The sequence below is a fragment of the Hyla sarda genome, chromosome 1 (genome assembly GCF_029499605.1).
Source record: "Hyla sarda isolate aHylSar1 chromosome 1, aHylSar1.hap1, whole genome shotgun sequence".
In the NCBI taxonomy this organism is placed as follows: Eukaryota; Metazoa; Chordata; class Amphibia; order Anura; family Hylidae; genus Hyla; species Hyla sarda.
The window spans coordinates 81,987,009-82,131,187 of record NC_079189.1 but is presented as its reverse complement, the minus strand read 5'-3'; the positions used below and the strand labels follow the sequence as shown (position 1 = coordinate 82,131,187).

The following is a 144,179-nucleotide window of genomic DNA, read 5'->3' as shown; positions in this document are numbered from 1 at the left end:
ATCATACAGATGGAGAGTGGAGTATACAGCATCATACAGATGGAGAGTGGAGTATACAGCATCATACAGATGGAGAGTGGAGTACACAGCATCATACAGATGGAGAGTGGAGTATACAGCATCATACAGATGAAGAGTGGAGTATACAGCATCATACAGATGGAGAGTGGAGTATACAGCATCATACAGATGGAGAGTGGAGTACACAGCATCATACAGATGGAGAGTGGAGTATACAGCATCATACAGATGGAGAGTGGAGTATACAGCATTATACAGATGGAGAGTGGAGTATACAGCATCATACAGATGGAGAGTGGAGTACACAGCATTATACAGATGGAGAGTGGAGTACACAGCATCATACAGATGGAGAGTGGAGTATACAGCATCATACAGAAGGAGAGTGGAGTATACAGCATTATACAGATGGAGAGTGGAGTATACAGCATCATACAGATGGAGAGTGGAGTACACAGCATTATACAGATGGAGAGTGGAGTATATAGCATCATACAGATGGAGAGTGGAGTATACAGCATCATACAGATGGAGAGTGGAGTATACAGCATCATACAGATGGAGAGTGGAGTACACAGCATTATACAGATGGAGAGTGGAGTATACAGCATCATACAGATGAAGAGTGGAGTATACAGCATCATACAGATGGAGAGTGGAGTATACAGCATCATACAGATGGAGAGTGGAGTACACAGCATCATACAGATGGAGAGTGGAGTATACAGCATCATACAGATGGAGAGTGGAGTATACAGCATTATACAGATGGAGAGTGGAGTATACAGCATCATACAGATGGAGAGTGGAGTACACAGCATTATACAGATGGAGAGTGGAGTACACAGCATCATACAGATGGAGAGTGGAGTATACAGCATCATACAGAAGGAGAGTGGAGTATACAGCATTATACAGATGGAGAGTGGAGTATACAGCATCATACAGATGGAGAGTGGAGTACACAGCATTATACAGATGGAGAGTGGAGTATACAGCATCATACAGATGGAGAGTGGAGTACACAGCATTATACAGATGGAGAGTGGAGTATATAGCATCATACAGATGGAGAGTGGAGTACACAGCATCATACAGATGGAGAGTGGAGTATACAGCATCATACAGATGGAGAGTGGAGTACACAGCATCATACAGATGGAGAATGGAGTACACAGCATCATACAGATGGAGAGTGGAGTATACAGCATCATACAGATGGAGAGTGGAGTACACAGCATCATACAGATGGAGAGTGGAGTATACAGCATCATACAGATGGAGAGTGGAGTATACAGCATCATACAGATGGAGAGTGGAGTATACAGCATCATACAGATGGAGAGTGGAGTATACAGCATCATACAGATGGAGAGTGGAGTACACAGCATCATACAGATGGAGAGTGGAGTACACAGCATCATACAGATGGAGAGTGGAGTATACAGCATCATACAGATGGAGAGTGGAGTACACAGCATCATACAGATGGAGAGTGGAGTATACAGCATCATACAGATGGAGAGTGGAGTATACAGCATCATACAGATGGAGAGTGGAGTACACAGCATCATACAGATGGAGAGTGGAGTATACAGCATCATACAGATGGAGAGTGGAGTATACAGCATCATACAGATGGAGAGTGGAGTACACAGCATCATACAGATGGAGAGTGGAGTATACAGCATCATACAGATGGAGAGTGGAGTATACAGCATCATACAGATGGAGAGTGGAGTATACAGCATTATACAGATGGAGAGTGGAGTATACAGCATCATACAGATGGAGAGTGGAGTACACAGCATCATACAGATGGAGAGTGGAGTATACAGCATCATACAGATGGAGAGTGGAGTATACAGCATCATACAGATGGAGAGTGGAGTATACAGCATCATACAGATGGAGAGTGGAGTACACAGCATCATACAGATGGAGAGTGGAGTATACAGCATCATACAGATGGAGAGTGGAGTATACAGCATCATACAGATGGAGAGTGGAGTATACAGCATCATACAGATGGAGAGTGGAGTACACAGCATCATACAGATGGAGAGTGGAGTACACAGCATCATACAGATGGAGAGTGGAGTACACAGCATCATACAGATGGAGAGTGGAGTATACAGCATCATACAGATGGAGAGTGGAGTATACAGCATCATACAGATGGAGAGTGGAGTGGAGACTCTGCGATGTCTCCTTCTCTAGAGGTCACTGACAGCTAAATGTCATCAGTGATCACATTAGCGCACAATGCTATGGGATTTTTGGAGATCCCCTATCAGGTTATATGTCTTACGTATCGGGAAGTCCCTTCAACACATATGAAATCTGTCTGTGTCAATCTTTCCTAGATCATCAACAGTATTACATTATAAAATGCTATGGTAATGGCTCTTGTATTTAGGCACAGAATATAGGAATAATGGGGGAGATTTATCAAAACCTGTGTAGAGAAAAAGTCGACCAGTTGCCCATAGCAACCAGATAGCTCCATTCATTTATACAAAGGCCTCTGAAAAATGAAAGAATCGATCTGATTGGTTGCTACGGGCAATTGGTCAACTTTTCCCCTGCACAGGTCTTGATGAATCTCCCACAATAAATTAAAAGATTAAAATTGGAGAGTGGGCTTGTTTCCTGCCTCTAGTGACAGCTCTTCTCAGGGGAAACACATTGATGGCGCATACACAGACAGACAAGCCCTGTGTGTCAAACACCAGGAGGAGCGGGCGTAATGTAACTAGCACCCCAGGGCATAGTGGACCAGGCCACACCTCTACCACACTCGGGATGATATGAAAAACTTATTTTTATCGATATAAACCAATCAAATCTTCAAAGAAAGGTATCTCTAGCATAGAAAAAGATATATAAGCCAGCTCACCAACTGGTAGACAGAGGATATTGGAGCATGCAGGAGTAGGTCTGGAAGCCCGGAATTTAATAGACAAGTTGTTTCCTCAGTCAAAGAGCAAAATATGAAGAAAACGTCCAGCTCCCAAAATGAAACATACACTGCTCAAAATAAATAAAGGGAACACTTAAACAACACAATGTAACTCCAAGTCAATGACACTTCTGTGAAATCACACTGTCCACTCAGGAAGCAACACTGATTGACAATCAATTTCACATGCTGTTGTGCAAATGGAACAGACAACAGGTGGAAATTATAGGCAATTAGCAAGACACCCCCAATAAAGAAGTGGTTCTGCAGGTGGTGACCAAAGACCACTCCTCAGTTCCTATGCTTCCTGGCTGATGTTTTGGTCACTTTTGAATGCTGGCTGTGCTTTCACTCTAGCGGTAGCATGAGACAGAGTCTACAACCCACACAAGTGGCTCAGGTAGTGCAGCTCATCCAGGATGGCACATCAATGCAAGCTGTAGCTTCCAAAGCCCTGCAAAATGACCTTTAGCAGGCCAAAATGTGCATGTGTCCACTCAAACAGTCAGAAACAGTCTCCATGAGGGTGGTATGAGGGCCTGACGTCCACAGGTGGGGGTTGTGCTTACAGTCCAACACCATGCAGGACGTTCGGCATTTGCCAGAGAACACCAAGATTGGCAAATTCACCGCTCGCGCCTTGTGCTCTTCACAGATGAAAGCAGAGTCTGGAGACGCCGTGGAGAATGTTCTACTGCCTGCAACAACCTACAGCATGACCGGTTTGGCAGTGGGTCAGTAATTCTGTGGGGTGGTATTTGTTTTGGGGGCCACAGAGCCCTCCATGTGCTTGCCAGAGGTAACCTGCTATTAGATATCGAGATGAGATCCTCAGACCCCTTGTGAGACCATATGCTGGTGCGGTTGGCCCTGGGTTCCTCCTAATGCAAGACAATGCTAGACCTCATGTGGCTGGAGTGTGTCAGCAGTTCCTGCAAGAGGAAGGCATTGATGATATGGGCTGGCCCTCCCGTTCCCCAGACCTGAATCCGATTGAGCACATCTGGGACATCATGTCTCGCTCCATCCACCACAGACTGTCCAGGAGTTGGCAGATGCTTTAGTCCAGGTCTGGGAGGACATCCCTCAGGAGACCATCTGCCACCTCATCAGGAGCATGACCAGGCATTGTAGGGAGGCCATACGGGCACGTGGAGGCCACACACACTACTGAGCCTCATTTTGACTTGTTTTAAGGACATTACATCAAAGTTGGATCAGCCTGTAATGTGGTTTTCTACTTTGATTTTGAGTGTGACTCCATATCCAGACCTCCATGGGATGATAAATTTGATTTCCATTGATAATTTTTGTGTGATTTTGTCATCAGCATATTCAACTATGTAAAGATGAAAGTATTTCATACGATTACTTCATTAATTCAGATCTAGGATGTGTTATCTTAGTGTTGCCTTTACTTTTTTTGAGCAGTGTATATTAAAAGTCTAACATTTAATCGATCATCTTAAAATCCAAAAATCAAATACACCCAGGTGAACATAAAATTACAGAAACTCAGACGCATTTTGAACCAATTGGTTCTTAGTCATCACTAAGAACCAATTGGTTAAAAACATGTCTCGCATAGGCTTGTTAACCCCTACTGCAATGTGTCGCCAGTTTATTGGGTATATACGACCAATGGATTTAATTACTCACCTCCGCTGCTGTAAGAATAAGGTGGAGATTTTTGTCCATCATTGATTGATATGGAACACCCTCTTCCTTTTAAAAAGATTTGTAGAATATAATACACTACAACCTTTTCAAAACTTATTTTTGAGAAGACCAGCTAGATCAGGAAAAATTACAAAAAGTAGGGATGAGGGTTGCCATGTGCTCCGCGCAGGAAGCTGAGCCAGTCTCTAGTAACAGACCCAAAACAAAGCACAGGATGTGGGGATGAGTTTAGCATCTGCTCTGTGCAGGAGAGAGCTTAAGAAAGACTGGGCTGTGTACCTGCAAGCTTAGCCAGTCTGCCTGCTGCAGATGATCATCAAAGGTAAATCAAGGCTTCCCTCTCATCTCTGCCCAATCATATAAAGACCATGTCAGCTGTTTCATGAGTAAATAACAGTGTACCTACTATTGTAAATCCACAGTACTGCAGTGTAATCTGCTCCCTTTCCTTTAGCTTCTTAGCAGCTGCTAGTGTAACACCTTCATTGCTGCTGCTGTTTCTTGCATTTCTGCTCACACAGCTCTTTACACAGCTCCTTGCAAACCCAGTGCATCAGTAACCCCTTCTTCCTGCCACATGTCATCAATTGTACTGTATTTAGTAAATAATCCCCCAGCACAGTGCAGCCTGTTCAGTGCACTTTCAATGGCACTATGTCATGGCATAGTAATGACCGAGTATTGTGCTAAGATTGGCTAAGCATCTAATAGAGGATGTCCTGTGTGTGTTCTATTGGCATCCCACACGTGCTCGATCAGATTGACTTCGAGAAATGGAGATCAAGGGGGAGATTTATCAAAACCTGTCCAGAGGAAAAGTTGCCCAGTTGGCCATAGCAACCAAGCAGATTGCCTCTTTTATTTTTAACAAGGCCTCTGAAAAATGAAAGAAGCGATCTGATTGGTTGCTATGACCATGCATAGCAGATCTCTGTCTTGGCATACATTCCCAGTCAGTTTCCAAGACTCCAAGTTGGAGTGAAACACTGACATCAAGGGAAAGTTAGCTGGAAAAGGGAGTAAGAGTTGCTTCGTATATCCTTTCTTGGCAGACCTATGGCATGCCTGCCAGCAGTGGCACATGGGAGAATTCCTGGCACACACCGTTCTTTCCTTTTCACAAACCACTGACTACAGTCACACTGGTTACATTATTCTACCTTAGGGCGGCATATAGGATTCTCATGGATATCACTATTAAAGGAGTAGTCCAGTGCTGAAAAACGTATCCCCTATCCTAAGGATAAAGGATACGTTTCAGATTGCAGGGGGTTTGACTGCTGGGGCCCCCCGTGATCTCCTGTATGGGGCCTTGGGCTCGCTGGCCAGATAGCGGGTGTCAACCACCGCACGAAGCGGCGGCAGACACGCTCCCTCAATACATGGTATGGCAGAGCCGGTAATTGTTGTATTGAGGGGGCGTGTCAGCCGCAACTTCCTCCCGTGGGCTACCGGGGCCCCGTAGAGGAGATTGCGGGGGGCCCCAGCGGTCAGACCCCCGCGATCTGAAACTTATCCCCTATCCTTAGGATAGGGGATACGCTTTTCAGCACTGGACTACTCCTTTAAGGGGTGCGGAAGAAGCTTCATTGTTCTCATTGGCTTCATGGGAACATGTACATTCATAGTAAAATTGTGTTGGAATCCATGCAGTTTGCAGTACATCAAGGTAATTTGCAGTAATCATATAGTTTCAGCCTTATGGGTACCTTAAGAATTTCCCAAATACTGACAAAAATGGTCTGCCACTGTTATAAACCATATGAAGTGTAGTCATGTAATCTGACAATACATTGGAGGGTATTTATCAAAACTGGTTTTTGTATGTGGTTTTTTACCCTATTTTTTTTGCGTTGTTTTCGACGGACTTGCGCCAAATTTATCATTTGTTGCACACTATATCGTAACTTTGGCGTTTATTGGGGTTCACTAGCCAAAACTGATGGTATGGCACTTTTTTATGTCAGTTTAATATGACTTTGATTTGCAAAAAAATTGCAGTATTAGTAACAGTTTTTGCGACAAAGTATATAAGGCGCTAATAGTAAATTCCCGAACACTGCAAAAAAGAAGCTGTCAAAAGTTGATTTGCAGTCGGAACCTGAAAATGACGAAATGACAAAGGCGCAATGAAAAGTCGCAAATCGCAATGTCTCAGTGGAAATGCGACAATAGTACGCAATAAAAAACGTGTATATGCAATGATAAATACCCCCCATTGACACTAGATGGCAGTATTCATCATTACTCCAGGCTACAAATGTAACTACACATCTACAGAGATTTGCTCTGTTGTGTTACTACAGGAAGGTAGAGATGCTGACATATACAATAGATCAGTGTTTACCAAACGGGGAGCTTCCAGCTGTTGCAAAACTACAACTCCCAGCATGCCCGGACAGCCGTTGGCTGTCCGGGCATGCTGGGAGTTGTAGTTTTGCAACAGCTGGAGTCCCACTGTTTGGAAACCACTGCAGTAGATGCTAAACCTTGGATGTGATTTGGTATTTAGTTAAAGTATTAAACTTTTGACATGTCCTGGAGGCGTCTGAAAAGTTTTGATCGGTCTGGGTCTTATAAGTGTATGGGAAAGCGAGACAAAGATCGATCACAGCCTGGGAGTAAAGCATGCTAGCGTACACTTATCTCAGCTCATTCTCCTGATTGATGAAGGTCTCAGCACTGAGACCCCAACCGATCAAAACTTTTGACATGTCTCTAGGACATGTCAAAAGTTTTTTAAACTGACAGTGCACATTTAAAGGGGTATTCCAGGAAAAAACTTTTTTTTTATATATATATATATATATATATATATCAACTGACCATAGAATGTTAAACAGATTTGTAAATTACTTCTATTAAAAAATCTTAATCCTTTCAGTACTTATGAGCTTCTGAAGTTAAGGTTGTTCTTTTCTGTCTAAGTGCTCTCTGATGACACCTGTCTCGGGAAACGCCCAGTTTAGAAGAGGTTTGCTAAGGGGATTTGCTTCTAAACTGGGTGTTTCCCGAGACAGGTGTCATCAGAGAGCACTTAGACAGAAAAGAACAACCTTAACTTCAGAAGCTCATAAGTACTGAAAGGATTAAGATTTTTTAATAGAAGTAATTTACAAATCTGTTTAACTTTCTGGAGCCAGTTGATATATAAAAAAAAGTTTTTTCCTGGATAACCCCTTTAAAGCTGGCATTTCTGCAAAGGATTGTGTTTAGCCAAATCCCACCTTTAACCAGATCAGTTCTCATTAGTGTAGAAAGCACATCACAATTCTTTATTTTCCAAAGATATAACCAATAGTGTTGGGCGCGAATATTTGCATTTTGAATTTTTATCGCGAATATCGCAAATTCGCTAATATTGCAAATATATTCGCTATATATTCGAAATTACGAATATTCACTTTTTTCCGCATATGGGAATATTCGCATATTCCTTCTTTTCGCTTGTGGGCCAATTAGAATGATGCAAATACACTTGTCAGAGGTTATCAACAACATCCCTAGCAACCAATAGTAAAGTTGCCCACCCCCTCATTGTGTTCTTCCTCGAATAAGCGAATATGCGAATATAACGAATATATATAGGATGAATATAGGACAAATATAGGATGAATATTCGTCTATATATTCGCAAAATATCGTGAATTCGAATAAGAGCAATGACGCTCATCACTAATAACCAATTTTCATAGAAACATAGAGCATAGAATGTGTCAGCAGATAAGAACCATTTGGCCCATCTAGTCTGCCCAATAATCTGAATCCTCTCAATAGTCCCTGGCACTATCTTATATGAAGGATAGCCTTATGCCTATCTCTATCATATATGAAGGATAGCCTTATGCTTATCCCATGCATGTTTAACCCCTTAAGGACCGGGGGTTTTTCCGTTTTTGCATTTTCGTTCTTTGCTTACCCTTAAAAAATTATAACTCTTTCAATTTTGCACCTAAAAATCCATATTATGGCTTATTTTTTGCGCCACCAATTCTACTTTGTAATGACATCAGTCATTTTGCCCAAAAATCTACGGTGAAACGGAAAAAAAAATCATTGTGCGACAAAATTTTAAAAAAACCCCGCAGTTTTGTAATTTTTGGGGGCTTCCGTTTCTACGTAGTACATTTTTCGGTAAAAATGACACCTTATCTTTATTCTGTAGGTCCATACGATTAAAATGATACCCTACTTATATAGGTTTGATTTTGTCGGACTTCTGGAAAAAATCATAACTGCATGCAGGAAAATTAATACGTTTAAAATTGTCATCTTCTGACCCCTATGACTTTTTTATTTTTCCGTGTATGGGGCGGCATGGGGACTCATTTTTTGCGCCGTGATCTGAAGTTTTTAACTATACTATTTTTGCATTGATAGGACTTATTGATCCCTTTTTATTCATTTTTAAATGATATAAAAAGTGACCAAAAATGCACTATTTTGGACTTTGGAATTTTTTTGCGTGTACGCAAATGAGAAACCAGTGATCGATGATGAAGATCAGTGTGTGCAGTGTTATAGGTCCCTATAACACTGCACACACTGATCTTCATCATTGATCACTGGTTTCTCATAGGAAACCAGTGATCGATGATTCTGCCGCATTACTGCTCATGCCTGGATCTCAGGCACTGAGCAGTCATTCGGCGATCGGACAGCGAGGAGGCAGGTAGGGGCCCTTCCGCTGTCCTGTAAGCTGTTCTGGATGCCGCGATTAGCCGCGGCTATCCCGAACAGCCCGACTGAGCTAGCCGGCAACTTTCACTTTCGCTTTTAGCCGCGATCGGTGCTGCGCGCTATTAGAGGCGGGTCCCGGCTTCACTATGACGCCGGGCCCGCCGTGATATGACGTGGGGTTACTGTGTAACCCCGCGTTATATCAGGAGAGCAGGACCAAGGACGTACCGGTACGTCCTTGGTCCTTAAGGGGTTAAACTCCTTCACGGTATTTCCAGCTACCACTTCTGCAGGAAGGCTATTCCATGCATCCACTACTCTCTCAGTAAAGTAATACTTCCTGATATTACTGCATAAACCTTTGCCCCTCTAATTTAAAACTATGTCCTCTTGTGGCAGTTTTTCCTCTTTTAAATATGCTCTCCTCCTTTACCGTGTTGATTCCCTTTATGTATTTAAAAGTCTCTATCATACATAACATTTTCACCCCATATGTTCCTTATTGGTAAAATGATGTATGGAAAATTACTAACTGAATATAGGAACTGTACAGGGGGAGACTTATCATAACCTGTCCAGAGGAAAAGTTGCCCAGTTGCCCATAGCAACCAATCAGATCCCTTCTTTCATTTTTAACAAGGCCTCTGCAAAATGAAAGAAGGGATCTGATTGGTTGCTATGGGCAACTGGGCAACTATTCCTTTGCACAGGAGTTGATAAATCTCCCCATGTAAGTTCAGTTTGATATATAGACTATGCTCATCCCTATTGTATTGTCTGCCGTACATCTGTAAACTGCTTGGAGCAAGATATTGGCAGGACAGCATGGGTGCAAGACGAAAAAAACAGACTGGAATCCAGCACCTTTAGGCTATGTTCACATGCCGGAATCGCCGCACAAATTGCAGCGGATTTTTGGCAGAATTTCTGTGTTCTTTAACCTCTTAAGGACCAGGGGTTTTTCCGTTTTTGCACTTTCGTTTTTTCCTCCTTACCTTTAAAAAATCATAACTCTTTCAATTTGGCACCTAAAAATCCATATCATGGCTTATTTTTTGCGCCACCAATTCTACTTTGTAATGACATCAGTCATTTTACCCAAAAATCTACAGCGAAACGGAAAAAAAAAACATTGTGAGACAAAATTGAAAAAAAAAAAACACACCATTTTGTAACTTTTGGGGGCTTCTATTTCTACACAGTACATTTTTCAGTAAAAATTACACCTTCTCTTTATTCTGTAGGTCCATACGGTTAAAATGATACCCTACTTATATAGGTTTGATTTTTTCATAATTGTCATCTTCTGACCCCTATATCTTTTTTATTTTTCTGCATATGGGCAGGTATGAGGGCTAATTTTTTGCGCTGTGATCTGAAATTTTTAGTGGTACCATTTTTGTATTGATCGGACTTGTTGATCGCTTTTTATTCATTTTTTCATGATATAAAAAGTGACCAAAAATACACAATTTTGGACTTTGGAATTTTTTAGCGCGTACCCCATTGACCGCGCCGTTTAATTAATGATATATTTTTTATAATTCGGACATTTCCGCACGCGGCGATACCACATATGTTTATTTTTATTTACACTGTTTTTTTTGTTTTTTTTTAAATGGGAACAGGGGGGTGATTCAAACTTTTATTAGGGAAGGGGTTAAATGATCTTTATTCACTTTTTTTTGCAGTGTTATAGCTCCCATAGGGACCTATAACACTGCACACACTGATGTTTTACATTGATCATTGTTATCCCATAGGAGACTATAACACTGCACACACTGATCTTTTACATTGATCATTGTTATCCCATAGGAGACTATAACACTGCACACACTGATCTTTTACATTGATCATTGTTACCCCATAGGAGACTATGACACTGCATACACTGATCTTTTACACAGATCATTGTTATCCCATAGGGGACTATGACACTGCACACACTGATCTCTAATACTGATCATTGTTATCCCATAGGAGACTATAACACTGCACACACTGATCTTTTACATTGATCATTGTTATCCCATAGGAGGCTATAACACTGCACACACTGATCTTTTACATTGATCAATGATTTCTCATAGGAAACCAGTGATCAATGATTCTGCCACTTGACTGCTCATGCCTGGATCTTTGGCACTGAGCAGTCATTCAGCGATCGGACACCAGGAGGCAAGGTAGGAGACCCTCCTCGTGTCCTACAGCTGTTTTGGGACGCCGCAATTTCGCCACGGCGATCCCGAACAGCCCCTTGAGCTAACCGGCAGTGATTTACTTTCCCTTTAGATGCGGCGTTCAACTTTGAACGCCGCGTCTAAAGGGTTAATAGCGCGCGGCAACGCGATCAGTGCCGTTGTTAGAGGACGGGCCCGACCCGCTAGCGTTATAGAAAGGGAAAGTACATCCTTGGTCCTTAAGGGGTTAAACACAGAATTCTGCCAAAATGTAAGCCCTATTGATTTCAACAGGATTCTGTCCACAATTCCGTAAAATTAAAAAAACTTTTTTTTTAAATCAACTGGTGCCAGAAAGTTAAACAGATTTGTAAATTACTTCTATTAAAAAAATCTTAATCCTTCTAGTACTTATTAGCTGCTGAATACTACAGAGAAAATTATATATTTTTTGGAACACAGAGCTCTCTGCTGACATCACAAGCACATTGCTCTCTGCTGACATCTCTGTCCATTTTAGGAACTGTCCAGAGCAGCATATGTTTGCTATGGGGATTTTCTCCTACTCTGGACAGTTCTTAAAATGGACAGAGATGTCAGCAGAGAGCACTGTGCTCGTGATTCAGCAGAGAGCTCTGTGTTCTAAAAAGAAAATAATTTCCTCTGTAGTATTAAGCAGCTAATAAGTACTGGAAGGATTAAGATTTTTTTATAGACGTAATTTACAAATTTGTTTAACTTTCTGGTGAAAAATATAATTCTCTCAGCTCACCTCCTCCACGGTCTGCAAGGACTCGAGCCCGGCCCGGCTTGGTACTTGTGAGTAAATGAAGAAAGGGTAGTCCAGCAATACCTTTAAAATGTAGACCCTTTATTGAGCTTTTCTTTAAAATGCAGAGCACACACCATCCACCTTCACCTAGTCAGTAAACCTCTCCTATGGACGCGTTTCGAACGCATGCGCGTTCTTGATCACCACACCACCTGTGTGTTCCTCACCTCCTAAATAGTAAGTTCAGGAGGGAGGAGCACTAGTTTCAGGAAGACTTGTATGAAAACACCCTTTGTGTTCTTTAAAACTTCACCCAAAAACAGGTTAACTTTAAAACATACTATTGCATGAAATATTGTTGCCTTTATCCATTCATGTCATATGCAATTAGGAACCGTTATGCTGCATGTATCCTAAACTGACAGTGGAATCGGCAGTAAACGCGTCATGTGTACAGCTTCAATGTTTCAACATAATTACAATGTGCAATTCTTTGTCATAAAGTTCACAAGAGATGCTGTATTCACACGATGGCTTAGACCATGTTACAAGTGCTGTTTCTTGTTGGAACAAAATGTACAACTTAGAACAAATAATACGAAGATGAATTCTAGTAGTGCAACATCAGTTCTCTTCGTATGTTCAGACCGTGCGGCATTCTGGTGCGCAGGGTGAACTGCCAGAAGGCTTCACGACTGAACAATTTTCTTTGTATGTCATCACCCCTCATGGGCCTCTTTACCCTCTCAATGCCATATGCCACAAAATTCTTAATGCTACCATTGTGAACCTGTACAAAATGTAAGGATGCACCCGACTTGTTCCTATTACTTTCAGTTTTAACAGTGTCATATAAGTGTTCACGAATTCTGACCTTTAATGGACGTGAGGTGCATCCCACATATCTCAGGCTACAAGCGGTGCATTCAATTATGTACACGACATTTGTCACATTACAATTGATATATTGTTTAATGCTGTATCTCTGATTTTCTGTATTGCCAACAAAATCTTTGCACACTTTAGCTACGTCACATACTTTGCAGCGGTTGGCTCCACATTTGAAGAAACCTTTGTTTCTCAGCCACGTGTTTGTACCCTGCGTTTCTGAGACAACTACACTGGGTGACAGACTATCTTTCAAGGTACAGGCCTTTTTGGGCACTACTGCCACCCCTTGTGCCAGGAAACCTGCTAATATTTCATCATCTTTCAATAGGTACAGATGTTTGTTGCTTAGATCTCTGATGTGTTTGAAGTGTGGATTATATGTAATTGCCAGTACTGGTTTCTGTGTTCTATTGTATTTTTGTATATTTGTATTGTGCTTCTTTGTTTTTTTGCTGTTTGTCACCAAATCTTCTCTGTTTTTGTTCTGGACGATGTTCAATGCTCTGTTAAATTGTTTGTGACTGTAGCCCCTTTTTAGCAATCTACTCTCCAATTGTTTTGCCTCTTCCAAAAATGTGGAGTGTGATGTGCAGTTACGCTTTAACCTAGTCAGCTCTCCAACTGGAATGGCTCTTATGGTTTGTATGGGATGATTGCTATTGGCCCGTAAAATTGTGTTTCCTGATATTGGTTTTCGGTATGTGGAACTTTGTATTGTTTATCCTGGTATGCCTGTTAGTTGAAGATCTAAAAAGTTGACTGTAACTGGGTCTACATGTTGACTAAACTTCAAATTAAACTGGTTGTCGTTTAGATATTCCATGTACAGTGGTATGGAAGACATATCCCCTCTCCAAATGAGGAGAAGATCATCTATGAATCTTCCATACCACTGTATATGGGTGGCAAACGGATTGTGATCTCCTCCCAAAAAATAGTGATCTCCTCCCAAAAGGACATTGTGAGGTTTGCTAAAGATGGGGAATGTCTGGCCCCCATTGACACCCCAATGCGCTGAATGAAGAACTGACTGTCAAAACTGAAAAATTGTGTGATATCAAAAACCATGTGACTTGTTTGATAAATTCACGTAAATCATTGGTGTAATTGCTGTGATTGTCTAGGTGGTGTTCAAGAGCCTGCATGGCTACTGGCCAGGGTATGCAAGTGTATAACGATACAACGTCACAGGTAAGCCAGCACCACCCAGGCTGCCTCCGCAAACCACCCAAATTGCACAACACATCCCTGGAATCCTGCAGGTATCCTGGCACCCGGCGGACAAGTGGCTGAAGCATTTGATCTAGCCAGAGAGACAATCACTCTAGTAAGGAACCCTGGCTGGACACTATCGGACGCATAGGGGGAGGTAATACCCCTTTGTGCGTTTTGGGTAGAGTATATAAAATGGGCATGACCGGATTGTCACCCAATAAATATTATTTTTCCCTTTCTGTAAGCACATGTAGGGCAACTCCCTCATTCAACAGGGTACTCAATTCACGAGTACATTTTTCAGTTGGATCTGCACTAAGTTTGGCATACACTTGTTCGTCACCTAGCATCTCATGTATTTGTGCTATGTAATCTTTTTTGTTCATCACAGTTACCATGCCTCCCTTATCTGACATGCAAATTACTATTGATTTGTCCTCTTGGAGGTCTTTGAGTGCCAATCTTTGTGCTTTATTTAGGTTATTGTATTTATGATTATTCATATTCTGTGCTGTAAGTAGATCCGTAAGTCCTCTTTCAATGGCTTCTTGGAATTTGTCCATTCCCTCCGTTCTCGCCTGTACCGGATAGAAATAAGGATTTTTTATTTTATGATGTTTGTTTCTCTCAATGTCCCTGGCTTGCTCTTCGTTTTCCATATCGAGGTCCTCAAGTGCTTTTAATGCCAGCTGTACAGGAAACATTAATGAGAAGTATGAGTTGCTGATTTGTTGGTCCTGTACAGTGGATTGAAAAAATGACGTTTTACTGTTAAATTCCGGACAAATTTATTTATTTATGTGGAAAATGTCCAGATTATTGGTTGGTGCAAAATTCAAACCAAGGGTTAACACCTCAATTTGTTCTGGACTTAGCTCTTTTGATGATAGGTTTAAGACTCTGCTTTTTTCACCCTGCTCCGGGTCTGCAGCGTTTGCACCACGTTTTCTTCCTCTATGTTTTCGTCCGGCCCTTTTTTTGCTCCTTTGCCCTTCCAGTTTTTTGGTTTAAGTTGGTAAGAGGTGTTTATTTTGTATTGTGATTTTGAGCCTGTACTATCTGCATCATCAGTATCTACTTCTGTGGAGCTGAGGATGGCTGCGAGGTTTTTTCCTATATCCACTTTTTTTCAAAATGGATTTTGGGACATTTTCATTTCTTTCCCATTTATGCCAATCATAGACTTGATTTAGAGTATAGTCCTTTGTATCTCTCTTGTATTTTACTTTTTTTGTTTCCATGATATAATTTTCCAAATTCTCCACTCTGTCATTAATCTTTTCCAAGAATGAATCATAGTTGGTGCGTCTAATAAGGCGAATACACACCTATCGCCGCGGTCCCTGCGGCCATCAATGGCCGGGACCCGCGGCTAATACAGGACATCACCAATTGCGGGGATGCCCTGTATTAACCCTTCAGACGCGGCGATCAAAGCTGACCGCCGCATCTGAAGCGAAAGTGACACTAACCCGGCTGCTCAGTCGGGCTGTTCAGGACCGCCGTGGGGAAATCGCGGCGTCCCGAACAGCTTACAGGACACCGGGAGGGACCTTACCTGCCTCCTCGGTGTCTGCTCCGTGCCGGGATCCCCTGCACAGTGGCGCTCTCCTTCGACGTCATCAAGTCGTCGCGCACACCGTCCCGTCATCCAATAGGAGCGGTGTGCCGTGATGACGGCGACGTGATGACGGCGACGGAGAGTGTGGATCCCGGGGAAGAAGACGTCTGGAGCGACGGGGACACTTCAAAGGGCTTCAAAGTATAGCAGCAATTTTCAAATTTTTCACAAAATTTTCAAAATCAACATTTTTCAGGGACCAGTTCTGCTTTGAAGTGGATTTGAATGGCCTTCTTATTAGATATACCCCACAAATGACCCCATTATAAAAACTGCACCCCTCAAAGTATTCAAAAGGCTATTCAAAAGGTTTGTTAACCCTTTAGGTGTTTCACAGTAATAGCAGCAAATTGAAAGAGAAAATTCAAAAGGAGAGAAATCTTCCTAAAATGTGTAGCCCAATTTCTCTCGAGTAAGGAAATACCTCATATGTGTATGTCAAGTGTTTGACGGGTGAACTAGAGGGCTCAGAAGAGAAGGAGCGACAGTGGGATTTTGGAGAGGGAGTTTTTCTGAAATGGTTTTTGGGGGGCATGTCACATTTAGGAACACCCTATGGTGCCAGAACAGCAAACAAAAAAATACACATGGCATACTATTTTGGAAACTACACCCCTCAAGGCACGTAACAAGGGGTCCAGTGAGCCTTAACACCCCACAGGTGTTTGACGACTTTGCGTTAAAGTTGGATGTGTAAATTATTTATTTATTTTTTCACTAAAATGCTAGTTTTCCCTCAAATTTAAAAATTTTACAAGGGAAAATAGGACAAAATGCCCCCCAAAATTTGTAACCCCATCTCTTTTGAGTATGGAAATACCCCATGTTAGGACGTAAAATGCTCTGCGGGCAAACTACAATGCTCAGAAGAGAAGGAGTCACATTTGGCTTTTGAAAAACAAATTCTGCTGAAATGGTTTTCGGGGGGCATGTCCCATTTAGGAAGCCCCTATGATGCCAGGACAGCAAAAAAAAAAAAAAAAACCCACATGGCATACTATTTTGGAAACTACACCCCTCAAGGCACGTAACAAGGGGTCCAGTGAGCCTTAACACCCCACAGGTGTTTGACGACTTTTCGTTAAAGTTGGATGTGTAAATGATAATTTTTTTTCACTAAAATGCTGGTTTTCCCCCAAATTTTACATTTTTCCAAGGGGTAATAGGAGAATATGGCCTCCAAAATTTGTAACCACATCTCTTCTGAGGATGGAAATATCCCATATGTGGAAGTAAAATGCTCTGCGGTCGAACTACAATGCTCAGAAGAGAAGGAGTCACATTTGGCTTTTGAAAAGCAAATTTTGCTGAAATGGTTTTTGGGGGGCATGTCCCATTTAGGAAGCCCCTATGGTGCCAGGACAGCAAGAAAAAAAAAAAAAAAAAAACACCTGGCATAATATTTTGGAAACTACACCCCTCAAGGCATGTAACAAGGGGTCCAGTGAGCCTTAAAGGGGTATTCCAGGCAAAACCTTTTTTTTATATATATATATATATATATATATATATATATATATATCAACTGGCTCCGGAAAGTTAAACAGATTTGTAAATTACTTCTATTAAAAAATCTTAATCCTTCCAATAGTTATTAGCTTCTGAAGTTTTCTGTCTAACTGCTCAATGATGATGTCACGTCCCGGGAGCTGTGCATGATGGGAGAATATCCCCATAGGAACTGCACAGCTCCGGGGACGTGAGTCATCAGAGAGCAGTAAGACAGAAAACAACAACTCTACTTCAGAAGCTAATAACTATTGGAAGGATTAAGATTTTTTAATAGAAGTAATTTACAAATCTGTTTAACTTTCCGGAGCCAGTTGATATATATAAAAAAAAGTTTTGGCCTGGAATACCCCTTTAACACCCCACAGGTGTTTGACGACTTTTCGTTAAATTTGCATGTGTAAAGGATTTTTTTTTCTGTAGGGTGTTAAGGCTCACTATACCCCTTGTTACGTTCCGTGAGGGGAGTAGTTTCCAAAATGGGGTCACATGTGGGTATTTATTTTTTTGCACTCTCACTCCTGAGCCTTGTTGTGCGCCCGTAGAGCATTTTATGTCCACATATGGGGTATTTCCGTATTCAGGAGAAATTGTGTTACAAATTTTGGGGGTCTTTTTTTGCTTTTAACCCTTTTTGTGAAAACAAAAGAATGGCGCAACACCAGCATGTTAGTGTAAATTTTTTTATTTTCTTTTACACTAACAGGCTGGTGTAGCCCCAACTTTTCCTTTTCATAAGAGGTAAAAGGAGAAAAAGCCCCCAAAAATTTGTAGTGCAATTTCTCCCGAGTACGGAGATACCCCATATGTGGCCCTAAACTGTTTCCTTGAAATACGACAGGGCTCTGAATTGAGAGAGCGCATTTGAGGACTACATAGGGATTGCATAGGGGTGGACATAGGGATATTCTACACCAGTGATTCCCAAACAGGGTGCCTCCAGCTGTTGCTAAACTCCCAGCATGCCTTGACAGTCAGTGGCTGTCCGGAAATGCTGGGAGTTGTTGTTTTGCAACAGCTGGAGGCTCCGTTTTGGAAACACTGCCATACAATAAATTTTTTCATATTTTATTATTATTAATCAGTGTAAGGGGGTGTATATATTGTGTTTTACCCTTTATTATGTGTTAGTGTAGTGTTTTTAGGGTTCATTCGCACTGGCAGGTTACGGTGAGTTTCCCACTAGGAGTTTGCGCTGCGGCAAAAAAATTGCCGCAGCTCAAACTTCAAGCAGGAAACTTACTGTAAACCTGCCCGTGTGAATGTACCCTGTACATTCACATGGGGGGGCAAACCTCCAGCTGTTTCAAAATTACAACTCCCAGCATGCACTGACAGACCGTGCATGCTGGGAGTTGTACTTTTGCAACAGCTGGAGGCACACTGGTTGGAAAACCTTCAGTTAGGTTCTGCTACCTAACTCAGTATTTTCCAACCAGTGTGTCTCCAGCTGTTGCAAAACTACAACTTCCAGCATGTACTGATCGCCGAAGGGCATGCTGGGAGATGTAGTTATGCAACAGCTGGAGGTACGCAACTACAACTCCCAGCATGCCGAGACAGCTGTTTGCTGTTTGAGCATGCTGGGATTTGCAGTTTTGCAACACCTGGAGGGCTAGAGTTTAGAGACCACTGCACAGTGATCTCCAAACTGTGGCCCTCCAGATGTTGCAAAACTACAAATCCCAGCATGCACAGACAGAAAACTGCTGTGTGGGCATGCTAGGAGTTGTAGTTTTGCAAGATCTAGAGGGCTACAGTTTGGAGATCACTGTGTAGTGGTCTCTAAATTGTAGACCTCCAGCTGTTGCAAAACTTCAACTTCCAGCATGCCCAACCAGCTGTCTGCGCATGCTGGTAGTTGTAGTTTTGCAACATCTGGAGGGCTATAGTTTAGAGACCACTGTATAGTGGTCTCAGACTGTAGCCCTCCAGATGTTGCTAGGCAACTCCCTGGCTTCCATAGGATGCAGGGAGCCAGCCGCACGACATCGCCGCCCGCCGATCACCGTCGCCCGCAGCCTCCGCAGATCGGTAAGTGACCTTCGGCACCGGTCCCTGTCGGTTTCCCCATCCTGCCCCGCCTATTGTGGATGGATAGAACGGGGAAACCGAAAGTAACCCCCCCGCCCCCGATCTGCTATTGGTCGTCGCGTCTATACGACCAATAGCAGGGATAGGAGGGGTGGCACCCTTGCCACCTCACTCCTATCCCTTCAGGGGGATCGTCGGTGTCTTGGACAACCGTGATCCCCCTTATATTCCGGGTCAGCGGGTCACCATAGACCCCCAATGACTCGGAATAGCGCAAATCGCAAGTGTGAATTCACTTGCGATTTGCCGCGATCGCCGACATGGGGGGGGTATGATGACCCCCCTGGGCATTTGCGCGGGGTGCCTGCAGATAGATATCAGCAGTCAACCCGGTCTGATCCCCGCCCGGCGCGCGGCGGGGACCGGAATTCCCACTGGCGTACCTGTACGCCCTGGGTCCTTAAGACCCAGGTACTGAAGGCGTATCCATACCCCCTGGTTCCTGTATGGGTTAAGATAGCTTCTTAATGGGGTACTCCCGTGGAAAACCTTTTTTCTTTTTTAAATCAACTGGTGCCAGAAAGTTAAACAGATTTGTAAATTACTTCTATTAAAAAATCTTAATCCTTCCTGTACTTAATAGCTGCTGTATACTACAGAGGAAATGCTTTACTTTTTTAGATTTTTCTGATGTCATGACCACTGCTGTCCATTTTAGGAACTCTCCTGAGCAGCATATGTTTGCTATGGGGATTTTCTCCTGTTCTGGACAGTTCCTAAAATGGACAGCAGAGGTCAGCAGAGAGCAATGTGGTCATGACATCAGAGAAAAATTGGAGGCACCCTGGTTGGAAAACACTGGTCTAATCACTGGGGTTGGTTATGGTGTAAAGAGGTGCACCGCAGTCTCTTTTGCCTTCATTCATGCTGTGACACAGGAATGCACACATCCCTATTAGTTCTTCTTGTACAAACACAACCAAATGTTTTCTGAATGTTTATCCAGTAAGAACATTCCTGGAGTGCACGCTAGTAATAGCAAGTTTTTTTTTTTTTTTTTTTTAAATCATGTTTTTTTTCTTCAAAGTGTACAAATTGTGACAGTAAGAGGGTACCTGGGGGATGCTGCAATATTTCCTCCTAAAACAACACATCCAGGCAAATATTTGCAAAATGTATGAAAATGTACATAATAAAGGTCTACTCACCGAAAGTCACACCAAAGCCATAGCAAGAATTGCAGCACCATAACCGCCTCCATGTTAAAGTACCTAAAGCGTCAAACCTTAATATAATACTTATTCCTATTCCTTTCTACAATTAAAGGAAACCTGTCACATTGAAAATACAATACAATCAGCAGGCCTCATGTTATAGAGGAAAAGGAGCTAAGCAGATTGATATATAGTTTTATGGGAAAACTCAAAGGGGTACTCCGATGAAAAACTTTTTTTTTTTTTTTTTTAATCAACTGGTGCCAGAAAGTTAAACAGATTTGTAAATTTCTTCTATTAAAAAATCGTAATCTTCTTGTACTTATTAGCTGCTGAATACTACAGCAGAAATTCTTTTCTTTTTGAAACACAGAGGTGTCTGCTGACATCATGAGCACAGTGCTCTCTGCTGACATCTCTGTCCATTTTAGGAACTGTCCAGAACAGCATATGTTTGCTATGGGGATTTCCTTTTACTCTGGACAGTGCCTAAAATGGACAGAGATGTCAGCAGAGAGCACTGTGCTCATGATGTCAGCAGAGAGCTCTGTGTTTCAAGAGGAAAATAATTTCCACTGTAGTATTCAGCAGCTAATAAGTACAGGAAGAATTAAGATTTTTTTATAGAAGTAATTTACAAATCTATTTACCTTTCTGGCACCAGTTGATTTAAAAAAATAAATAAAATGTTTTTCACCGGAGTACCCCTTTAAAGGATAACCCTGCCATTTATTTATCATAATTATTATTATTATTTCCAGTGAAAAATAGATAAATCCAAGTATGCAAATGCTGGCCTTGGTGCACTGGAGCAATTTTTTGGGTAAAAGATCATGTTCAATAAAACTTTGATGTAATTTTGTATATAGTGGTTTGATTTTTTTGGCTTATATTATTTGGGATTTGTATGTACTTATAAGCTATCTCTCTACATTGAGGCATCGGTTTAACCTATCTTTATTGGGATGTGATTACTGGGAAATGATCTGTACAGCACAGGAAGTCTCAGCTTAGTTTTTGGCCTAGTGGTCAAATTAGAAACTGCAAGATTTCAGGATTTGTATAAAAAATTGTTATTAAAGGGGTATTCCGTATTCCAGGAAAAAAACTTTTTTTTTTATATCAACAGGCTCCAGAAAGTTAAACAGATTTGTAAATGAAAGAACTCCGTCCGGCACCAAGGTATGAGGTTAAAAAGGCTTGTCTTTATTTATTCCACAGCAGGATACATACAGATAAAGATGTCTGACGCGTTTCGCCCTTTGCAGGGCTTAATCGTAGACTAATACATCTTATAACAAACACGATTAAAATACTGAGCGGTTCGGTCACATGACCTATCGCATCAACACATTAAAATTGCATGGAAGAGCTGGATACCTGGATAATACATGGATCACACCCTATTTTGGGAAAACCTGAGGTGGCTCTCTACGAGCTAATTCACACCATCCTATTTGGCCATTACTCCCGTGTGCGGATTTTATCCTAAATTTATACCGATATGGCTGTAAGCCTGACTAATTTGATAAACCCAAATACAATTAGTATAAAACAGAAGGGCCATCTATGAAGATTGTATCAATTGTGGGAATAGTAGAAACGACAAAATGACTAATACTATCTGAGAATTGGTTTAAGGCTATACGGTATTTCTGAGATAGTACCAAACCCACTCTTGTTTTTATTTATTGTTTTTACTTTTATATATTTTATTTTATTTATTTAAATTTTCTATTATTCTAAATATTAAAGCCTGTGATGATTTTACTGATAGAAATAGATTCTACATATATTCATCACACATAATGGAGATGTGGATGAGTTTAGATAGAGCTTAGTACATTTTATTTTAATCCTGTATATAAAGATATTTATCTATCATGGGAAACTAGATTATAACATTAGCTATAACGATATAAACCTATAATTTTATAGTTGCCAATGTATATTCTTCCCGATTTCATGATTATATATGCACTTTACTATATTCATATTTTATTTATATTTTTATTTTTAATATTATTATTACGTTGTAACTTAAGTTTTTATTTTATTATATTTTTGTTAATATTTTTATTGTGATTTTAGTTTTGTTATTATTTGTTAGTACATCACTCTAGTTGTTAGTGTTACACCAAATATTATGCGCTATAATAGTTATCTTTTATTACCTATTATTTTATTTAAATTTTGCTTTTGTTATTAGATTACAGCAAGACTCTTCTTTTTATATTGATGAATAGCATAGTTAATAGGTATTATTTCGTAATATATTATTAATTTGTTTCATTATATTTATTTGTAAACGGCAATACTCTAACAGATGCAGATCAATTTTTTATGATAAATAGCATAATTTAAAAATGTTATTTCATTATATATTATTAATTTATTTCATTATATTTATTTGTAAGCAGCAATACTCTAACAAATGCAAACCAATTTTTTATATATATGCATAACCAATATAAATGGGACGATGTATTTCACGGACAGGTAATTATCAAATCTAGTCTCTTATTCAGACCTTGCGGATGTCTAGTTGCTAATAGAAACATCCAAAATGTTTCCCGATTATATAACCGTCTCCTTAAATCACCTCCCCTAGCTCCTAGTTGTATTTTTTCCACTCCTGTGACCCTCAAAAAGCTATCGTCCCCTGCGTGTACTTCTCTAAAATGTTTAGAAAGCATAGACACACTGGATACATTATTTTTGATATCGGCCACATGTTTACGAAACCTTGTTTTTAGGGTGTTACCTGTACAACCTGTATATTGGATCCTACAGGCAGTACAAGTGGCCACATATACTATCGATTTTGAATTACAATTAATGTAATCTTTAATTTTATATTCTTTACCCGTGCAACACGATATTATTTTATTTGTTTGTTCTGTAAAGTGCCGGACGGAGTTCTTTCAAATATAAGGAGTTGCCGGAGGCGGTGCCGGCAGTCCGCAGCACAGGTGCAGGAGGTGTCCGGAGCTGGTGAGAGCGGTGTCCATATTCCTTAGATTTGTAAATGACTTCTATTAAACAAATCTTAATCCTTTCAATAATTATCAGCTGCTGAAGTTGAGTTGTTGTTTCTGTCTGACAACAGTGCTCTCTGCTGACATCTCTGCTTGTGTCAGGAACTGCACAGAGTAGAAGAGGTTTTCTATGGGGATTTGCTTCTAAACTGGTCAGTTCCCGAGACACGTGTTATTAGAGAGCACTTGGACAGAAAAGAACAACTCAACTTCAGAAGCTCATAAGTACTGGAAGTACTGGATTAAGATTTTTTTAAAGTAATTTACAAATCTGTTTAACTTTCTGGAGCCAGTTTTTTCCCCTGCATAACCCCTTTAAAATAGAAAATTAGAAAAAAAAACATAACCAAAAATTCTTTAAAAATAATATGGTTAACAAAGAACTTTATTTAAATAATATGACATTTTCTGATGAAACATTACTTTTATGGGGGAACCCCTCCAGCACAGACCATAACTGCTGCCTGGAAAGATATAACAGCTGTCCGGAAGCTACAGGTACTGGTGCTCAGTTTATAGAGACTGCGGCCACTTTCTGATTTCAGATTGGACACCTAAGCTATAAAGTCTATGCCTACAGGTACTTAGGCAGAATAGAGGGCAATGGTGGTAAAGTTGACATTATCTGCTGCCTTGCAAATGTATCATCTGAATGCTGCCAATACTTATAGCCTGATTTCTATTGAGCAATGATGGTGATAAAACCAGGGAGAACATATTATAAAGCCAATATTAGATTAGTATTCTGTATAAACCAGTGTCACCAGTTCCTTATTACTCACTGCTCATGGCCATGTAATGCCTCCCTGAGCCGAATAATATGAGTCATGTAGTGAGTATGCTCATGTCACGGGAGCTTTATTTTGGGCGATCCTCATATCCCAGCACCTCATTTCTTATGCAGATTTTTTTTCCAGCATATAATGGACAGGTTTTTGGAGGATCCTTTGTATGGTCTTAGCATGGTCTTCTATATTATTTCATACTTCATGTTTTGCAGTATACTGACAAATACCAGCCAGATAGTGGTTAAAAATACATTCTTTTAGTCGCTGACTAATGGACAAGCATGTAGATCTGGAGCCTATATATAGGGGAAAAGCACAGTGTGATCCTAGGCTTATATATGGAACAGGAAGGGGCAAATCAGGACACACGTACCACGGGGAGAGTTACTTGGATAGTCTTGGGTGTCATGCATTATAGAAAATAGGTAGTTGAAGGATTGGGAATACCCTATATTCTGAATATATATATACATCAATTTATTCTTCAGATTTACCAGTAAATATGTGTACAGGTTCAAGCACATAACCCTGTTACGCCTTCATCTGTAGTTGAGCTCCCATAGAGGTGCACAGGACCTTTACTGCGGGAACTATATGATTTTTTTTTCTGAGGGGTTCTTTATGAATCTGAAAGTATAATGATGCTGACGGGTTGCTAGACTGCAGAAGCAGGTTTCACATTTAGCAGTTGCCTTTCCATGGCTCAGATACTCAGATAGCCTCAGGACTTATGGTAGGGCAGAATAGTAGGACTTATGAACAGTTGTACGAGTAATTCATACAAGATCATATGAAATGTCAGAAGCAAAAACAAATGACAACTTACTAACAGATGCCAATTGTTGATGGGAGTGGTAGTTTTGCAGTAAATAGTTGTCCTACAAGATGGATCAGATAAAGTAAAGACAACATTCAAATGCTTAACAGGACAACACTGACTGCAAGAAATATCTGACCACAACAGGGCCATAAAAATCTACAATACATAACAAAAATGAAATGCTAAAACTGACATAGACAGACAGACTTGACAGACATAGACAGCAGCAGAGCATCTACAAAATCAATATAATCAGTAACTGAGCCTAGTAGCTGGACCTTTAAATACATTAAAGCACTACCTAGAACCAGACACAACAAAAACATGGCATGGACCATACACAAGCAAAAACTAAGCCTTCTGGCAGCAACTATATAAATAATCAAGAAGAAAACACATTTTTTTATGTATTATTAATTTTGAAGCTATTCAAGATTATGATGATTATTATTATAAGTATTATTAATACACAATCCTAACAGCAGGCAGAGTTGAAACTAGTTTTAGCTTACAATGTGATGCTGTGCTGATGCATCATGGGATATATGGAAGATTTTAAAGAGAAAGAAAACTGTTTGGAGTCTGAAAGTCATGTTGGTGGCTGATGTTACACGTTCTTCCTACAAGACAGAAATGCATGGATGCAGCAGAGCTGGGATTAAACGGATGATACTGCAGGAATACTGGTGGTGAGTGTGCAATATGCAGGCCAAATAAAAAATCTTTCTTTAAAAGACAGTCCTGCCACACATAACAAAGTATAATGCTGGCATGCTACTTTGGAGATAGATATAGAGATATAGAGATATATCTATCTGCTGTGTGCATGGGGCATTTGTTAAGCACACATGAAATATGTAAAGTGTAACAAAATATGTATTTGGTACATAACATTATGTAAGAAAACTTGTAGGAGTGGATAACTTGTCTGGTTAGTTGTTTTTTTTTTCTACAGTGTATATAAAGGAAGGAATCTTGGCATCTATCCCTCTGGCAGATAGAAAGGGAAATTGTGAAACTTGTTACAGTAACCTTCCACTGAGACTTGGTGAGTCTTAACGTACATTACATTTACCTGACTGCATATTATATCAAAAGATTTATTGGGCAAACAAGAATAGTTTTGGCTGCCACACTCACCATTGTCAGAAATGTAGTGTCAAGAATTGGGTGAGCTTGGCATATCTGGCTTTTCTCTTTGTGTCCTTTCAGCTCTTTGCAGGAACTGCTAGAGATAAGACTAGATTCAGACTAGATTCACACCATTTTTGGCCAAATAGTTGACTGAAAAGATTTGCACAAAGGGAAACTGACAGCAGTGTCACCCGCACTATTGCCTGATTCCTTTTCTCTGTACATTGCGCCGTTGCACATTGTACATTGTACCGTTCCCTTTAACCAGCAGTATATAAAATAAAGTATTCTGCCTGGAAACAGACAAATGCAAGAGTAAGCCAATGTGGCTGCATACATTGCCCATTATAGAAAGCTGATATATAGGAAGATATAACACCGGCACACTTGATGTCTGTCTAAGCAGCCTAGATACAGCAGAGTAAAACAGGGCATGTCAAACAATAATAAAGGTGTGTATCGGCGCTGTGGGGGTATAATGAACTTAAATTCTATAGCACTTACTTAGAATTGCTGAGAGAGTTCATGCAGGATTTAATGATGGCGATAGAACACTCCACTTTCCTGTTGATGATATTGATATCATCAACAGGAAAGTGGAGTGTTCTATCTCCATTGTTAAATCCTGCATGAACTCTCTCATCAATTCTAAGTAAGTGCTATAGAATTTAAGTTCATTATACCCCCACAGCGCCGATACACACCTTTATTATTGTTCATTATAGAAAGCTGCAACTAGAATAAAGAAGAATGGAGAAAGCCACGTTAATGCACAGCCATTCTCCATATACATGTGGTGGTTAACTCACCAGGCAAGATGGCATCCAGGGACGTTTCTTCTTGTTATAGGTACAGGTTCCAATACATACTACCTACATCCATCAGACATTTTCACAGAATTCAGTAAAGTGCATGGTCCATGGTATTGTAGGAATGCAAAGTTAGAAAACTCAGGTAAGATATTAACCTGGTTCTATAGTATTCCAACATTGATTACTTATTCTTAAGATAGGCCATTGCTGTCCATCCTGTGGGAATCTAACCCCTGGTAGCCCCTAATGATCTGTAAGGGATGTGTTGGTTCAGAACCAGACATTGATGGCCTATCCTATACTATATTAAGACAGAAAAGCTGTACGTAACCTTCAGGTAGCCACTGGCTAAACGCTCAGGAATGGGGAGCAAACGTTCTGGATGAGGAAAGGGGAGCAATCTGTGAACACTTTTGCTAGTGGCGGCTTACCTCCTCTGAGAACAAGAGGATCAGGCATGTTGAAATCCATCTGCCCAATCCTTTTCACCCCAACATGTACCTTAAATGGGCACTGTCAGATTCAAAAACTTTTTATATGTTGTACATCTTGGCAAAACATTAACCTTTCTATTATACTTCATAAGAAAATTTTATTTCCTTTTTATAGAAATCATGGCTTATAAAATCAGGGCTTTGTCCAAGCTGTAACACAGGCATGGACAAAGTCCAGTAAGAGAGGGTGGGCTAGTACTTCTCTGTGCTGTCTGATAGGATGGGAGAGAGCCCAGAGGAGTCCTATCAGACAGGAGAGAGCACAGAGGAGTCCTATCAGACAGGAGAGAGCACAGAGAAATACTATCAGACAGGAGAGAGCACAGAGGAGTCCTATCAGACAGGAGAGAGCACAGAGGAGTCCTATCAGATAGGAGAGAGCACAGAGGAGTGCTATCAGACAGGAGAGAGCACAGAGGAGTCCTTTCAGACAGGAGAGAGCACAGAGGAGTCCTATCAGACAGGAGAGAGCACAAATGAGTGCTATCAGACAGGGAAGAGCACAGAGGAGTGCTATTAGACAGGTGAGAGCACAGAGGAGTCCTATCAGACAGGAGAGAGCACAGAGGAGTGCTATGAGACAGGAGAGAGCATAGAGGAGTGCTATCAGACAGGAGAGAGCACAGAGGAGTGCTAACCCACCCTCACTTACTGGACTTTGTCCTTGCCTGTGCCTTAGCTTGGACAAAACCATGATTTTATAAGCCATTTTACAAAGGTTAAAGGAGTAGTGCAGTGAAAAATAACTTATCCCCTATCCAAAGTCTGCTTCTGGCAGACTGGAGTTTCAAATCGTGGGGGGTCCAACCGCTGAGACCCCCTGCGATCTCCTGTTTGGGGCCCCGGCTCTCCGGCAAGAAAGCGCGTATTGACCACCGCACGGAGAGGCAGCCGACACACCCCCTCAATACAGTGCTATGATTGTCGAAGGCAGCGCTTCGGCTCATGTTGAGGGGGCATCTCGGACGCCGCTCTGTGTGGTGGTCGACACGCCCCCTTACCACGGACTGCTGGAGCCCCATACAGGAGATTGCGGGTGGGTCCCAGCGGTTGGACCCCGCCGCGATCTGAAACTTATCCCCTATCCTTAGGATAGGGGATAAGTTTTTAATACTGGAGATCTCCTTTAATGTTTTGCCAAGATGTACAACATATAAAAAGTTTTTGTATCTGACAGTGCCCATTTAAGGGGAGAGCCAAAAGGCCCCAATACACATTAGATGGTTGGCTACACCCAGCAAAATCATTGGGTTCAGTCAACATTAATCTAAGGTCACACAAGTTGAATGGGTTCCTGATTCTGGAGCCTTTTATTTAGGTGTGTCTGGAGGTTCATCCTTCTAATTAACTAATGAATAAAGTATGTAATTATGAGATCTATTTTAATAAGTAGAGGGCCACTTATTTGTTAGTAGAGGCTATCACTGAAATTTATCACTAAAATATAACTTTGCATATAAATATGCATTTAAAGTCCACAGAGGGGATAACGACCAAATAATAAACAATGATGTTAGAACAAAGGATGATTGGTTATCAGGTTAATAAAACAAGAGAATGTAGCAAAATAAGCACAAGGACCACAACCATCCAGGACCAATGAATAACCCTGGCCACCCACCCTCAACACTTATTCCCAGAAAAAAAACTATCAAAGGTCCCAACATATTTCCATGTTAAAAAATAGCGTTTGTCAGGGGAAACATATTGGGATAAAGCACGAGCTAAGCAAATTATTCCTAGGTCACACATTAAATGTAAGAGTAGGTATCTGTAGTAACAGATGATAGCAAGGTAGCAATAGCTAGATTCATTATTAGCCACTCACTATTGACCCCATGGCCGACATAATAAAGAGAAGTCTATCATATATTATATTTGGATACCATATCTTCCCTGAGTTGTCTTATATCCATGCTGTCGTACAGATGGGAACAAAAGTTTGATCGATCGGGGCCTCAGTGATGAGACCTCCACTATTCAGAAAAATTAGCCGGAACAAGCACGCTTCAACCCCCTGGCTAATAGCGATCCCCTGTCCTGCGGCCCAATAGACTTATAATGGAGTTTCAGGACGTGAATCACAGATAGCTGGCAAGTGAAGTGTCAAGTGTCTTGTCCTGATCGGCTGGGGGTCACAACACTGAGACCCTCATAGAGCAAAACGTCTGGTAGAGAGTGAGACAGGCAGAATCTGGGAGCAGCCACTCGCTGCGGAGGAGATGCAGGAGCTGGCGGAGGAGATGGTTGCTGTTGTTGCGGCAGAAGCTGCTGCAGCATAGCGGTCAACTGAGTCAACTGCTGTCCTTGTAGCGTGATCTGCTGTGATTGCTGGGCGACCATGGAAGTTAGGTCAGCAACACTGGGCAGCGGGACCTCAGCGGGATCCATGGCCGGATCTACTGTCAGGATCCGGAGTGGTATGCAGGGTAGATACAGGTGGTGGATCCTCTATGTCAGTGAGGTGATGACGTGGGCCGTACCAGGGGAACGGAGTCTAAGGAGTTACTGGTTTTCACCAGAGCCCGCCGCACAGCGGGATGGACTTGCTGCGGCAAGTAACCCCCAGGTCGTTCCACCCAGTAGCGACTCAACCTCTCTGGCTGCTGAGATAAGGCAAGGTACAAGAGGATCAGGCAAAGGAGTAGTCAGACGTAGCAAATGGTCAGGGCAGGCGGCTGAGGTTCACAGGCGGAAGTCAGTAGCAACGGGAACGGCAACAGGCAGGGTACACAGGAACAAGGAATGCTTTCTCTCAGGCACAAAGGCAACAAATATCCGGCAGGAGGCTGTAGGAGGAGACGGTACTTATAGGCAGTGCACAGGTGAGGCCTAATTAAGTTCAAACAGCACTCCCTCTCACAAAGCTTAACCCTTAATAAACCACTTTGGATCAGGCACCAATCACCTGTGCACTGGTCCTTTAGATCTAAGAGTCCCGGTGCACACGCGCCCTAGAGAGCGGGGATGCACACGCTGTGACGCCGGAGCGCTGCCCAGGGACACACGCTGTGAGCGCTCCGAGGCCAGCAGGGGGCCCGGAGCGCTCAGCATAATATCTTCTATGTCAAAAGCCTTACTAAAACCTAGATATGCAGTGTCTACTGCCCCTCTGCCATCTATTATTTTTTCACCCAGTCAAAAAAATCTATAAGATTTGTTTGACATGATCTCCCTGAAATAAATCCATGTTGTTTTTCATCTTGCAAACCATGGGATTTTAGATGTTCCACAATCCTATCCTTTAGTAGGGTTTTCATTAATTTCCCCACTCTTGATGTCAGACTTACTGGCTTATCGTTGCTTGGTTCCTCCCTACTACCTTTCTTGTGAATGGGCACGCCATTTGCTAATTTCCAATCTTCCGGGACGACTCCTGTTACCAGTGATTGGTTAAATAAATCTGTTAACGGTTTTGCTAGCTCACCAATTTTGAGTGTATCCCATCAAGCCCCTGTGACTTATTTGCCTTCACTTTAGACAGCAAACATAGAACCTCTTCCTCTATAAAGACACATGCATCAAATGATTCATTAGTCCTCCCTAATTGAGGTCCTTTTTCTTCTTTTTCATCTGTAAAAACTGAACAGAAGTATTCATTAAGGAAGTCGGCCAGCCCTTTATTCTCTTCTACATACCTTCCTTTCTTTGTTTTTAATTTAGATATTCCTTGTTTTAATTTCTTTTTTCATTTATATATCTGAAGAATGTCTCATCCCCTTTTTTCACAGACTGAGTTAGTTTTTCTTCTGCCTGCACTTTAGAAGTTCTTATAACTTGCTTGGCCACTTTCTGCCTAATCTTGTAGATTTCCCTGTCTTCATTTTTCTGTTTGTTTGTTTTTTTATTTTTTATAATTACTTAATGCTAGCTTTTAGTTTTTTATGATTTTGGCCACTTCTGCTGAGTACCACAGTGGTCTCTTCCTTTTTCTGCTTTTACTGACAAGTCTAATGCAATTTTCTGTTGCCTTCAATAATGCATCTTTTAAGTAGTCCCATTTCTTCTGGACTCCATGTAATCCATCCCAGTCTGATAGAGACTCATTTATGACTAATCTCATTGTTGAAAAGTCTGGCTTTCTAAAATCTAAGACTTTTTGTTTTTGTGTGGTGTGACTCCTTCACTGTTTGTATATTAAACCACACTGACTGGTGATCACTAGATCCCAAGTGTCACGATTCGGCTAGCTGGTTGTGGATCCTCTGTGTCAGCGAGGGATTGGCGTGAACCGTGCCGGTGGACCGGTTCTAAGATGCTACTGGTATTCACCAGAGCCCGCCGCAAAGCGGGATGGTCTTGCTGCGGCGGTAGCAACCAGGTCGTATCCACTGGCAACGGCTCAACCTCGCTGACTGCTGAGAAGGCGTGGGACAGAAGGACTAGGCAGAGACAAGGTCAGACGTAGCAGAAGGTCGGGGCAGGCGGCAAGGTTCGTAGTCAATATGGATAGCAGAAGATCTGGAAACACAGGCTTTGGACAACACTAAACGCTTTCACTGGCACAAGGCAACAAGATCCGGCAAGTGAGTGCAGGGGAAGTGAGGTATTATAGCCAGGGAGCAGGTGGAAGCTAATTAGGCTGATTGGGCCAGGCACCAATCATTGGTGCACTGGCCCTTTAAATCTTAGTGAGCTGGCGCGCGCGCGCGCCCTAGAGAGCGGAGCCGCGCGCGCCAGTACATGACAGCCGGGGACCGGGACGGGTAAGTGATTTGGGATGCGATTCGCGAGCGTGCGCGTCCCGATATGCGAATCGCATCCCCGCCGGCAATGTCAGTGCAGCGCTCCCGGTCAGCGGGTCTGACCGCGGCGCTGCAGAGAGAAAGACGCCGTGAGCGCTCCGGGGAGGAGCAGGGACCCGGAGCGCTCGGCGTAACAGTACCCCCCCCTTAGGTCTCCCCCTTTTTTTGTCCGGCAATTGCTTCACCTGGGACGAGGACACTGGGAGCGATTGTAGGGTTTCCTCAAAGGCAGGCAGTACAGCAGGAGTGGGAATGGGGAGGGAGGGCAGAGTGTGAAGCTTGGCACGGGGCAGGGTGTCACCAGGAGAGGGGCCATGAGGAGGCACGGCACGGTCCTGATAGGCCTTGGGGAGACCAGGTGTAGGAGGAGGCACTGAGGCTTGCCTGACGGGACTGGGAGGAGACGTGAGGCATCTCTTGCGGCAAGCAGGACCCCAATTCTTGATCTCCCCGGTGGTCCAGTCAAGGGTGGGAGAATGATGCTGGAGCCAAGGAAGACCGAGGAGGACTTCAGAGGTGCAATTGGGAAGGACGAATAATTCAATCTTTTCGTGATGGTGTCCAATGCACATTAAGAGGGGTTCTGTGCGGTAACGCACGGTGCAGTCCAATTTAACTCCGTTGACCGAGGAAATGTAGAGCGGCTTGACGAGACAGGTCACAGGGATGCAGAACTTATTCACCAAAGAGTCCAGAATAAAATTTCCAGAAGCACCAGAGTCCAAGCAGGCCACGGCTGAGAGGGAGGAGTTGGCAGAAGGAGAAATCCGCACGGGCACCGTGAGACGTGGAGAAGCAGATTTCGTACCAAGAGACGCCACACCCACGTGAGCTGGGTGCGTGCGTGCGTTTCCCAGACGTGGAGGGCGAATAGGGCAATCCACCAAGAAGTGTTCGGTACTGGCGCAGTACAGATATAAATTGTTATCCCTACGGCGAGTCCTCTCTTCGTGGGTCAGGCGAGACCGATCCACTTGCATAGCCTCCTCGGCGGGAGGCACAGGGGTGGATTGCAGAGGATACTGTGAGAGAGGTGCCCAGAGATCAAGGTCTTTTTCCTGGCGGAGCTCCTGGTGTCTCTCAGAAAAACGCATGTCAATGCGGGTGGCCAAATGAATAAGTTCTTGCAGGTTGGCAGGAATCTCTCGTGCGGCCAGCACATCCTTGATGTTACTGGATAGGCCTTTTTTAAAGGTCGCGCAGAGAGCCTCGTTATTCCAAGATAATTCGGAAGCGAGAGTACGAAATCGGATGGCGTACTCGCCTACTGAAGAATTACCCTGGACCAGGTTCAGCAGGGCAGTCTCGGCAGAAGAAGCTCGGGCTGGTTCCTCGAAGACACTACGGACTTCAGCGAAGAAGGACTGGACTGTGGCTGTGGCAGGATCATTGCGGTCCCAGAGCGGTGTGGCCCAAGACAAGGCCTTTCCAGAAAGAAGGCTCACTACGAACCCCACCTTAGACCGTTCTGTAGGAAATTGGTCCAACAACATCTCAATATGTAGGGAACATTGAGATAAGAATCCACGGCAGAGTCTAGAGTCCCCATCAAATTTGTCCGGCAGGGACAAGCAGAGGCTAGGAGCGGCCACTCGCTGCGGAGGAGGTGCAGGAGCTGGCGGAGGAGATGGTTGCTGCTGTAGCAGTGGCAGAAGTTGCTGTAACGTGGCGGTCAACTGCGACAGCTGCTGTCCTTGTTGGGCGATTTGCTGCGATTGCTGAGCGACCACCGTGGATAGGTCAGCGAGACTTGGCAGCGGCACCTCAGCGGGATCCATGGCCGGATCTACTGTCACGATTCGGCTAGCTGGTTGTGGATCCTCTGTGTCAGCGAGGGATTGGCGTGGACCGTGCCGGTGGACCGGTTCTAAGATGCTACTGGTATTCACCAGAGCCCGCCGCAAAGCGGGATGGTCTTGCTGCGGCGGTAGCAACCAGGTCGTATCCACTGGCAACGGCTCAACCTCGCTGACTGCTGAGAAGGCGTGGGACAGAAGGACTAGGCAGAGACAAGGTCAGATGTAGCAGAAGGTCGGGGCAGACGGCAAGGTTCGTAGTCAATATGGATAGTAGAAGATCTGGAAACACAGGCTTTGGACAACACTAAACGCTTTCACTGGCACAAGGCAACAAGATCCGGCAAGGGAGTGCAGGGGAAGTGAGGTATTATAGCCAGGGAGCAGATGGAAGCTAATTAGGCTGATTGGGCCAGGCACCAATCATTGGTGCACTGGCCCTTTAAATCTTAGTGAGCTGGCGCGCGCGCGCGCCCTAGAGAGCGGAGCCGCGCGCGCCAGCACATGACAGCCGGGGACCGGGACCGGTAAGTGATTTGGGATGCGATTCGCAAGCGGGCGTGTCCCGCTATGCGAATCGCATCCCCGCCGGCAATGTCAGTGCAGCGCTCCCGGTCAGCAGGTCTGACCGGGGCGCTGCAGAGAGAGAGACGCCGTGAGCACTCCGGGGAGGAGCAGGGACCCGGAGCGCTCGGCGTAACACCAAGCTTTCACCTACAATAACATCATAGACCAAATCCCCATTTGTGAATACCAAATCCAAAATTGTCTCCCCCCGGGTTGGCTCCTCAACCACTTGTTGTAGAGATAATCCCAGTAGGGAATTTAGAATATCTGTACTCCTTGCAGAATTAGCTATTTTGGTTTTCCAGTTTATATCTGGAAGATTCAAGTCTCCCATAATGATAACTTCTTCTTGCGTTGTCAATTTAGCTATTTCCTCAACTAGTAGATCATCTAATTCTTTAACTTGGCCAGGTGGTCTATATATCACACCTACACGAGTTACTGCATGATTACCAAACTGCAACATAGCCCAAACTGACTCTATGTTGGCCTCACTAACTTGTAGTGAGGCCAGAGTCCAAGCAGGCCACGGCTGAGAGGGAGGAGTTGGCAGAAGGAGAAATCCGCACGGGCACCGTGAGATGTGGAGAAGCAGATTTCGTACCAAGAGACGCCAAACCCACGTGAGCTGGGTGCGTGCGTGCGTTTCCCAGACGTGGAGGGCGAATAGGGCAATCCACCAAGAAGTGTTCGGTACTGGCGCAGTACAGATATATATTGTTATCCCTACGGCGAGTCCTCTCTTCGTGGGTCAGGCGAGACCGATCCACTTGCATAGCCTCCTCGGCGGGAGGCACAGGGGTAGATTGCAGAGGATACTGTGAGAGAGGTGCCCAGAGATCAAGGTCTTTTTCCTGGCGGAGCTCCTGGTGTCTCTCAGAAAAACGCATGTCAATGCGGGTGGCCAAATGAATAAGTTCTTGCAGGTTGGCAGGAATCTCTCGTGCGGCCAGCACATCCTTGATGTTACTGGATAGGCCTTTTTTAAAGGTCGCGCAGAGAGCCTCGTTATTCCAAGATAATTCGGAAGCGAGAGTACGAAATCGGATGGCGTACTCGCCTCTTCAGTATATAGAGTACCCTGGTATGGATATGTCCCAGTCATTACTTCATCCATGTGTCCCAGTCACTACTACAATCCATGTCACAGTAACAGACACTAAATCTACATTCTCAGATGCCATTATTGACCCAATTTAATTGATTTTATTACCTAAACTGCGAGCATTTGTAGACAGGACTCTGAGCTTGTCATTTCTTAACCTCTGTGCTACTGACACAATTTATATGTGTGTATTATAGCAAGTGCAGTTTATAGGAGATTGGTTCTGTTTACATGAGCCACTGTTTTCACCAAAATTGTAAACCATAAATCTGTGCCTCTGATTGAGGGCTAATTTTTTTCTTTGTAATCAGTAGTTTTTATCAGTATTTGTTTTTTTTGTGTTGATGGGACTCTTTGTTTTCTATTATTTTTTTTCTGATATATGATGTGCCCAAAAATCTGCAATTCTGGACTTTGATATTTTGGACTTTGGTGCTCAATTAGAACAGGCTGCTGAGTATGCCTGCATTGGTGGGGCACCGACAGTCCATCCATCCTCTGAGCTGATCAGGACCTAACGATTTGGTTAAAGTGATCCTAATCAGCAACCCTGAGCTATTGGAAACCTAATTTCTGCAATAATAAACCTTTAAAAGTTGATTGGGGCATCTAAGGGGTTAATACATGGCATTAGCCATGGGTCACCGCTGCTGAAAATCCTGGGAGCAACCCGGTATGAAGCGTGCTCAGCTACTGAGCGCGCTTCATAAATCAGGAACGGGCGCGGGGCGAACACTTATGGGGTCCTGTCTTAGTGGCCCGTCACTCTTGCTCGTCTCCAAAGGTGGGGGCTGGAACATTCCGGAGACTGGTAAGTAGCCGGACCCAATACAGTACATGGCAGGGGGTCCCAGTGGTTGGAACCAGTACCCAAAAACCCAGCACCATCCAGTGTGTATAGGGGATAAGTTTGGAATACCCGTTTAATTGAATAGTTTTTTTTTTTTCCTATCATTACCTACAGATTATGTTGCTTTTCAGTAACAGCAGGAAATAACACAATGTAAGAGATTAAAATAATCATAGATGCTAAATTCAAATAAGCAAAACACCAACATAACTAAGTAATCTACCTGATTGTTTGTGTTTACTCATTTCTTGAACCCACCACCATGGGTTGAACTGGTTCAGCTGCCCTGTTGTTCTTAATGTCATTGAGTTTTGTCAGGTCTGGCACGTTCCTGACACAAAGGTGCAGTTATATTTATCCATGCTAATCACCACTTATGTTGTTTCATATATGTTGTGTCATCGCAGTGTACTGACTTTTGCAGAGGGATAATGGCCTCTTAGCAGAGGGATAATGGCCACATTTGTACTTTGTGGGGATTGGCTTTAAAGCCCCATAAGACATATTGTCCATTTCTTGGAGGGTGGTAATGCCCTATGACTGTATTACCTGGGTTCGTTTGCTTTATTAGTTGTGTCTGTTTATAACTTCATGCTGTTTGTACATGTGCTGGTTATTTGTCCTTGCTTAGGTACACCCAGTACAATCTTTTCCACGATTGGTGTAAATTACATACAGCCTGCCCCTGGTGTTTGTCCATTCTTCTGGTTAAGGACCAGAGGTGACTAATTATGGCCACTGTGTTCACACAGACCATGGTGATACACTTAGGAAATGTCTTACTAAAAAGTTGTGCAGTAGATGTTCAGCTGTTGTTTTTGCTGTTATAGTACATGCACTCAAAACTTTTTTGGAAGACCACATTGCAGAATGCCCTTTAATTGGTTTCTTCACAGCCAACTTATGAGATACAAACATGCTACAAAAATAGCGGAACAGAACTCTAGTCAATTTCCAATCAAATAACATGCAATATACATCCAGATTATGTATTTTCTTATTCACTTATTATTGGTAGTAGTATTTTGTGCGGAATCACAACCACAAGAAACACCTTTACAGGAACACTAGAGAACTAGGGACCATTTTTCTCAGGCATAATGCGGTTAGGGAGGCTTTATTTGCAGTCTACAAAATCTCAGAATACTTTTTTTCAAGGTGGGAAGTGACTAATTTTCCTCCCACTCATTGGTTGCTTCACCCATTGCAGAACAGCCATGTGCCCTTTGATCACATGACATGCCCAACATCACCTGACACACAAGCTTGCTTCACACTCAACAAACGAAGCAGCCAAGCCCCCTTTCAGCACCTGACTTATGTTGTATTGTCTTGTGCCGCACAGCAGGCTGGGAAAGTTCAGAGACAACTCTCATTTTGTAGGCTGCAGAAAATGAAGTTATGGGGAAAAGATTGACAAAGAAATTCGATACCAGACACCACACACAGGTAAGTGAATTATATTAGTAACTAGACTAACTTTGCTTCCCCGTCTTACATTCAAAGTCCAAAAATGTACCTGATTTATCAATGTAGCAGGGAAACTTTGATAGAATCCTTCATTCTCAGGATATGTGGGGGTCCTAACCATTGGAGTCCCAACAACCAGGGCCGGATTAACATAGGGGCGGATGGAGCGGCAGCACAAATGGCCCGAACAGACCGACCAGCGCCGGGCAGGTGGTTTCTTCAGGCATTTAGCGCTTCAGGAGAGCAGCGCTAAATGCTGGAGGACTTCACTTACCCCGCCCTCCTCCGCGTCTCGGGATGGCTCACCCGAGTCTGATGAGGGACGTCGCACATGTGAGGTCCCTCCGCAGACCCGTGCAGGACATCAGTGATGTCACTCGTCAGGCAGCCGCTGTAGAGGAGAAGCGCAGCGCAGGACAGGTAAGTGTGTCTGTCTGTGTGTGTCTGTCAGAGCCGGCCACGGTCACCGCCTAAGGCCTCGCACTGGTGGGGGCCTTGCTCTGGCCCCCACCCTTTCACTGGTGGTGATCAGCAACAGGAGTAAGGAGGAAGAAGAACTAGGGGAGTAAATGGCCTCTGTGTAAAGTAATTAGGAGAGTGAATGGGGGGCATGTAGTGGCACTGCCTACATTGTCAGTGCTTTTTGGCTGCCCGTCTTGGCACATAGATTGTAGGAATCACAGCATTACTTATCTTATTATGCTGCACATGCTCTACTAAGCGCTGTCCTGCTGTCGGGTCCTAAAGCATGGGAAGGATCCTCAGAGCACAGCAGCCTGCTAGCATGAAACATGAGAGCAAAGTAGGAGGATAACTGTCCGTGCCCCCTCCTCCACATGACTTAAAGGAGTAGTCCAGTGGTGACTCAGTGGTGAACAACTTATCCCCTATCTTAAGAATAGGGGATAAGTTGCAGATCGCGGGGGGTCCGACCGCTGGGGCCCCCCGCGATCTCCTGTACGGGCCCCGACAGCCCACGGGAAGGGGGCGTGTCGACCTCCGCACGAAGCGGCGGCCGACACGCCCCCTCAATACAACTCTATGGCAGAGCCGAAGCGCTGCCTTCGGCAATCACTGGCTCTGCCATTGAGATGTATTGAGGGGGCGTGTCGGCCGCCGCTTCGTGCGGGGGTCGACACCCGCTATCTGGGCGGAGAGCCGGGGCCCTGTACAGAGAGATCGCAGGGGGCCCCAGCGGTCGGACCCCCCGCGATCTCAAACTTATCCCCTATCCTTAGGATAGGGGATACGTTTTTCACCACTGGACTACCCCTTTAATCCTGAGGTCAGAGGTCTTGACTCCTTACCCCCAGCACTGGAAGCCATATGAGGATCCTGTCAGCATCTCAGAAAGTTAGGGTATGTGCATTTATAGTTAGGGTATGTGCATTTATAGTTAGGGTATGTGCATTTATAGTTAGTGTATGTACACTTGTGTATAGGTGTGTGTGTATATATGTATATAAACATATGGATGGATGTGTGTATGTATTTGTTTTTTTAGGCATCCATGGTACTGTAATTGCCAGGCTGGGTTTACACTGGCATTGAGGGTCTCCATCACTGCATACAGTGCTATTTTGTCTAGTAATATTCCAGGCACCTTGCCAGAAACCTGCAGAGCCTGTGTAGACCTTAGGGGGTCACATTATATGGGCCAGTGTTTTCCAACCAGGGTACCTCAAGCTGTTGCAAAACTACAACTTGCTGTCCGGGCATGCTGGGAGTTGTAGTTTTGCAACAGCTGGAGGCACCCTGCTTGGTAAAAACTAATATGGGATCTACATGTGGGATATTTGTCTGTATTTAGTATTATCCTGTCACTATATAGTGGTAATTGGAGTGGTCATAGTGTGGCTCAAATATTTGTAATAGTGGTGATATTGGTGATCCTAATCTGTGTACAGTGGTTGTTATTTTTTTTACTGCTGTAGAAATATGTCATCCTGATATGGATGTTTATGCTAGTAAACCCCAATCCTTGAGAAAATCCCTCTGCATCCTCCCTGGTGAGTGGCGATACATACACTGTGCGTGTCACTGTTGTCTTACATTCACCTTGGGGGTGGGGGTGTACTGGGTTCTGCCCACCCATGCAACGCCATAACAGTTCATCAGCAAGGGCCTCATGTTTAAGCCACCTCGGATTTGGATTTAACTAAAATACAAAAGCTTGTGAATGCTATGCCCTTTTATCTCCCATATGAACAGTGGCATCACCCTGTACTGTGACATCACTGTGTATTATCCTGTACTGTGACATCACTGTGTATTATCCCTGTACTGTGACATCACTGTGTGTATTATCCCTGTACTGTGACATCACTGTGTATTATCCCTGTACTGTGACATCACTGTGTATTATCCCTGTACTGTGACATCACTGTGTATATTATCCCTGTACTGTGACATCACTGTGTGTATTATCCCTGTACTGTGACATCACTGTGTATATTATCCCTGTACTGTGACATCACTGTGTGTATTATCCCTGTACTGGGACATCACTGTGTGTATTATCCATGTACTGGGACATCACTGTGTATTATCCTGTACTGTGACATCACTGTGTATTATCCTGTACTGTGACATCACTGTGTGTATTATCCCTGTACTGTGACATCACTGTGTGTATTATCCCTGTACTGTGACATCACTGTGTATTATCCGTGTACTGTGACATCACTGTGTGTATTATCCGTGTACTGTGACATCACTGTGTGTATTATCCCTGTACTGTGACATCACTGTGTGTATTATCCCTGTACTGGGACATCACTGTGTGTATTATCCCTGTACTGTGACATCACTGTGTATTATCCCTGTACTGTGACATAACTGTGTGTATTATCCCCGTACTGTGACATCACTGTGGTCGTTATCTCTGTTATGTGACATCACTGTATATTATCCCTGTACGATGATGTCACTGTGCACATTAACACTGTATTGTGACATCACTGTGTATTATGACTGTACTGTGAAATCACTGTGTGTATTATCCCTTTACTATGAGGTCTCTGTGTATATTATCCCTGTACTGTGACATCACTATATGTATTATCCCTGTACTGTGACATCACTGTGTATATTATGCCTGTACCGTGACGGCACTGTGTATATTTTCCCTGTACTGTAACATCACTATATATATTATCCCTGTACTGTGACATCACTGTGTATATTATCCCTGTACTGTGACATCACTGTGTATATTATCCCTGTACTGTGACATCACTGTGCATAATAACCCTGTTCTTTGAGTGAGTACAGGGTTGATACATACAGTGATGTCACAGTACAGGGATAATACACACAGTGATGTCATAGTACAGGGATAATACACACAGTAATGTCACAGTACAGAGATAATACACAGTAAAGTCACAGTACAGAGATAATACACACAGTGATGTCACAGTACAGAGATAATACACCCAGTGATGTCACAGTACAGAGATAATACACGCAGTGATATCACAGTAGAGGGATAATATACAGTGATGTCACAGTACAGGGATAATACACACAGTGATGTCACAGTACAGGGATAATACACACAGTGATGTCACAGTACGGGTATAATACACAGTGATGTCACAGTACAGCGATAATATACACAGTGATGTCACAGTACAGGGATAATATACAGTCATGTCACAGTACACAGATAATACACAGAGTGATGTCACAGTACAGGGATGTCACAGTACAGGGATAATACACACAGTGATGCCACAGTACAGGGATAATACACACAGTGATGTCACAGTACAGGGATAATACACACAGTGATGTCACAGTACGGGTATAATACACAGTGATGTCACAGTACAGCGATAATATACACAGTGATGTCACAGTACAGGGATAATATACAGTCATGTCACAGTACACAGATAATACACAGAGTGATGTCACAGTACAGGGATGTCACAGTACTGGGATAATACACACAGTGATGTCACAGTACAGGGATAATACACACAATGATGTCACAGTACATGGATAATACACACAGGGATGTCACAGTACAGGAAAAATACACAGTAATGTCATAGTACAAGGGTAATGTGCACAGTGATATCATAGTACAGGGGTAATGTGCACAGTGATATCATAGTACAGGGGTAATGTGCACAGTGACATCACAGTGCTAAGGATACTATACCAATTGTGTTTTGTATATAATTCATTTTTTTATCGCGTGCATATCTTGTGTTCTTGGGGGCCTCATGCTCAAGTTTCGCCTAAGGCCTCACAAAGTCTAGAGCCGCCTCGTGTGTGTCTGTCTGTTTGTGTGTATATATGTGGGGATGACGACGATGCTACCTAATGTGGGGAGCTTGCTACTACCTAATGTGGGGAACCTGCTACTACCTAATGTGGGGAGCCTGCTACTACCTAATGTGGGGAACCTGCTACTACCTAATGTGGGGAGCCTGCTACTACCTAATGTGGGGAGCCTGCTACTACCTAATGTGGGGAGCCTGCTACTACCTAATGTGGGGAACCTGCTTCTACCTAATGTGGGGAACCTGCTACTGCCTAATGTGAGGGGCCTGCTACGGCCTAAAGTGGGGAGCCTGCTACTGCCTAATGTGGGGAGCCTGCTACTGCCTAATGTGGGGAGCCTGCTTCTACCTAATGTGGGGAACCTGCTACTACCTAATGTGGGGAGCCTGCTTATACCTAATGTGGGGAACCTGCTTCTACCTAATGTAGGGAACCTGCTACTGCCTAATGTGCGGAGCCTGCTACTACCTAATGTGGGGAACCTGCGGGGAACCTGCTACTACCTAATGTGGGGAACCTGCTACTACCTAATGTGGGGAACTTGCTACTACCTAATGTGGGGAACCTGCTACTACCTAATCTGGGGAAACTGCTACCTACCAAATGTGGGGAACATGCTACCTACCTAATGTGGGGAACCTGCTACTACCTAATGTGGGGAACATGCTACCTATTCTGGTAATTTAATGTGCATAAAACATGTGACAAAATTGCTTTGTGTTGCGTTTTCATTTTATATACTTTGATAAAAAGGCCCTTCACAATTTTCAGCACCAGGCCCATGATGCTCTTAATCCGGCCCTGCCAACAACCCCCTTTTAAATCTAGCCAACATTTTGCAGCATGGTCTAGTAGGACCCCCAGCTTTCATAGAACCCAGACAGTAGTCCCATCTGCTGTGTGTACACAGGAAAATGCCCCCCTGCCACATTGGTCCTGATACTGTCCTTTGCTTGGCTGACATAGATGACTCCTCCTATGGTATCCACAAGCCTCTTCAACTTAATTTTCATGCTGTATGATTTTTCTGCCAAAGAAGGAACTGCACAGTACATAGACACTGGTTTACTGCAATCTGGTACAAAAGATGCTGTGTAAGCTGGATCTCCTATAAGACGCAGGACCCTTGAATTTCATGTATTTGCACATGATAAAAGCTGGCATTATTTCTGCTGGTCTGAACAGCAGGTATGTGCAGTAAGTTCTATTATTAGTTCACAAGCACCAAAGAAAGTGTCTGCACATTATTATAATCTAGATCCAATGCTGAATAAAAAAGTCAGAACAAATGTTTTAGGATACATTAAATGGTTTTTGGTAATTATTTTGCTTTCCAAATAAACACATAATTAAAAAACTGTCATAAAACTGTTGGATGAACAATACAGCCCACACACAGTTATTATACGATTTATAAAATGATTTGTCACAATGGTGTTTATGTTGTCCCCGACAAGGGCACTGCTGAGTGAGAAACATTGGCATATCTGCATAGAGGTGGGCCACGCCATTAGTAGGATTTCTGCAAAGGGTGGCTGGGTTTACACTGGCATTGAGGGTCTCCATCACTGCATACAGTGCTATTTTGTCTAGTAATATTCCAGGCACCTTGCCAGAAACCTGCAGAGCCTGTGTAGACCTTAGGGGTCACCCTTATATGGACCAGTGTTTTCCAACCAGGGTACCTCAAGCTGTTGCAAAACTACAACTTGCTGTCCGGGCATGCTGGGAGTTGTAGTTTTGCAACAGCTGGAGGCACCCTGCTTGGTAAAAACTAATATGGGATCTACATGTGGGATATTTGTCTGTATTTAGTATTATCCTGTCACTATATAGTGGTAATTGGAGTGGTCATAGTGTGGCTCAAATATTTGTAATAGTGGTGATATTGGTGATCCTAATCTGTGTACAGTGGTTGTTATTTTTTTTACTGCTGTAGAAATATGTCATCCTGATATGGATGTTTATGCTAGTAAACCCCAATCCTTGAGAAAATCCCTCTGCATCCTCCCTGGTGAGTGGCGATACATACACTGTGCGTGTCACTGTTGTCTTACATTCACCTTGGGGGTGGGGGTGTACTGGGTTCTGCCCACCCATGCAACGCCATAACAGTTCATCAGCAAGGGCCTCATGTTTAAGCCACCTCGGATTTGGATTTAACTTAAATACAAAAGCTTGTGAATGCTATGCCCTTTTATCTCCCATATGCACAGTGGCATCACCCTGTACTGTGACATCACTGTGTATTATCCTGTACTGTGACATCACTGTGTATTATCCCTGTACTGTGACATCACTGTGTGTATTATCCCTGTACTGTGACATCACTGTGTGTATTATCCCTGTACTGTGACATCACTGTGTATATTATCCCTGTACTGGGACATCACTGTGTATTATCCCTGTACTGTGACATCACTGTGTGTATTATCCCTGTACTGTGACATCACTGTGTGTATTATCCCTGTACTGTGACATCACTGTGTATTATCCGTGTACTGTGACATCACTGTGTGTATTATCCCTGTACTGTGATATCACTGTGTATTATCCCTGTACTGTGACATCACTGTGTGTATTATCCCTGTACTGGGACATCACTGTGTATTATCCCTGTACTGTGACATAACTGTGTGTATTATCCCCGTACTGTGACATCACTGTGGTCGTTATCTCTGTTATGTGACATCACTGTATATTATCCCTGTACGATGATGTCACTGTGCACATTAACACTGTATTGTGACATCACTGTGTATTATGACTGTACTGTGAAATCACTGTGTGTATTATCCCTTTCCTATGAGGTCTCTGTGTATATTATCCCTGTACTGTGACATCACTATATGTATTATCCCTGTACTGTGACATCACTGTGTATATTATGCCTGTACCGTGACGGCACTGTGTATATTTTCCCTGTACTGTAACATCACTATATGTATTATCCCTGTACTGTGACATCACTGTGTATATTATCCCTGTACTGTGACATCACTGTGTATATTATCCCTGTACTGTGACATCACTACATGCATTATCCCTGTACTGTGACATCACTGTGTATATTATCCCTGTACTGTGACATCACTGTGCATAATAACCCTGTTCTTTGAGTGAGTACAGGGTTGATACATACAGTGATGTCACAGTACAGGGATAATACACACAGTGATGTCATAGTACAGGGATAATACACACAGTAATGTCACAGTACAGAGATAATACACAGTGAAGTCACAGTACAGAGATAATACACACAGTGATGTCACAGTACAGAGATAATACACCCAGTGATGTCACAGTACAGAGATAATACACGCAGTGATATCACAGTAGAGGGATAATATACAGTGATGTCACAGTACAGGGATAATACACACAGTGATGTCACAGTACAGGGATAATACACACAGTGATGTCACAGTACGGGTATAATACACAGTGATGTCACAGTACAGCGATAATATACACAGTGATGTCACAGTACAGGGATAATATACAGTCATGTCACAGTACACAGACAATATACAGAGTGATGTCACAGTACAGGGATGTCACAGTACAGGGATAATACACACAGTGATGCCACAGTACAGGGATAATACACACAGTGATGTCACAGTACAGGGATAATACACACAGTGATGTCACAGTACGGGTATAATACACAGTGATGTCACAGTACAGCGATAATATACACAGTGATGTCACAGTACAGGGATAATATACAGTCATGTCACAGTACACAGATAATACACAGAGTGATGTCACAGTACAGGGATGTCACAGTACTGGGATAATACACACAGTGATGTCACAGTGCAGGGATAATACACACAATGATGTCACAGTACATGGATAATACACACAGGGATGTCACAGTACAGGAAAAATACACAGTAATGTCATAGTACAAGGGTAATGTGCACAGTGATATCATAGTACAGGGGTAATGTGCACAGTGATATCATAGTACAGGGGTAATGTGCACAGTGACATCACAGTGCTAAGGATACTATACCAATTGTGTTTTGTATATAATTCATTTTTTTATCGCGTGCATATCTTGTGTTCTTGGGGGCCTCATGCTCAAGTTTCGCCTAAGGCCTCACAAAGTCTAGAGCCGCCTCGTGTGTGTCTGTCTGTTTGTGTGTATATATGTGGGGATGACGACGATGCTACCTAATGTGGGGAGCTTGCTACTACCTAATGTGGGGAACCTGCTACTACCTAATGTGGGGAGCCTGCTACTACCTAATGTGGGGAACCTGCTACTACCTAATGTGGGGAGCCTGCTACTACCTAATGTGGGGAGCCTGCTACTACCTAATGTAGGGAGCCTGCTACTACCTAATGTGGGGAGCCTGCTACTACCTAATGTGGGGAACCTGCTTCTACCTAATGTGGGGAACCTGCTACTGCCTAATGTGAGGGGCCTGCTACGGCCTAAAGTGGGGAGCCTGCTACTGCCTAATGTGGGGAGCCTGCTACTGCCTAATGTGGGGAGCCTGCTTCTACCTAATGTGGGGAACCTGCTACTACCTAATGTGGGGAGCCTGCTTCTACCTAATGTGGGGAACCTGCTTCTACCTAATGTAGGGAACCTGCTACTGCCTAATGTGCGGAGCCTGCTACTACCTAATGTGGGGAACCTGCGGGGAACCTGCTACTACCTAATGTGGGGAACCTGCTACTACCTAATGTGGGGAACTTGCTACTACCTAATGTGGGGAACCTGCTACTACCTAATCTGGGGAAACTGCTACCTACCAAATGTGGGGAACATGCTACCTACCTAATGTGGGGAACCTGCTACTACCTAATGTGGGGAACATGCTACCTATTCTGGTAATTTAATGTGCATAAAACATGTGACAAAATTGCTTTGTGTTGCGTTTTCATTTTATATACTTTGATAAAAAGGCCCTTCACAATTTTCAGCACCAGGCCCATGATGCTCTTAATCCGGCCCTGCCAACAACCCCCTTTTAAATCTAGCCAACATTTTGCAGCATGGTCTAGTAGGACCCCCAGCTTTCATAGAACCCAGACAGTAGTCCCATCTGCTGTGTGTACACAGGAAAAATGCCCCCCTGCCACATTGGTCCTGATACTGTCCTTTGCTTGGCTGACATAGATGACTCCTCCTATGGTATCCACAAGCCTCTTCAACTTAATTTTCATGCTGTATGATTTTTCTGCCAAAGAAGGAACTGCACAGTACATAGACACTGGTTTACTGCAAACTGGTACAAAAGATGCTGTGTAAGCTGGATCTCCTATAAGACGCAGGACCCTTGAATTTCATGTATTTGCACATTAGTGTTGCTCACGAATATTTGCAATTCGAATATTATTCGCGAATATCGCATATTCGCGAATTCGCGAATTTCGCGAATATAGCGCTATATATTCGTAATTACGAATATTCGTTTTTTTTTTTTTCACAGTACACATCACAGTGATCATCCCTCTCTGCTTCCAGCTTGTGTGGTGTAAAGAAGGCTGTAATACTACTGTGTGAGACTGGCGCGCAAAAATTCGCATATGCGAAAATTAGCATATGCGAATTTTCGCGTATGCTAATTTTGTGTATGCTAATATTCACATATGTTAATTTTCGCATACGCGAATGTTCGCATATGCGAAAATAAAACAAGAATATAACGAATATGCGAATATTCGCGAATATATGACGAATATTCGTCCATATATTCGCGAATATTCGCGAATTCGAATATGGCCTATGCCGCTCAACACTATTGCACATGATAAAAGCTGGCATTATTTCTGCTGGTCTGAACAGCAGGTATGTGCAGTAAGTTCTATTATTAGTTCACAAGCACCAAAGAAAGTGTCTGCACATTATTATAATCTAGATCCAATGCTGAATAAAAAAGTCAGAACAAATGTTTTAGGATACATTAAATGGTTTTTGGTAATTATTTTGCTTTCCAAATAAACACATAATTAAAAAACTGTCATAAAACTGTTGGATGAACAATACAGCCCACACACAGTTATTATACGATTTATGAATGATTTGTCACAATGGTGTTTATGTTGTCCCCGACAAGGGCAGTGCTGAGTGAGAAACATTGGCATATCTGCATTGAGGTGGGCCACGCCATTAGTAGGATTTCTGCAAAGGGTGGTTAGGGGATCCTGGTGCCTGATTTCTCCCTCATACATCAGAAAACATTACACTGTCTAAACTACTAAAGTGATGGTTGCTCTGGCCGGTTCCTTACATGACAGTGCGCCCAGCCTATCACCGGCCGAGGCGTTACATCGATGTGGCCAGTGACCACTTTGTGACGTTTCAAGCATGGAGCCAAGTAGCGCCGGAGGAACAGGACGCAGATACTGGCGCAACGGGGGAATGTAGGAAAGTGAGTTAAAATTATTTATTTTTTATTTTTTGCAGCCCGGGTACAGGAAAAGTTCAAAGTTTTGCGCTGCATTTTTCCTTTAATCATGCGGGGTTGTTTTGGAGTTATGTGAATGTAACATACCAGACTTTTGTGCTTATTTTATAAGAATTCAATAGAAATTATTTGAAATGGAGTTTCTCATTCTCATTTTTTCATTTAGTTTTTTTCCTTCTCGCTTTTGTGGTGACTCAGTACGGGATGGTGTGACCCTGTACTTTTCTTCTGCCCTGTCAGGCAGAGTCCCTGCATGTCCCCAGGGTCCCCCTTATAGTATCACCATAATGTATATATGTTTGTACTATAAAAGTGTACTGTTTCCTTAATGTTTGTACCACATGGTTGTTACCCAGGAGGCACTAGTGACCAGGTGACCCCCCCCCCCCACAAGTGACCTATGGGCTCCTTGCACAGCCCCCCTATTTAACAAGGGGAGGGGCTGCAATCTCTATGTTAGCACATTGCTACTCCTGCTGATGTCCAGTGCAGTCAAGTTGTTCCAGTGTCTGTGTCCAGAGCATTGGAGGCCTCAAGCCTATAGTCCTGCAGCTACAAGTCGGTCATCAGTAAGTCAAGTCATCTTATTGTCAGTCACCATCTCTGTTAAGTCAAGTCCATCTGTAGTCACCGGGGCCTGCACTAAAGTCAGTCTAACTACTGTAAGTCCCAGCAAGCCTGCGAGGTCTCCCTGTGTCACTGGTCACCTCCCTGGTATATTTTTCTGTACTGCAAAGACTATATCACCTGTCTTGCCTCAGTAAAGCTGCCGTTATCCTTAATCTGGCATTGGTGTCTTCATTGCCCCTGCTTAACTCAGGATCAGCGCTATTACCTTCGGGTGGTTAAGGCTAAACCATGCCCTGGCGTCACCACAAGAAGGGGTTAATACCGTCTGCTCCTTGGGCCATAACATCTGCCCTGCATCTACCTTGCATTGCACCCTGACTCCACACGTGCCCCCTTACCATAGACTTTCGTGGAGGGGGCAGGCGTGACGTCACGAGGGGGCGGGCCTGACGTCACGAGGGGGCAGGCTCGAACACGGAAGCCCGCACACAGCGTTTGGAGTAATGAACTTCCGGACGCTGCGAGCGGAGCTCCGAAAGACAGAGCAACGGACAACCCCTTTAAGTAGACAACACCCCTAACGTAACTATACTTCATAGGGTGGGAATGGCTTTAGAATTATGAAGTCTCTAAATTTTTTTCAGATTTAGAGAGGCCTGTGGATGACATAGGAGGCATCACCACCTCAATGAAGAAAAGATGGGATGTGTAAGCTAGATTCCAGAGTATGCTAAGGCCGGGTTCACATGGCATCATTTCTCACTGAATTCTGCATGAATTTATAGCCAGTTCACTTCAATGGAATTCCTGCTGCAGAAATTCTGCTTTGTGAATGGGACAGCGGAATCCCATTGAAGTGTATTGGCTATAAATTCATGCAAAATTTTCATGCAGAATTCAGTGCAGAAATTCTGCTGTCTGAACGTGGCCTAAGAGGCACAAGGATTCCCCCCTTCCCCAAGTAAATACTTGGTAGAACCACCATTCATCTTCAGTGCCATTTATCTTTCCCTTCATTCTGACCAGTTTCCCTTGTACCTGCTAAAGAGAATCATTTACACAGCACGATTCTACCACCACTATGTTTTACTGAATCTGTGGTCATACATTGAATCTGTGGTTATCTATATATATAAAACTCAACGTGTGTGTATGTATGTATGTATGTGTGTATGTATGTTCCATCATCACGTCCAAACGGCTAAAGATATTAACATGAAACTTGGCTCACATGTTACTTATATGTCAACAACAAACATAGGGTAGGTGATTTAACCCTTACTCACCCCCATTTGCCAGGGGCGGGGTTTATGTTTAAAGTCCCATACAAGTCAATGGGAAATATATGTTACTGCATAACTTCCAAACGGCTTGAGATATTTCGATAATACTTGGTCACATGTTACTTATATGTCCACTTAAAATATAGGATAGTTAATTTAACCCTTAACTACCCCCATTTGTGAGCTGCGGGGTTTTTGTTTAAAGTCCCATGCAAATCAATGGGAAATGTATGTTCCCACATAACTTCCGTACGGCTGGAGATATTTCAATACCTGGTACACATATTATGGGTCGGGATAGGAGGTCGGGATAGGAGGACGGGATAGGAGGACAGGATAGGAGGACAGGATAGGAGGTTGGGATAGGAGGATGCGATAGATGGACACGATAGATGGACGCGATAGGAGGACGCGATAGGAGGACGGGATAGGAAGTCAGGATAGGAGGTCGAGATAGGAGGACGGGATAGGAGGTCGGGATAGGAGGACAGGATAGGAGGACGGGATATAAGGACTGGATATAAGGACGGGATAGGAGGTCGGGATAGGAGGTCGGGATAGGAGGACGGGATGTGAGGACGGGATGTGAGGACGGGATAGGAGGTTGAGATATGATGACGGGATAGGAGGTCGGGATATGGGGTTGGGATATGACAACAATAAATGAGGACGGGAAATGAAGTCAAAAGCTTCCTCCTTTGTTTATTTTCCTTCCCAACAAGGATTATGAAGGAAAAAATGGGCAACGCCGGGTATTCAGCTAGTCTATCTATATATATAAAACTCAATGTGCGTGTATGTGTGTATGTTCCACAAAGACATCCAAACGGCTAAAGATATCAACATGAAACTTGGCCACATGTTACTTATATGTCAACAACAAACATAGGATAGTTAATTTAACCCTTACTCACCCTTATTTGCCAGGGTCGGGGTTTTTGTTTAAAGTCCCATACAAGTCTATGGGAAATATATGTTACTGCATAACTTCCAAACGGCTGGAGATATTTCGATAATACTTGGTCACATGTTACTTATATGTCCACTTAAAATATAGGATAGTTAATTTAACCCTTAACTACCCCCATTTGTGAGGGTCGGGGTTTTTGTTTAAAGTCCCATGCAAATCAATGGGAAATGTATGTTCTCACATAACTTCCGTACGGCTGGAGATATTTCAATACCTGGTACACATATTACGGGTCGGGATATGAGGTTGGGATAGGAGGTCGGGATAGGAGGTCAAGATAGGAGGTTGGGATAGAAGGACGGGATAGGAGGTCGGGATAGGAGGACTTGATAGGTGGTCGGGATAGGTGGTTGGGATAGGAGGTCGGGATAGGAGGTCGGGATAGGAGGACGGGACAGGAGGACAGGATAGGAGGACAGGATAGGAGGAGGGGATAAGAGGACGGGATAGGAGGTCGGGGTATGAGGACGGGATATGGGGTTGGGATATGACAACAATATATGGGGATGGGATATGAAGTCAAACAAGGTCGGGGTAACACTGGCGTGACGGAGCCTGTCTGGACCTTATATGTCCTCCGTTTGTAGGCGCAGTGCATGCTAAGGTGACGCGTCAGTACGTATGCTGACTGACGGTTCCAAGGAAATGCCTGGAACCAATGGGCACAGCCAGCACTATTAGTGGAAATGACACACATAACAAGATCAAATAGCGATTGGTGGAAATTCAAAGACGCCTACAAACGGAGGACATATAAGGTCCAGACAGGCTCCGTCACGCCAGTGTTACCCCGACCCTTGACAAAGTTGGTTTATCCAACGAAACGTCGGGAGGGTACACCAGTGATATTTTAATCGCATGGGGACAGACTAACTTAGGGAGTCATTACTGTTTATATGCTTAGGAGCAGGCAGAATAAAGTGGCAGTACTGCACAAATAAAGAAAGAAAATAACAAGCAATAACAATGATTCCTCATCAAAAAGTGGGGACATATTAATACCACTCAGAGTCTAGTTCCCCCATGTAATTTTAATATTATATTTGTATATGTGTTCACCTAATAAGTATTTTAAGAATTTTGAAATAAAAGTTACATTTTATAATTAGGGGGAATCCCGAGTATTGGGAATTAGTCCCATCTGGGCTTAGGCTCAGATGGAATTTGTGATTAATCAGTGTGGACCACATCTCACTGATCTAGCACTCGGCGGAGTTGGTGTCTGATGTCGCGGGTCAGCTGATCGTTTTCCATTTATTGTCCTTATTGTCCTTTGAGCCCTCAAATACCTTTTATATGGACTTGTGCCGAACAGCAGTTTCACTAGTTCTTTGTAAAGGGATAAAATAATAAAAAAAAGGTTCACACATAATACACACAAAGCAAGAGATGTTCAGCAGAGTAATGTGAGTCCTAAACACAGCTTAATCCTTGGAGCTGGTAAAACATCTTAATAAAGACCATAATAAAGCAGATTAGCGCACTCTAGGAAAACCTGAAAACCCAGTTTGAACACCAAGGCACGATCTTCCACGCCAATGTTTAGGAACATTGTTCTATAAATTACTGTTGCTGTTGGAAACCTCACATGATCCATGCGGTCAAACACGCTATAGAAAAAAGGGTCAATTGGTGGGTGTGGCCCTCTATTTCGCTTTTTGGGCATGTTCACATTTTGTGTATCCAGAGCGTGAAAAATTCAAAGGTGAAAGCCACACATTTTCAGAATTACCTGACAGAGAGACATAATAACATTTTATTCTTTGACTAGAAAAAAGTGATGTCTCTGCAGATACCTTGGCATCCCTGCAATTTAAATTCTAAGTGGATAACTTAAAGGGTTACTCCACTGCTGCAGCATCAGGAACATTTGGTTCCGAACGCTGGGTGCGGGGTCGAGATGTCATGGCCACGCCCCTCGTGATGTCACACCATGCCCCCCTCAATGCAAGTCTATGGGACTGCGTTGAGGGGACGTGGTGTGATATCATGAGGGGCACACCCCAGGTCACTGAGGGACTCAACCTGACAGGGCCTACAGGTAGTGCAGGAACGTGTACCTGTACTGGGACATCACAAACGCCTAATGAAGGTCAGCAAACAAGCACAAAAAGGACTGTGATACACAAGATTTTCTGATTGAAATGGAATCTTCTGGTCTCAATTCTAAGCGTTATGTCTGGTGGAATCCAGACACTGCTCATCACCTGCCCAATACCATCCCTAAAGCCTGCCCAATCCCATCCCTAAAGACGGTGTTTTTTTTTGTGTGTCAGAGACATAAATACTGACCAGGGTTGAGATATAGCTGAATGGAAAAGTGCAAAGATATTCTTCAAGAAAACCTGATCCAGAGTGCTCTGGAATTTAGAAAGGGTTGATGGTTCACCTTCCAAGATGATAAATTTAAGCACACAGCCAAGACAACACAGGAGTGGCTTAGGGACAACTCTGTGAATGTACTTGAGTGGCCCAGCCTGAACCCTGACGTCAACCCAATCGAACATCCCTGGGGAGACCTGAAAATGGCTTCCACCAAAGGTCCCCATCCATCATGACAGGGCTTGAGAGAATCTGCAGAGAAGAATGGCAGAAAATCCCCAAATCCAGGTGTACATACCTTCACCTGGCTCCATCATCACAAAGAAGACCGGTACTGTAATCGCTGCCAAAGGTTCTTCTAGTAAATACTGAGTAAAGGATCTGAATATTTATGTCAATGCAAAATATAAGTTTTTTACTTTTAATACATTTGCCAAAATTTCAAAAAATTATGTTTTTCACATTCTTATTATGGGATATTGAGCGCAGAATAATGCAGGTAAACTTGAATTTTGAAAGTTGATTGGAACCCACTTTCAATGGGACAGGTTTCCTTTAACCTATGCATTGTATGCTACTGTAAGGTATCGTACAATACATGAGATATCTTGTTAGAGAGCTCAGTTCTAATTACTTAAAGGGAAACTTCCATACTTAACAACTTATCCCCTATACACAGGATAGGGGATACGTATCTGCATACCTACCAACTGTCCCCGATCCGGCGGGAAATTCCCGCTTTTGGGGTGATGTCCCACCGTCCCATAACGGCCCCCACATGTCCCACATTTAACTGTAAATGCCTCTTATGAGGCATCTTAAGTTAAATGTGGAGCTCGGTGGGAAGTTTGACAGGATGAAGAACCATTTGCTCCTCACCCTGTCAATCACTCTTGTGCCCGTGGCTTCATTTTGCCAGCAGACGCAAGAGGCTGGACCCATCCTCAGTGCTCTGGCGCACGAGTGACATCATCAGACGCTGGAGCGCAGAAGAAGAGGAAAGAACAGAAGAAGAAGCAGCGCTGAGCCACAGAAGCCAACAGTGGAAGAGGACCGAAGACAACAGCTGCAGGAGCCGACCGTGAAGAAAATCAGCAGAAGGTAAGTATGCCGGAAAGGGGTGGGGGTTGAGGGATCAGTTTGGGTGCTGCTGTCTACTATGGGGGACCCTGCTTCTGCCTACTGTGGTGGGGGGGGGGGGGGGGGGACTGCTTCCTCCTATGGAGAATACTCTGCTGCTGCCTACTATCTATGGGGGAAACTCTGCTACTGCCTGCTGTGGGGGAAACGCTACTGCTGCCTACTATAGGGGGAAACTCTGCTGCTGTCTACTATGGGGGAAACTCTGCTGCTGCATGCTATGGGGAAACTCTGCCGCTGCCTACTATGGGGGACCCTACTGCTGCCTACTGTGTATGTGTGTGTGTGTGTGTGTGGGGGGGGGGACTGCTTCCTCCTATGGGGAAAACTCTGCTGCTCCCGACTATCTATGGGGGGAACTCTGCTGCTGCCTACTATGGGGGAAACTCTGCTGCTGCCTACTGTGGGGGAAACTCTGCTGCTGCCTACTGTGGGGGAAACTCTGCTGCTGCCTACTGTGGGGGAAACTCTGCTGCTGCCTACTGTGGGGGAAACTCTGCTGCTGCCTACTGTGGGGGAAACTCTGCTGCTGCCTACTATTGGGGAAACTGCTGCTGCATGCTATGGGGAACTCCTGCTACTATTGAGGGAACTGCTGCTACTATGGGGGGACTGCCGCCTCTATGTGGGAAACTATTGCCTACTATGGGGGATCTCTGCCTACTCTGGGGAACTGCTGCTGCCTATTATGGGGGACCTCTGCCTACTATGGGGGAAAGTTCTTCTGCCTACTATGGGGAAACTGTCACCTACTATGGGGAAATCTGATTCCTACTAAGGGGGAATCTGCGGTATACTCTCTCCCTACCTACTAGGGGCACCTATGTGATGGGGGAAACTACCTGAAGGGACCTGTCTACTTACTGGAGCGACCTAACTATGCAATGAGAGGGGCTTTCCTAGTACTAAGGGGGGTATTATTACAGTTTAGGGCATTATAGTTCTTGAAAAAGTGCAGAGCCTAAAATGTTTTTTCCGGCCATGTTCTCCAGAGATGAGTCATAGCCAGAAGAAATCATCATGGCGGTCTGAGCTGGAAAAGAAAAAAGAAAGTGAACGACTCCGATCAGAGAATATGTCATCTGATATAAATGTATGGTCATATAGCAATGAAAAAAGAAAAGAAGTCGGCGACTCACCGGAGCTGGTTTTCAGGCAATTTCTTCTTTATTAGTACTCACATACATGGGGAGAGAAAAGACGTACAGGGGGTGCAGCTGTCTGGCAACGGGACCGTTTCACATGCTTAACATGCTTCGTCTGGCCAGATGAAGCATGTTAAGCATGTGAAACGGTCCTGTTGCCAGACAGCTGCACCCCCTGTACGTCTTTTCTCTCCCCATGTATGTGAGTACTAATAAAGAAGAAATTGCCTGAAAACCAGCTCCGGTGAGTCGCCGACTTCTTTTCTTTTTTCATTGCTATATGACCATTGCTTAACGTCAACTCAGAGCACCACTAAGGTTTCACGGAAGCAGCTCACCAAGCTATCCCTTAATCCACTAGAGTCCCATACATACTTCACAGACTGAGCAGTGCCGATCTTACTTGTTTTCTTCACCTGTTTTGATATAAATGTATGTAATCACTTCTATGGTCTGTAGTGGAAATGATGGGGGTTGTTGTCAGTCACCATATATAACTGTATGTAATCTATTATATGGTCTGTAGTGGTAATGATGGGGGTTTTGTCAGTCTATCAGTATAAACTTAGGTGACAGACTGACAAAATTATTATAACAACAAGAAAAAAGAAGGGCTTTGTTCAGCTCACCACTATGGAGAAGCAGACGACTGGAGCTCCGAATAGGTTTGGAGAGCAGGGCAGGCAAACAGCAGGCCGGATCCCGGAAATCAACTTGACAAGAAGGTAGAAGTGCAGGGGCCTCCAGCTGCTCCAAGATAAGGAAATTGAGTAGTTTAAAACTTCACATTTATTTCAGCATGTTAAAAGCAAGGGATATCCATAGTGAACAAAATGGTAGAACAAGATGACCGACGCGTTTTGAGCCGACACTGGCTCTTAGTCGTGGCACAAAGGATTGCGGGCATGTGCCCCTTATATAGTCCGGCTCCCAAATGAGCCCAACGGAAACAAGAGGCGATGAATTCCGGAACAGGAATGACGTACATGGACCATGCTTCATTCGTTAACAAAGCCAGAAAACATGGTCTGGAGGTGTTAGTACAAAAAGGTAAATGGATGTTCAGATATGCATGCGTGGAATGAATAATACAAGGGTATAGTAGTGTAATGTAAACTACGGCATGGATCACATGTAGCAAAGTAAAAAATCCCAGATTCTGAAATATAATCTTGCTCTGCAGTAATAGATATTAGGGCAACATATATGTATATATATATATATATATATATATATATATATATATATATATATAGATATATATAAACACAGACAAAGAATAAGTCAGCCAGCACTTTAGTTGATATCAAACTATTATATGGACCTGGCCTACAGGTGCACGCTACTAGGCTAGATATACAGCAACAGAAGAATGCAGCAGCACACTGCCAGCACAAGTATATAGGTGCAACATGAATATGCAGTTAAAACATGGAGAGCTGGCAGTGTGCTGCTGCATTCTTCTGTTGCTGTATATCTAGCCTAGTAGCGTGCACCTGTAGGCCAGGTCCATATAATAGTTTGATATCAACTAAAGTGCTGGCTGACTTATTCTTTGTCTGTATTGCACATACGGGGGAGTGGCTACCTCCATGTTGGCCTTGCACCCCACCCACCTCTATCAGGTGTGTATATAAGGTGTCTTGGATGTTCTAGACCCTGCCATGCTTACTGAACTGTTCACACAGAGGCATATTCACAGTGTAGGGTCCGTCCCAAGGAGGCTACCTTATCGCGGTGGGACGGTCCAAGCTATTTGACCGCCGGCGGAGACAAATTTGCGAGCTAAGTGCCTCACTATTTCATAGTTTCACATTTGCATCTATTACACCATAGCTGTATAGCTCTCCATGTTTTAACTGCATATTCATGTTGCACCTATATCCTTGTGCTGGCAGTGTGCTGCTGCATTCTTCTGTTGCGATATATATAAATAGATAGATTAATTTTATGGCCCTGATGAAAGTGGAATTTTTTATTCTATCGTACGGACATGTCAAAAAAAGAAAAAGAGGGGAGGGGGGGGGGGGGAGGGAGTATAGGACATTTAGCTCATGTATATCAAAAAGCGCATAAATGTGAACTAGTGTCACTTTTTCCCTATTGTAATGGTTGGATACCTCATGGTACTAGTCAGTAGGAAAGAGATTATCTAACATGTCAGAGGACAAAAATATATAACACTGGCAATAGTACACGTCCAAAACCGCATGTATGTAGAACTAAAGGTGATATACCGTATATACTCGAGTATAAGCCGACCCGAGTATAAGCCGAGACCCCTAATTTCAACCCAAAATCCCAGGAAAAGTTATTGACTCGAGTATAAGCCTAGGGTGGGAAATACATCATCCCCCCTGTCATCATCCAGACCCCCGTCATCATCCAGACCCGTCATTAACATCCTCATCATCATCCCCTTGTCGTCATCCCACACATCCCCCTTCATCATCCCCTTGTCATCATCCCACACATCCCCCCTTCATCATCCCCTTGTCATCATCCCACAAATCCCCCCTTTATCATCCCCTTGTCATCATCCCACACATCCCCCCCTTCATCATCCCCTTGTAATCATCCCACACACCCCCCTTCATCATCCCACACACCCCCCTTCATCATCCTACACACCCCCCTTCATCATCCTCTTCTCATCATTTGCCCTCAGTGGTCTTCAACCTGTAGGCCTCCAGAGGTTTCAAAACTACAACTCCCAGCAAGCCCGGGCAGCCATCGGCTGTCCGGGCTTGCTGGGAGTTGTAGTTTTGAAACCTCCGGAGGTCCGCAGGTTGAAGACCACTGCGGCCTTCGACATCATCCAGCCCCCTCTCACCCCCCTTTAGTTCTGAGTACTCACCTCCGCTCGGCGCTGGTCCGGTCCTGCAGGGCTGTCCGGAGAGGAGGTGGTCCGGTGGGATAGTGGTTCCGGGCTGCTATCTTCACCGGGGGCGCCTCTTCTCCGCGCTTCCGGCCCGGAATAGAGGCGTTGCCTTGACAATGACGCAGAAGTACGTTGGCAATGAACGCACCTCTGCGTCGTTGTCAAGGCAACGTGACTATTCTGAGGCCGGGCCCGAAGCGCTTAGAAGAGGCCCCCCGGTGAAGATAGCAGCCCGGAACCACTATCCCACCGGACCACCTCCTCTCCGGACAGCCCTGCAGGACCGGACCAGCGCCGAGCGGAGGTGAGTACTCTACAGAACTAAAGGGGGGTGAGAGGGGGCTGGATAATGTTGAAGGCCGCAGTGGTCTTCAACCTGCGGACCTCCGGAGGTTTCAAAACTACAACTCCCAGCAAGCCCGGACAGCCGATGGCTGCCCGGGCTTGCTGGGAGTTGTAGTTTTGAAACCTCTGGAGGTCCGCAGGTTGAAGACCACTGCGGGTGGAGAGTTCACTCGAGTATAAGCCGAGGGGGGTGTTTTCAGCACGAAAAATCGTGCTGAAAAACTCGGCTTATACTCGAGTATATACGGTATATGTGTATGAACATGTACTAGTCCGTTGTAGATGCATAATAAGTATGAAAACAAATATGTACATTAAACGCATATGATGTATGTTTATGTTAATAAATGTAAGGACTATAGTAACATGTAAAATCATAAGCTAATACAACTAAATCCAAATGTAATAACTCCGATGTAGTATGTGTATAGGTGTACAGTACAGGTTATAGAAAAAATAGTATATGTGTATATGTGCCGGATCATAGCACACCTATTACTATCAGAGCTATAAGGACTATGAGGGGCATTTACTAAGGGGTTTAGTCATTTTTTTCTGACTATTTTTGGCGCAAAATTGTCGCAATTGCGCCTACCCTATAAATTGTGCGACTTTCCCTAGCAAGAGCTAGAAAGTAAAAAAAAAATTTCCCGCTTAATTTACGCAAGTTTTCAGTTTTTACTTGCAGTGGTCAGGAATTTATTAACTGAGACAGTCGCAGCTGCGCAATAAACTGTCGCAACGGCCATAAAAATTGACTAAATTTACTCCAGCTCCAACATGGAGCAGGAAAAGCTACTGCCGTCCGGGCTCCAACATACTTTCTCCCCGCTACCCTCACTACCGGGACACTACAGTGATTTACATCCCCCCCTCTCTCCTGCCAGCGCCACACAACTCCCATCTGTCTGCTGTTGCAAGACTACAAGTCCCAGCATGGCCTTACAGTGAGGACACGCTGGGAGTTGTAGTCTTGTAGCAGCGGGAGCTGAGCGGAGCGGGCGGGAGACAATGGGGGGGGGGTAGCGGGGAGGCCGTATGAGGAGCCCGGGCGGGAGACAAGGGGGGTAGCGGGGAGACCGTATGAGGAGCCCGGGCGGCTGCACTGTAATGTCAGCCCGGGCTCCTGCCCTGAGAGCCATAGGCTTTGGCTGTCAGGGCATGCTGGGTGTTGTAGTTTTGCAACAGCTGGAGGGCCACAGTTTGCAGACCACTGGTGTGTGGTCTGTAAACTGTAGTCCTCCAGCTGTTGCAAAACTAAACAGCTGAAGGGGATCGGCGAAGAAGTTCACTTACCCTTCCGAGGCTCCAGCGACGATCGCTGACGGAGATCGTCGCGCGGCAGTGTCGTGCAGCGCTGGATCTTACGGAAGCCGGTAAGTTGCGCAAGCTTCCCAACCAGGGTGCCTCCAAATGTTGCAAGACTACAACTCCCAGCATGCCTGGACACCCTTTGGCTGTCCGGGCATGCTGGGAGTTGTAGTTTAGCAACAGCTGGAGGCACCCTGGTTGGGAAACACTGGCCTAAAACAGTGTTTCCCAACCAGGGTGCCTCCAGATGTTGCAAGACTACAACTCCCAGCATGCCTGGACAGCCTTTGACTGTCCAGGCATGCTGGGGCTTGTAGTTTTGCAACATCTGGAGGCACCCTGGTTGGGAAACACTGTTTTAGGCCAGTGTTTCCCAGCCAGGTTGCCTCCAGATGTTGCAAAACTACAACTCCCAGTATGCCTAGACAGCCTTTGACTGTCCAGGCATGCTGGGACTTGTAGTTTTGCAACATCTGGAGGCACCTTGGTTGGGAAACACTGTTTTAGGCCAGTGTTTCCCAGCCAGGTTGCCTCCAGATGTTGCAAAACTACAACTCCCAGCATGCCTAGACAGCCTTTGACTGTCCAGGCATGCTGGGGCTTGTAGTTTTGCAACATCTGGAGGCACCCTGGTTGGGAAACACTGGCCTAAAACAGTGTTTCCCAACCAGGGTGCCTCCAGATGTTGCAAAACTACAAGTCCCAGGTTGGGAAACACTGTGCCCGGCCTCCGCCCCACCTTACTGTAAGGGCATGCTGGGAGTTGTAGTCCTGCAGCTGGGGGCAGGGGACAAGCTTGTCACTTGCCCACACATCTCCTGCACCACACAACTACAACTCCCAGCATGTCCTTACTGTAAGGGCATGCTGGCAGTTGTAGTCATGCGGGGCGGGAGATGTGTGAGCAGGTGATAATAAATGTACTAACCCATTTTTTTTGTTTTCTTCTCATTTCAGATCCGTGTATCCTGTGGACTCCTTCGGATTCGGTGGACTACTTCGATGACCAGCGTTTTTCTTTGTTTGATTTTAATAAAATGGTTAACGAGGGCTTGTGGGGGAGTGTTTTTTGTAATAAAATTTTTTTAAAACCTGTTGTGTTTTTTTCTTACTTTACTAGACAGGCTTAGTAGTGGAAGCTGTCTTATAGACAGAGTCCATTACTAACCTGGGCTTAGCGCTAGCCACAAAAACAGCTAGCGCTAACCCCCTATTATTACCCCGTTACCCAACGCCACAGGGGTGCCGGGAAGAGCCGGTACCAACAGGCCTGGAGCGTCAAAAATGGCGCTCCTGGGCCTAAGCGGTAACAGGCTGGCGTTATTTAGGCTGGGGAGGGCCAGTAACAATGGTCCTCGCCCACCCTGGGAACGTCAGGCTGTTACTGTTTGGTTGGTATTTGGCTGAGAATGAAAATAGGGGGGACCCTATGCGTTTTTTTTTTTTTTTTTTTTAATAATTAAATATATTTAAAAAAAACGCATAGGGTCCCCCTATTTTTATTCTCAACCAAATACCAACCAAACAGTAACAGCCTGACGTTACCAGGGTGGGCGAGGGCGAGGACCATTGCTATCCGACAGCAGCTTAAGCATTTTGCACTGTCGGATAGCAGCTAATGCGATGGCCCCGACATAGACATATAAAAGCATCGTATATAGATGCTGACATCGAAATGCGATGGCCATTGTATGAGAGGCCATTGTATGTCGATTTTATCATATGTCGGGGCCATCGCATGTCCGGAAGTTACTGTATATTGCATTTGACAGGTAGTACATGTGACCATATAAACCACATGTGTGGAGTTGCAATTGATGAGTGTTTTATTTAGATATTTCTGTTTGGTCACTTTGTTTGACAAAATTATTGCTGCTAAAGGCTTATTCCTATTCTGCAGCTGCAGGCATGGTTAGAGCATGATTGAGGGAGGGGTTAGGGGTGTGGAAAGGTACACCCTGCACCCGCCCCCTGCTATGACGCAGCTCACGAGTTAATGTGAATTAACCCCTTCATAATAAAAGTTTGAATCACCCCCCTTTTTCCATAAAAAAAAAAATATGTAAACAAAAATAAACATTAACATATGTGGTATCACCGTGTGTGCAAATGTCTGAACTATAAAAATATAAGGTAAATTAAACCGCACAGTCAATGGCGTATACGTAAAAAAATACCAAAGTCCAAAATTGCGTAATTTTGTATATCTCGGTCAGGCTGACCACCAATGGCAGGAGGGGGGGGGCGGGGGGGGGGGGTTAGAGTTCATTTCTCCCGTTCTGGCCACCGATCGGAAGTCGGTACAGAGCGGGGGAACACGGGCGGAGAGGGGTAGCATGGCCCGGCTTACCCGGACCTTCGTAGGCGGCATCGGCGGCATCCATGGAGCAGCGGCACAAGCAGGAAGAGTAGCGGACGGAAAGTGCAGCTGAGAAGGCTGCAGTGAAGATCGCGATAAGTGATCTTCACTGTGGCCTTCTAAAAGCTGCAAAACTACAACTCCCAGCATGCCCACACAGCCAAAAGCTGTCTGGGCATGCTGGGAGTTGTAGTTTTGCAACATCTGGAGGGTCACAGTTTGGAGACCACTGTGTAGACAGTCAGTCAGGGATGCTGGGCGTGTAGTTCTGCAATATCTGGCCCTTCAGATGTTGCAGAACTACAACTCCCAGCATGCCTGGAGTTGTAGTTTTGCAACGTCTGGAGGCCACTACTTAGCGGTCTCCAAACTGTTCTTCCCCAGTTGTTGCATAACTACAACTCCTGGCATGCCCAGACTGTCCAGGCATGCTGGGAGTTGTAGTTCTGCAACACCTGAAGGGCCAGATATTGCAGAACTACACGCCCAGCATCCCTGACTGTCTGGCCGTGCTGGGAATTGTAGTTTTGCAACAGCTGTAGGCACACTGGTTGGGAAACACTGAGCTAGAGTCTGTTTCCTAACTCAGTGATTCCAACCAGTGTGCCTCCAGCTGTTGCAAAACTGCAACTCCCAGAGTGCACTGACAGACCTTACATGCTGGGAGTTGTACTCTTGCAACAGCTGGAGGCACATCGGTTGGAATCACTGAGCTAGAGTCTGTTTTCTAACTCAGTGGTTCCCCACCAGTGTACCTACAGCTGTTGTAAAACTGCAACTCCCAGCATGTACGGTCCGTCAGTGCATTCTGGGAGTTGTCATTTTGCCACAGCTGAAGGTTTGGGGCGCCCCCCATGTGAATGTACAGGGTACATTCACACGGGCGGGTTTACAGTGGGTTTCCTTCAAGGAAACTTACTGTGAACCCCTGCCTGTGTGAATGTACCCTAAAAACACTACACTACACTACACTAACAAATAAAAAGTAAAACACTACACATACACCCCCTTAGGATGCGTTCACACAGAGTAATTCAAGAGGTATTTACTCGAGTAATTCCTCTTGAATTCTCCGCTACAAACTAATTCACATCTCCTCTGCCCATTGACTTTAATGTTATTTCTGCTGTCCTGTTCACACTGCGGAAATTCTGCTAGCAGAATTCCGACGCTGAATTCCGTTCCGCTTGAAGAAAGAACATGTTCATTCTTCAAGCGGAATCCTCTAGCAGAAATCAATTGAAGTCAATGGTAAAAAAAAATTCCGCCCGACATCGTTTTCACGCGGAATTCGTGGGCAATTTATGCGCAATTTGCGTGGAATTTGCGAGCAATTTGTGCGGAAATGGCTGAAAAAAACCTTCATTCTTTCTCCCCCCATGTCCGCGCGCAATTCTGCGCGCAACTCCGTGGGATTTCCCGCGGATTTCGGGCGAATTTCGCGCAAATTTATTTTTTTTAAATTCCGTCCGTAAATTTTTCAGCGTGGATTACTCTCCATTTACTCTTGCACGTCGCCCCCCCTCCCCCAATAAAAATAAAAAACGCCTCATACGGCAGTGTTTCCTAAACGGCGCCTCCAGCTGTTGCAAATCCACAACTCCCAGTGTTGCCGGACAGCCATAGACTGTCCTGACAGGCTGGGAGTCTTGCAACAGCTGGAGGCACCCTGTTTGGGAAACACTGCTGTAGGGTTATGGTGGAGACAAGCCCCATCCTTGTAACCGGGTCCACCCCTACTGCAAATTCCTTATTCAGGCCTCAAATGCGCATGGCGCTCTCTCACTTCAGAGCCCTGTCGTATATCAAGGCAACAGTTTAGGGCCACATATGGGGTATCTCCGTACTCGGGAGAAATTGCGTTACAAATTTTGGGGGGATTTTTCTCCCATTGCCCTTTGTATAAATGGTAAATTTGGGGGAAAAACTGCACTTTTTTTCATTTACACATCCGAATTTAACGAAAAGTCGTCAAACACCTGTAGGGTGTTAAGGCTCACCGGACCCCTTGTTACGTGCCTTGAGGGGTGTAGTTTCCAAAATAGTATGCCATGTGGTTTTTGCTGTTCTGGCACCATAGGGGCTTCCTAAGTGTGACATGCCCCCAAAAACCATTTCAGCAAAATTCACTCTCCAAAATCCCATTGTCGCTCCTTCCCTTCTGAGCCCTCTACTGCGCCTGCCGAACACTTGACATGCACAAATGAGGTATTTCCATACTCTAGAGAAATTGGGTTACAAATTTTGGGGGGCTTTTTCTCCTATTACCCCTTGTAAAATTTCAAAAACTGGGTCTACAAGAACATGCAAGTGTAAAAAATGAAGATTTTGAATTTTCTCCTTCACTTTGCTGCTATTCCTGTGAAACACCTAAAGGGTTAACTTACTGAATGTCATTTTGAATACTTTGAGGGGTGCAGTTTTTATAATGGGGTAATTTATGGGGTATTTCTAATATGAAAGCCCTTCAAATCCACTTCAAAACTGAACTGGCCCCTGAAAAATCCGATTTTGAAAATTTTGTGAAAAATTGGAAAATTGCTTCTGAAATTTTAAGCCCTCTGATGTCTTCCAAAAGTAAAAACATGGCAACTTTATGATGCAAACATAAAGTAGACATATTGTATATGTGAATCAATATATAATTTATTTGGAATGTCTGTTTTCCTTACAAGCAGAGAGCTTCAAAATTTGAAAAATGCTAAATGTTCAATTTTTTTCATCAAATTTTTGAATTTTTCACCAAGAAATGATGCAAGTATCGACAAAAATTTACCACTAACATAAAGTAGAATATGTCACGAAAAAACAATCTCGAAATCAGAATGAAAAGTAAAAGCATCCCAGAGTTATTAATGCTTAAAGTGACAGTGGTCAGAATTGCAAAAGATGCTTCCATCCTTAGGGTTATAATCGGCTCCGTCCCCAAGGAGTTCAAAAATATGCTTTTTTCTATTTAATTTTCCACTTTGAAAAAATGACCATTAGGGGTCTCCCTACCAGTCCTGGCCGCAAGCCCTTTTTATAGATTTCAGACTCTTGCTGGAGTCCTAAATCTCAGACTGCAGCTGGGACACAGACAAGCTCAGCACTGCTCCCTGCCTGTCAATCAGACAGGCAGGAGCCAGCACTGTGCTCATAGCACAGCAGGGCATACTCCTGACTCTGCCTTACTGCATGCCCTCATTCATTTTACTATCTGAGCTCCGATCTTTCTTCTCTCTGCACATGCAGTTGTACACAGAGAGGAGAAGATTCAGAGCTGAGGCTGCTGTGTTCATAGCTAGTGTTGAGCGGCATAGGCCATATTCGAATTCGCAATATTTTGCGAATATATGGACGAATATTCGTCATATATTCGCTAAATTCGCATATTCGTAATATTCACGCTTTATTTTTCGCATATGCGAAAATCATCATTTATAAAAATTAGCATAAGCGAAAATTCGCATATGCAAATTTTCGCATATGTGGAAATTTGCACGCCAGTCTCACACAGTACTATTATAGCCTTCTTTACACCACACAAGCTGGAAGCAGAGAGGGGTGATCACTGTGATGTGTACTGTGAAAAAAAAAAGAAAAAAAATATATTCGTAATTACGAATATATGGTGCTATATTCACGAATAAAATTTGCATTGCGAATATTCGCGAGCAACACTATTCATAGCCTGTATGCTGGGCCACGCCCCCTTCCTCTCTCACACTAGGACGGCTGAATGAGCAGCCAAGAAGACAATAAATCTGGTAGAAAGAGGGGGTTTTGAATGAAAAACACAGGAATAGTGTCAATGAGAGTCAGGAACGGATGAGTACTCTTTAAAACATAACTTTTATTTTATTATTTTAAAACAGTTTTACACTTACAACATTTGTGATTTTGTGAAGCTGCATCTGCCGCCACCAGTGACAATGCTGTTCTCTTATCAGTCTGTTCAGTGTACTAGTGCTGTTATGCATTGTTCCGCACTGATTAGATTGTCTTAGTCGTGTTCCTTGGCTGTATGTGCCTTAATATGCATGTTCTCTGCTATATGCACATGTGTAAGTTACATTTATGTATGTCCATATGTCACAACCTCCCGATCTGTCTGTTGATTGCACAATGTCCACTGATCCGCACTCCTTAGTTGTGCACGTTCTGGGTAAGGTGCTTACACAAATTACACAAAGTCCCTTATATTGCACTCTGTGTTCAATCTCAGGGTTCATATCTATATTGCACCTTTTCCTCTTGTTTGTGTACACCCTTATTCCCATTGCGTTTATCATGCAGACGCTTATGACATGTGCGTTTTTTCACTTATCCGTTTCTTCTAGTAGGCATCCCTTTATTGCAGCCTCTGGACGTCATCCATACATGAAAAGTTATCCGACGCATTTCATCCGCTATGATTCGTCAGGGATCATATATAGCATATGTTCCATAACTTCCGATACTTGTGTGCGGCACTGACGGCAGCCGTACTGTAAGCACCTTCGTGTATAACTAAGTGCGGATCAGTGGACATTGTGCAACTAACAGACAGATCAGGAGGTTGTGACATATGGACATACATAAATGTAACATACACACGTGCATATAGCAGAGAACATGGTGCACATTGTGGGACCGATCAGTATAAAGAATGTGCACATACAGTGATCCCTCAACTTACAATGGCCTCAGCATACAATAGTTTCAACATACAATGGTCTTTTCTGGACCATTGTAACTTGAAACCAGACTCAGCATACAATGTACCGACAGTCCAGATCTGTGATACCTGTCAGTGCTGGAAGAACGGAGCAATCAGAATGGGCATTCACTGGTAAAACCCCTGTATTATTGAAGTGTATGCACTGACTGGTGTCTGGTAGTGCCCCCTACAGTACAGGGAGGTATTACATGTTCTGTACTCTTTACCTGTCCCAGGGATAACTGCTCCTTTGGACACCAGGTGAGGGCGACTCAATGTTACTTTTTTTTAGGACATTGCGTGCTCTGTACAGGACCCCCAAGAAGCTCCTGTCGTCTACATAGACCAGTGTTTCCCAAGCAGAGTGCCCCCAGCTGTTACAAAACTACAACTCCCAGCATCCCCGGACAGTCTTTGGCTGTCCAGGCATGCTGGGAGTTGTAGTTTTGCAACAGCTGCAGGCTCCCTGCTTGGAAAATACTGACATAGACAGTGATTTACAGCTTCCAGCAGATCTTTCTTTCTTTTATATGTAAGGACTTGCTTAGGGTATATTCACACTGGTAGAGGTGTGAGCGGAATGTTCGCTTACAAAATCTGCACCAAAACGCAGTTTTTTTTCCGCACAGGATTTGCGCAGAATTCGCGCTGAATTCCACGTGGAAATGAAAGGGGATCGGACACATACTAATGCGCGAATTCCGCGCGGAAGCGTGGCAGACTGCCAAAAATTTTCACATTTACATCTATGGAGTTACGAGCCAAATTCCGCATGAAGAACGAACATGTTCATTCTTCATGCGGAACGGAATTCTGTGACAGAATTGCGCTAGCGGAATTTCCTCAGTGGGTAGCCCCCACCATCCTATTTTTATTTTTTTTGCTAGCCCGTTCCCCCCCCCCGCTATGGCACTAGCCCTTTCCCTCATTACACTTGCAGTTACTGCAGAGTCCGGCAGCGGGCGTGCAGGGACAGCGGCGGCAACGAGGCGGTGATGTGCGGGAGGAGTGGCCTCCCAGCCAGTGGACGAGGAGCCAATGCGTTCGCTCCCGCCTGTCTGATTGACAGGCAGGGAGCGAGTGCAGCCTAACTGAAAAAGGACTGATTGCCACTCCAAAATCTGTCCTTTTTCAGTAGCTGGTTTTTAAATGTAAATTAAACCTTTTTAATGAAAAAAATAATAATAAAAGTATATTAGAGAGATGTTGTAGTACATAAGTACTACAACATATCAAAAAATAAAGTTGGTGACAGTGCCCATTTAACTAAATACTATGGGGTATGGCACTGCTGAATGAATTGGAGAGGAATAAGCCAGCAGAATTACTCGTGGAAATTCCTCTCCAAACCCTCAGTGTGAACATACCCTTAATCTGTATTAGTTATCTACAATACTTATTTTTCTTTAATCCTCACTTGTTCGGAACCAATTACCAGGTTTCCATAGAGTTATGGTCTCAACAAACAATGGTCATTTTGGAACCTATTAATATTGTAACTTGATAACTGTATAAATATTAAGGCACATACAGCGAAGGAACACTACTAAGAAAAGTCCCCGATGCTTTCACAGAACCGCCCGCCTATGCTCCTCCCCATCAGCCCCTGTGTTCTCCGCCAAGATGGCAGAGGAAGCAACAGGACGATCGTGACCCTGCCTGACTCTGAGCCCCGCCCCCTCACACTCCACGCCCCGCCCACTTGCCTCCACGGTGACCGCGCTGATTGACAGACCGGACAGAGAGCGGGCGGCAGAGCGGAGATGTCTCCGGTGGTGAGTCCTCCGGTGTGGGCGCATCCCGAGCAGTTACCCTGGAGAGGAGTCCGCAGTGCAGGTGAGCGCACACCCCGGACTATAGAAACGATATAACCGCAACTCCGGGAACTACCTGAGCATCGCTGTGTGTGCACGGGTCCGTGTATACTGTGTCCTCAGCTGCGCCTTGTAGTGCGCCCATCCTGCTCTTATACGTTTAGGGTGTGGTGTAGGAGGGGAATGCCTATTAGATACTACTCTTCCCTAACCTGTGGCTCTCAATGCATGATGGGAGTTGTAGTTTTACATATGCTGGAGAGCCACAGGTTGGGGCCATTGTAGACTTTATAGACATCAGGTGGGTGAGCCTACTGTCAGGTATATAGTATACACCAGAGTATAGCTGTACGGTAGATATCCGGAGTATACCTTCATAATACACCAGAACAGGGTTTCCTAACTAGAGTCTCTCCAGCTCTTGCCAACGGCTGTCCGGGCATGCTGGGAGTTGTAGTTTTGAAACAGCTGGAGGCACCCTGGTTGGGAAACACTGCACCAGACTATAGCCGTACAGTATATATATATATCAGGAGTATACCTCCATTATACACCAGAATATACCGTACAGTAGATATCAGGAGTATACCTCCATTATACACCAGAATATACCGTACAGTAGATATCAGGAGTATACCTCCATTATACACCAGAATATACCGTACAGTATATATCAGGAGTATACCTCCATTATACACCAGAATATACCGTACAGTAGATATCAGGAGTATACCTCCATTATACACCAGAATATACCGTACAGTATATATATCAGGAGTATACCTCCATTATACACCAGAGTATGACGTACAGTATATATATCAGGAGTATACCTCCATTATACACCAGAATATACCGTACAGTATATATATCAGGAGTATACCTCCATTATACACCAGAGTATACTGTACAGTATATATATCAGGAGTATACCTCCATTATACACCAGAGTATACTGTACAGTATATATATCAGGAGTATACCTCCATTATACACCAGAGTATACCGTACAGTATATATATCAGGAGTATACCTCCATTATACACCAGAGTATACTGTACAGTATATATATCAGGAGTATACCTCCATTATACACCAGAGTATACCGTACAGTATATATATCAGGAGTATACCTCCATTATACACCAGAGTATACCGTACAGTATATATATCAGGAGTATACCTCCATTATACACCAGAGTATACTGTACAGTATATATATCAGGAGTATACCTCCATTATACACCAGAGTATACTGTACAGTATATATATCAGGAGTATACCTCCATTATACACCAGAGTATACCGTACAGTATATATATCAGGAGTATACCTCCATTATACACCAGAGTATACTGTACAGTATATATATCAGGAGTATACCTCCATTATACACCAGAGTATACCGTACAGTATATATATCAAGAGTATACCTCCATTATACACCAGAGTATACTGTACAGTATATATATCAGGAGTATACCTCCATTATACACCAGAGTATACTGTACAGTATATATATCAGGAGTATACCTCCATTATACACCAGAGTATACCGTACAGTATATATATCAGGAGTATACCTCCATTATACACCAGAGTATACTGTACAGTATATATATCAGGACTATACCTCCATTATACACCAGAATATACCGTACAGTATATATATCAGGAGTATACCTCCATTATACACCAGAGTATACTGTACAGTATATATATCAGGAGTATTCCTCCATTATACACCAGAGTATACCGTACAGTATATATCAGGAGTATACCTCCATTATACACCAGAGTATACCGTACAGTATATATCAGGAGTATACCTCCATTATACACCAGAATATACCGTACAGTATATATATCAGGAGTATACTTCCATTATACACCAGAATATACCGTACAGTATATATATATCAGGAGTATACCTCCATTATACACCAGAGTATACCGTACAGTATATATTTCAGGAGTATACCTCCATTATACACCAGAGTATACCGTACAGTATATATATCAGGAGTATACCTCCATTATACACCAGAATATACCGTACAGTATATATATCAGGAGTATACCTCCATTATACACCAGAGTATACCGTACAGTATATATATCAGGAGTATACCTCCATTATACACCAGAGTATACCGTACAGTATATATATCAGGAGTATACCTCCATTATACACCAGAGTATACCGTACAGTATATATATCAGGAGTATACCTCCATTATACACCAGAGTATACCGTACAGTATATATATCAGGAGTATACCTCCATTATACACCAGAGTATACCGTACAGTATATATATCAGGAGTATACCTCCATTATACACCAGAGTATACCGTACAGTATATATATCAGGAGTATACCTCCATTATACACCAGAGTATACCGTACAGTATCTATATCAGGAGTATACCTCCATTATACACCAGAATATACCGTACAGTATATATATCAGGAGTATACCTCCATTATACACCAGAGTATACTGTACAGTATATATATCAGGAGTATTCCTCCATTATACACCAGAATATACCGTACAGTATATATATCAGGAGTATACCTCAATTATACACCAGAGTATACCGTACAGTATATATCAGGAGTATACCTCCATTATACACCAGAGTATACCGTACAGTATATATATCAGGAGTATACCTCCATTATACACCAGAGTATACCGTACAGTATATATATCAGGAGTATACCTCCATTATACACCAGAATATACCGTACAGTATATATATCAGGAGTATACCTCCATTATACACCAGAGTATACCGTACAGTATATATATCAGGAGTATACCTCCATTATACACCAGAATATACCGTACAGTATATATATATCAGGAGTATACCTCCATTATACACCAGAGTATACTGTACAGTATATATATCAGGAGTATACCTCCATTATACACCAGAGTATACCGTACAGTATATATATCAGGAGTATACCTCCATTATACACCAGAGTTTACCGTACAGTATATATATCAGGAGTATACCTCCATTATACACCAGTATATACCATGTGGTGCCCATGTACTGTGTGCTATATATCTTAAGTTAATTTTGTGTAAGCAGAGTTTAGCAACAGCTGGAGGCACATTAGTTAGAAAACAGTGCAGTAGAGGATAGTGCAGTCTATACCTATACAGTTCACATACAGGTGTGCCCACATATACCCGCCTGGCAGAGGTCAGGATGACCCTGGTGCAGGGGGGTGGGGGGTTAGATGTGTTTATATACCTGGATCTTTCCTGCTGTATATGATGAATACGGAGCCTTATCTCTCTGTGTAAGTCAAATCTCCAGATTTTATCTGCACATCTCTGTAGCTTCCAAACAACTCACATTTCTGCCGGCTAAACTTTTGTGCTCTCCCTATCCCTCCCTCCGTACACATGCATGCTAAGCTGACAACTTTCTCTCCTGATACCCCTACCCCCCCCCCCCCACCCCCATTCACGTGCTCACTTTGGTCACAGCTTTTTCTCCTGATTCCCCCCCCCCCCTTATACACATGCACTCTCAGCCTACATCCATCTCTACTCATCCCACCCATATATACATGCACGCTCAGCCTACATCTATCTCTACTCATACCACCCATATGTACATGCACGCTCGGCCTACATCTATCTCTACTCATACCACCCATATATACATGCACGCTCAGCCTACAACTATCTCTATTCATCCCACCCATATGTACATGCACGCTCAGCCTACATCTATCTCTACTCATCCCACCCATATGTACATGCACGCTCAGCCTACATCTATCTCTGCTCATACCAACCATATATACATGCACACTCAGTCTACAGCTATCTCTACTCATACCACCCATATATACATGCACGCTCAGCCTACAACTATCTCTACTCATCCCTCCCATATGTACATGCACGCTCAGCCTACATCTATCTCTGCTCATACCAACCATATATACATGCACACTCAGTCTACAGCTATCTCTACTCATACCACCCATATGTACATGCACGCTCAGCCTACAGCTATCTCTACTCATCCCACCCATATGTACATGCACGCTCAGCCTACAGCTATCTCTACTCATCCCACCCATATGTACATGCACGCTCAGCCTACATCTATCTCTGCTCATACCAACCATATATACATGCACTCTCAGCCTACATCTATCTCTGCTCATACCAACCATATATACATGCACACTCAGTCTACAGCTATCTCTACTCATACCAACCATATATACATGCACACTCAGCCTACAGCTATCTCTACTCATCCCACCCATATGTACATGCACGCTCAGCCTACATCTATCTCTACTCATCCCACCCATATGTACATGCACGCTCAGCCAACCGCTATCTCTACTCATACCACCCATATATACATGCACGCTCAGCCTACAGCTATCTCTACTCATCCCACCCATATATACATGCACGCTCAGCCTACAGCTATCTCTACTCTACTGTCTGACATGAATACAGGGGTCTCTCATATCACTATATTTTCACCATACAAAGGTCTTTTTACTTCATTGTAACTTGAAGCCAAACTAAGCATAGAATGGCACAGACGTGGGATGGGGCACCCAGGAGATATTTATGGCATATCCAGGAAATATACTCCTTTATTTTTGTAACTTCAGAGGTCACTAAATAAATACCGTATATACTCGAGTATAAGCCGACCCGAGTATAAGCAGAGACCCCTAATTTCAACCCAAAATCCCAGGAAAAGTTATTGACTCGAGTATAAGCCTAGGGTGGGAAATACATCATCCCCCCCTGTCATCATCCAGACCCGTCATTAACATCCTCATCATCATCATCATCACCTGTCATCATCCCACACATCTCCCCTTCATCATCCCCTTGTCATCATCCCACACATCTCCCCTTGTCATCATCCCCACCCCCCTTCATCATCCCCTTGTCATCATCCCCACCCCCCTTCATCATTCCCTTGTAATCATCCCACACACCCCCCTTCATCATCCCCTTGTCATCATCCCCACCCCCCTTCATCATCCCACACCCCCCCTTCATCATCTTCTTGTCATCGTCCCACACCCCCCCTTCATCATCCTCTTGTCATCATCCCACACCCCCCCCCTTCATCATCCGCCCTCAGTGGTCTTCAACCTGCGGACCTCCAGAGGTTTCAAAACTACAACTCCCAGCAAGCCCGGGCAGCCATCGGCTGTCCGGGCTTGCTGGGAGTTGTAGTTTTGAAACCTCCGGAGGTCCGCAGGTTGAAGACCACTGCGGCCTTCGACATCATCCAGCCCCCTCTCACCCCCCTTTAGTTCTGTACAGTACTCACCTCCGCTCGGCGCTGGTCCGGTGCTGCAGGACTGTCCGGTGAGGAGGTGGTCCGGTGGGATAGTGGTTCCGGGCTGCTATCTTCACCGGGGGCGCCTCTTCTCCGCGCTTCTGGCCCGGAATAGAGGCGTTGCCTTGACAATGACGCAGAAGTACGTTGGCAATGAACGTACCTCTGCGTCGTTGTCAAGGCAACGTGACTATTCTGGGGCCGGGCCCGAAGCGCTTAGAAGAGGCCTCCCCGGTGAAGATAGCAGCCCGGAACCACTATCCCACCGGACCACCTCCTCTCCGGACAGTCCTGCAGCACCGGACCAGCGCCGAGCGGAGGTGAGTACTGTACAGAACTAAAGGGGGGTGAGAGGGGGCTGGATGATGTCGAAGGCCGCAGTGGTCTTCAACCTGCGGACCTCCGGAGGTTTCAAAACTACAACTCCCATGCTGGGAGTTGTAGTTTTGAAACATCTGGAGGTTCGCAGGTTGAAGACCACTGCGGGTGGAGAGTTCACTCGAGTTTAAGCCGAGGGGGGTGTTTTCAGTACGAAAAATCGGGCTGAAAAACTCGGCTTATACTCGAGTATATACTGTGTGTGTGTGTGTGTGTGTGTGTGTGTGTGTTTGTGTGTGTATATATATATATATATATATATATATATATATATATATATATATATATATATATATATATAGTGTGTGTATATTTATGTGTGTGTGTGTATATATATATATATATATATATATATATATATATATATATATGTGTGTGTGTTTATTTGGCCATACAGTTATCAGATGATGCAGTGGGTACACTAGAATTACCCATAGTACTCCTCAATCTATACCTACTATGGTATAGTGTGTATCTGACCAGCTATATATGTAATTCCATATTAGTGGGTGGAGTGCACCTGTCAGTAGGAGAACAGGGGGTTGTAAATGGGCTCATGGCTGTGTGTGTGCATCTTGAAGGATATATATATTTCATGATGCCAGCAGCACACAATGGATGTAAAAAGCGTTGAAGTTTATTCCATCATTCCAGTGTTACAAAGAAGCAGCATTCCTGCAGCCACATGCCGCCATTTTCAAGCTGCTGGGGTCTTGTATTTTGTATCTTGCAGGATAATTGGTATTCTATATATGGATATATGTATAGCTAGTCATCAGGATTTAGGACATACCTCCATAGTCTTTTTTAGTGATAAGATAAGCCTTTTATACATAATAACAAAAAGGATTCTAAGTGCCCAGGGGGCGTTCCCTAGCACAGCAAGAGTCCAGGTAAGTCCGGCCCATGTCCTATTTATTTAGTGCAGTGTTTCCAACCAGGGTTTATCCAGCTGTTGCAAAACTACAACTCCCAGCATGCCCGGACAGCCGAAGGCTGTCCGGGCATGCTTGTAGTTGTAGTTTTGCAACAGCTGGTGGCACCCTGATTGGAGAACACTGATTTAGTGGCTGTTAGTGGCGTTCACACGACCGTCTGTCCCTGTTCCCTCTCCCCCCGTTTAGGTTCCGTTGTTGCTGCTTGTAAGCGGATTTCAAACGGTTGTAAAATAATCCCATTGATGTCAATGGGATTTTTTTTTTACAATCCTTTCACAATCTGTTTGCACCCGCCGGCGCTCATTTCTTTTCTTTTCTTTTTTTTACGGGAGAAAAGACGGCGCATGCAGTATTTTTTTCTCCCGTCAAAAAAATGGAAGAAAAAACACATGCAGTAAAATTAATATTAAAGTCTATGGAAAACAGATGAGCCTTTCATGTCATCCGTTTGCATCCGTATTTTCAATCCATTTTTTGATCCGTTTTTACTTCTGAGCATGCTCAGAACCGAAAAAAAATTTTTTTTTTGTTTATTAACTGAACAATAATGGATACAAACGGACAACATCCGTTTGCTTCTGTTATGGTCTGTTTTTTATTTTTATTTTTTTTGACAGGAGAAGAACGGAACGGGACTAGACGGACGTGTGAACATAGCCTAAGATATAAGAATACATGGGCTGCAGGCACCTGGGTCTTGTGCTGGGGAACACCCCCTGGGCACTTGAGTATCATTTTACATAATAAGGAAAAAGCTTATATTTTGTCAATAGAGAGGACTATGGAGATAAAATGATTCGCTCGGAATCCTGATGACTAGCCATATCCTAGCCATGTGCGTATTTGTTACGCCGAGCGCTCCGGGTCCCTGCTCCTCCCCGGAGCGCTCGCGGCGTTCTCCTCTCTGCAGCGCCCTGGTCAGACTCGCTGACCGGGAGCGCTGCACTGACACTGCCGACGGGGATGCGATTCGCATAGCCCGTTCGCGGATCGCATCCCAATCCACTTACCTGTCCCGGTCCCCGGCTGTCACGTCCTGGCGCGCGCGGCTCCGCTCTCTAGGGCGCGCGCGCGCCAGCTCTCTAAGAATTAAAGGGCCAGTGCACCACTAATTGGTGCCTGGCCCAATCAGTGTAATTAGCTTCCACCTGCTCCTTGCTCTATATAACCTCACTTCCCCTTCCCAGCATTGCCGGATCTTGTTGCCCTTGTGCCTAGTGAAAGCGCTTCCTGTGATTGCCTTACCAGTGTTTCCAGACCTTCTGCCGTTACCATTGACTACGAACCTTGCCGCCTGCCCTGACCTTCTGCTACGTCTGACCTTGCCTCTGTCTAGTCCTTCTGTCCCACGTCTTCTCAGCAGTCAGCGAGGTTGAGCCGTTATCGGTGGATACGACCTGGTTGCTACCGCCGCAGCAAGACCATCCTGCTTTGCGGCGGGCTCTGGTGAAAACCAGTAGCAACTTAGAACCAGTCCACCGGTACGGTCCACGCCAATCCCTCGCTGACACAGAGGATCCACATCCAGCCTGCCGAATCCTAACAGTATTATTTGCTCTGCTGTACATAATAGGTTAATATTGCCCTTTGTTCACGTCTTTGAAGGCTCCTGATGCCAATCTCTGGTCGGCCACCCCTTGTACTCACAGATGACATCTCCGTTGCTTTCTGGGCAGGTGGTGGACATTGATCTTTTATGCGGATATTCCTCATCCACGAGCTTTGTACATAGAGATCTGTGTAATCGAGCGTTATCCTAGTCTCTTGCCTTTTTATATCACAAGTTTAGAGTCTTAGACCTGTTACCCAATCCTTATGGATTAGAAAGCAGAGGGTATAATGGGAATTTCTTGGGATGGGTTACGCCAGACGGAAAACCTTGTGCTTTCTCATGTATTGTAAATGGAGATGATGGGAAAGTATCACATGCTGCCTATGACACAGGAACAAAATCTGATTTAAATGAATTGTTTACTTGAACAACCTGGTTCCACATTGTGTGACGCTTCATTACCCCTCCAGCAGTTCCTCCTGGTGATAGCAGCTGATCACCAGCTGATCTCTGCAGCAGAATTCCCCAGTTGTGGTTTGGGTGGCCTGCTCATAGAACAGTGTTTTCCCAACCAGGGTGCCTCCAGCTGTTGCAGAACTACAACTCCCAGCATGCCCGGACAGCCGAAGGCTGTCCGGGCATGCTGGGAGTTGTAGTTTTGCAACAGCTGGAGGCACCCTGGTTGGGAACCACTGTCATAGAAAGTAGGGTTTCACTCAAGAAAGATTGGAGAACATCACGTGTACAATAAAATTACTAGGAATTGTCAAAATGTGAACATATTGAGGGGGAGATTTATCAAAACCTGTCCAGAGGAAAAGTCAGAATCGCTTCTTTCATTTTTGAAAAGGCCTCTGAAAAATAACAGAAGCGATCTGATTGGTTGCTATGGGCAACTCAGCAACTTTGCCTCTGGACGGGTTTTGTTAAAGGGGTATTCCAGGCCAAAACTTTTTTTTATACATCAACTGGCTCCGGAAAGTTAAACAGATTTGTAAATGACTTCTATTAAAAAATCTTAATCCTTCCAATAGTTATTAGCTTCTGAAGTTTTCTGTCTAACTGCTCAATGATGATGTCACGTCCCGGGAGCTGTGCATGATGGGAGAATATCCCGATAGGAACTGCACAGCTCCCGGGACGTGAGTCATCAGAGAGCAGTTAGACAGAAAACAACAACTCAACTTCAGAAGCTAATAACTATTGGAAGGATTAAGATTTTTTAATAGAAGTAATTTACAAATCTGTTTAACTTTCCGGAGGCAGTTGATATATAAAAAAATTTTTGGCCTGGAATACCCCTTTAAATCTCCCTCTTTTATGTACATTTCTAAGGCTGCGTTCACACGGCCGTCTAGACCCGTCCCATTCTTCTCCCTTCAAAAAAAAAAAAAAAAGACTTAAAAAAAAAAAAAAAGGACAATAACGGATGCAAATGGATGTTATCCATTTGGATCCGTTATTATTCAGTTAAAAAACAAAAAAAAACTTTTTTTGTTCTGAGCATCAAAAGACGGATGCAAACGGATGATATTAAAGGGGTATTCCAGGAAAAAGCTTATTTTTTTTTAAATTTATTTATATATATATATATATATATATATATATATATATATATATATATATATATATATCAACTGGGTCCAGAAAGTTAAACAGATTTGTAAATAACTTAAAAAAAAATAAAAAAATAAAACAATCTTAATCCGTCCAATAATTATCAGCTGCTGAAGTTGAGTTGTTCTTTTCAGTATGACAACAGTGCTCTCTGCTGACATCTCTGCTTGTCATGGGAACTGCTCAGAGTAGAAGAGGTTTGCTATGGGGATTTGCTTTTACTCTGGACAGTTCCCGAGACAGGTGACATCAGAGAGCACTAAGACCGAAAAGAACAACTCCTCTTCAGCAGCTCATAAGCACTGAAAGGATTAAGAAGTAATTAACAAATCTGTATAACTTTCTGGTGCCAGTTGATGTATAAAAAAAGTTGTTTTTTTTCCTGAAAAAACCCTTTAAAGCTTCATCCGTTTTCCATAGACGTCAATGTTAAATTTACTGTATCCGCTTTTTTGACTGAAGAAAAAATACCGCATGTACCTTTTTTCTACCGTCAAGAAAACGGAAATGAGTGCAGACGGGAAAAAAACGGATGTAAACTGATAGTAAAAAAATCCCATTGACATGAATGGGATTTAAAAAAAAAAAAAAAAATAGTTTTTAATCTGTTTACAGCCTGCAAGAACAGAACCGAAATGGGGATAAAAAAAAACGGGGACAGACGGCCGTGTGAACGCAGCCTAACAGGAAGGACAGATTTAGGGTGGGCTTCTACACAGGTTTTTGTCTGCCATTTTTTTTGGAAAACTCCCACTGCAGTTTTTGAGCCAAAGCCAGAAGTGTATAGAAAGAAATGGGAAATATATAGGACGACTTCTTCATACTGGATGCACTTCTTACTTTGGCTCAAAAACTACAGTGGCAATTTTCCAAAATAAGCCAGAAAAAAAACCTGCATGGAAACCTAGCCGCATAGAATGGGAGTGGTTCTGCACTTCTCATCTGAATGAGTTGGACAGCTGGAGGTGCCCTCACTGGCGTCTGCCATGGCTGGTAAGGCTGGGATCTTTCATGGCATTTTGATCAGTATTTTTTACCAAACCAGGAGTGGCTCCAAAAGACAGAAAAACGTGTAAATCTTTCCATCATGGTTTGTGTTACAGCGTTGGTTCCTATCCTACTTTTAGCTGAAGATTTATCACCAAGATACTACGTGTAAACCAGCCCGAGCGTCTAGTATATGGATTGGCAGGTGGGGAACGGAGAGGGTCAAACAAACCGCACAGAGTTCGTTCATGTGGCCCTTTGCTGCCGTCAGCCGTTTCCTGTGTACCCTCTATTACACTGGACATGTGCAGATGACCGTCGATGAATTTTTTTGGATGTCAAAGCGACCCGATCAACCAATGATCGAGCTAATCACTGGTGCCATTACACAGGCGATGTTACCTTGTTTGCCCGAATACGGCCCCTTGTAATAGGGCCCTAAGGCTGTGTTCACACGTGTCCATTTTACATCTGTATTAGGGTGGGTTCACTCCACGTTTTTCAAGTACGGTTCCGTGTACGTTTTCATTATAGTAAACATATGGAACCATATTGAAAACCGTATACATAGACAAACTATTGAAAATCATATGCACCCGGATGCATCGGGTTGCGTACGGTTTGCTTGCAATACGTTTTTTTTTCCTGTACTCAAAACCGTGGGTTACCACGGTTTTGTCTCCTGGTTAAAAACCGTATTGCAACCGCATATGTTTTTTTTTTTTTTAACATGGACATCAATGGGAAACGCACGTGTATTCGGTTCCATACGGGATACTGTTTATGGTTTTTACTTTGCACATGCGCATTTGCATCCTAAAGTTAAAATTTTAATTTTTTTTTTTATTTATTTGAAATAAAATTTTCAAAAACTTCTTTTTTTAAATTAAAAACTGACAGAACCGTATGCACTTTTAAACAGTATACGGTTTAAAAACACATATGGTTTACTTTTTCCATCCGTTTTTTTTTTGCCATACAGTTTTCTTTAGAAAAAGTATGACTATGGTTCCTTGTTGACCCGAAATGTGTCACCTGTCTATGCTGTCTATGTACCTGTGGATGAATATGCAATAAAAGCTTTCTCATCTACTCCACGGTGTAGTCCACACCGGTCTGGGCGCACAGAGACATGGAGGGGAAGCTGGACTCTTTGTATGCTATTTCTTTAGGAAAACTAGTTGAAGACAGTATGGCAAAAACGTGGTGTGAACCCAGCCTACATCTGTTTTTTGTGGTTGTGGTCAGTAATAGGGAGCTAATGTTAATGTATAGGGCTATTGACATGGATATATAAAGCACTTGGTGTCAATGGAGAGGGATTTAAATAGAGATGCATCTGTATACGGTCTTCCCATTAATCTTGCATCTGTATTGAGTAAACCAATTTCCTTCCTGAAAGACGCCCTTCAGTATAAATAATAAAATACTGCTAGTGTTATATCCATATGTTCATGTCAAGCAGGGCTGCAGTGTTTTCTTAGCACACAGCACAGGTGTTTTTGGCCTTTGTGGTTGGTGCACACTATGGGGGAGATTTAACAAAACCTGTCTAGAGGAAAAGTTGCCCATAGCAACCAATCAGATCCCTTCTTTCATTTTTCAGAAGCCTTGTTAAAAATGAAAGAAGCAAGCTGATTGGTTGCTATTGGCAACTTTTCCTCTAGACAGGTTTTGATAAATCTCACCTATGCCTGCTTTTTACCTGTTTCTTAAAGGGGTACTCCGCTGCCCTGCTTCGGAAGCTCCGCTCCCCGGCGTCCGGAAGTTTATTGTTCCGAACCTACGTGCGGGCTTCCCTCATGACGTCACGCCTGCCCCCTCGTGACGTCACTCCCACCCCCCTCAACAAAAGTCTATGGGAAGGGGGCGGGCGTGACATCACAAGGGGCGGCCCTGAACATGGAAGCCCGGACGTAGCGTTCGGAACAATAAACTTCCAGACACTGGGGAGCGGGGCTTCTGAAGCGGGGCAGCGGAGTACCCCTTTAAAGTGCTCTGCTCAATGAGCTGTAGCCATGGTCCAGTATTGAGAGGTATTTGGTGGCTGCTCTGACTTCGTGGTGAGTTTACACATTTGTGTAAGGAATCCTAGAACGCTGTTCTCTTACCATGTGTGAATTGGCCTTGGTTATGCAAGATAAAAGACATGCATGTCTCCAATATCATGAAACCAATCTTTAAAAAGTACCCTGCTTGTGCTGGGCATCATACACCAGCCTTTATGGTGGTATTTATCTTTATATATAAAACTCAATGGCCCTTATTTACTAAGAGTGTTGTGTAGGTTTCTTTGTGGGTTTTAATTCCCTACAATTTATTTTCCACAGTATTTACTAAGGTTTCCCTACACTTTGCTTTTTTTTACACATGGTCTGATCTGTCGGGTTTTCCTCAGCTGAAATCCACCACATTTTATGTGGAAACCTTAGTAAATATGTTGGGTTTTTGTGAAAATGTCGGGAACACGCCCCTTTATTGGTGAACACGCCCCTTTTCCTGGCAGCCATGCCCCTTTTTTGGGTTTTCTTAGCAAAATGGAGATCTAGTTGTTTTTTTTTTCTATTCTGGCAAAAATTCTGGCGCAAAATCTGGCACAGACAGAATTTCTGGCGCAATGCACCAGAATCTGGCGCACAACCCAACAAAACATTTCGGGTTTGCAATAGTAAATCAGGGCCAGTGTGTGTGTGTGTGTATGTATGTATGTATGTATGTATGTATGTATGTTCCAGCATCACGTCCAAACGGCTAAAGATATTAACATGAAACTTGGCACACATGTTACTCATATGTCACCAACAAACATAGGATAGGTCATTTAACCCTTATTCACCCCCATTTGCTAGGGGCGGGGTTTATATTTAAAGTCCCATACAAGTCAATGGGTAATATATGTTACTGCATAAGGCTGGGTTCACACCACGTTTTCTTAAATACGGTTCCCGTATACGGTTTGGAGGAGGGGGCGGGGCTTAATCGCGGCGACCACGTTTTTGCCTGCGGTCGGGAAACCGCATACGGCCGAAAACGAAGCCGACCAGAGGCTGCGGTTCACTCCGGTCGGCTCATAGACTTGTATTAAATACGGTTCCCCAATACGGCTGAGTGCGGGCGCCGCGATTAAGCCCCGCCCCCCTCCTCCAAACTGTATACGGGAACCGTATTTAAGAAAACGTGGTGTGAACCCAGCCTAACTTCCAAACGGCTGGAGATATTTCGATAATACTTGGTCACATGTTACTTATATATCCACTGAAAATATAGGATAGTTAATTTAACCCTTAACTACCCCCATTTGTGAGGGTCGGGGTTTTTGTTTAAAGTCCCATGCAAATCAATGGGAAATGAATGTTCCCACATAACTTCCGTACGGCTGAAGATATTTCAATACCTGGTACACATATTACGGGTCGGGATATGGGGTCGGGATAGGAGGACGGTATATGAGGACGGGATATGAAGTCAAAAGCTTCCTGCTTTGTTTATTTTCATCCCCAACAAGGATCAGGAAGGAAAAACTGAGCAATGCCGGGTACTCGGCTAGTAATTTATAAATGTGGGCATCTCTGGAGTCTATAAAGTAGCTGTAATGCCTTGGATCTGTTCACTACAGTAGACAAAGTAGTGACATTCCCTATGTGTAATTACAGATGGGAAGGCCTGGAAAAAAAATGAAAAATTGAGGTTTCAAGGCAGTTTTAGAATTTAGTTTTTTGGAAACATTGAAAAAAAATTGAATAAGTAATATGTTCTTTTATAAAGATTAAAGGGGTTATCCAGGAAAAAACCTTTATATATATATATATATATATATATATATATATATATATATATATATATATATATATAATCAACTGGCTCCAGAAAGTTAAACAGATTTGTATATTACTTCTATTAAAAAATCTTAATCCTTTCAGTACTTATGAGCTGATGAAGTTGAGTTGTTCTTTTCTGTCTAAGTGCTCTCTGATGACATGTGTCTCGGGAACTGTCCAGAGTAGAAGCAAATCCCCATAGCAAACCTATTCTACTCTGTGCAGTTCCCGAGACAAGCAGAGATGTCAGCAGAGAGCACTGCTACCAGACAGAAAAGAACAACTCAACTTCAGCAGCTGATAATTATTGGACGTAATTTACAAATCTAAAACAAAAATTAACCACACCTCAAGAATAGCACCCTATGGTACACAGTGAATAATTGTTTGAGACAGATAGTTTTGAAAAAAAAATGCAATTTTATTAAAACAGCATTACATCAATAAAAAAACAAAACTAAATGGCTAAAATGATCAGAGCAATATCAATATTATCTTAAACTGTCATTGGGCTCTAATGACAGAATTAGAAAATGTATGTATAGCAACCACCTAATATAGAATATTCTGTAGATATTGAAAGTAAATGCGATTTATCAATACTCCGCAATTGACTATTAGTCCGGCACATATGGTAGAAGGCTGACGGAGAGATGGTGGCTGGGTTCTGGTATTGCAGGCAGCAGGTTGGTAATGCGCTCAGTGGGGGAGAATGTTTGATAAATGCAGCAAGTGGTTCACGAAGTTCCGGACCGGCTTCAGTCAAGGTAGTGCATGTGAATCGTGCTCTGTTCAGATTAGATATCGGCCTAGACGCGTTTCAGGGTGCTAAGAACGACCCCTTCCTCAGTAGGCGAATGTTTATATATATATGTTTTTTCCTGGAATACCCCTTTAATAATATGTTGACAACATAACAGTGATGTCTGCAGATAATGTTTACCTTTTGAGTCTGGCTGACCAGTAAATTGTTTCTTTTCCCCCTTTTGGTAAAATGGTGAGACCAACATCTAGCACCCAAATGATTTTCAAAAGAAAAACAGAAAAAAAAAAAAAAATATATATATTTTTTTTATCATGGCCTTAAAGGGGTTATCCAGGAAAAAAATTTTTTTTTATATATCAACTGGCTCCAGAAAGTTAAACACATTTGTAAATTACTTCTATTAAAAGATCTTAATCCTTTCAGTACTTATGAGCTTCTGAAGTTTAGGTTGTTCTTTTCTGTCTAAGTAATCTCTGATGACACGTGTCTCGGGAACCGCCCAGTTTAGAAGAGGTTTGCTATGGGAATTTGCTTCTAAACTGGGCGTTTCCAGCTCATAAGTACTGAAAGGATTAAGATTTTTTTTAATAGAAGTAATTTACAAATCTGTTTTAACTTTCTGGAACCAGTTCAAATATATAAAAAAAAAGTTTTTCCCTGGAATACCCCTTTAACTTTTTTAAAATCTCTGTATAGATCTCTATCTAGAGCAGTCCGTCCTTTCTGGGATCCAGAAATCCAGCTGCTCCATTAGTTGTGGCTTGTTTCCAGCTCCTCTCCATGCTCTTCCCGTGTCCTCACATGCCTGCGTACATTTGTGGAGCGGGCTCGGCCTCTTCAGCCATCATGTCATCTGTTCCTGACAACTACAGAAAACTTCAGACACCCCGGCTGGAGAGCCTGTGACAGGACGGATCACAACTCCTATCATGTGCATAGTATCATATACAAAACAATGGCACGTAACATTAATCATTTATTATTTATAAGTAAATGGCCCACATTTATCAAGTGGTGTGAGAGGAAAAGTGGAGGGATTTTCTCATAGCAACCAATCACAGCTCAGCTAACGAGATGTGGTAAAGTGAAAGTTGAGCTGTGATTGGTTGTTGTGGGAAAATCCCTCCACTTTTCCTCTCACAACGTTTGATAAATCTGGGTCATTTACTTTATATGCCACTGTTATTGTATATGATTTTATTTAGGATTATGTGGTCAGCTGCTTGGTAGTGTATTCCCACAGATTATTTACTTTACAGCAGATTCGCTGGAGAAATACAGTGATCCCTCAACATACAATGGTAATTCGTTCCAAATGAACCATCGTTTGTTGAAACCATCGTATGTTGAGGGATCTGTGCAATGTTAAATATAGGAAGGTATACTCACCTGTCCCCGCCGCTCCAGACCGTCACCTCTGCCCTGGATGTCGCCGTCCATCACTGTCGCCATGTCCCCGGACCAAGGACACTCCGGACCGGGGACGCTGCGGACCGTCTCTGCTGCCTGGGATCGTTGCGCCCCATCGCCGTCATCACATCGCTATGCATGCCGCTCCTATTGGATGACGGGACGGCGTGCGCAGCGACGTGATGATGGAGAGTGACAGCGATGCAGGGGAGCCCGAAGAGGACGGTCCGGAGCTCCGGGGACATGTAAGTGATCGTCACCGGACCACATGCGGCACCTTAAATGGCTATCAGGTGGCAGCTGAAGCAGTCTGCGCTGCCGGATAGCCATTTATGCGATGGCCCCGACTTACAAAAGCATCGTATGTTGATGCTGCCTTCAATATGCGATGGCCTCTGAGAGGCCATCGTATGTTGAAATTATCGTCGGGGCCTTCGTAGGTCAGGGGGTCACTGTACCCTGTTCTTTTTTCATTTTAGTGTATATTCACATACTGCTGCAGATATTCTGCAGATTTTGACTTCCCTTTGAATGATAATTAAGAAAATCTGCAACAAATCTGTAATGTGTGACTGATCTTGTGAACAGCGCACCAGGGAATATCTACAAGTAAACATGATAACTGGTGGGTATATGTGCTTTTATGACCTGCTGGCCTCATTCCCTGAGAGCCGCTATCAGAGTAGTGCAGGACGCACTGCGGTGCTATCACAGCTCACACCCTGTACACAGGGTTTATCCAGACAGCAGGGCTCCTGGGATTCCGTTTGTTTTTGTCTGGTCAGAGGCTGCAGGAAAACTGCAGTACTTCTTAGTAAAACACATGCTTTTCGCCATGTGACACTCTGTCAAGTGCGTGTAAACCCATAGCCATGTTAACCTAAATATTCTGATCCAATAGACTTGTTTCTTTTCATGACCTTGTAGAGCAATGTTTCCCAACCAGGGTGCCTCCAGCTGTTGCAAAACTACAACTCCCAACACGCCCGGACAGCCGAAGGCTGTCCGAGCATACTGGGAGTTGTAGTTTTGCAACATCTGGAGGCTCCCTGGTTGGGAAACACTGTTGTAGAGAGATTGCACTGTGAGGCTGGGGCTACACAGTGATTTTGCCCCTTAACAGGAGTCCCTTAAAGGGGTACTCCGGTGGAAAACTTTTCATTTTTTTAAATGAACTGGTGCCAGAAAGTTTAACAGATTTGTAAATTACTTCTATTAAAAAATCTTAATCCTTCCAGTACTTTTTAGCAGCTTTATGCTACAAAGGAAATTCTTTTCTTTTTGAATTTCTTTTTTGTCTTGTCCACAGTACTCTCTGCTGACACCTCTGTCCAGGTCAGGAACTGTCCAGAGTAGCATAGGTAGGGGTGTGAATCGCCAATAATTTGGCGATTCGATTCGAATCGCGATACCAGGGTGGCGATTCGATATATCGCGATATTCCCTATTAAAAGCTTGGGAAAACTTATTCTAGCTGAGAAAGAACAAGATCCCGCGAGAATTGTCCTGTGAGTGCGTACGTTCTCCTTCCTGTTTGTTCTGAGTCTGTAGTCTCGCGGTAGCAGCCTGCGAGTGGGACAGAGCTGACAACAGGTACACTGCCAACTAGTGGTCAGGAGTTTAAGTGTTATAAAAAAATTAGACAGACAAATAGGACTGTGACTCAGTGAGTGAAATACAGTAAATGTTAATTATAATTTATTAAAAAAATCGATTCTCAGAATTTTAAAATCGATTCAGTATTGCGGAACAAAAAATCGCGATAATCGCGCGAATCGATTTTTTTCTTACATCCCTAAGCATAGGTTTGCTATGGGGATTTTCTCTTGCTCTGGACAGTTCCTGATACGGGCATCAGGTGTCAGCAGAGAGCACTGTGGACAAGACAAAAATAGAAATTCAAAAAGAAAAGAATTTCCTCTGAAGCACACAGCTGCTAATAAGTACGGGAAGGATAAAGATTTTTGAATATAAGTCATTTACAAATCTGTCCAACTTTCTCGCACCAGTTCATTTACAAAAAAATGTACCGGAGTACCCCTTTAACTAAAACTAGTCATGTTGCACTCTATAGACCACACTGCGTTGAGACTAATGTAGGTACAGTAGTCCCTCAAGTTACAATATTAATTGGTTCCGGGATGACCATTGTATGTTGAGACCATAACTCTATGGAAACCTGGTAATTGGTTCTGAAGCCCCCAAAATGTCATCCAAAAATAGGAAAAAGTGAGGATTAAAGAAAAATAAGTAGATAACTAATACAGATAAAGCAAATCCTTACATATAAAAGTAATAAAGATCTGCTGAGAGCTGTAATCACTGTCTATGTTTCCCAACCAGGGTGCCTCCAGCCGTTGGCTGTCCGGGCATGCTGGGAGTTGTAGTTTTGCAACAGCTGGAGGCACCCTGGTTGGGAAACAATGGTTTATGTAGAGGACAGGAGCTTCTTCAGGGTCCTATACAGTACACACAGTGTGCCAAATGGAGCCACCCTTACTTGGTGTCCAAAGGAGCAGCTAACCCTGGCACAGGTAAGGAGTAGTAAGGAACTTGTAGTTCCTCCCTGTACTTTAGGGGGGCGCTACCATTCAGTGCATGCACTTCAGTAATAGAGGGGATTTACCAGTAAAATGCCCATTCTGATTGGTCAGTTCCTCCAGTTGTGACACGTTTCACAGATCTGGACTCTCTGTAGTATTGTATGTTGAGTCTGGTTTCAAGTTACAATGGTCCAGAAAAGACCATTGTATGTTGAAACTATTGTATGTTGAGGCCATTGTAAGTTGAGGGATCACTGTACATGAAAACACACAAAATTACCGCAACTCCTGTAGTGACCAACATTACCATGTAGCCACAGCCTAAAATAGAACTTTTACCAGAATACTAAACTGTGTAAAGTGGTTAACACATAAGAGGACATAGCACTGTTACCAATAGATCTGGATGAGGTAGAGGTGGTGGCAGATGAAGTTCAACATGTAAAGGAGGAAATAGTTCCTCCACTGTACAAATCACTAGTCAGACCGCACATGGAGCAGCAACAACCCTGAAACAGCTGTATACAGAAGGCTACCTCTTCTTTTTTGGTAGAGAGTCCATCTTGGCTATTAATCCTGCTGTCACTTTAAAGGAAAACTGTCAGCTTTCTCCCCCGCACAAACCAGCGGTACTGGCTGGTAGTGCAGGGGACGCTGATCAGTTTGATGCTTACCGTTCCCAGATCCGCCGCGCCGTTCGGCCCTAATCTTCTATTTTTGGGATATGCTAATGAGGTGCTAACTGGCTCCGGCCGGGCTAACTGGCACCCTGACGTCAGTGCCGCCTGCCACAGCTCCGCCCAGCTCATCAATATTCCTCCCCTCCCTCCGCCTCTCCCTCTTCTCCTCGTTCTGTAATGAAGAGAGAGGGGAGGAATATTGATGAGCTGGGCGGCGCTGCGGCTGGCTGCACTGTTGTCAGAGTGCCAGGTAGCCCGGCCGGTGCCAGTTAGCGCCTCATTAGCATATCCCGAAAATAGATTAGGGCCCAACAGCGTGGCGGATCCAGGCACGGTAAGCATCGAACTGATCAGCGTCCCCTGCACCACCAGCCAGTACCGCTGGTTAGTGTGGAAGGGGGGGGGGGGTGAGGGATAGAAAGATAAGTTTTCCTTTTAAACTCATCCCCCCAAAACTACAGTATTCTGTGAATATTCAGCTTGGAAGTTCTGTACGCAGACCCTGTTGTCGCCATTTCCATTGATTCCACTCTGAAATTCTGCCATGTGAATTGACCCTGAGTCTTTACATGCCTTATGGCACTTTTCTTAACCCCTTGTTTTTCAGTTTTTGCACTTTCTTTCTTTTTTTTCCTCCTTACCTTTTAAAAATCATAACCCTTTCAATTTTCCACCTAAAAACCCATATGATGGCTTATTTTTTGTGCCACCAATTCTACTTTGTAATGGCCTCAGTCACTTTACCCAAAAATCTATGGCAAAACCATTGCGCGACAAAATCACCATCATTGTGCGACAAAATTGAAAAATAAAAACGCCATTTTGTAACTTTTGGGGGCTTCCGTTTCTACACAGTATATTTTTTAGTAAAAATGACACCTTCTCTTTATTCTGTAGGTCCATACAATTGAAATGATACCCTACTTATATAGGTTTGATTTTGTCGTACTTCTGGAAAAAATCATAACTACCGTACACGTTTAAAAATGTCCACTTCTGACCCCTATACATTTTTTATTTTTCCACTTATGAGAATGTATGAGGGCTCATTTTTTGCGCCATGATCTGAAGTTTTTATCGGCACCATTTTTGTTTTGATCTGACTTCTCAATCGCTTTTTATTCATTTTTTTATGGTATAAAAATTGACCAAAAATACATAATTTTTTACATGTACGCCATTGACCGTGCGATTTAATAAATGATATATTTTTATAGTTCAGACATTTACACACGCGCCGATACCACATATGTTTATACTTATTTTTATTTGCATAGTTTTTTTTTATGGGAAAGGGGGGGGGGGATTCTTACTTTCATTAGGGAAGGGGTTAAATCACATTTATTAACACTTTATTTTCACTTTTTTATTTTTGCAATGTTATAGCTCCCATAGGGGACTATAACATTACACAAACTGATTTCCTACACTGATCACTGCCATGCAATCGCATAGCATTGATCAGTGTTATCGCTGCTCGACCGCTCCTGCCTGGATCTCAGGCACGGACCAGTCATTTGGTGATTGGACGAGGAGGCAGGTAGGGACCCCCCTCGTGTCTGTACAGCTGATTGAGACAGCTCGGTTTCACCGCGGTGGTCCCGATCAGCCCGACTGAGCAGCTGGGAAGGTTTCACTTTCATTTCAAATGCGGCGATCAACTTTGTCGCCACCTCTGAATGGTTAATACCGGTCATCACCACGATCAGTGATGTCCGTTGTTAGCCTCTGGCCTTGGCCGTTGATGGCTGCCGGGATCAACCAGATATGACCCCGTGTTATATCGTGGGAACCAGCGCAGGACGTAAATGTACATCCTGCGTCGTTAAGGGGTAAAAGAGTACCTGTCGTATCCCACAAAAAAATAAAAAAATTCTCTTACAAATTCCTTCTTTGTGTTGCTCACTTTGTTTTTCATCTTGTGCTTTGGAGGGGGGCGTGTCCTCACTCTGCATGATTCATCTTCCTCCCTGAGTCTGCTGTGCTGGGTCTTATTATCCAATCACTGCAGGCTGCTCTGTAATCTCCTCTGTTTTCATGCTGCTGTCTGACAGGACAAGAGTGAGCACAGAGGAGTGCTAGTCCCACCATCACTTACTGGACTTTGTCCCAGCCTGTACGTCACCTGGGACTAAGATGATGCTGCAGCCAGACAGAATCATATTCTGGATGGTATTGGGACCCTTAGTGTTTTTATTTTATTTTATTTTAAATTTTTATTTTTTTGTCAAGATTTCTATAAAAAGTAAAAAAAAAAAAAATTCTCATGAAGTATATTAGAAATAATAATGTTTTGCCAAGATTAGAGATGAGCGAATTTACAGTAAATTCGATTCGCCACGAACTTCTCGGCTCGGCAGTTGATGTATTTTCCTGCATAAATTAGTTCAGCTTTCAGGTGCTCCCGTGGGCTGGAAAAGGTGGATACAGTCCTAGGAAAGAGTCTCCTAGGACTGTATCCACCTTTTCCAGCCCACCGAAGCACCGGAAAGCTGAACTAATTTATGCAGGATAAGTCATCAACTGCTGAGCCGAGAAGTTTGTGACGAATCAAATTTACTGTAAATTCGCTCATCTCTAGCCAAGATGTATAACTTATACAAAGTGTTTGTATCTGACAGTGCCCATTTAAGGAGAAACATCACTTCCTCAGTTTCTGGCAATGAAAGTGCCCGAGTTTAATGGGGAATGTGTAAGAATCTGCAATAAATCTATATAATGTATTATTGTTGAGTATACTGTGGATCCAACTGCAGATTTTAAAACTATTGTCCCCCCCCTCCCCTGCCTAAAGAAAACCCGTAGTGACAAATTTACAAATCCCCGCCACATGAGTGAGTAATAGAACAAACCTGATCAGAGGTCAGGGCATTATCACTGAAGTAGAGTTCCCCGTGTCACTATGCCATAGTAGAGTGTTTTCCAAACAGTGTGTCTACAGCTGTTGCAAAACTACTACTCCCAGCATGCCCGGACAGCCGAAGGCTGTCCGGGCACGCTGGGAGTTGTAGTTTTGCAACAGCTGGAGACACATTGTTTGAAAAACACTGCCTGAGTAGATGCCAGAACATCCTGTGATGCTTTGCTCTTTCTTTTTTGTGTCATTGTTCTTCAGTATACTGATAAGACTTTGCTGTATAAAGTAAGTTCCTGTTCTGTGGACTTGCTGAATCACCAGTCTCTAGATCCGGGCTGCAGGGTGGGGACTTTTCTTTATTACATCTGAAAATTCCTGCATTTTTTTTTATTTTTTTTTTTACATAAGGTCATTTAATCCTTTCATTACTTATGAGCTGCTGAAGTTGATTTGTTCTTTTCTGTCTAAGTGCTCTCTGATGACACCTGTCTCGGGAACTGTCCAGAGTAGAAGCAAATCCCCATAGCAAACCTCTTCTACTCTGTGCAGTTCCCAAGACAAGCAGAGATGTCAGCAGAGAGCACTGTTGTCAGACAGATAAGAACAACTCAACTTCAGCAGCTGATAATTATTGGAAGGATTAAGATTTTTTAATAGAAGTAATTTACAAATCTGTTTAACTTTCTGGAGCCAGTTGATATATATAAAAAAAAAAGTTTTTTTTTCCTGGAAAACCCCTTTAAGCATATTTTTAAGAATTTTTGATGTTTATTTTAACTTATCCATTCTATACTATAAAAGTATCCTGAAATCTTCCCATGTTCAGTTCACCCTGAGCCTAAAACCAAGCTGAGACTTTATTCTGTCTATGATGATGATGAAGAGGAGGATGCTGGAAATCCATCAGTGCAGCACTACACTGTGGAATAACCACTTTAAGGGTATGTTCACACGTACAGGATCTGCTGCATATTTTGTGCATGCTGCCCAATGAAGTTAATTAGTAGCAAAAATCAGCTGCACAAAATATGCAGCAGGTCCTGTATGTGAGAACATACCCTAAAGGTTACAAAGTATGGCCAGTACATTTTTCCATTCATTTTAATGGGATAGCTCTTGTCTATTGTGCATTTGTCCTTGGAGCTTGCTGTAAAGCATATCCCTAAATTCTGTTAAAAAAGCTTCGGCTAGATCGCAGCCCCCATAATAATGTCCCAAAAAAAAAATTACAATCAGAAAATAGAAACAAATAAGAAAAAAGGGCATGTTTCAGTATCTGTCTCTAATACGTAAAAAAATATCTAGGTGGTAGATTCCCTTTAAAGAAAAACAGTCATCGGGGTTACACGTACTAACCTGTAGTACAGGTGTGTGGTGCAGGTGACACTGATGACAACCATACTTACCTGATCCCGTTCCATGGTCCTGTTGTTCTGCTATCTTCCACCATATCTTCTGTTCTGTAGATGTCTTAGGGCACGGGTGGAGCTTCCTGACATCACCACTGCTGATCTCTGCTGAAAGCAGGCCATTGGAAACAGCAGCGGTGACGTCAGGAAGGTAAGCCCATCCCCCAAGCTGGCTCCAGAACAGAAGATACGAAAGAAGACAGCTGACAACAGGACCACGGAACGGGATCAGGTTAGTACAGCTCTGTAAAAGAAAAAAATAAGGTATCAGTCAGCACAGAAGGCTTTTTTTTTGGTAATAACCATCTAAGGGCACATTTACACTACAGAAATTCCAAATCTAAATCCGCTTGAAGGGGTACTCCGGCGGAAAACTTTTTTGTTAAAATGAACTGGCACCATTTTAACAGATTTGTAAATTACTTCTATTAAAAAATCTTTATCCTTCCAGTACTTATTAGCAGCTGTATGCCACAGAGGAAATTTTTTTCTCTTTGAATTTCTTTTTTGTCTTGTCCACAGTGCTCTCTGCTGACACCTGATGCCTGTAACAGGAGCTGTCCAGAGCAAGAGAAAATCCCCACTGCAAACTTCTTCTGCTCTGGACAGTTCCTGACATGGACAAAGTGGTCAGCAGAGAGCAATGTGGACAAGACCAAAAAGAAATTCAAAAATAATAGAATTTCCTCTGTAGCATACAGCTGCTAAAAAGTACTGGAAGGGTAAAGATTCTTTAATCTAAGTAATTTACTAATCTGTTTAACTTTCTGGCACCAGTTGATTTTAAAATAAAAATATTTTCCACTGGAGTACCCCTTTTAAACTACCTAAGAGGTGGAATTTTACTCTTCCAGAATTTTTTTAAATTAAATATGTTTAATGAAATCCTGTGTGCATGAAATAGCAAGGAAAAACTGTTCTCAGCCCTTATTCTGCCTTTGCTGCAGAGTTGCTACTCTAGTGTCCCTCGGTGAGCCTGCTGCCATAATGTCGCCATTGTTCATGTGGCACTGGTGCTAGTATCGTAAATACAAGCTGCTGGGGCCAGGGATTGGCTGCAGCGTCACATAAACAATGTACCCGACATCGTAACAGAACATTGCCCCTCCTATCTATTTTCTTTCAGATCCAGTCTGCACACCATTTTCCAAAAAGCGTGAAAGATCCCTTTAATGGGTTACTCCACTGGCCAGTGTCGTAAGTAAATGTTCTGAACACTGTTTTTGCACTGCGGGGGGTCGGACATGCCCCTTGTGACATCATGACCATGCCCCCTCAATGCAAGTCTATAGGAGGTCATGCTCCCTCCCATAGACTTGCATTGAGGGGGCGTGGCCTTGATGTCACGAGGGGCGTGGTTGACCCCCGCAGCGCAAAAACAGTGTTTGGAACATTAACTTACGATCACTGGCCAGTGGAGTACCCCTTTTAGCAATATAACCGTGATATTTTGACAATCGAAATGGTTATTGCACAGAAAGATCCTGAATACTAATAGATGTGTAGCTTTCATCCCCTGCACTATACACAGGAGGAACAGGTATTGTCTCCATTTACCTTTGGACTTTGTAACAGCAGCTAAGTAATTGTGATGGTTATTCTTGTGGTTTATTGATTCTTCATAAGGGCCGCTGTAATCTGTAAGACAAACAATGGGCAAGATGAGCCTTGCCTGGAAGGAAGCCTGTTTACAAGGCCTTCACGAGGCTGAATTAGGCTATGTTCACATGATAGAATTTCCATGCAGAAATCTGCACAGACATTCCGCAGCACCAGTGTCCCATTGGTTGGGATTCTGCTGCACTGTTCACATGACAGAATTCCCGCACCATGTTTCTGGTGCGGAAATTCAGATTTCGGTGTCCGCAGAAAAAATAGTCATGTCTATTCCTGCAGATTCTGCACAGGACAGGGCGTTTCCGAGTGGTCCTAGTGCTGGCATCTTCTGCCGGCGCTCCACTGTCAGTGGATTGTCTATACGGAAATTTTCCGTGCGAACATTCCACTATGTAAACATAGCCTTAGTCATGAGGCCCTTTCCTGCAAGCATCCATTGTATTCACAATCCTTTGTTAGTCGGCTGCTTGCTAGCCCTTATTAGCCTGTTTGGTTGATAATCACCCCTTGTAATGCGGTCCTTAAATGGGCACTGTCATCAAAACAAGTTTTTGCTATTGCACTTCATATGGTAAATAAAAAATCTTTCTAATGTACTTTGTTTAAAGAAAAAAAATGGTTTTCTATGTTTTATTTGTTTTGAAAAAAGCTGCCACTAGGTGTCTCCCTACTTGTCCAGAGCACATTTCCCTCCATCTCTTGCACAGACTTTGGACTCCTGCTGGCCTGGCAGAAGTCCAAAATCAGGAAATGCAGTCTGGAGTGCTGAGGGGGTGTGTGCAGCCTTAGCCAATCATAGCTCATCTCACACGATGAACTGCTCTGGGCTGTGTGTAGCAGAGTGAGGGAGGAAGTTCTCCCCTGTATGGCTTCAGATGATGTCACAGCCTGCTGGGTAATGCCCCTTCCCAGTCTGTGAATCTGACTGAGACTGAGCAGAAAATACAGAGCAATATCAAGGTAGAAAAATAAAGGCAAGGGGTGGTTTATCATGATGGGGGCAATGAACTGGGACGATTATAAAATTTAACACGATTATGACGGGTACTATTTAAGAGATGTTCCCAGCTGAAACGTTTATTGCATATCCATAGGGTATGCATTGAATGTCTGACGGGCAGTTCCACCTTTGGGACTCACAATGATCTTGAGTTTAAGGGCCCCCTTCTCCCTTCTTGCCTCCAGAGGTTTTCGGTAATAGGGATCGACTGATATCGTTTTTTAGGGCCAATAACGATAATCTGTGGCCTTTCAGGCCGATAGCCGATAACTTATACCAATATTCCGGTATAAGTTCTCGGCTATTTCTCCACCCCCCCCAAGAAGCCGCTGCAGATCATTGATTTAAAGCGGGCGCTTTAAATTAATGAACTGCAGCAGCTTTGGCTGAATCAGAGACCACCGCTGCCACCCGCTTCTCTCCCCCTGCCTGTCCGGGGCTCCTCCCAACCACCGCCGCTGCTGCCCCCCCAATCATCCTACCCCCGCACCGCATAGCACACCGCCCCCACCGCCGCTGCCCCATTGCCTCCCCTATCGCCGGTTTTATAATTACCTGTTCCCGGGGTCCGAGGTCTGCGTTACTTTTGGCTCCCGTCCTGAGCTGTCACTGTGCGCACTGACGGTGACGTCACGTTGAGGACGTCACTGCTCTGCGCAGCGCACAGCGCACAGCGTAACGCAGGACGCAGCAGAAGCCAGAAGTAGTGCAGGCCCCGGGAACAGGTAATTATAAAACCGGCGATAGGGGAGGCAAAGGGTGCGCCGTGCGGTGGTGGGGGCGGGGGGCGTGACATTATCGGATTATCGGCAAGGTAATTGCCGATAACGTAAAAAATCGTGAATATCGGCCGATAATATCAGCCAAACCGATAATCGGTCGATCCCTAGTCGGTAAGCCAAAAAGAGCAGAGCAGTAGAAGAAGAAAAAAAAGCCAGTGGTAGGTACCGGACCAGAACAAAACCGGGACTTCACTATTGGTGCGAAACTCACAGGGGGAGATTTATCAAAACCTGTCCAGAGGAAAAGTTGCTGAGTTGCCCATAGCAACCAATCAGATTGCTTATTTCATTTTTAACAAGGCCTCTGCAAAATGAAAGAAGCGATCTGATTGGTTGCTATGGGCAACTGGGCAACTTTTCCTCTGGACAGGTTTTGATAAATCTCCCCCACAGAGTCCAAAATTCTTCAGAAAAGATATTTATTGGAATAAGGAAGCTACGCAAACAGTAGAGCGTTTGTAGCCCGTACAGGGCTCTTCATCAGGCAGACAGAAAATGCAAAATACAGTGATTTAAAAACGTTATTCAGTTTACATAACTCCTATCTCCATTAACAGGACCATGATAAACAGCGTGGCATCGCAAGCTGTGCTGTTTTTGTGACTCCCCAGTTAGGGGAACATCATAGCTCACGTTGTTTGCACAGCGCCTGGTAACCTCTGTGGGATTACATAAAGAAGCCTGTTTTAAGTATTTTTGGCCTCCTCACCACCGTTAATGTCCACACCCAGGTCCGTTCCGATGTAGGTGTGTTCCCTTTATGTGGGCCTCTCATCTGTCAGGAGATTAGGGCATATCCTATGAATAGCCATACACATATTAGTTCTATTAGCCACTACAGTCATTTACTCATCGGCTGAAATGGTTGTTCTTACTTTTCATCCGATAATTTTAATGTTTGAGTTGAAATTGTCCATATTCATCAACCTTAAAGGGGTACTCCAGTGAAAAACAATATTTTTTTTCAAATAAACTAATGCCAGAAAGTTACAGGTTTGTAAATTACTTCTATTTAAAAAATCTTAATCCTTCCGGTACTTATCAGCTGCTAGAGAGGAAGTTGTGTCCTTCTTTACAGTCTGATCACAGTGCTCTTTGCTGATACCTCTGTCCGTGTCAGGAACAGTCCAGAGGACAAGCAAATCCCTTTCGCAAACCTTTCCTGCTGATATGGACAGAGGTGTCAGCAGAGAGCACTGTGGTCAGACTGGAAAGAACTACACAACTTCCTCTGTAGTATACAGCAGCTAAGTACTGGAAGGATTAACATATTTAAATAGAAGTAATTTACAAATTTGATTAACTTTCTGGCACCAGTTGATGTGAAAGAGAGAAAAAAAATTGTTTTCCACCGGAGTACCCCTTTTAACCCCCTTCAAAAAAATTGTGATATACTGCACACAGACTACTTGAGCCAGCCATAGCTTGACACCCTAGACCAGTGTTTCCCAACCAGGGTGCCTACAACTGTTGCAAAACTACAACTCCCAGCATGCCCGGACAGCCTTTGGCTGTCCGGGCATGCTGGGAGTTGTAGTTTTGCAACAGCTGGTTGGGAAACACTGCCTTAGACCTTGCTTTCATCTCTGAACAGTCCTGCACTGTGCATTAGTGGTGATTAGAGATGAGCGAACTTACAGTAAATTTGATTCGTCACAAACTTCTCGGCTCGGCAGTTGATGACTTTTCCTGCATAAATTAGTTCAGCTTTCAGGTGCTCCCGTGGGCTGGAAAAGGTGGATACAGTCCTAGGAGGAGACTCTTTCTTAGGACTGTATCCACCTTTTCCAGCCCACCGGAGCACCGGAAAGCTGAACTAATTTATGCAGGAAAAGTCAGCAACCGCCGAGCTGAGAAGTTTGTGACGAATCAAATTTACTGTAAGTTCGCTCATCTCTAGTGGTGATACTGACAGCATTCAATAAAACTAGTAGTCTTATTGACGTAAATAGCTATACTTACTAGTTCTAGGGATAAAGGTAATGGTAGAACAACTTCTACAATGACTAAAAAGCATGAGTAAGGAACAAAGACTAGCTAAAACTTTGAATGTAATGAAAACGATATACTATAAAGTGTACATACAAGAACAATTCCTGGGCAGATTTCTGGGTCTGGGGGTTTACATGAGCCGGATATCTGTTCCTTACTGATAAAGTGTTCAGAAAGGAAGTGAATGGCCGGAGTGGGCTTTACTCTGCTTTACAAGCCCTGAGAGGCTCCACATTGTTACTAGAGGTGTAAGCATCATAACAATCCCCACATGATGAATGCGTCACCCGCTGCTATTTATGTCACTTCATTTTCCATCATACGATCAGGTTCCTGCTCTTTAAACTGAATGTACAGGACATAGACGACAAGTGTTACAAAGTCTATGGCCGAGGCAACAGTGTTGAAAAAGTGACTATCGTCTCCCCCTATTTTATACTGTAAAATATTTACATGATATAAAATGTACTTTTTTTTTATTGTTTGGAGGAGATATGTCTGTATATTATAGTTTTAGAAAGATGATATAGTCAGTCACGCCCCCTCCCATAGACATGCAGGGAGGGGGTGTGGCGTGATGTCACGTCTCTGTCCCGGAGGCAGCGCACAGCACAGAATGCCGGGGGCTGTACCGAGATCCCCGGGGTCCCAGCGGCGGGACCCCCGCAATCATACATCTTATAAGATAAGATGTAAAAAGCCTTAAAGGAGAACTCCAGAACATAAAAATTGTCCCCCATAGTGCCGGCAATAAAAAAAAAAAATAAAGATGTACATACCTTCCTCCGGGGCCTCCAGTAACCGGCTCCGGTCTCCGCCGCGATCCACTTCCTGGTTGCCGGTGGTCGGATGAATCAGCCAATCACCAGCCGCAGCGCAGTCCGACTCGGCTGGCGATAGGCTGAACGGCAGTGTGAGAACGCTTCAGGACACAAAATTCTTCACTACACTGGCACCAGTCGGACTGTGCTGCGGCTGGTAATTGGCTGATTCATCCGACCACTGGCAACCAGGAAGTGGATCGCGGCGGAGACCGGAGACAGTTACTGGAGGCCCCGGAGGAGTGGTGGAAGGTATGTACATCTTTATTTTTTTACTGCCGGCAGTATGGACAACAATTTTTATATTCCGGAGTTTAATACCTTTAATACCCCTTTAAAGAATTACTGTCAGTTAGAATACCTTCTATTAATTAATGACCACTAGAGGTCTCACTCTATATAGTAATCAATGCCCATTACCTTTCGCTACCAGTGTTCTGTCTCTAGCAACTCCTAAAAAAAGATAGAATTCCAGTGCACATTCCAATGCTGCTCCGAGCGTTCTGCTAACAGAGCCTGACAAGCAGGGGCACAGTATGACCCATCTGGCATTATCAATCAGCTTCTGATGCTGCCTAGAGCATTATGAGAGGGCAGAGGTTCCACTGTGTGTATTATGGGCAATCATCACCAGAGAAACCAGTAAAGACAGTTCCTGGCCATACTTGCCTATCTACAGGTAAAAATCATAAAACAAAATAAAAAAATACATGATAAGGCAGCAAAAGGAATATGCCATGCATATCAGACATTATACTCCCATCAGCCTTTTTTGAATGAACTGAGGAAGTGGCCAACAAAAATAAGGGTCACATCTGTATTGTAGATAGATACCAAAGCTTTACACAGTTATGACTTGTAATATTTGCCTTAAAACTATATAGTAGTTGCTTCTATCTAACACTATGTTGCATTTAGGTTTTCATTCAATCCCTCCAAGGTCAGTGCAGTGATCACTTATCACAATTGGTGTAAAAGTCCTTAAAATAGAGACTGTTTAGAGGAGTCCTGAAACATTCCACAATTATTAATGGTTTGTACCACTGTGAATATTTAGCTATTCCAGCCACTAGGTGGAGTGTGTCTGACTTGCCAGAGTTTTGCCGGTGAGTTCTGCCAGATATATAGGCCAAGGTTTATCAAACAGGGCAAGAGAAAAAATGGAGGGATTTTCCCCACAGCAGCCAATCACAGCTCAGCTAACGAGCTTTGGTAAAGTGAAAGCTGAGCTGTGATTGGTTGGTGTGGGAAGATTACTCCATTCTTTCTCACAGAGTTTGATAAATCTGGGCCTTAGTGTATAAACAGACCTGTCAGCAGATAAACAGGGGTGAATATAAGTCCCTGACTTTGTAGGGCATCACATCAGAAATTATAGGTGTATCTTCCATATTTTCAGTCTTTTATAGTGCCAAGATATGATCCTTTTTGTTAAGTAATTAAGGCTCAGGTGTCCGGGGTTGTTCCCCATCACAGCAAGTTCAGGCCATACCCTTTTATTTCCTACTTCTGTGCCCACTGTCAATCAAAGGGGGGTAGGTATATTCAAATGGGCACAGAGAAGGTAAATAAAAGATGGAATGGATAACCCTGGGCTCTTGCTGTGCTGGGGAACACCCCCTGGACATTTAAGTTTCATTTACTTAACAAAAAGGATTGTATCTTAGCACTGAAAAGGACTATGGAGATGGAAACAAATGCCTGGAATTCGGATTACTCTAGTGGAATTCTACTGACAGGTCCTCTTTAATGCCAACAAGACCCTAAGACACTATTAGGGCCCATTCACACATCAGAATTTCTGCATAGAATCCAACATAAATATTCTGCTCAGGAATTCTGCAGAATTTGAAGAGGTCCTAGAGCCAACTGATTCAGCATCTTCCGCGCACAGAAGCTCCACACGGAAAAATGATGCCATGTAAATGAGCCCTTTGGGATTAGATAAAAATGTCTTCTTCCTTCGAGAGGTAGTGCCGCTCTTGTTTATAGGCTGTGTCCAGTAGTGCATCTCAGCTCTGTTAGATTTTATAAACTTGGTCTTATATTCATTTAAGTTCTTCTATCCTGCTATGTAGTACATGGTTTTAATAATGTTTTATTTTATTTTTTTAATTTAATTGCAGAGTCTCAGCCATCTATTGACCCTACGAGTACAAGTGACACCGCCAACTCTGGTGGCCATCCAGAATATGTTGCCTTCATATTGGTTCCTGTTTTCTTCATCATGGGTTTGGTAGGAGTCCTTATCTGCCATATTCTTAAGAAGAAAGGCTATCGATGCACTACGGAAGCAGAGCCAGAGGAGAAGATCATTGGAGAGAAAATCGGTACGTACTTCTGTAGAACATCCTACCATTAATTCTTTGATCGGATACCTGTTTGTAGGCACCTTGACAACATGTTCTTCTCGGGCTTCCTGCACACAGAATCGAAGCAACGCATCTCTTACAGATTGTCAACAATGGAGACCACGGTTTTCTTATCCATTGTGTATAATGTAATGTCGCTCATATGATGTACGTGTAACAATGGCAGGCCATTGGAAGCACTTGTATCAGAGAGTGATGTGTAGTACAATATGAAGGGGTACTGTATAAGAGTCTCAAAATTGAAAACAATAAATAAAAAAAGAGAAATGTGTGTCAATAATCTTTCAGTTTATCCAAACATCCATTAGGCCTTGTTGACACCTCTAGATTTCAGAGTGACGAGAATAACAAGAAGAGGAGATGATCCAGCGTGGGTCAATAGAAATCCAGACTTTATTGGAACTCACAGTAAAAGCAGTAAAAGCAACCAGCAGATCAGACGCGTTTCAGGCGCATGCGCCCTTCTTCACTGACGAAGGGCGCATGCGCCTGAAACGCGTCTGATCTGCTGGTTGCTTTTACTGCTTTTACTGTGAGTTCCAATAAAGTCTGGATTTCTATTGACCCACGCTGGATCATCTCCTCTTCTTGTTTGAATCCATGTGCACCGGGCTGGGTGCGGATCCGTGTCGGGGGCGCATTGGTGGAGCGAGCTGGATTTTTCCGAACTATACTTGACGAGAATAACGCCTGGGCCAGATCTGCTGCATGGGGGGGCTCTGACAACACCCTTTGATTATAATGGGGTCTGTCGGATTTCTGGTTTAGTGTCCAGCTTTTTCCATAGAGATAAGTGCTGCATGCTCTGATACCTTGTCTGGCAATTTGTCTAGAATCTGTGGATGGGGGTCAGATGCATATGTGAGCAAGACATAGTTTTAATGCACGTTAAACTATTATGCATTGATACACCACATAAAATGCCCCCGTCCCCAAACGCAGCTCCAACAACACACACACACACACACACATTTATATATATATATATATATATATATATATATATATATATATATATAAATCCCGTAAGGCCATGTTGACAAAACGGAATTGCCTAGCAGAATCCCACAGAAAAATTCTGCTTGGATATTCCTGTGCAGCAGAGTCCCATTGTTTTCTGCTGCGTCAGGCACAATATGCAATTTTGTTGTCTGCCAAGGTCTACTTGTACGAGTCCTAAAAACCTCATACAATTTAAACCACCCCCTGTGCGTCTTACTCACATGTTCGATCAATTTAGGTGACCCAACACCTGTCCGTACTGACCCTACATGCTCACCAAATCTCTTACAGAGGGGTCTTATAGTCTTGCCGATTAATACATTTATTAAAAGCAATTGTATCCTGTGCGTTTTACCTGCAGTAAAGACTAGTTGGACTGGGCGAGCGCTGCAGTACTTTTTTCCTTCCTTACTGGATTTTACCGAGGCTTTATGTCTAGTTGATTTGGGCCCCGTTGGTCTTTATGATTGAACCATTCCATCTAATAGCAATATGAGGTACAGGACTATATTCCACAGAAGTCAGACAGTTCCAGCATTATTCTTTGAATATAGACTTTTGTGATAAAAATAAAGATCAAATCCACCTTACCAATGTGACATGGCAAGTATGTGACATTAAGAAAGTCATGTGGGCTCCAGAACCTTGTGGGTCAGAGATGCCTCATTGGTATCGCCATTCGAAACTACTACTACCTCAGTGGTCAGAGCTGTGCAATGCATGTGCAGAAATAGTCACAGTCAGATGGAAAATAAAGAATAATTCTGGGCTTATCTGATCTTTAAAAGTTATGTGCAAATGATTTACATGGAGGAAGAGTAGTCACTGACTAATGTACTGTCTGTTGCTAAAATACCTCTGTATGACACTCACATGCAGTCACTTTACTTTGCTCCTGATCTTTATCTCCTTGTGTGAAGACAGGATTCAGAACGCATGGTCACATCACATGCCTCTTATTGTCAGTGTATATATGGCTCTCCTCCCTCCTTCCCTGGGATTGGATTTCACATGCTGAGCAGCAGATCTCTGTTGTGTGCCCTGTTTCATATTGTAATAGAGGGAATATGGGCAGCTGTACCAGTCATCAGAACTCTAGTCCTTCACATTGGTCGTCCCACCCACAGAAAGCCCTGGTAGCATCAAAACAGAGGTGCAGCACAGACTTGGGCAAGATAATTAAAATGAATAACTACTGTTGACCTGTGGTGGCATCACATCGGTACATTTCTACGTTGGTTTTACTTTTATTTTATTAAAAGGCTCAGATAACCCATTCAACCTGTAAGTTGCATTAGGTCATAAGCTTTTAGCAAGTGTTCATACAAACAGTATTTGTGGTACTTTTTATATATGGTATAGGTGTTGTCAGAACGTTATTTTCCAGATCTATTTTTTACAGCATCTATTGAGGTATAGCAGCAGATTGAGTGACCTTAGCAGAAATTAAAGGAATGTCCTTCTTTACGCCAGCCAAGGAATCTGTGTGTTTAGCTAGAGGTACTTTTTTTTTTTAGGATCAGGGTACCAGAAATGATCACATCACATGCTCCAGTTCTGATAGTAAAAACACTACTGGGGTCTTGTACAAATCTTCATCTGGCCTTTGTATGCTATCTGTCAGCTGAAGGCTTATATGAAATTATAGGCCTTAGGGTAAATTCACACATGGAGGCAAATCCAATGTGTATTGTACTCTGTGGCAGAAATCCCCAGCCAACGCTAGAGAATTAGTGCCAGGATCAGCCTCATTGTCATTTAGTGGTGTTTATCTATGGATTCTCTTTGTGGCTGGCATACCAGCTTCATAAATGTCACCCATTATGAATTGTCTAATACTGATGTGTCATGGATACATGTCAGAAGATCACATTGGTATAGAATTTGGCAGTCCAGTTATGAGCCCCACTTCCCCTAGGGTTCATGACAATGTTCTGAATACAGTTTCATGGATTTGTATGGTTGATTCTTCAGAATTTTTTGTTGGAGTCTTTCAGTCACAGAAAAAAAAAATGGTTCTAATCAACAAGGTTTGGGAGCCCAAAAGTTGTCATTGGCCGTCCATGCTCACCGATTAATCTAGTGACCTCTTGTCTGTCTAGTATGTCTAGTATCATAAGTATTCGTCTTTAATGATAAATATTTAAAAATCTGTCAGCAATAGGAATGGACACTTGACATGTTTCTACCTTTTCGATCTTATTCATAAGCCTTTAATTAAGACTGTGAAGGTCAAAACGTGTCAAGTCCATTCCTGCTGCTGACATGTTTTTAAACATTCACAATAATAATAACAACTAAATAAATAATTTAAATACAATAATAAAATCCTTATGCAAGAAAACTGTGCTGGGTTTCCTATTGGATTTCTTCATTACTGTTATGGAGTGGCTCTTTCGTGTCTGTGTATGGGATCATCATACGCATCAGGTCCGCTGGTGTTTCCCCATATGTTTCTAATATGTTGTGTTGAAATTTCATTTTAAATTAATATCTACTTTAAACAGGTACTCCACTGCCCCAGCGTCCGGAACATTTTGTTCCGAATGCTGGGGGCGGGCTGCGGGGTCGTGAAGTCGCTGCCACGTCCCCTCCCAAAGACTTGCATTGAGGTGGCGTTGTGTGACTTCACAAGGGGCGTGGCCGTGACGTCACGATCCCCCGCAGTCCACACCCAGCATTCGGAACAAAATGTTCCAGATGCTGGGGCAGTGGAGTACCCCTTTAAAGTTACATTCACACATACAGGATCTGCTGCAGTTATCAATGTAACTAAATGGTTGAACACAGCATCAAATCTGCAGCAGATCCTGTATGTGTGAATGGACACACAACACGATTTACCATCCTACTTTTTCTCACAATTTTTTATCTTCAAATTGTACAAATCTGCATGCCAAGTCCTATCCATTGACTTCCATTCAGTAATCATATCTAACACATGCATCAGTTTTGATCCGCATCTGAATTTGCACGATTTTAGATCGGGGGTAAAATAGTGGTTGACCACGATTTTTTGCCCAGATTTAAAATCGGATCAAAATCGTGTCCGATTTTTAAAATTTTTATTATTATGGCCTATGTAAATTGTATTGAATTGTGTAACTGTGCGATTTTGTTCGATTTGTCGTACACAATTTCTTTTTACACATGCGCAGTAGCATCTTTAAATAAACTTTATTGCCCTTGACGTACATATAATTTTCTAAACACAATCAGATTTTTTGTGAAAGATCGGATGAAATTTTCAGCTGTACGATTTTTTGCTAAGATTTTAAATTGGATACCAAAAATGTTTTAAATACGATTGTATACGATTTAAGGTAATCCGATTTTGTCCGATTTTATTGTCTGTTAATCGGATGATAAAATCGTGATGTGAACCAGGCCTAAGCCTCATCTATTAAAGGGGTACTCCGGTGGAATTTTTTTTATTTTTATTTTTTTTTATTTTTTTTAAATCAACTGGTGCCAGAAAGTTAAACAGATTTGTAAATTACTTCTGTTAAAAAATATTTGTCCTTCCAGTACTTATTAGCTGCTGTATGTTACAGAGGAAATTCTTTTCTTTTTGAATTTCTTTTTTTTGTCTTGTCCACAGTGCTCTCTGCTGACACCTCTGTCCATATCAGGAACTGTCCAGAGCAGGAGAAAATCCCCATAGCAAACTTATGCTGCTCTGGACAGTTCCTTCATGGACAGAGGTGTCAGCAGAGAGCACTGTGGACAAGACAAAAAAGAAATTCAAAAAGAAAAGAATTTCCAGCTGCTATTAAGTACTGGAAGGATTAAGATTTTTAAATAGACGTAATTTACAAATCTTAAATTTTCTGGCTCCAGTTAATTAAAAAAAAAAGAAAAGTTTTAAACTGGAGTACCCCTTTGAGCAGATTTGTGTATTGTGGCCATTGAGAGAAATGAACTACATCCGGAAATAGATTGGAAAACATAATCATTTTATTATATGTTCCGTTTACCCCTTGAAACTCCATCTGAATGTAGATTGTTGCTGTCTGTGTTCACGGTTGATGCCTATAGATTTGCTTGCAGTGTCAGGTTTCTGCTTTCATGTCTCCTCTTCCGTCACTTTTTGCCTCTGCCCCAGCATTTCTTGTACTATGCCTTTTGTGGCTTCTAGGAGGGAGTTTGTTTTTGCTCTTTTGTTGTAGCCAGTAAACTGGTTTGATGACATGGTTAATCCCGGAGAAGAACGTCTGCTATGATAATGTGTACAGGATCTCTATCATTTTATCATACTGAACGTATAAAGAGGATTTGTCGTCTCCTTGTGATCGAGTAGTTTACTGAATGTTCATGTGCATTTAAGATGAGCTTAAAGAAGCACTCCAGGCTTTTATTGATTTATTTAGTTATTTATTTTGCCCATATCGTACACACTCGCCATTGCTAGTCCAACAGTGCCATTTGTTTGATTCCAGCACAACTGCATTCATGCATTTCATTACTGTAACTGGGTCATTTGATCACTCGTCCAACCTCTGGAAAATCATAGTGTTGAATGTGTCGGAGGAAGTGGTCAGTCCTGGGTCAGCTGACTTCCTGTGAACTACAGCATAATATCCTCACCTATCAGATTCCTCCTGCTAGTTCCCAGACCCCTTCACTCCCGGATCTGCATACTGCTGATGCTATTGTCATAGCCTGGGGGAGTAGGGTATATGGGGTGTAGCTGTGCGGTGACTAAAGGGTGTCCGGTTAACCCTGGCTATTTGTGATGCCAGGGTGAGGGCTCCTCTGTAATGCTCGTCCTACCACGACCCTTCCCAAGAGCGATAGGGAGGTATAAAATAATGGAATGTCCAGTTTTGCTGAAAACAGTTGAAACTTTTACTGAAGATTTTATGCAAGCTTCACAACAGGAACAGTCTCTACAAATGCAAATTCTCTTGGAGATTGAAAAAGGGTGAGACCTTAAGCAATTTTGAGTCTTTAGACTGATATGCGCTGTTCCACTGGATTTAGGGGATTTAGTTGCCGTCCAGTAGTCACGCTAGCTTTAGCGGGGATTAGTTTAGAATTCCCGTTTTAGTTTCTGCTGAGGCTGGCAGGTTTTCTGGCCTAGCGTGTCTTTGAAAGTTGCGCAGATCCATCCTGCTAGTCCGGCATCCACGAGAGCAGCAACCCAAGAGAGCGATAATTGGCTACAGCTCCCTTAGATGGGCATGGGCTGGACTAGACCTAATTGGTCCAATACTGATGTCAATCACCTTTACATAGCATTATGGGTAACATGTGTACCAAGGAACTCCATAGATCCTCTAACAAACCATAGAGGCATTAACATGGTCACAGGTCCGAAGGTCCTGCGACGCTAACATGGTAAGCATACTATACATTATATTAAAAATACACTAATATTATTAACAATGTACATGTAAACATCACAGAATTAGAATAGAGAAGAGGTGACTTGCTGTCCCACCTGGGGGACCCTACCTGAGCGTAGTTACTCTGACTTTGGGGACCACCATACAAGGTACGGTATGCAATACGGTACCGGGACACCACACTATCTTTATGTGATCAGGATATATTGTTATAAAAGTCCCCTGAGGGTGTGTTCATACATTGCATTTTTTCCCAGCAGTTTTTGATGTAATTTTTATTTTTTTTGCTATTACTAATAGCAGAAAAAATATATTTTAAAGGGGTATTCCAGGAAGAAAACTTTTTTTATATATCAACTGGTTCCAGAAAGTTAAACAGATTTGTAAATTACTTCTATTAAAAAATCTTAATCCTTTCAGTACTTTTGAGCTTCTGAAGTTAAGGTTATTCTTTTCTGTCTAAGTGCTCTCTGATGACACCTGTCTCGGGAAACGCCCAGTTTAGAAGCAAATCCCCATATTAAACCTCTTCTAAACTGGGCGTTTCCTGAGACGCGTGTCATCAGAGAGCACTTAGACAGAAAAGAACAACCTTAACTTTAGAAGCTCATAAGTACTAAAAGGATTAAGATTTTTTAATAGAAGTAATTTACAAATCTGTTTAACTTTCTGAAGCCAGTTGAGAGATTTATATATATATATATATATATATATATATATATATATATATATAAACAAACAACAAAAAACGTGGTCTCAAATGGCTGGAAGTGCTCAACCCCAAATGCGGTTGTGCATTTATACTGGGGGAGCAGATCCTGCCCTTGTAGTCCGTTGCTAGGGGCGATCCCCAGCATAAAAATGCATACAATGGAGGATGCCTGCAGCGGACTACAAGTGCCACAATAGAATCCTACACCAGATAGACGGTGTGGATATGTAACAATTAGAATACAATACAGGAATTTAGGTGCACTACTGTGGTAGATGTAAACAATACATTGGCTATCCCTCAACACTGATGTTAAAATTGAGACATTCGCCAGTGTATCCTTATATGAAGGACACACCAGAGCCCGCACACCAACGCCAAGGTTTCTCAATTTGGTGCGAGACCTAACGCTAGTCCTACCTGTGCTTGATAAACAGAACAGGGGCCAGTGGGCAATTACGGCAGCATTCGGCTGGCTCACAACTTCCTTCCAGATACCCTCCAGTGTTACTACGCACACATGCAATGGGAGGAGGGAGGCAAGCTGCAAGCCACACCTGAGTTGGCTATTATGGGTGCCTGGCCTCACAGGTGCTACCTTAATGCTGCCTGGTAGATATTCAAGGCGCATTAATGTTGGAGTTTACACACCTCCAAATCTAAATTTAAACAAACAACAAAAAACGTGGTCTCAAATGGCTGGAAGTGCTCAACCCCAAATGCGGTTGTGCATTTATACTATAAATGTGTATGTGTTTTTTCCCTGGATAACCCCTTTAAGCCCTGTTGCATTCCCCTGATGGCCACCCTCCCCTCCTTGTGACAAAGCTATGTCACTCTGACATGATCATTGTAAAGAAACCCAACTGATCATATAGACCAGTGTTTCCCAATGAGGGTGCCTCCAGCTGTTGCAAAACTACAACTCCCAGCATGCCCGGATAGCCTTCGGCTGTCCGGGCATGCTGGGAGTTGTAGTTTTGCAACAGCTGGAGGCACCCTCTTTGGGAAATTCTGATATAGACTGAGGATCGGCAGGGTTTCTACCAAGCAGCTATCCATGGGTTGTGAACTTTACCTTATGGAATAGAATAACTGAGGGATTTGAATTGTATCAACCTATTTAAGCAAAATACTATTGCCAGTAACTTCTTTTCCCTGTTTCTGTGTAAACAACTAGAAATAGTGTGTTTTTATTTTATGTAAATGTTGCTTCTATAATCGGTGGATAACTTTTCTTTCTTTCTTTCCAGAGATGCAAGAAAGCAACGCAGACACACACAATGATACTGTCGGGCAGATCGTAAGCTTTATAATGAAAAATGAAGGTATATTTTACTTCATGCAGCCTATATACATTGCAGTGTATGATGCACTTTATGTTTTTTCCTCCTCACCTTCTAAAAATCATAACGCTTTCAATTTTGCACCTACAGACCCATATAAGGGCTTGTTTTTTGCATCACCAATTGCACTTTGTAATGGCATTACTTATTTTATAATCTGCGTCAAAACAAAAAACGCCATTTTGCTACTTTTTAGGGTTTATGTTTCTACGCAGTGCACTTTTCAGTAAAAATGAGATCTTATCTTTATTCTGTAGTTCCATACAGTTACAGGAATACCCAATTTATGTAGGTTTTATTTATTTGACTACTTTAACTACATGCACCAGACTTAGTATGTTGTCATCTTCTGACCACTATAACTTAAAAAAAAAATTTGCATACATTTTTTGCGCCGTGGTCTGTAGTTTTTATCGGTACCATTTTTGTTTTGATGGGACTTTTTGATCGCTTTTTATTAATATTTTTATGGTATATGAAGTGACCAAAAATTCACAATTTTAGACTTTGGTATTTTTTTTATGTGTACGCCATCGACCGTGTAGTTTAGCTAACCTTATATTTTAATAGTTTGGACATTTACACACACGGCAGTACCACATAAGATATATCTTATTTATATATATATTTTTTTTTTATATAATATTTTATTTAAAAAAATAATAGGAAAACCCGGCGATTCAAACTTTTATTAGGGGGGCTTATTCACGTTTATTTTATTAAATTTTTTTATACCCCACTGGGGGCTATACCATGCAATCTTTTGATTGCATACACTGATTATTGCTATTCCATAGCTATGGCTATGGCTATATGCCAGGCTTGGAGCAGTAGATCGCCGATCGGACAACCAGGAGGCAGGTGAGGACCCTCCTGTCATCCAGTAAGCGATTGTACTAATCAGTTCCGCTGAGCTGCCGGAGTAGTTTTACTTTCACTTTAGATGCCGCAATTAACTTTGATTGCGGCATCTAAAGGGTTAATGCTGAGCATCGGCCCGATCGGCGGTGCCCGGCATTAACCCTGGGTCCTGGCTGCTGACAGCAGTCGGGACCCACAGGGTTTAAAGCGTTCTCCGGTCATGAGAACGGTTTAAACCACATTAACGGGGCTCAAGACATAAAGATGCGCCCTGAGTCCTTAAGTACCAGGACGTCAGGGCGTACCTGTATGCCCTGCGTCCTTAAGAGATTAATATTATTATTAATAATAATAATAATAATATTTACATGCTACCCTTGCCAAATATAAACTTTTTGGGGTAATCCATGGTCAAGACTGTACCTTCCTGCTTAAAGGTGAACTCAGACGAAACTAAACCTATCCCCTATCCACAGAATAGGGGAGAAGTATCTGATCGCAGGGGTCCCAGCGCTCTGACGGACCCTGGTTCATGCAGAGAGGAGCGCTTGTCGTCTACTGGCAGACGGCATGCCCTCCATTCATTTCAATCAGAGCGCTGATGATGCCAGAGTGCCGTTCTCTAAACTTTTCGGCGCTCCCATAGAAATGTGTAGAGCACGTCCCAGTGATCACGGGGGTCCCAGCACGCTGGTACTTATAGTTCTGCTACAGCTGGAGACATGCTCTACTCTGTCATCCATTTTTGTGCGTTGTTAATGAATAAAGCTCCCGGGCTATAGCAGGTGGTCATGTTTGTTCTAGGACATGTCAGCCATTAACTTTCTGTCCATTTACCCAGACATTGAGGGTTGGTTTCTTCTATTGTTTAGTGGTGAATTAAGATAAACTTAGTAAATGATTCCTCAAGGTCAGCTAAAAAATACACTGGATATTGACAACAAGGCTTAAAAGGTTATCCCCTATCCATAGCACAGGTCATGAATAGCTGATCTGTGGGGGTCTCATCCTGGGACCCTTATTGAAGTGGAGAACAAACCTCCTCCAGATTAAACTGAGCACAATCACGTAATGTTAGCTTTTCTTTCTTTTAAAGCATTACTGTCGTTTTTTATTTTATTTTTTTTATTTATTTTTAAATCCACTTTTGACATGTCGTCCAGACATGTCAAACGTTTAGATTGCATCAGGTCGTGAATCCTTCCTCCATAGACTATAATGGAGCACATCAGTTGGGTCAGTCAGCTGGCTAAGTAATGAAGGGCACTACCGAGCGCTTCAGCCAGTTATAATACCCAATCGCAGTGGCTCTCAGACCTGGTGCGATCTATACATTTGTCTGAATGACGTTTGGAAAATTTATATATCGTAAGTGGGAAACAACTTATACATTTCTCGGTCGGCTACATTGGGGACACAGCAACTGTGGGTATATGCTGCTTTCCACTAGGAGGTGACATTAGGCAAAAAAAGAAGTCTGCTCCTCCCAGCAGCCACTGAGCTAATCGGTTTTAGCTTAGTGTCAGTAGGAGGCAGATGCAGGTCTGAAGCTCTTCAGACCTTGTCTTTTTCTTTTTTTCAAATTAGCTCCAGTTAGATTTTTGTTCTCCTTTTTTTTTCCATAGGTTGGGAGCACAGGAGCATGGCGCTGCCTGGTCTCCCACTGTGAAGTGGGGGTACGACACATAAGGTATGTTCCGTTAACCCCCCCCCCCCCCTTGCCAACTGTCAGTTTCAGGTGGTCGACCCTGGGTCCGGGACCCCCTCTGGCCCATGCTCGCCCTGCCTTTTGCGGCCTGGCATGACACAGCATGGCACCATACTGGCTGAAGACACCTTGGGTGAGTATATCACCCTCAGTGGTAAGTATCACTCCCATCATCCCCCCCCCCCTCCCCTCTCCTCTCCTTTTTTTTGCTTGCACATAGGATGGGGACTTTTTATTGGGGTTGGGGTTCCTTTCCTGAGGTTGGGAAATAGCAGTTGGGATGCTAATTGGGTGTCAGTCAGTGTGCTTAGGTGCGTTCCAGCATAGTGTCCCGGACACACCTTTTTACTTTCACTTTCGGCCGCAGCATGCAGCTGCTGCTTCTCTAGTGCTGGCGGCCATTAACATCTCCCTGCAGCTATGATGGCCGGGCGCTAACACTCCTGAGCCGCAGCTTCTCTTACCTAGTTAGCAACGGGGCCAGCGATCTTTAGCTCCGCTCCGACCCCACTTCCCGGCAAGGCCTTTCTATTCTGGGGCATATAAGAGCATGGCCAGCGTTTTTTAGCTCCCGGCCCAGCTTCAGTCCCGCCATTCTTTCTTGCCTGGACCCGGAGGTCTCAGCCGAGTTACCTGGCTCCTCCCCCCATGCTGCGCTGTCCGCACGGCAGCGCGCCCTAGGGGTCAGGGTAGCCTGATATCCCATGGCTCCATGCGTCCCTGCGGTCACATGATCCCTCCAGGTCCTATTTCCGGCAAGCACTTGATCTGGGGGTCACAGCTGACTTCTCCCTCCGATGTCATTCTGCTCAGAGGTTCTCACTACCTCCTTCTGCTGGCTGGGTGAGCTTGCGCCTTGTTACCTGGCTGTCTGTCTAGCTTTGTCATGTGCGACCCCAGACCTGATGCCCCTCTCTGGCCGGTGGCCCCTGCCTTGGTTACCTACTACTTCTGTTCGGGTTGTAGAACCAAGATACCTGGCGGTTCTACTAAACCTACTTGTTCTGCCTGCTCTATTGCACGACCCAGCCCTCTCCGACCCTCAGGACAGTCTGCCGGGGCATGTGGCCTCTGAGCCCACTCCAGGATGGGCCTCTGCCCTTTCTCAGTCCATCTCCGATTTGGCGTGGGTATTGCAGGTGGTGGCTACCGCCCTGGAGCGTTCCTCCTTGCAGCCATCTGTCCAGGACACTTTGGTGGTTTCCCAACTCCGCTCCTCCAGGCGCTTTCCTCACAAGTGCCCAAGAAAGGAGTGCTTGGCCTCCTCTCAAAGGTGCAGCTCTTCCTCCAGCTCTCCTGCTGGCCGCAGCCGACCTCTCTCCTGCAGCCGTTCCTCCAGGAGCCGCTCAGGGTCTCCTCCACGGGGTTCCAGGTCCACCTTGTCCTGCTCCAGGGATCATATGGTTCATTCCAAGTCTCCTGGAGAACTTGATGACACAGTCAGACCCGCCTTCGGACACGGAGGAAATGCCCCGTATGTCGGACATGGTGGACAGTCTGGTATCAGCTGTCAGAGACACCTTTCACTTGCAGGACCCTGGATCTTCCGAGGCAGTTCCGGAAGTCTCTTTCCGCTGGGCGAGACCCCCCAGGTCTTCAGTTCTCATGTTGAGTTTGATGAACTCCTGGACGCGGTGGGGAAGCACCCTGAGAAGCAATTCCAGGGATTTAAGAAGCTTCGAGCTCTGCTTCCATTCGCTCAGGACCTGGTCGCTAAATGGACCTGTCCACCTAACGTGGATCCCCTGGTGTCTTGTTTCTCTAAATGCACCACTCTCCGAAAAATGCATTGAGAACCTCGCCAAGTTTGCCTGTGAGGCAGCTGGCTCTACTCTTTTTTACCACGTTTGCATCTACCTGGGTGTCCAAGGCTCTCTCAACTTGGGCTTCCCAGCTTCACCAGGGTTTACTTTCCAGGTCCTCACCCAATGACCTAGCTGACCTGGGGCATCAAATCTCTAATGCCGGTGACTAACTTTGCTCGGCAGCCTTGGAATAAGCCCGCTGTACGGCCTTCGCTTCTGGCAACCTGGTGGCCCTGCATCAGGCCATGTGGCTCAAAGCATGGAACGCAGATGCTGCTTCCAAACGCTCCTTACGGAACTTCCTTTCTCAGGCGTCCGGTTATTTGGTAAGTGATTGGATCAAATAATTTCTGAGGCCACAGGCGGCAAAAGTTTTTTGTTGCTGCAAAACTGCTCTAGGCGTACTGGTTCACGCCGTAAGGTCTCTTCCTTTCATCAATTTCGGTTCGCCTTGACCTGGACAGACAAAGCCTCGGCTTCTCAGGACTGGAAGGTGCCTTCCTTTAAAACTCGGCCACCATGGAAGTCTGGTGTCCGGTCGGGCCATTTTTCCTCTAAGTCTAGTTCCTCCAAGCCTTCCTCTGCCTGAAGGGGCGCCCCCATCCGGGGCTTCTCGGGTGGGTGGTCGTCTGTCCCTTTTCTGAGACGTATGGGAGACACAAGTGTCAGATGCCTGGGTGAAGGACGTTGTTACCAACGGTTAACAGATAGAATTTTGTTCTTTTCCCCTGGATTGTTTTTTCTAGTCCCGGCCTCTGAGGTCCCCTGCTCTGCATGTGGCGTTTCAGTCCGCCCTCGAAAACCTGCTGTCCCAGGGCGTGATTGTGCCAGTTCCTCTTAAGGAGCATTTTTTCGGGGTTCTACTACAATCTTTTTGTGGTCCCCAAAAAAGGAAGGCACGGTTCGTCCTATACTGGATCTCAAACTACTCAATCACCACCTGCGTCTGCGACATTTTCGCATGGAATCTCTGATATCAGTAATCGCTTCCATGGACCAGGGCAAATTCCTGTCCTCTGTGGACATTCAGGATGCTTACCTGCATGTCCCCATCTACCCGTCTAATCACCGCTTTCTACGGTTTGTGGTTCTTGCCGGTCATTTTCAGTTCGTGGCTCTGCCCTTCGGGCTGGCCATGGCTACTCAGGTCCTCGCCAAGATCCTCGCGGCTGTGATCGCCATCCACCACTTTGGGGGGGCGGTGGGTTCTGTGCTTCCTTATCTGGACGACCTGATGGTCAAGGCTCCCTGTCAGAGAACCTGGAAAGTCTCCACATAACTCTCCAAACCCTGGAGCATTTCGGCTGGATTGTCAACCAAGCCAAATCCAATCTCTTACCCACCCAGTCCCTGGTTTTCCTAGGACTCCACCTCGACTCCGCTGCAGTCAGGATTCGGCTTCCTGCGGACAAGAGACGTGCGCTGAGTTTGTCTCCTCTGCTGCGTGACTCCCGTCTCAAATAGAACCTTCATGATGGTCCTGGGCAGGATGGTTGCGTCCATGGAGGCAGTTCCCTTTGCACTGTTCAGGTATCGTCCCCTGCAACTGGCCATCCTGTCCCAATGGGACAAGTCTCCCCATTCTCTTCATCGACCCATCTGGCTGTCCCCTCGAGTTTGCCTCTCCCTGCTCTGGTGGCTTGAGTCCCCACTTCACCGGTTGTTCCTTCCTCCCCCTCCAGTGGCGGGTTTTGACGACCCAATCCCAATCAACGTTTTGGAACTGAGGGCAATTAAGAGCCTCTCCTTTTGGTCCTTTCCTGTTCAATCCAGACGGACAACGCCACGGCTGTGGCATACATAAATCACCAGGGGGGCACTCGCAGTGCCTTGACGATGGCAGAAATAGCCAGGATTCTTGTCTGGGCAAAGCGCCATGTTCCCTCGATTTCGTCAGTCCACATTCTGGGAGTGGACAATGGGGAGGCAGACTTTCTCAGTCACACGACAGCCAACTCCGGGGAGGTCTCTCCATCTGGAGGTGTTTGCAACAATATGCTCCCGCTGGGGGATCCCGGACGTGGACCTGTTTGCGTCCCACCGGAACCGTCAGGTTCCCAACTTTGTAGCCAGATCCCGGGACCCTCGGGCACTTGCCGTGGACCTGCTTGTGATCCCTTGGTCCGACTTCTCCCTTCTGTATCTCTTCCCTCCGCTTCCTCTTCTTCCTGGGGTGATCCAGAAGCTCAAGGCGGAAGGTGTCTCCGCGATTCTCATAGCGTCCCAGATTGGCTGCAGCGTGCCTGGTACGCTGACGTCACCTCCTCGCGGGCGCTCCTATGCGTCTTCCTGATCGTCCCGATCTTCTCTCCCAGGACCCCCTTTGCCACCTGAATTCACTTCTGCTGCATTTAACAAGGTGTTTTCTGACCGAGTCATTCGCACCATGCTTCGCGCCCGGAAGACCTCTTTGGCCAGGATTTATCATACCTGGCAGGCTTACTTTCGCTGGTGTAAGTCCCGGCCTCTGTCTCCCACAGTTTTTTCTCTTCCTAACATTCTGCCTTTCCGGTTTGGAAACATGTCTGGCACACAGTTCCTTGAAGGGTCAAGTGTCCGCGCTCTCTAGTCTTTTCCAGTGGCCCTTGACATCCGACTCTCTCACGTCCGCACCTTTTAGCAAGGGGTGGCCCATGAGGCTCCTCCTTACAGGTCCCACACTTCTCCTTGGGACTTCAATTTGGTGCTGTCCACCTTGCAGGACTCTCCCTTTGAACCTCTCCGCAAATTCTCTTTTCACTTCCTTTCTTGGAAGGTAGCCTTCCTCATAGTCATTACCTCTATTTGCAGGGTCTCGGAGTTGGTGGCCCTTTCCTGCCGTTCTCCCTTTCTCATCCTTTACCGGGATAAAATTGTGCTCCTTCCGGTCCCCTACTTTCTGCTAAAGGTGGTTTCCTCCTTTCACCTGAATGAGGACATCATTCTCCCCTCATTTTGTCCCAACCCTTCCCATACTCGGGAACGCTCTCTCCATAAGTTGGACCTGGTATGGGCCCACAAGGCCTAGTTGTCGGTCACTTCTTCTTTTCGGCGCTATCACATATCTCTGTAAAGGAAAGGACCCGCCCTTTCGAGTTGCAGCTCACTCTACCTGCTCCGTGGGGGCCTCTTGGCAGTCCGGAACAGGGCTTCTGCTATGCAGGTGTGCAAGGCGGCCACTTGGCCGTCTGTGCACACTTTCGCCTAGTTCTATCAGGTGCACATATTTGCATCTGCTGATGCGAGTCTTGGTCGCAAGGTTCTCAGTCCTCCGCCTGACTTCTTCTAGGTGGGATTTTGTTCTTCCCACTCCAGAGACTGCTTTAGGACGTCCCACAGTTCCTGTGTCCCCCAATGGGGGCGACCGAGAAAAGATTTTTTTTTTAGGGATCGACCGATTATCGGTTTGGCCGATATTAACGGCCGATAATCACGATTTGGGGCATTAACGGTATCGGCAATTACCTTGCCGATAAGCCGATAATGCCCCGCCCCCCCCGCACCGCGACTGCCCCCTGACCCGCCGCACCGCGTCGCACCCCCCACCGGAACCGCCCCGGCCCATTGCCTCCCCCATCCCCGGTTTTATAAGTACCTGTTCCCAGGGCCCGGGGTCCACGCTACTTCTGGCTCCTGCTGCGTCCTGCGTTACGCTGTGTGCAATGACGAGTGACGTGACTCGACGTGACGTCACCGTCAGTGCGCACAGTGACAGCTCAGGAGGACACCACCGGAGCCAGATGTGGAGTGGACCCTGGGCCCCGGGAACAGGTAATTATAAAACCGGGGATGGGGGAGGCAATGGGGCCGGGGCGGTGCGGTGGGGGGTGCGGCCTATGGCACCGCAAAAGCCACTGCAGTTCATTGATTAAAAGCGCCCGCTTTAAATCAATGATCTGGAGCGGTGTCGCGAGGGGATAAATAGCCGATAACTTATACCGATATTCCGGTATAAGTTATTTGCTATCGGCCCTAACCTCCACCGATTATCGGTATCTGCCCTAAAAAAACGATATCTGTCGATCCCTAATTTTTTTTTATACTTACTGTAAAATCTATTTCTCGGATCCTCATTGGGAGACACAGCACCCACCCATCAGCTGTTATTGGTTTCCAGGTTTTGGTTGGCTGTCTCTTGGGGAGGGGCTCAGTTGTATTTTTTTGTCTCAGACAATGTTATTGTCTTTTGGCTCTCTCCTACTGCTTTGGGACTAAACTGATTAGCTTAGGGTCAGTGGGTGGGTATATCATGCTGGGAGGAGCCAACGTCTTTTTTTTGCCTAGTGTCGCTTCCTAGTGGCAAGCAGTACATACCCACGCCTGTGTTCCCCAATGAGGCTCCGAGAAATAGATTTTACAGGAAGTATAAAAAATCTACTGTTTTCACACTGCAAGTCTATAGACTGTGACCAGCTGAAAGGTGCCTATTGATGAGCCAGATTCCTCACCCACACTGCCAGTTATCCAGCATGGTGTGAACTCTATGCCCACAGCAGAAAGAGCAGTCATGTGATGCAAAGAAACAATGCCCTGCCTATATTCTGTGCTCTGTGTTGCGTATACAGCAGGAAAGAAGGTAGAGGCTTTATTACACCTTTGCTTCATTGCCTGCTCCTACATTGCCTTGGTAGCTATACCACCTGACATTCTTCCTTAGTCTCTCCATGTCTGATGTACGATTGGGTGGAGGAGAAGATGTAATGATGCATAAATGCAGGTTTATTGGTGCACACAACCCATACCTCCGAAACATTGAAACTAAATCTGATGTTATATCTTCAGGGTGTTGTCAAAAGTTTGCATTGTTACTTTCCGACCACACAAGTGATGGTGGCATGTACTCTCGCCTGAATCGAGTATTTATTTTTATTTTACTACTGTGCACTTGGAGGTAGAGTAGGTAGGGGACACATTTCCTCAGTAGTTTGGAACTTTTGCTTTATTAATTGCATTTAAAGTATTCTTTAAAGCAGAGGCGTAGCTTGTAGCTTCTGGGCCCCGATGCAAAATCTGCAATGGCCCCATATACCAATTATAATATTGGTCTCTTATGGGGAAGATGTGCTTTGGGGCCCCCTTAGGTACTAGGGCCCTGGTGCGACTGCTACCTCTATAGCTACGCCCCTGCTTTAAAGGGAGCCTGTCACATTGAAAATAAAGTCCAGTCGTGTTATAGTTTAGGAGGAGCGGAAAAGACAGTTCCAGGGTAACTTTGTCATTTATTTATGGAACCTCTGCTCATTCTGGGCTAAGTAGTCAAGTAGGTGGTCATACCCACTTATCTGTGGGTGTGCATATAAAGCTGTCAATCACATAGTAGGACTGCCCACATGTCTACATAGGCCAAAATGAGCAGCGATTTACAAGTTATCCAGGAACTATATAGCAGAACTATATATCAATCTATGTATCTCGGCTCCTCCTGATCTAGAACATGATACCTGTATAGTGCTCGATGTGACAGGTTCCCCTTAAAAATATATTTTTGGAGCCTCCCCATTGTGTTTGGCTTTACATCTTCAAATGGAGCAAAGAAGCCACAAATATATCATAGACATGGCTGGGCCACTGACCACAATTGTTTGTATTGCACTCAAGAAAAGTGTCACTCTGGTTTGCGCTCCTGCAAACAATGTATGGAAATGATTGTCCACATAATATTGTGCATTCTCCAAGGTGAACTAACAGATTGAGTAGTTAAATCCAGCATGTCCAACCATCCTCATCTGTCATCATGGAGTCCGGGGGCCTACATCAGATGGCTAGCAAATCCTATCAGTATTGGTGGATTCAGCCAACACAGGTCTAGTGTGGAGGAGGTTTAGACATGGCAGATATGGTAGTATCATTTGTTTGCACTGTTTTATCTATTTGTGCCTTACGATATCCATTGATTTGTCTTTGTAGCAAATGCTGATATTCTGAAAGCCATGGTCGCCGACACTTCAGGGATGGGGGATAACAGCATGATTGATCCAGAAAGGTAAGATTGACCATAATGCTTTGAAGATTACGTTCTTCACAATGTACTTTCCAGCCTTGTACCAAAATTGCCTTGTGGCAGTAGTATGGGGGGACACATCCTGCTCTCGTCCTGTTCAGCGCTTGGTGAAATGGCTCAAGTGATGTAACTGTGCACTCTCTCTTGCACATGACTGTTTTCTGAAATGACAGGAGTACTTTATAATCTCAAATTTATATACCGTATTTTTCGCCGTATAAGACGCACTTTTTCTTGGGGGGGGAAAGTTGGTGCGTCTTATACGGCAAATACACATTAAAACCCTGTCCTATCGCGTCGGTCCCTGCGGCCATCAACGGCCGGGACCCGCAGCTAATACAGGACATCAGGACAGGACAGGGGTTATGCCCTGTATTAACCCTTCAGACGCTGCAATTAAAACTGACCGCTGCGTCTGAAGTGAAAGTGACACTAACCCAGCTGCTCAGTCGGGCTGTTCGGGACCGCCGCGGTGAAATTGCGGCGTCCCGAACAGCTTACAGGACAACAGGAGGGACCTTACCTGCCTCCTCGGTGTCTGATCGGCGAATGACTGCTCCGTGCTGGAATCCCCTGCATGGCCGGCGCTCTCCTTCGTCGTCATCACGTCGTCTCGCACGCCGTCCCGTCATCCAATAGGAGCGGCGTGTGTAGCGAAGTGATGGCGGCGACGGAGATCGAGGATACTGGGCAGCAGAGACATTCCGGAGCGACGGGGACACCCCGGGGGACAGAGATGGAGGGCGACATCCAGGGCAGCGGTGACGGGTTCGGAGCGGCGGGGACACGTGAGTATTATCTCCTATACCAGTGGTCTTCAACCTGCGGACCTCCAGATGTTGCAAAACTACAACTCCTGGCATGCCCGGACTGCCAACGGCTGTCCGGGCATGCTTAGAGTTTTAGTTTTGCAACATCTGGAGGTCCGCAGGTTGAAGATCACTGTCCTATACTTTACATTGTATTTGGTTCAGAATCTTTTTTTTTTTTCTAGATTTTCCTCCTTTAAAATTGAGTGCGTGTTATATGCCGGAGCGTTTTATATGGCGAAAAATACGGTATATATCCTAAAATGATAAAAAAATAAAAATAATTAAAACCGTTATAACATGTCATACAGGAAAACAATGCCTAAATTATCTGTATTGACAAAATTAAAAATTGTGATCTGGAATACTGAAATACAAAAGTGTGTGTTCCGTAAGGTTAACCCTATGATTCACCATGATGTATTTGTGTGTTTGTATAGATTTATATATAATCTTTTATGATTTGTTTCTTGCTTGTCCCTCTTTAATAGATATACACCATGTCATACCCATTTCTCAGGTACTGCCCTTATGCTCAAGATCAGCAGCAGGGGTGCGGGTAGTACACACAGCCAGGAGCAGACATAATGCTGATCGTGGCCGTTTAACTCCTAAGATTCTGTAGTCGGTTTATAGTGGCTTCTAACAGTGTTTAATAGTAACCATAAATATTTTAAATGTACACGTAGCAGCATGTTTATATTGATGTGCCATGGATGATTTATTGCAGCGTTCTTTTAATCTGCGATTTTTTTTTTCCTTTGCTGCTGCTTTGGAAGACTTGGTAAGTGTCTTTCATGTCTGGAGGGAATGGGAAGTTGTCCTGATGCATGTATTGCCTGTACTTGCAGGAGTCGGAGCAAGTCGCCCAGTTATATGCTGCGAAGAGGCTGCTCATCCCAACAAGCCGGGGAGACATTTACTTTGTTCTTTCTCTCTCTTTTTTTTTTTTTTAATTTTTTTTTTTTAATTTTTTTTTTTAATACCATGACCCACCCTACCCCTCCCCGTGTAGAGCTCATTGTTTTTAGTAACCTGCTCCTATTACAATGTGGGTGATATTACAGATTGCACCTTAGAATGAATAAATGCAGCATCTTCTGTTCTTTTTAAAGGGGTACTCCGGTGAAAATCTTTTTTCTTTTAAATCAACTGGTGGCAGAAAGTAAAAAATATTTGTAAATGACTTCTATTAGAAAATCTTAATCTTTCCAGTACTTATTAGCTGCTGAATGCCACAGAGGAAATTCCTTTCTTTTTGGAACAATGATGACATCACGAGCACAGTGCTCTCTGCTGACATCTCTGTCCATTTTAGCAACCGTGCATAGCAGATGTATGCTAAGGGCAGCATGGTGGCTCAGTGGTTAGCACTGCTGCCCTGCAGTGCTGGGGCCTTGGGTTCAAATCCCACTACGGACAACAATAAATAAAGAGTTATTATTATTATAATGACGTCAGCAAAGAGCACTGTGCTCGTGATGTCATCAGAGAGAATTCCAAAAAGAAAAGAATTTCCTCTGTAGTATTCAGCAGCTAATAAGTACAGGAAGGATTAAGATTTTTTTAATAGAAGTAATTTACAAATCTGTTTAACTTTCTGGCACCAGTTGATTTAAAAGAAAAAAGGTTTTCACCGGAGTACCCCTTTAATCCTTTCAAATGCATATTCAAACAATGACAGGTAACATCTGCCCCCTAGTGGATGTTTTTGAAAATGTATAAACTGAGCAGTGTTAATTGTTGTCTTTTTTTCTTTGTATGTTTGTGACAGGTTTTTGTACGAACAGAGTTTTTGCTAAAAGTTTACAATCTTTTATATTTCGCTTGCACACCACTTATGTTATTTTATCAAAACCTATTAAGATGAAGTCAAATGTGCTTTGGCTTCTGCAGTGTTAGCTGATTTATCGTTTTTTTTTTTTGCCCAATCTCGGTCCAGCCCAGAACATGCGCCATTTTTCTAAATTTAAGGACAGTACACATGATGTACGCCCAGGCAAATGGCAGAAAGAAAACGTTATTTACACATGTAGTAATACATTCCCCCCCATGTATGTAAGTCTATATGTCAGTATGGTCTAAAATGCTTGTAGTAGAGTTGCTTTTTTTTCCTTACAAACCAGTAGAGCTCAATTATCGCCATTGGACCCATAGAGGTAAATGGCGCAGCATCATGTGTATCCCACTGCCGCTCCATGCACATAAAGGAGTTCCTGTGCATGTGATCAGTGGGGCTGACAGGGGTTGGACTCCAACCGATCAGAAATTCATCACCTATCCTGTGAATAGCTGATGATGATTGAAAGGAAAACCCCTCTAACATTTCACTGCTCTATTCTGGCAATGAATCTGCTCTATTCTGGCAATGAATCTGCTTCAAGAATGAGAAGACTTCTTAACCCCTTAAGGACCAAGACCATTTTCACCTTAAGGACCAGAGTTATTTTCTCACATCTGACCACTGTCACTTTAAGCATTAAAGGGGTATTCCAGGCAAAAACTTTTTTATATATATCAACTGGCTCCAGAAAGTTACACAGATTTGTAAATTACTTCTATTAAAAAAATCTTAATCCTTTCAGTACTTATGAGCTTCTGAAGTTAAGGTTGTTCTTTTCTGTCTAAGTAATCTCTGATGACACCTGTCTCGGGAAACACCCAGTTTAGAAGCAAATCCCCATAGCAAACCTCTTCTAAACTGGGCGTTTCCCGAGACAGGTGTCATCAGAGAGCACTTAGGCAGAAAAGAACAACCTTAACTTCAGAAGCTCATAAGTACTGAAAGGATTAAGATTTTTTAATAGAAGTAATTTACAAATCTAATATAGAAGAGTTGGAGAGGCTCTTGTCTGACTAATTATGCATGCATATTAACAGTGACTGCACACTAGCTGTTTATGTTGAATATTGTCTACAAATAGCAAGTATATCTTCTACTTAAACGTTGAAGTGCTAACTACCACAATAGCCGGACTCATCTGAACGGTTGCTACGGGTTACTAATCTTATGGTTACCATTGGTTACTACAATACCGGAATCTGTCTATATTAGCAGGACTTTTTTATGAGAGGAGATTATTGACCCTTGTGGATGGACTAAGACTTTCCCACCCAGATCCCTCTCTCTATATATGTTTATGGTGGTCTCTATATTTTATATTTTTTACAATTTTTTACAAGTATATTTTTAGATTTTATATACTGTACTATACATATGTTATAGTTCTTAATAGTTGGTGCTGCGCCTACACAAGGGCCCTGTGAGACGTAGTTGCTGCTATTTACATTTTACCTTATATTTTATTGTCACACTATATATAATCAATAAATAAATAAAAATTTAGCATTTTTCTGACTTTGAAGCTCTCTGCTTGTAAGGAAAATAGACATTCCAAATAAATTATATATTGGTTCACATATACAATATGTCTACTTTATGTTGGCATCATAAAGTTGACATGTTTTTACTTTTGGAAAACATCAGAGGGCTTCAAAGTTCCGCAGCAATTTTCCCAAAAATTTTCAAAAGCTGAATTTTTCAGGGACCAGTTCAGATTTGAAGTGGATTTGAGGGGTCTTAATATTAGAAATACCCCATAAATGACCCCATTATAAAACTGCACCCATCAAAGTATTCAAAATGACATTCAGAAAGTTTGTTAACCCTTAAGGTGTTTCACAGGAATAGCAGCAAAGTGAAGGAGAAAATTTAAAATCTCAATTTTTTTACACTGGCATGTTCTTGTAGACCCAGTTATTGAATTTTTACAAGGGGAAAAATTTTTCTCTTGAGTAAGGAAATACCTCATATGTGTATTTAAAGTGCTCTGTGGGTGCATTAAAGGGCTCAGAAGGGAAGGAGCGACAATGGGATTTTGGGGAGTGAGTTTTTCTGAAATGATGTTTTTTGGGGGGGCATGTCGCATTTAGGAAGCCCCTATGGTGCCAGAACAGAAAAAAATGAACAAAAAACACATGGCATACTATTTTGGAAACTTCGCCCATCAAGGAACGTAACAAGGGGTACAGTGAGCCTTTACACCCCACAGATGTTTGACAAATTTCCGCTAAATATGGATGCGAAAATTTTATTTTGTTCACTAAAATGCTGGTCTTACCCTAAATTTTTCATTTTCACAAGGGGTAATAGGAGAAAAAGCCCCCGAAAATTTGTAACCCCATTTCTTCTAAGTATGAAAATACCCCATATGTGGATGTAAGGTGCTCTGCAAGCGAACTACAATGCTCAGAAGAGAAGGAGCGCCATTGAGCTTTTGGAGAGAGAATTTGGTTGGAATTTATGTTGGGGGCCTTGTGCGTTCACATAGCCCCCTGTGGTGACAGAACAGTTGACCCCCCACATGTGACCCCATTTTGGAAACTACACCCCCCACAGAATTTAATAAGGGGTGCAGTGAGCATTTACACCCCACTGGCATTTGACAGATCTTTGAAACAGTGGGCTGTGCAAATGAAAAATTACATTTTTAATTTTCACTGACCACTGTTCCAAAAATCTGTCAGACATCTGTGGGGCGTAAATGCTCACTGTACCCCTTATGACATTATGTGAGGGGTGTAGATTCCAAAATGGGGTCACATGTGGGGGGTCCACTGTTCTGGCACTATGGGGGCTTTGTAAACACACATAGCCTTCAATTCCAGACACATTCTGTCTCCAAAAGCCCTCTGCTCCTTCTCTTCTGAGCCCTGTAATTCGCCCGCAGCGCACTTTACATCCACATATGGGGTATTTCCATACATAGGGTTTCAAAGTTTGGCAGGCTTTTCTCCTATTTTCCCTTGTGAAAATGAAAAAATGTAGGGTAACACCAGCATTTTAGTGAAAATTAATTTTTTCTTTCATTTTCACACCCAAATTTAACGACAATTTGTCAAACACCTGTGGGGTGTTAAGGCTCACTATATGTCTTGTTACATTCCATGAGGGGTGTAGTTTCCAAACTGGGGTCACACGTGGGTATTTATTGTTATGCGTTTATGTCAGAACCGCTGAAAAATCAGCCATCCCTCTGCAAATCACCAATTTAGACCTCAAATGTACATGGTGCGCTCTCACTTCTGAGCCATGTCCTTAACGGGTTAAAATAGTTATTTAATGAAAAGTTGCTACTACATTTAATGTTTAACTATTACCTGATTCTGGCCCCCATGCCCTGTCATTGCTTATCCCATTGGCATTGCTTCCCCTATGTATAATCTGTAATGGATTTCCATTGTGTGTTTCTCACTGGTCTTACAAAGAAGTGGAGTGAAGTCTTCTACTTTTAATGCCTATTATCTCATTTCCTTCTAGCCCAACAACTCCAAACACTCCTGTGACTCCTACATCTCCACTTAGTCCAACCTCTCCAGGTGGAACACCATCTAAGCACTCTTGTCGTGGGCACCATCTCCACACTATCGGAGGAGTCGCTGACAGAAACGTGTGCAGTCGATGTAGCAACAAACGCTGGAACTTAATCAGAGTATCACCGAAACATAAAGAACCAAGGAAGCCCAAACATGGAGCTGTGACAGTCCTTGCAGTAGGAAGGTAATGTAACCATAAGAAGTATCACCATGTGCTGTGTTAGGTTAGGGCTAGGTATGTACAAGCCTATGGAAATATAGCAAATGTTTTCTTTCACTAACTGCAAACTTATTCTTAAAATATTAAAAGGAAGTGGTCTGGAGAACATGTGGCCTGAGACTTCTGTTGGAATGGAGTGGCGACAACGTGTGCCACTGAAATCTGTTAGGACAAGGAGACACATGGTACATTTTTGTATATGTCTGTTGTTCCAAAACATATTCTCTCATGCAAAGTCCATAAGAGGCATTCACAAGTCCCTGAAGTGCTAAGAACTGGAACTACTCTTCTCTCCTCCTCCCTGTCCCTGCTGGATTGACAGTCAGCTGGAAGCTGAGCCCTGTTTAAAATAAAATCTCATTCCTGCGCAGGTGAGAGATTTGGAAACAGGGCTCGGCTTCCAGCTGCCTGAAAATCCAGCAGGGACGGGGACCAGTGTTCATTTTGTCGATTGATTTGGGAACAGATCCCGTCAAAACCTTTTTATGTTTGTATTCAATATTTAATTCTTAATACTAATAGGTAATAACAGGTTAATAGTTAATTCAGGAATACTTCACAATAACTTTGCTTTATTTAAAGGGGTATTCCGCCCCTAGACATCTTATCCCCTATCCAAAGGATAGGGGATAAGATGTCAGATCGCCGCGGTCCCGCTGCTGGGGATCCCTGGGATCCCCGCTGCGGCACCGCGCTATCATTACAGCACAGAGCAAGTTAGCTCTGCACGTAATGATGGGCGGTACAGGGGCCGGAGCATCGTTATGTCACGGCTCCGCCCCTCGTGATGTCACGGCCCGCCCCTTTCAATACAAGTCTATGGGAGGGGGCGTGGCGGTCATCACGCCCCCTCCCATAGACTTGCATTAAGGGGACGGGCAGTGATGTCACGAGGGGCGGAGCCATGACATCACGCTGCTCCGTCCCCCGTATCGCCCGTCATTACGCACAGAGCGAACTCGCTCTGTGCTGCAATGATAGCGCGGTGCCGCAGCGGGGATCCCGGGGGTCCCCAGCAGCGGGACCGCGGCGATCTGACATCTTATCCCCTATCCTTTGGATAGGGGATAAGATGTCTAGGGGCGGAGTACCCCTTTAACCCCTTAAGGACGCAGGACGTAAATGTACGTCCTGGTGAGGTGGTACTTAACGCACCAGGACGTACATTTACGTCCTAAGCATAACCGCGGGCATCGGAGCGATGCCCGTGTCATGCGCGGCTGATCCCGGCTGCTGATAGCAGCCAGGGACCCGCCGGCAATGGCCGACGCCCGCGATCTCGCGGGCGTCCGCCATTAACCCCTCAGGTGCCGGGATCAATACAGATCCCGGCATCTGCGGCAGTTCGCGATTTAAATGAACGATCGGATCGCCCGCAGCGCTGCTGCGGGGATCCGATCATTCATAACGCCGCACGGAGGTCCCCTCTCCATCCTCCGTGCGGCTCCCGGCGTCTCCTGCTCTGGTCTGTGATCGAGCAGACCAGAGCAGAAGATGACCGATAATACTGATCTGTTCTATGTCCTATACATAGAACAGATCAGTATTAGCAATCATGGTATTGCTATGAATAGTCCCCTATGGGGACTATTCAAGTGTAAAAAAAAAATGTAAAAAAATGTAAAAGTAAAAAAAAAAGTGAAAAATCCCCTCCCCCAATAAAAAAGTAAAACGTCGTTTTTTTCCTATTTTACCCCCAAAAAGCGTAAAAAACATTTTTTATAGACATATTTGGTATCGCTGCGTGTGTAAATGTCCGAACTATTAAAATAAAATGTTAATGATCCCGTACGGTGAACAGCGTGAACGAAAAAAATTAAAAAAAGTCCAAAATTCCTTCTTTTTTAATACATTTTATTTAAAAAAAATTATAAAAAATATATTAAAAGTTTTTTATATGCAAATGTGGTATCAAAAAAAAGTACAGATCATGGCGCAAAAAATGAGCCCCCAAACTGCCACTTATACGGAAAAATAAAAAAGTTAGAGGTCATCAAAATAAAGGGATTATAAACGTACTAATTTGGTTAAAAAGTTTGTGATTTTTTTTAAGCGCAACAATAATATAAAAGTATATAATAATGGGTATCATTTTAATCGTATTGACCCTCAGAATAAAGAACACATGTCATTTTTACCATAAATTGTACGGCGTGAAAACAAAACCTTCCAAAATTAGCAAAATTGCGTTTTTCGTTTTAATTTCCCCACAAAAATAGTGTTTTTTGGTTGCGCCATACATTTTATGATATAATGAGTGATGTCATTACAAAGCACAACTGGTCGCGCAATAAACAAGCCCTCATACTAGTCTGTGGATGAAAATATAAAAGAGTTATGATTTTTATAAGGCGAGGAGGAAAAAATGAAAACGTAAAAATTAAATTGTCTGAGTCCTTAAGGCCAAAATGGGCTGAGTCCTTAAGGGGTTAAGCATTTCTCTAAATTACACTCTGACTAAACCATTCCATCATACGTTTACAGTAGATTTTAGTTGACTAAAATCTTATGACATTTAATAGACTGAAACAATTCAGGTGACTAAAACTAAATGTTTTTATAGTCAACAGACTGTAACTAAAACTAAATCAATATTTTCTGTCTAAATTAACACTGGAGACGTTTGAGCTCTCAGCTCTTCAGGCGCTTGGGAACTCCTATTTGACACTTTGCACCAGAGAATTAAAGAATTTTCTACATTATGGAAGCACAAAAACATATATGAAAGGTACCATGTGTCTCCTTGCCCTAATAACTATATATCCGTGTCAGCAGTTTGCAACGTGAATAATTGCAGCTGACAGATTGCCTGTAAGTTTGTCATTGTCAGGTAATGCATTCATATGGAGCAGTCTTTAGCGAACGCCCATATTGACGCTTAGTGCATAGTAAGGACAAGGAGGGTTAGCGATACTCAGAGATCATTATTCTGTATCCTATTCCAACATGCTTACCTCTGACTCAAGCTCCTTGCCATGCATGTTGGTTTCCACTAGATGGCAGTTGTTGATGGTGAATCCTTATGACAGTGTTGCCCAACCAGGGTGCCTCCAGCTGTTGCAAAACTACAACTCCCAGCATGCCCGGACAGCCAAAGGCTGTCGGGCATGCTGTGAGTTGTAGTTTTGCAACAGCTGGAGGCGCCCTGGTTGGGAAACACTGCCTTATGACCACAAGGATCCACGTGCAGTAAGCATCCTCTAGGGGAAACCTGTTATAACATATTTTCACATCTGGTCTAACTTTACTTAAAGGGGTACTCCCGTGGAAACCTTTTTTTTTATTTATTTATTTATTTATTTTTTTTAAATCAACCGGTGCCAGAAAGTTAAACAGATTTGTAAATCACTTCTATTAAAAAATCTTAATCCTTCCAGTACTTTTTAGGGGATGTATACTAAAAAGAAAACAAAAAAAGAAATGTATTTCCTCTGATGTCATGACCACAGTGCTCTCTACTGACCTCTGCTGTCCATTTTATGAACTTTCCAGAGCTGGAGAAAATCCCTATAGCAAACATATGCTGCTCTGGACAGTTCCTAAAATGGACAGCAGAGGTCCGCAGAGAGCACTGTGGACATGACATCAGAGGAAATGCATTTCTTTTTTGGATTTCTCTTTAGTGTACAGCCCCTAAAAAGTACTGGAAGTGATTTACAAATCTGTTTAACTTTCTGGCACCAGTTGATTTAAAAAATAAAATAAAAATTTTCCATGGGAGTACCCCTTTAAATAATTTACTGTTATATAATAAGCAAAGCAATTATCATGTTAAGTACGTTACAGATATATATATATTTTTTTGTATTACTGTATATATTGCAGGTCTAGACTAATTCCAGGTTTTGTCCAAATCATCATCAATGATGTCAGATCAAAGATAAATTCAGACAATGTGTTCAAATCAGTTTTCCCAACTGTCCAGCCTGGGAGTTATGGTTTTGCAACAGCTGAAGGCACCCTGTTTGGGAAACACTGATCCACACATATAAACATCATTCTGAGTTGTACAATAGGGCATGCTATTACTCTATCTGTGTGCCTGTGGCTATCTTGGCATGTTGTAGTTTTGCAACAGCTGGAGGCACCCTGGTTGGGAAACTCTGGTTCAGAGGTTTAGATGTACATGTTCTGTGTTGCCTGTAAACAAATGTATGCTCTGCTGCATTGTGCTGAGCTGGCCAGTCCGTGTTGGTGAACTCTAGCTGTGTGTAATTAGCCCTGTTTATTCATATATGTTTTTTTATGCTAAATCTATGGTTTCATATCATTGCATTTGCAGGTTCAGAGTCACTAAGGTAGAGTCAAAGTCTAAAGAAAGGAAACGTTTAATGTCAGACGGCACAGAAGTACCTTCTACACCGGTCAGTGTGGACACCCGGCAACGAAGCGGCACAGAGACAGAGGTAGGGAGACTAGGACTGTCACTATGCTCTGGTCAAGAGAAGACCCACAATGTTAAACAAAAAGATAGGTTTTCTATGTAATTCAGTTAGAAGCACCACCCTTATCCTCAGGTTGTGTGTGGTATTACAGCTTAGCATATCAAAGACAAAACACTCGCCATCCAAAATTTTGCTTTATTCAAAGCGGTGTATGAGGAACACCGGCAGGTGCAGCGGGGGAGAAGTCCAGGACAGTCTGTTCCGTGCGATGACGTACTTCCTCTAGCCGGATTCAGCTTCCACCAGCGCTACTACGTCATTTGAGGGTGGTGCGCAGCGGGGCTCCTTGGCAACAGGGAAACAACTTCGGTCATGTGTTCGGGGTCAGAGGTGAAAAGCATGATCTATAAAATAATATACAAATAATTAAAGTTCCCAAAAGAATACAGAAAATGCAGATATAGAACATATTTGAATCATAAAAATGGGGCAACTTCATATCGGTCATTTAGACCCAGTGGACCAGTGGCTTCCAGTCTATCGATCCACTGGGCCTCTCTCTCTGTGCAGCAATAAATGGCGATCTGGAGGATTAGATATATCCAAACTTGAAAAACAAAGTTTGCTGCAATCACCTCCATGGGTCTGATGCATGAAGGCAATAAGTTTGGGGCCCCCTGTGCCAACAAGTACGGAGCGCACAGGCTCACGAAAACATAGATGGCGGTGCAGCTTAGTACCATTGAAGTATACCACACACCACCTGAGGTCAGGTGTGGTGCTGTTTTTTAGAAGAAATTAGCTCTGTTTTTAAATCTAAACTTGAATACAATGGCATATGTTGGCACATGATATCGGACCTGGGCAGTGCTGAACACTTTGAATTCCCTGCAGATAAGACTACTTAAAGTGTATGTTAACCTTTGAACACCGTTCTACACACAGTGACTTTGTGTGTCAATATGTGTATAGAGATTAGACGGACCTAGACAACAGTCCTATTAGTTCAAGTACTGCAATATATTGTTTATACTGATCCTCAGTTACAGCATGTGTTACGTTCATACTCCTTGAAAACAGTCAACAAGCTTGTGAACAGATTCATCCCTATATGCGATACAGTACTCCTCAGTAAGGAAGCAAGTACTAGGAGCTTTCAAGATAAATTCAGTAGAGCATATTTTGTGTCAAATAGTCACTTTTCTTTTAAGAAAAAAATGTGGATAAGCATTATCCAAGCAGAAAGTTGTTTTCACCACACCTCCCCCTATGGGGGCTATAATATTGCAAAAAAAAGTGTAAAAAAAATCATTAACCCTTTGAACTATCCCTTCCCCTAATAAAAGTTTGAATCACCCGGCATTTCCAATAATAAAAAAAAAAACAGTGTAAATAAAAACAAAAATAAACATATGTGGTATCGCCGCGTGCGGAAATGTCCGAATTAAAAAAATATACCGCTAATTAAACCGCACGGTCAATGGCGCATGCGCAAAAAAATTCCAAAGTCCAGAATAACATATTTTTGGTCACTTTTTATATCATGAAAAGATGAATAAAAAGCGATCAAAAAGTCCGATCAATGCAAAAAGGGCACAGAAAAAAACTTCAGATCACGGCGCAAAAAATGAACCCTCATAGCGCCCTGAACACGGAAAAATAAAAAAGTTATAGGGGTCAAAAAATGACAATTTTAAACGTATAAATTTTCCTGCATGTAGTTATGATTTTTTTCTGAAGTACGACAAAATCAAACCTATACAGGTAGGGTATCATTTTAACCGTATGGACCTACAAAATAAAGATAAGGTGTCATTTTTACCGAAAAAATTACTACGTAGAAACGGAAGCCCCCAAAATTTACAAAAAAAATAAGCCATAATACAGATTTTTAGGTGCAAAATTTAAAGAGTTATGATTTTTTAAAGGTAAGGAGGAAAAAACGAAAGAGCAAAAACCGAAAAACACCCGGTCCTTAAGGGGTTAAATAGCCCCAAAATGGGCACCAAAACAAAGGGGAGGAAACGCGTTTCTTACATATCATGAGAAACAATATTATATTCAATTATACAGTACAGGTGCACATAGGTGTACAGCACAGTATGACATTAGAATTATAACATGAATGAAAGATGGATTAGGATTAGCAACAGCAGCAGAGACGTAGTAGACCGGAAGTGGCCCACTGTAGTGTGTGAATAGTAAACAATAGGGGCCGCTGTGCGAAGCCAGGATCGCTGTGTGATGCACTTTGTGATGCACAGCGGTCAGGGGTGTGGGGCTGGTTGCCCAGGACGCCTTGCCATGCAGGGGAGTCACATGACGAGCCCCCGGGCCAATCAGCTATGTACTGAGACGCCAAAAGTATCACACTACGGAGCATATATAAAGTATGAATATGGGGAAAGCAGTGTAATTGGGGCAGTAAGGTATGGATAGTTATTCTATGATGAGCAGGGCCCAAGTTATCTGAAGATATTACTAATAGATAGTCAAAATGTGATTATAATGGCCCCATAATGAGATTGTGATAAGGCTTATATGGAGCAATAGGGAGACAAAAGGTGGTCATAAGGATGCATAAGAATGTAATGATATTAGCACTATAAAGGGAAGGGGGGGGGGGGGGGAGAAGAGACCCCACATAAGAAGTGTAGTAACCTATATGTCCCCAAAATATATGAGTGTAATAAAATCATATTTCAAAGATGTCTGAATAAAAAGATAAAGTTGTAGTGGGTAAATCCAAATTATACAGTGTGTGAAATGCAGTGCATTATAAATAGCAGGGTCACTGATTTATAGGTTGCATTCAATCATTTTGTTTAAACCCCCTGGGGGACAGGGTACAGAGAGTGTGGATCCAGAAATGTTCCCGTCTTCTCAAAGTAGGTTCTACCCACATACTGTCTATTGCAGGGACATTGTAGTAAGTAGACAATATACTGTGACCCACAATTGAGAAATGACCAAATAGAAAAATCTCTCCAGTAACAGTGGAGGAGAATGCATGGTATTTGAGTGATGAGTCGGCAGCTTTTGCAGCGTTGCAATCCGCACCTAAAGCTTCCATTGGTATCCAAGAGCATAGGTGGGTTGGATCGTTGAGGTAAGGGCCTGAGTTTGCTGGGCGCAATCAGGTTCCGTAAAGTGTGTGCCCTCCGAAACATGAGGGAGGGCTTAGGCAGGAGGATGCCACTGACATGTGGCTCTCGCAATAGAACCGACTAATGCTTGGTCAATATTTTCTTGATGTCTTTGTGTTCCCTACTGAAGGTGGTAATATAGTTTGATGAACGGTCTGTAGTGATGGTGAGTTGTTCAGGTTTCGGTTGTAAGTTAGAGTCCTGGCTGAGGGAGAGAGCTCTATAATGGGAGGAGTGGACTAGAGAACGGGGGTAGCCTTTGGCTTTAAAGCGGGCCTGTAACAGTTTTCTGCTTTACGGCTCGCTTCCTCTTACTCCATCCAACACTCCAACACTGAAAGTGTTAAAAAATTGCTATAAAATACTAACACACCTTGAAAAAAAGTAAGTGCACCCCTAATAGATCAAGGTAACCAATGTTCAGATGTACAACAGGCATCTACATCAAAAAAGTAGGGTCACACGGAGCACATTAGAAGCATATTTCGCGCTGCGGATTTGGCGAGGGAAATCCACCACTACGAGCTTTCACACAGGGCTACCCAGCTGCATCTACTATTGGTTGTAGTCTCACACTATTTTTTTGCCAGCTGGCTAATACAGTGTTTCCTAATCAGGATGCCTCCAGCTGTTGGCACTTTGGTTTGGAAACACTGGTCTGAGATATTATATATAACTCTATATAAGAAGGAATCACTTCTTCCTGAGTACGTCAAACATTGTGTGCTTCAAGCCTTGTGATTAAGTGACATAAAACACTATATTTGTGTCTTTATTACAGAATCAAAGCACGGTGGATACCTGAAGAGTGAGGGGTATGTAATGCTTTCTCGTACAGCCTTCAGATGATTCTCTTTTTTGCTTGTAGAGGCAGATTCTGTTTACCTAGTGTTCTATGATATGAAGATCTCGGTTGTTCTCCTTGCTCCTTCTGGAGGTTTATTACACAGTCAACACTGCTCTACCAATCTGATCCAGAATGTTAAAGTGTACCTGCCGCCAACAAAAACTTTTGATATAATGTATATAATGCCATTATATGTATACATAGAAAGACAAAAAGGTACCTGCACTCACCACGAGGAAACAGCAGACCGACTTCTATGGCATCATTATATGTATATTTGTAATATGCATTGATTAAAAAATGTGTATATTTTTGGGTGAAAAAATGCTGTCCCTGTAGCTATTGGCTGTGTGTCTCTATGCTCATTCCAAATACAGGAAGTGAGGGTAGGAGAAACAGGGCTCTGTGCAGGCTCCTAGCTTGTCAATTATCCTGCTGTGTGAGCCGGGGGCATGTCATAGAGCCACAGTGTACAGAGCCCTGCTTGTCCTCAATGTACAGAGCCCTGCTTGTCCAGCCACTCTTCCTGTATTTGGACTGGGGATCGACCGTTTATCGGTTTGGCCGATATTCACAATTCTGGACATTATCGGTATCGGCAATTACCTTGCCGATATGCCGATAATGCGTTGCGAAACGCCACCCCCGTCCCCCGCCCCGACTCCCTGGCCAGAGACCACCGCCAAGATCACCGCCGCCACCGATGCCCCATTGCCTCCCCCATCCCTGGTTTTATAATTACCTGTTCCTGGGGTCTGCTCTACTTCTGGCTCCTGCGGCGTCCTGTGCACTGCGCAGCGCAATGACACGTCATGTCCTCAACGCGACGTCACCGTCAGTACGCACAGTGACCGATCAGTATGCCGCTGGAGCCAGAAGTAGCACGGACCCCGGGCCCGGGAACAGGTAATTATAAAACCGGGGATGAGGGAGGCAATGGGGCAGTGGTGGTGGTTGGACTAGGGAGGACCCCAGGACAGGCAGGGGGAGAGAAGTGGGCGGCGGTCTCTGGCCCTACAAAAGCCGATGCAGTTCATTGATTTAAAGCGCCCGCTTTAAATCATTGATCTGCGGGGCCGGGGGAAATAGCTGATGACTTTTACCGGAATATCGGTATAAATTATCGGCTATCGCCTGAAAGGATGCAGATTATCGGTATCGGCCCTAAAAAAAATCGATATCGGTCGATCCCTAATTTGGACTCCTCATAAAGACACACAAACAATAGCTGTAGAGACAAAAATATACACATTTTGTAACCAATGTATATTACAAATATACATATCATGGTATTATCTACATTATATAAATTTTTTTAGTTGACGACAGGTACACTTTAATTTATCTTATAGGGGAACTCTAGTACTTAACTTCTTAACTCCTATGCCCATGATAGGGGGAAAAGTGTCTGATCAGGGGAGGATCCAACTGCTGGATCCCTCTGCGTTTTCCTGCCCGGTGCCCCGGAGTTCAGAACACCAGATTTCCTTGTGCATAGAGCGGTGGTCGACACACCCTCTCTTTGCACCATCTATGGGAGAGCCAGAAATGCACAAGTACTATACTCTTGTATCTCCGGCTCTCCCATAGAGATGGTGTTTCAAGCTCCGTGCCTGAGGGGAGCATGTATCAGACGTTACACATTAAATATTAAGACGGGAGAAGTGAGGGCTCTGCTTGCCAGAGCTTACAGACTATGAGGAATGGGGTTGAGACAAAAGACCGGAGGTGCTTTATTGATACAATCGTCCAGCCATGTTTCATAAACAGGTGAAGTTTCATAAAGGAGAGTGCAAAAGAACATTTTGGGGGTCTCAGTCCAATGTAAATGTTGGGGTGCTACCAAGTTCAAGCACAAATACACAAACCAAAAAGAAAACACTACAACGATGCACACCCAAGTACATGAAAAAAAAAATCACAATATTATTGAGCGACTACAAACATGAATATTAAAACCAAAGGGCTGTACATAGGCCACAAAAAACAGAGGGAATTAGAAACTGGTATCTCTAAGGACTTCCAGAGGAAGTTCCTGAGTTGCCCATAGCAACCAATCAGATCACTTCTTTCATTTTTGAAAAGGCCTCTGCAAAATAAAAGAAGCGATCTGATTGGTTGCTATGGGCAACTCGGGGGATTTTTCCTCTGAACAGGTTTTGATAAATCTCCCCATACGTGTGGAGAAAATATCATTAGAACGCATGAAATAGGCTACACTCACTTGCCAAATAATGCAATAGATGGGGAACTATATGAAATACTGCATACAAAATGACATAATAAATATATTAATCCCATAATAAAGAGCAGTCGCCAGATAAATTCCACATAAAAAATAAACAACACCTATAAGCCGAAATGAATTATCAGTGCTAGGAATAGTAGAAAAATAGGAGGCATAATGGCAAAGTATACCAATATTAGGTCACTATGAATAATGAACAGGTAGGAACAGAGAGGATCCCTGTGAAGAAATAAAGGCACACGAAGTGTCCAGCCAAGACCCCACGCGTTCCGTCACTCACTGTGACTTCCTCAGGAGGGTTAACCAGTCACTAACTCATTGTTTCCCAACCAGGGTGTAGAGATGAGCGAACTTACAGTAAATTCGATTCGCCACGAACTTCTCGGCTCGGCAGTTGATACTTTTCCTTCGTAAATTAGTTCAGCCTTCCGGTGCTCTGGTGGGCTGGAAAAGGTGGATACATTCTTAGGAAAGAGTCTCCTAGGACTGTATCCACCTTTTTCAGCCCACCGGAGCACCGGAAAGATTTCTTTTTGGTATACACCCCCTAAAAAGTACTGGAAGGATTAAGATTTTTTAATAGAAGGGATTTACAAATCTGTTTAACTTTCTGGCACCAGTTGATTTAAAAAAAAAAAAAAAAAAAAAAAAGGTTTCCACGGGAGTACCCCTTTAAAGTTAGACCAGATGTGAAAATATGTTATAACAGGTTTCACCTAGAGGATGCTTACTGCATGTGGATCCTTGAGGTCATAAGGCAGTGTTTCCCAACCAGGGTGCCTCCAGCTGTTGCAAAACTACAACTCACAGCATGCCCGGACAGCCTTTGGCTGTCCGGGCATGCTGGGAGTTGTAGTTTAGCAACAGCTGGAGACACCCTGGTTGGGAAACACTGCACTAACTAATCTGATTGCCTCCGATTATGGCACCGTCTGTGTCTCCACGACCCCTGTAAAATCCTTATACTTGGTTTTGTAACCATGAGTGAATGTTATCCTGTTGCTCGCCATACCGGAGTGTGATTGTAAGAAAGGATTTTCCTTTCCTTGTACATCTTCATCTTATGTCAGCAGAATGTCTGAGCTTCCATCTGTGAAATGAATCGACATGCGTCTACTCTGCTCTGGTTCATCTAACTGGTCCCATAGGCCTCCAGTCGTCTGGCCATTCCGCACATCCCCACTCTCAGGCATAACCATTTACAGCATGTTAATATGACAGCACACAGCCCGGCACTGCCGTCTCAACTAAAGCTGCAGCCTGCGACGCTTCTTAGAATGATTTCACAGGAGGCCCGTAATGTCAGAGTCCCGCATGACTGTGTAATGAAAATGTATAGCACTTTATTTTCTAGTGCATGTGAATGTGGCTCCAGGGGATATGCTTATGTTACATGTGAACGGTGCAGGCAGCGCATTGACTAAATCAAGTCTTGTTTTTCTTGCAGATTTCGATGTGAAGCGATAGCACTCCATTGATGAAGTGGACATTTTAGAAAGTATATTTAAGCAGAGGTGTCCTGGTGCACAGCTTGTGTTTTGAACACGTCGGCCTTCTCTCTTTTTCTTCTTTTTTTTTTTTTTTGTTTTTTTTTTAAGAAATACAAAAATGATAGGGAAAAGGATTTTGTACATTTTTATTAGCAGGGTGCTTCTGTAGAGGAAAGCACATTTTTACATTTGTATATAAAATCTGTATATTAGTAGAACACTACATGTACATATATTAATCCTATCTAGCATGTACTAAAGTCCTGGACTAATACATCATTTTTTATAATAGGTATCATTCACTCAACAGATCCAATTGAGAGGCTTCTCTTTGTGAAATGACTGCAATATTAGGTCTCATTCACATGACATCCTGGGGCTTCACTGCCAGTAAATGTTGGGATACTGTCAAAAAGCTTGTTCAACATATCCCATGGCATACCTATACGCTTTCATGGACCAAACATAGTCTTCTAGTGGTTACTTTTGGTCTACTATACATCAGTAGGCAGACTGCCATGCCTACAAGTATGCTGGCAATAAAGGTGGTACTCCGGTGGAAAACTTATTTTTTTTTAAATCAACTGGTGCCAGAAAGTTAAACATATTTGCAAATGACTTCTATTAAAAAAATCTTAATCCTTCCAGGACTTATTAGCTGCTGAATACTACAGAAGAAATTATTTTCTTTTTGGAACACAGAGCTCTCTGCTGAATCACGAGCACAGTGCTCTCTGCTGACATCTCTCTCCATTTTAAGAACTGTCTAGAGTAGGAGAAAATCCCCTATAGCAAACATATGCTGCTCTGGACAGTTCCTAAAATGGACAGAGATGTCAGCAGAGAGCACTGTGCTCGCGATGTCAGCAGAGAGCTCTGTGTTCCAAAAAGAAAATAATTTCCTCTGTAGTATTCAACAGCTAATAAGTCCTGGAAGGATTAAGATTTTTTAATAGAAGTAATTTACAAATCTGTTTAACTTTCTGGCACCAGTTAATTTAAAAAAACAGAAACAAAAAAAAGTTTACCACCGGTGTACCCCTTTAAACAGACCGAATGTAGTCAATAGTAGGCTTAGTTTGGGGCATTAAACCTATGGACACATATATACATTGGAATACTTTTCTGAAAGTCTACTAGTTTTGGACATCCAGGGTGTGATATGAAGGGGGGCTTTAGACTTTATTTCAGTAACTAAAAAAAACTGTACAGACTAAAGCTGCTGCTTATTGTAAATTATTAATGTAATGTTATGCCATTGGATTACCACCTAGGGCTAGGTTCACGTCTGCTTTGGAGGCTCCATTTAGGGCCTCTGTATAGAATCTATTTTACATCAGTCCACTGCATGCAGGACACCAACGGAGCTTGACAGACCACATTGACTTTAATAGGGTCTGTCAGATTTCTGGTTTATTTGACCGGACCAAAAAAAAACCCTGAAAGGGCCCTCAGATGCAGGTGGTGAACCTAGCCTGGTAAAGAAGCATTGGTAATAAGCCAAAATGTGTAAAAAAAATTTTTTTACCTATACATCTCTGATGGAGTGCTCCAAAATACATGTATTTTGACAACCGTGACTTTTTTTTAAATGTTTTTTCTTTTTACGTTTTTTTCCTTTTAATTTTGTCTGCATGCTAGCTGATAGAATGTAGAATATGAATTGCAATTCACACACATTTTTTATGTTAAGTTAATGTTCATCTTGTCTTGTTTTTTAATTTTTGTTATGCTTTAGACTGGGTTCACAAAGCATAAAATTTGTAACACATTTTATTTTATGTGTGATTATCTCATAAAATACGACTTTTATCACTCCACAAAATAAAATGCGACCACGAATTCAGGGAAAATCAGCACATAAGCATCTTAATTTACGTGCTGAAAATTTTACAGTGTGTAAACCCAGCCTTTATGGTTTTTGTCAATCTTCCATCACCCCTGCCCCCCACCCCATCAACATCAAAGGAAAGTAAATATACTGCATATGCAGTTGTTGTGTATTTTACTATTGGAAAAAATATAAATAGTAGTGAAAGAACCAATTGCAATTCTCGTTCTCATGTTAACCTCACCCGACTGTCATAAATTTGTACTGTAAATTTCATGTTTTGTATGTCCTCAGTTGGAACATCAATATTTTCCTGTCCTGTTTAGCTGCTGCATTATTTTACGTTATTTGCATTACCTTTTAAAGGGGAACATAACAAAATGTGCGGTTTAAATGGCCAGTGTCATTATGAAGAACTTTAGACTTGTCCTAGCAACATGACAAACGTTTTGATCAGTGGGGGTCTGAGTGTTCAGACCTCTGTCGATCAGGAGGACTAGTCGGAAGAAGTTCACGGTCAACGTATTCTCTCCAAGCCCTTTGTAAGTCTATAACAGTGTCTCGATCATGTGACCCAGGAAGGGGAGGTGGGGAGAGGAGGCAGTGAGAGGAGCATGCGGTCTTCTCCCGACTTGCTCTCCTGAACACTCAGACCTCGGCCGATCAAAACTTTTGACTTGTTGCTAGGACATGTCGAAAGTTTTTCATAATGGCAGGAACTCTTTAAAGGAGTAAAAGGTAGAGAAAGGAAGATCAGCTCACCACAGTTCAATTGATAGGAGGATACCCAGGTATGAATGCTGGAAGCACAGATAATGAGCCGCCTCTCCTTGTAGAAATAAAGCAGAAAATGGATGGAATCCAGCTCCCAGGAAAAAATTATGAATAAAACTTAACGTTTAATACTCATGTTAAAAACAATCATGACTAAGAGCTTCATGCTCGAAACACGTCGGCGTTCACCCGTTTTTAGAAGTGACATGTCACTTGCCATCTCTATGGCGAATTGTTTTTAACATGAGTATTAAATGTTAAGTTTTATTCATCATTTTTTTCCTCGGAGCTGGATTCCATCCATTTTCTACTCTTTAAAGGAGTACTCTGGTGCAGACTACTCCTGCTCCGTCCTGCCTGGGCTGCAAAAAAAATGAAAATAAGCCATCGCTCACCTTCCTCGTTTCCCGCGGAGTGCCACTACAGCTGATCGGTCCTCCGGTCCATCTTCTTCATACTTCTGTGTGAACGAAGCGTCGCATGGCGCTCAGCCTATTATGGGTCGAGGCAGAACATCGCAGCGGCCAGTGATAGGCTGAGCGCCATGAGACACTTCGTTCACACGGAAGTATGAAGAAGATGGACCAGAGGACCGATCAGCTGTAGGGGTGCTCCGCAGGAACCCAGGAAGGTGAGTGATGGTTTATTTTCATTTTTTTGCAGGACTGAGCAGGAGTAGTCTGAACCAGAGTCCTCCTTTAAGACTTCATTTACACATTCACATACCGTACTTTGTATAGTGTTTTACCCCAGTATTTGTAAACCAAAGTCTGACATGGATCCAAAACACAGGAAAGGTGCAGGTTTTTTCATCACAGCTTTTTTTCTTTTTCTACTTCTGATTTTGATTTACAAATATTGATGCAAAACTTGCAGTTGTGAATGATACCTAATGCTTACAATGTTTACTATGGGAACATCAGCAGTAAATCCGCTGTGAAGTTCACAACACACTTTTAGGGAGTTGACTGTGAATGCCAGCCTTTTTCCACAATGTGCCGTATATACTAGAGTATAAGCCGACCCGAATATAAGCCGAGGCCCCTAATTTTACCCCAAAAACCCAGGAAAAGTTATTGACTCGAGTATAAGCCTAGGGTGGGAAATACATCATCCAGACCCCCGTCATTAACACCCTCATCATCATTACCCTGTCATCATCCCCCCCTTCATCATCATTACCCTGTCATCATCCCCCCTTCACAATTACCCTGTCATCATCCCCCCTTCATCATTACCCTGTCATCATCCCCCCCTTCATCATCATTACCCTGTCATCATCCCCCCTTCACCATTACCCTGTCATCATCCCCCTTCATCATCATTACCCTGTCATCATCCCCCCTTCATCATTACCCTGTCATCATCCCCCCCCTTCATCATTACCCTGTCATCATCCCCCCCTTCATCATTACCCTGTCATCATCCCCCCCTTCATAA

General features: G+C 43.5%; 1 protein-coding gene across 5 annotated transcripts; it reads left to right on the top strand.

Annotated features, from left to right (window-relative positions):
- The first annotated feature begins 69,739 nt into the window (after window positions 1-69,739).
- RELL1 (RELT like 1) lies at window positions 69,740-140,233 on the top strand. 5 transcript variants are annotated; one of them, XM_056556462.1, is made up of 8 exons: window positions 69,740-69,974; window positions 102,606-102,809; window positions 111,167-111,241; window positions 121,520-121,595; window positions 127,743-127,982; window positions 132,301-132,424; window positions 136,331-136,364; window positions 140,092-140,233. In XM_056556462.1, exons 1-7 carry the CDS (start codon window positions 69,902-69,904, stop codon window positions 136,352-136,354), a joined length of 816 nt encoding a protein of 271 aa, XP_056412437.1. In that variant the 5' UTR covers window positions 69,740-69,901; the 3' UTR covers window positions 136,355-136,364; window positions 140,092-140,233. The 5 variants fall into 5 exon arrangements, with proteins under 5 accessions (XP_056412437.1, XP_056412471.1, XP_056412462.1 ...); XM_056556496.1 differs by lacking the exon at window positions 69,740-69,974 and adding an exon at window positions 70,031-70,052; XM_056556487.1 differs by lacking the exon at window positions 69,740-69,974 and adding an exon at window positions 70,231-70,253.
- The last annotated feature ends 3,946 nt before the right edge of the window (window positions 140,234-144,179 follow it).

Bases quoted from the DNA above. Each gene is read 5' to 3' on its own strand.
- RELL1 (XM_056556462.1), top strand. From the start codon at position 69,902: ATGTCTCCGGTGGTGAGTCCTCCGGTGTGGGCGCATCCCGAGCAGTTA. The intron at 69,975-102,605 runs GTGAGCGCACAC...ATTTAATTGCAG, and splicing joins GAGAGGAGTCCGCAGTGCAG to AGTCTCAGCCATCTATTGAC. The intron at 127,983-132,300 runs GTAATGTAACCA...TTGCATTTGCAG, and splicing joins ACAGTCCTTGCAGTAGGAAG to GTTCAGAGTCACTAAGGTAG.